General features: G+C 33.8%; 11 protein-coding genes, 1 long non-coding RNA gene and 1 pseudogene across 13 annotated transcripts; 4 read left to right on the forward strand and 9 right to left on the reverse strand.

Moving 5' to 3' along the window:
• Positions 1–9945: 9945 nt before the first annotated feature.
• Positions 9946–11167, reverse strand: LOC120284006. The gene is made up of 3 exons (XM_039290834.1): positions 10870–11167; positions 10653–10785; positions 9946–10525 (listed from the first exon to the last, which is right to left on the reverse strand). The coding sequence occupies exons 1-3, from the start codon at positions 11165–11167 to the stop codon at positions 9946–9948; spliced, it is 1011 nt and encodes a 336-aa protein (XP_039146768.1).
• Positions 11168–13460: 2293 nt separating this feature from the next.
• Positions 13461–16695, forward strand: LOC120283762 (probable ribosome-binding factor A, chloroplastic). The gene is given in 5 exon segments (XM_039290491.1): positions 13461–13811; positions 15476–15649; positions 16185–16208; positions 16210–16403; positions 16554–16695. Coding segments are annotated over 4 exon segments (630 nt in total). The 5' UTR covers positions 13461–13502; the 3' UTR covers positions 16333–16403; positions 16554–16695.
• A 347-nt stretch (positions 16696–17042) lies between these two features.
• LOC120250017 (flavanone 3-dioxygenase F3H2) lies at positions 17043–19527 on the reverse strand. The gene is given in 3 exon segments (XM_039258752.1): positions 17043–17539; positions 17593–18054; positions 19094–19527. Coding segments are annotated over 3 exon segments (1122 nt in total). The 5' UTR covers positions 19442–19527; the 3' UTR covers positions 17043–17227.
• An 8448-nt stretch (positions 19528–27975) lies between these two features.
• On the reverse strand, positions 27976–29818 carry LOC120283673. The gene is made up of 3 exons (XR_005543315.1): positions 29541–29818; positions 28247–28302; positions 27976–28173 (listed from the first exon to the last, which is right to left on the reverse strand). It is a non-coding gene; the product is annotated as an uncharacterized LOC120283673 (long non-coding RNA).
• A 17717-nt stretch (positions 29819–47535) lies between these two features.
• On the reverse strand, positions 47536–50866 carry LOC120283683 (myosin heavy chain, fast skeletal muscle). Its single transcript, XM_039290398.1, has 5 exons — positions 50611–50866; positions 50421–50523; positions 49997–50070; positions 49147–49896; positions 47536–47933 (listed from the first exon to the last, which is right to left on the reverse strand). The coding sequence occupies exons 1-5, from the start codon at positions 50737–50739 to the stop codon at positions 47808–47810; spliced, it is 1182 nt and encodes a 393-aa protein (XP_039146332.1). The 5' UTR covers positions 50740–50866; the 3' UTR covers positions 47536–47807.
• Positions 50867–68914: 18048 nt separating this feature from the next.
• On the forward strand, positions 68915–75172 carry LOC120249583 (protein IQ-DOMAIN 32-like). Its single transcript, XM_039258138.1, has 6 exons — positions 68915–69152; positions 71047–71382; positions 71467–71643; positions 72166–72240; positions 72336–73995; positions 74836–75172. The coding sequence occupies exons 1-6, from the start codon at positions 69066–69068 to the stop codon at positions 74853–74855; spliced, it is 2355 nt and encodes a 784-aa protein (XP_039114072.1). The 5' UTR covers positions 68915–69065; the 3' UTR covers positions 74856–75172.
• A 7234-nt stretch (positions 75173–82406) lies between these two features.
• LOC120283699 lies at positions 82407–85912 on the forward strand. The gene is made up of 3 exons (XM_039290416.1): positions 82407–82498; positions 82659–83029; positions 85502–85912. Exons 2-3 carry the CDS (start codon positions 82673–82675, stop codon positions 85529–85531), a joined length of 387 nt encoding a protein of 128 aa, XP_039146350.1. The 5' UTR covers positions 82407–82498; positions 82659–82672; the 3' UTR covers positions 85532–85912.
• Positions 85913–87137: 1225 nt separating this feature from the next.
• Positions 87138–92250, reverse strand: LOC120250144. The gene is made up of 6 exons (XM_039258928.1): positions 91379–92250; positions 89707–89894; positions 88351–88589; positions 88080–88279; positions 87524–87649; positions 87138–87435 (listed from the first exon to the last, which is right to left on the reverse strand). Exons 1-6 carry the CDS (start codon positions 92150–92152, stop codon positions 87337–87339), a joined length of 1626 nt encoding a protein of 541 aa, XP_039114862.1. The 5' UTR covers positions 92153–92250; the 3' UTR covers positions 87138–87336.
• A 619-nt stretch (positions 92251–92869) lies between these two features.
• LOC120283761 (peptidyl-prolyl cis-trans isomerase Pin1-like) lies at positions 92870–95422 on the reverse strand. The gene is made up of 2 exons (XM_039290489.1): positions 95022–95422; positions 92870–93203 (listed from the first exon to the last, which is right to left on the reverse strand). Exons 1-2 carry the CDS (start codon positions 95413–95415, stop codon positions 93079–93081), a joined length of 519 nt encoding a protein of 172 aa, XP_039146423.1. The 5' UTR covers positions 95416–95422; the 3' UTR covers positions 92870–93078.
• Positions 95423–99225: 3803 nt separating this feature from the next.
• On the reverse strand, positions 99226–103897 carry LOC120250049 (peptide methionine sulfoxide reductase A5). Its single transcript, XM_039258796.1, has 4 exons — positions 103572–103897; positions 101971–102083; positions 101150–101294; positions 99226–99796 (listed from the first exon to the last, which is right to left on the reverse strand). The coding sequence occupies exons 1-4, from the start codon at positions 103863–103865 to the stop codon at positions 99599–99601; spliced, it is 750 nt and encodes a 249-aa protein (XP_039114730.1). The 5' UTR covers positions 103866–103897; the 3' UTR covers positions 99226–99598.
• A 6876-nt stretch (positions 103898–110773) lies between these two features.
• Positions 110774–111195, reverse strand: LOC120284007 (protein TonB-like). Its single transcript, XM_039290835.1, has 2 exons — positions 111044–111195; positions 110774–110987 (listed from the first exon to the last, which is right to left on the reverse strand). Exons 1-2 carry the CDS (start codon positions 111193–111195, stop codon positions 110774–110776), a joined length of 366 nt encoding a protein of 121 aa, XP_039146769.1.
• A 6447-nt stretch (positions 111196–117642) lies between these two features.
• LOC120250155 lies at positions 117643–121573 on the forward strand (annotated as a pseudogene).
• An 877-nt stretch (positions 121574–122450) lies between these two features.
• Positions 122451–128430, reverse strand: LOC120250154 (auxin response factor 11-like). Of its 2 annotated transcripts, none has more exons than XM_039258939.1 (14): positions 127834–128430; positions 127613–127725; positions 127020–127118; positions 126871–126927; positions 126537–126689; positions 126370–126454; positions 126115–126205; positions 125684–125848; positions 125459–125578; positions 125177–125252; positions 124934–125069; positions 123335–124854; positions 123073–123263; positions 122451–122975 (listed from the first exon to the last, which is right to left on the reverse strand). In XM_039258939.1, the coding sequence occupies exons 1-14, from the start codon at positions 127916–127918 to the stop codon at positions 122846–122848; spliced, it is 3021 nt and encodes a 1006-aa protein (XP_039114873.1). In that variant the 5' UTR covers positions 127919–128430; the 3' UTR covers positions 122451–122845. The 2 variants fall into 2 exon arrangements, with proteins under 2 accessions (XP_039114873.1, XP_039114872.1); XM_039258938.1 differs by having other exon boundaries at positions 125684–125860.
• Positions 128431–132494: the final 4064 nt, after the last annotated feature.

The raw sequence follows: 132494 nt of genomic DNA on the forward strand, positions 1-132494 counted from the left end.
TAAAGTACATACCATGTTTGGTATATTTTTTACAACAAGTGAAGGATAAAATACCTCATTTTTGTATCAGATCATTTACTTGCTATAGGATCTTTGCTATAAACATCAATAATCCAAAGATATATTTGTTTTTTCAATTGTGTTTATCAATAAATTAATAAATTATTTATTTATTGATAAACAAATAACCCTTATAAAATATTAATTATTTTTTAGTTCTTAGAGTATTATTTTGTAGAGACTCTATTGTATTTGCATGTATACCCTGACAAAATACTTTCTTATAATATTTTTTTGTTTATTTAATATATTATTTTATTATTATTTTTTTTTTCTTTAGTGATTACTTTAACTTAATTTTATAAACAATGTTTGTGTGCTTTCTTAAATGTCTTAATCTTTATCCTATACCAGCTTATATATATATATATATATATCATTTAATGTGGATTTCCAACGCTAATCATTGGACCAATATGTTTCGCAAATTATTCCAAACACCAAAATTAATTGTCATAAACAAAGAAGTCAAACATCATTATTGCATTATCCAACCATCTAATTATTCTCTACCCAAAAAATAAAAGCATATTATTATTTCAATTCAAACTAATTATTATAATTTTTATTCCAAAATTTTTTCAATTTTATTTTTTTTTACAAATGTGACAAGCACAGTTTGTAATAGTTATTTGAAAACAGTTTTTAAAGTTGCATATGTATCCTAAAAAAACATATGATAGAGTTAGAAAATATAAATGGGTATTTTAGGCATTTCACTCAATAAGGTTAGGTTATTTGTGGGGTATATACACAATTATAATTTTTTATTTTTCTATTTTAATTTAAAAAAAGTAGTGTGGAAGTTCATTATAATATTTTTCTTGTTTATTTAATGTATTATTTTTATCTTTTTCTTTCTTTCTTAGGTGGTTGCTTTGATTTAATTTTATAAGTAGTATTTGTGTGTTTTTTTAATGCCTTAATCTTTATCATATGCCAGCTTATACATGCAATTAATGTGCATTTTGAACACTAATCATTGGATCATGTTTCACACATTAATTATTCCAAACATCAAAAATAATTGGTTATAAATAATGAAGTCAAATATCATTATCGCATTATCCAACCATCTAAATATTCTCTACCCGAAAAATAAAAGCATATTATTATTTTCATAAATATTATTATAATTTTTATTCTAAAATTTTCCCAATTTTGTTTTTATGAATGTGATCACAGTAACAATTATTTGAAACGGTTTTTAGGGTTGCATATATACCCTTTTAAAAAAACATATGATAGAGTTGGAAAACATAGATGGGTATTTTAGGTATTTCACTCAGTATGGTTAGATTATTTGTGGGGTATATACACAATTGTATTTTTTTTATTTTTAGTTAAAAAAACTAAAATATTATGAAAGTAGTGTGGAAGTTCATTATAATATTTTTTTTTTGTTGTTTATTTAATATATTATTTTATCATTTTCTTTCTTTTTTAGCGGTTACTTTGATTTAATTTTATAAGCAATGTTTGCGTGTTTTCTTGAATGCCTTAATCCTTATCAAATGACAACTTATATATATATATATATATATATATATATATATATATCATCTATAGGGCCAGTCATTTGGGGCGTCCCTAGATTAAAAATCTAGAAATGTTCTAGCCGTAACTATTAGATCATTATCTAACGGTTGTAAGCCTTTCCCTTTCTTTTTTTCTATACATTCCATCTTCAACACCTGCAACCCATCTCGTTTCCTCCATCCTCTACCGTACTTTCAAGTAGGAGCTCCTTATCACATGGCCTAGTAGTGCGGGGCAGGCTCAGGATAAAGGCTTATTGTGTGAAAAGCAGGATAATAGATCTGGGAAAGGCGGGTAAAAGATCACATCAATTGGATAAGGATCCATTGGTTGTGATAGGAACGTCACTAGAGTTGATAACTAGGGAGCATTCCTAGATAACGTGTATATATATATATATATATAAATTAATGTGCATTTTGAACACTAATAATTGAATCATGTTTCACAAATTATTCCAAACGTCAAAATCAATCGGTCATAAACAATGAAGTCTAAACATCATTATTGCATTATCCAACCATCAAATTATTCTCTACTCGAAAAATAAAAGCATATTATTATTATTATTATTTCTATTCAAACTTATTATTATAATTTTTACAAGAAATGAACAAAAAGTCCACCTCAAATTCAGGTTATCCACAAAAACCACCGCAAGTTTCAATATTCACATTTCACACCAACTCCTATTTTTTTGACAATCAGTTTGTTAACAAACGGAGTGAAGTTTGGAGTGTTTTGATGAAAATGCCCTCCACTTATTGTCTCATCGTCAGGCATTGGGAAGCAGTCAGGTAGGTTGTGAATCCCGAGGAGGAAATGATGATCATAGGTTAACTTTTCATAATCGTGACATTTTGCTTGTGAATTCACTTTCCTATTTAAAATTGCTGGTTTCCATATACAATACAAGTTTTCTAATTGAGTAGAACTATTCTTGCCGAAATCCTCACTTGAACAACTCACACGATTAACTCACACGAATGACATGGATGCCCATGTGGTATCCACCTCGTTCACATTTTATCTCTCCTTATCAGCTATTTAAAAATAAATAAATAAATAAAAACTAAAAACTAAAACTAAAACCTAAACCTTGTCTCAGCCAACTCTCCGTCGTCTTCCCATCTTTTTTCCTCTCACTTGTGCCGCCTATCATCCTCATCTCGCCGCCATTTCTCTCCTCCCAACATCACCAACCCAAGTAGTTTCTTCCTCTCACTACTTCCAGCTGTCATTCTCTTCTCATTAATCATCCATCGCTCCTCTTCAATTCTCTTTTGGCCATCCTTTCCATCTTTAGCTTACAATGTGGCTGCCGACGCAGACGCCGACGTCAACATTGTGTTTGTGTGCAATCTCCGTTGTGATCTTTGTATGAGTAAACGCTAACCTTCTCTGTTCTTGATGCCCTTTCTATCGCGCTTCTAATCTCTAATCAATTTAATAATTAATAGCATCAATTGCATGCTTTATTGATTAAGCCTTTCCAGTGGATCAAAATGGTTGGTAGTAAGTTTTTTTTTATAAAAAAAATTTATTTTAAATCTTATTTGTATGGGTTTTTTTATCATTCAACATTTTTCCTTTTTATTAATGCATTCCATTTTATATCTAGTGATGAAATTTGATGTTTTTAAATGATAGTGTTTGCTTAATAAGATACTTTTAGTGCGTACCATTTTGAATTTCTTGCATAAATGACATTAATTAGAAGTGGAGTGTGTAAACATCATTTGAGTTTGTGTTGTTTTGAGATACTTGTAATATGAATTTCATGCAATGTCATGTGTGAATTAATTTGTTATTTTGAGATACTTGTAATATTAATTAAGTGTGTAAAATTTTAGGTTTTCTTTTCTAGCCCATCATCCAAATTAAACATATCATGGCAGAATTGAAAATGGGGTCCTCTGAATAGTGCATGAAGGGAACAGAAAACTTGGACTTCTAATTTAGAAATATTAAACAAAGAGAATGAAGAAATGGTGAGCATGGAGGTATTAGCATGTGAAAAAGTTGTTACAATTGTTTACTAAAGTTATTGAATTTTTCAAACATCTACATATGAATTCAGAAAGCAAACCAAACAGTGGGCTTAGAACAATGTGGAAAAGCACAAACCCAAAAATACTAAATTTATTTAACTTGTTTACTAAAATCACTTCTTACAATCGCTCAATTTCAAAACTTATAAACAATTGCACAAGAAATCAATGCAAAGAATTCTTCAACCCTAGCTACTGATCAATACCTATAACTTTCGCAATCACAATTATGAAGCATACCAAAATTAGTGAACTTCCTTCTTAGAAAATGTAGGATCTCTGCATACTCTAGTTGTTCCGCTTCCATCTTATGCCAATTGAAGCACCAATGGCCTTCTCGTCACAATCCCGTCAAACCCAACCCCAAAAATGATAAAAAAACAACACATAAAGTACTAAAAAACCTAAAAAACTCAAAATTAGACAATCATGCGTCGTTGGCATACCTGAAATCCCCGGAATGGCGGCGTCAGTGATGATTGTGGGAAATCCCCAGAATGGTGTGATAGCGATCGCCGATCGGATCCAGGTGAATGAGCAGCAGATGAGGGAGGTGGCCTGGTGGTCGTCAGCATCACGATTGGTGGGAGGTGGCCTGGAACGAAGCTTGTGCTTGAGTATCGAGAGAGCGAGAGAAAAGGGAGAATGGAGTCTGGAGAGAGCGAGATCAAGAAAAGGGAGAATGGAATTATAATTATATATATAATATATACAATTACATATATAATTATCTTAAATCATGAGTTTATCAATGTATTAATTGATTATTATATATGTATATTTGGCATGGTCTTTGCTATGGTATAATTCAATAAATTATTTTATATGTATTTTTGGTACTGTATTTGGCACCGTATTAATATATTTATATTTTTAGCACGGTATTTGACACGATATTAATATATTATTATACTTATATTTTTGGTATGGTATTTGGCACGACATTAATATATTATTATAATTATATTTTTGGCACCGTATTTAGCACGGTATTAATACATTAATATATTTGTATTTTTGGCATTGCATTTGACACGGCATTTATATATTACTATATTTATATTATTGGCACATTATTTGGCACGGAAGTAATATAGTATTATATTTATATTTTCGACACGGTATAAATATACTATTATATTTATATTTTTGGCACGATATTTGACATGGTATTAATATACTATTATATTTGTACTTTGGCACGACATTTGGCACATTATTAATATATTATTATATTTGGGTATCTGGCATGATATTTGGAACAATATTAATAAATTATTTTTTTTTAAAAAAAAATATGTTTTGCACTGCATTTGGCACCATTATGTTAAATTATTAAATTTATATATTTTGGCACAGTATTTGGCAAAGAATTAAAAAAAAATATTAAAATTCATATATTTGACACAGTTTGTGTCCGTGTCAAATGTTATAACAAATTTGTCACAAATTTTTCTATGCCAATTTTTCCGTGCTGATTTGGGATTTTTCTTATAATGCAAAAAGCAAGCATGATGCTTAATTATGAAGAATAAGTATACAAATTTTACATTGAGTATGATCAGCAAGAAGGTTTTACCATTACAAAATGAAGTACAAGATCAGGAGATGTTGAAAAATTGAAATATTACACACTTGTATGTGTAAGAAGTGGTAGAAGAATATCCACTGCAAAAAATGCTTTTAACTCAAGGCTATCTACCAAGATGAATTGTCAAGCCAAGATTAATGTTGTAATTGGTAATGATGGATGGTTCACTATATATATCTAGTGCTAAGTTGAAACACAACCATGCACTAATTAAGTCCACATAAATCTCGTTTTCAAAAATACAATAAAAAATTGAAGACCTATGTGAAAAGAAAACTTAAATTAAATAATCAAGCAGGCATATAGGCTTGAGTAAAAATTTTCATTCTTTAGCAGTTGAAAGTGATGGTTATGAAAATTTAATATGTATTGAAAAAGATTACAGAAATTATATTGTAAAAGCAAGGCAGGTCAAGCTTGGTGTCGGGGATGATGAAGCAGTTGACAATTATTTTTCTCATCTACATCAAAGAAATTCAATTTTTTTCCCCACATGATTGATATAGATGACAAGGGGTCGTTTAAGAATTGTATTTTGAGCAGATGCAAGGTCCATAACAGCATATGAGACTTTTGGTAATGTAATATCATTTGACACAATGTACTTGACGAACAAGTATGATACGCCTTTTGCCCCTTTTGTTGGTGTAAATCATTATGGACAGACTATATTGTTTGGATGTGGTTTATTATCAAAAGAAGATACAAAAACTTATATTTGGTTGTTCAAAACCTAGTTAGAATGCATGTCTAGGGAGGCTCCTAATACAATTATTACAAATCAATGGATGGCTAGTCAAGGTACAATTAAGGTGGTTTCTCTGAATTCTTAGCACCGACTTTGTCTATGGCATATAATAAAGAAAGATCCTGAAAAGCTTGGAGGGTTAACTGAGTGTAAAGCAATAAAGAAAATATTGAAGTGTATCATTTATGAGGCGGTGGATATTCAAGAATTCGAAGATATTTGGTTGGAGATGATAAAGGACTACAACATAGAAAAGAATGAGTGGTTAAATTTTTTATTTAAAATTCATCATCGATGGGCTCTTGTCTATGTCAAAGGAATTTTTTGGGCTGAAAAGTCTACCACGCAAAGAAGTGAAAGCATAAATGTTTTTTTTTTTTATGACAATGTATTGAAAAAGTAAGATTGAAAAAAAAAACAAAGTTGATTTTGCTTCTTTTAACACAAACTTTCATTTTCTAACTGATAGTCATTTTGAGAAGCAATTATTGGAAGCCTATACAAATGAAATTTTTAAGTTGTTTCAAGATAAATGAAAGGAATTCTATATTGCAATCTTGCACATATTAATTTAGATGGGCCAGTACTTACATTTCAAGTGACAGATATTTTCATAGGTAACTAGAAAGGTTTAGTCATTTACTTCTTTAAATTGTCAAAAATATGATTTAGAAGATCGAAAGTTGATACTATGTTTGTGATAGATTATACCATCAACTCATCTGACAATGACTTATAAAGCACATTAGCCGTATTGCTAGTAAAACTTGTTGTGATTCATGCAAGAGAAGCAAGTGTTTTGGTGTTTTTTCTTGTTTGTGCTTTCTCTAGTAGTATCTTATTTTACATGTTCTAATTTCCATTTCATACCTCTGAGACTACCCTGTTATTCGTTGATCCTGCAGATGTTATTTTGGTTGGTGATATTTTTGCACTGCAGAAGTATGTGGCTTGGATTTCTTTAGCGATATGTTTCCGTAGATATTATTGGCCTGGATTTCTTCAATGAAATGTTTTTGCAGATATTATTTCCATTTCATACTATTGGTTTGTGATCCTTCTTGTTTGTGTTTATTTATTGAATTTCAGTACTTTCTTTAAACTTCATCAAATGAAATTGGTTTGTTGTTTGTTGATTGCTTTAAATCTACAAAAATATTCACAATCTTGTGGATTGTCATATTTTCTAGTGTTGAATTAGCAGTAAAAGTATTCCCATCCCAAATTCAAATTTGCCTATGTTGAAATAGTAGTGAAATAGAGCAACAAACTTTTCACAATACAAATCAAGCAGCAATTCATTAACAGGAAAGACAACAATTCATTCATTGAATTAATGAATTGGTTTGAAAAAAATCATTACAAATCATGAATTTAATTCCATTTCATATGGGCTTTCCATCACTCATACTTTTCACAATTCAAATGAATGCAACAGCTTTGACCACCAAAACCTTCATTCACAACGAAAATTTCTCATGATTTGTATGTTGGAAATTGCAACATTCACTAACATTCAAATTTCTCTCTTCCACTTTCCACGCTCATCACCATTCATCCTTTGTAAAAAGCACCAAAAAGAGCTCTTAACTCACCTGATTTTTGGTTTTCATCATCACCATCTAATTGAATGTGTTCTTGAAGCATACATGGCTTCAGTAATTAGAAATTTTGTTGTCATTTAAATAAGAGGCAACAAAATTCCATTGAATTCTTATTACAGATTTTGTTTTATGATATGGCACCAAAACAATATAGAGAAACATTGATATCTGAATGTGGATATGATTCTCAGTTATTGGACAAATATCATATAGAGAATTAGAACATTGACATAAGAATTTATAGGTATGGCACATAATATTGTCAGAAATATTGTTGTGTGGTGATGTAAATGAAAACTAGAATGAATATGAGAACCAACAAACATAAACTTTAATATTTGAATGCCACGGATATTGTAAATATACAGTTATTGATCAGAGATATTATAACTGAAAAACCATAAAGCCCCTGTATCAAGAAAATTTCTTATGATTTGTATGTTGGAAATTGTAACATTCACTCTTGTAGTTGATCTTAAACAAATATTACAGTTTTTGCCCCAAAAAGCAAGCATCTTCTAATGGTTGTCAAGAAGCCCAAAACATTATATGTCACTCTTTTGTCACGATGTCGGCTTAAACCACCACCCCGGATCTTGCAAACATCCACCAAGTAGTGATTTAATTACCATGATTAGATCCACAAATACTTATCAAAATTGCAACCATTAGATAAAATACCTAATTCCAGCCAAACCAAACTACAAAATTAAGCAATTTTTCCATCTAAATTCCACCAAACTCCACATTTCCATATATTTAAAAACTTCTTAATTACCGAATAAAAATTTATAAAAAAAACATATAAAATTTATCAAAAACACAAAAAAAGAAACAAAGATTTGCTAAACTCGGTGGGATATATCTCAACGGAGATTCCCTAAAACCGGCTCCTAGTGGAGATGATCGCCGTCAAGGCGGCATTCACGGTCGTCACCCGTGGAGATGAGAGAAGATGGGTTAGGATGACGAGCGACACCAATGAGAGGAATGAAGATGGGAGATGACAAAGAGTTGGCTGAGACGAGGTTTAGGTTTTAGTTTTAAATAGATAATTAGGGGAGATAAGATGTGAATGAGGTGGATGTCACATGGGCATCCACGTCATTCATGTGAGTTGTTCGTGTGAGGATTTTGGCAAGAATAGCTTTACTCTTTTGAATTAGTATGCTTTGTTTTCATTTAATATTTTTATTTCTCAATTAAGATGTAGCATTTTCGCTCACAAAAGTTAAGTGAAAAGGTGGGAAAAAGTAATTGAAGTGATGACTATCCGTATACATTTTTAAAAATTGGACATAATGTGGTGGGATTTTTTCTGCCAAAATTGTAAGGTAATTTTGGAATTATTAATGAAGTGAGGTGTGAGGACTAAAAAGTAAACAAACTGAAAAAAGATGGATTGTTTGTGAAATTTAAATGTCAGAGGAACTGATTGGAATGTTTTAAAACTATCATAGGCTTATAATTAGGGTTTTCCTAATTTTTATTCTAAAATTTTTCTAATTTTTTTTTTTTATAAATGTGACAAGCGCTATAAGTAACAGATATTTGAAACAGTTTTTAGGGTAGCATATGTAGCGTAAAAAAATCATATAATAGAGTTAGAAAACATGGATTGGTATTTTAATTATTTCACTCAGAAGGGTTAGGTTAGGTTATTTGTGGGGTTTGTAATTTATTTTTTATTTTTTGTTGAAAAGCCTAAAACATTATTAAAGTACTGTAGAATTTCATTATAATATTATTTATTTATTTAATATATTATTTATTTATTTTAGCGGTTACTTTGACTTAATTTTGTAACTAATATTTGCGTGCTTTCTTAAATGCCTGAATCCTTAGGCTAATTTATTAAAATATTGTTTAATTTTAAATTATGTCTTTAAATGCGTATTTCCGTAATTATTTACGGAAATGCGCATTTTATATTTTTTTATTATTTTTTTTAAACAGCCGGTCCCACTCTAATTTTTTAATATTTAAATTTAATTTTTTTAAAAACAGAGGGCCCTGTTATTTTTTTAATATTAAGTTTTTATTTTTTTAAGAATCATGGGTCCCGATAGTTTTTAAATTAAAAACATTTTACATTCAAACCCTTATAATTTTCATTAATTTTTCTTATAACTTATTTTTTCTCACTTCTACTATGTTATTTTTACTTTCACTAATTATAACCGGTTGTTAATAATTTAAATAAATAATTTTAATATTTTTTCAACATAATAAAATTTAAAATATTTTAAAAAAATTCACATGTAAAAATTACTCCCATAACTAAACCAAACTCACTTGATATTTTGAATGAACTAAAACAATTACATATATTATAAAATAATTCAATAAACATTATGGCATACTACTTGGACCAGCGGCATTCGAACAATTTCGACGATTATGACCTTCATTGCGACATAAACCACAACGCTTTGGTTGACCGCCTTCTCTTATGTCCATTTCATTACGAATTCTACTGGATTTTGGACGTCCTGAAGCTGGTCTTCGCATTGTAAGATCAGGATATAAACGTGGACCATTATAGGGGTTCCAGTATCTCTCATTTGACATTGGCTGAAACTCTTTATGGTATACATTAAAAATTGTCTGAAGCCTATAAACATTATCTACATATGCTTGCCAATGTAGATGAATATATGCACACGCTGCAAGGACATGGCGACAAAGAAAATGAAGTGTTTGAAACTCACCGCAATCACACCATCGTTTTCTCAAATCAATGCGGTAACTACTAGCTATACTACCGCATTGAGGTGGTGCCATTTCATCTACCATAAAAGAATTTTCTTCACGATCAAATTGACGAACATAAATGCTACATGCTGTTTGTTGATTTTCCTGAATTGTCTTCATTAGCACTTCCGAGAATATTTGACCTGATGCAATTTGAGCGTGTGCATGTACACCTTTCCTTACAAATAACTCAGAGAAGTCGAAAGTAAGTTGACTTAACTAAAGGTCGTTATAGGAAGGTTCCTTGTTCCTTTTTAACACTCGAGTTAACACATTCGACTAGGTTGGTGGTCATATGACCATACCTTCGATCTTCGATGTCAAATGATTGAGCCCACTTCTCCCGCGGTATGTTATCTAACCACCTCGTTGCCTCTATGTCAAAGTCTCGAAGTACGTCATACCAATAGTTAAAATCATGAGATGTTTTTGAGTACCCTACATTAATAACCAAAAAAAATTTTTTTTTAAAAAAATAACAATGAGAGATTGAAACTATTAAAATTTAGATTTACAACTTACCAATGTTAACAACTATTCGTTGCATTTCTTTATTTTTGAAACGACGCATGAAGTTCGCAGATATATGTCTAATACAATAAACATGATAGGCGTGAGGAGGATTCATCTGACGGCCAATTGCTCTAAATGCTCCTTTGATAGATTGGTGACGGTCAGAAATAAAACATATGCCTTCTTGTGGTGTCACGTCTGCTCGTAGATGCTCTAAGAAGAAACGCCATGCATCTAACGTCTCTCCTTCCACAATGGCAAATGCAATTGGAAGAATGTTTTTATTGCCATCTTGTGCAATTGCCATCAACAAAGTCCCTTTATATTTTCCATAAAGATGTGTACCATCTATCTGTACTACCGACTTACAATATTTGAAAGCCTCTACACATGAAGGGAAACTCCAAAAGAGCCTATGGAAAATATTAGTATCACGCATCGGGTAATTTCCATTATATGCCGGGTTGAGTCCGGAGATCGATTATCGTCCCGTGGACAAATTGTTGTAATGTCTGCTAGCCATTTTCGGTGAACTCATCAGTATGACTCCTCCCGCCATCGAATGCAGATTCAATCGCTTTTTGTTTTGCAATCCATACCTTTTTATATGTTGGTGTGTACCCATATCGGTTCCTGATCTCCGCTATCAAAACAGAGACGTTGATAGATGGCTTCTCCTTGACTAGTGCCTGTATACAATGGGAAATCATGTTTGAATCTAGCTTTGAATGATCTTGGGAAACCATCGCTGTTGTACAAGTGTGTGGGCCGCTGTATTTTGTAATCTCCCAAATTTGCTTCCTCTTACTATAAGATGCGCGAACTCTCCAACTGCATCCATCGCCATATGACTTACCATTATAGTAAACCAAAGCAAGTGATTTTTCTGCTGTTGTAGAAAATGAAAAAAAGTGTGAGTGGACCGTTAAGTTAAAAAAATATTAAAAAAATATAAAATGTATATTTCCATAAATACTTATAGGAATACATAATTCGGTAAATAATTAAAAAAAAATGTTTTAATAAAAAGAAAAAAAAAAGAAAAAAAGAAAAAAAAAGAGGAAGCTTATATGAAAGTCAACTAGTTAACACGGATAGAAAAAAACATACCCGAGTCCATCGATCAAAATTGAAAGTAACTAGCAAACTCAGAGTAAAGCTTATTCTTTTCGTCAAGAGTTCCTACCGGGCCTTGGTCGGTGTTCCTCTCGACCAAGGTTGTCTCCCTTCGCTCAAAGATAACAAGAATATGAATTTTGCTAGATTTAATGTAAAAATAAAAATAACATTGCAAAGAAAAATAAAAAACTACAATCGACAAAAATTTTTAAAGAAGAGCTTCTATATTGATAATTTTTTTCTTATGAAAATACTTTGTGTGTTTTAGAAAAAGAATTTGGAGGGTTTATATGGGCTCCACCCTAACAAATGGACTGGCTAAGATCAATTTCATCCAAATTGGGCTCTCACGAATGCGGGTAGGTACTCAATCGCCACCAATAATTCATCCCAACAACCCCTTATGATGAAAAAAATATTAAAAATTATTTATTTAAATTATTAACAGATCGGTTATAATTAGTGAAAGTAAAAAAATAACATAGTAGAAGTGAGAAAAAAATAAGTTATAAGAAAAAAATTAATGAAAAATTATAAGGGTTTGAATGTAAAATGTTTTTAATTTAAAAACTATCGAGACCCGCAGTTCTTAAAAAAATAAAAACTTAGTATTAAAAAAATAACGGGTCCTCTGTTTTTTAAAAAAATTAAATTTAAATATTAAAAAATTAGAGTGGGACCGGCTGTTTAAAAAAAAATAATAAAAAAATATAAAATGCGCATTTCCGTAAATAATTACGGAAATGTGCATTTAAGGAAATAATTTAAAATTAAACAATATTTTAATAAATTAGCGGAATCCTTATCATATTTCAGTTTATATATATATATATATATATATATACATACAAATTAATGTACATTTTTGAACACTAATCATTGCATCATATTTCACAAATTATTCCAAATGTCATAATTAATTGGTCACAATTAATGAACAATGAAGCCAAACATCATTATTGCATTATCCAATCATCTAATTATTCTCTACACAAAAAATAAAAAAATATTATTATTTCTATTCAAACTTATTATCATAATTTTCATTATAAAATTTTTTTCATTTTTCCCCAAATGTGACAAGCACTATAAAAGGTATGTTCACAGGCAAGGGATTGAATGGGGAATTGAACGTCCAACCATCCAATCAGTACACTCTCATCTGACACGGAATTCAGAATGCAAGGTCCCATAATAAAAGACCAATTACCACTAATGATTATATCCCACATGATTTGAACTTCACGCATTTTTAATCTCACACTAATATTTTTTTCAGTGGAGCCAATACAGTTGAGCTATGACATTTTCCGGACTTTCACAAATTTAACTCTCACACCAAAATATCAAACCATAAAATGAATTTAACAACAGGAAAAGAAAAAAAAATAATAAAAAATCCCTATCGGATCCGGATCTAAACGGATTTTTCCAAAGAGATACCCGAATCCGCTATCATCCAAGAGTGGCTCTCCACTCCCTCGAACTACGATTCCATTCTATCAACCACACGCGCACGCACAATGCTCCTCCTTCGTCCGATCCCCTGCCGCCCGCCGGCGACCCTCTTCTCCTCCGCTGCCCCTCCCCGCTTCCGCATCCTCCCCTGCAATCCCTTGAGGATGAGTACCGGAGGAATGGGGGTGCTATGCATGGCAAAGGAACGGCGGGTGAAGATGGTGGCCAAGCAAATCAGGAGGGAGCTCTCTGATATGCTGCTCACCGACAAGGTTCTTCAGTACGCCATCCTCCCTGAAGCTTCCCTCGGCGCCGACCGCTATCTTTCCTCTGTCACCACCATTAGCGACGTCGAGGTCTCTGGCGACCTTCAGGTTACCATTCTTCACCTAATTATTCAAAATTGATCCAATTGTTTCACAAATACGTGGAATTTTCTCTTTTTATTTGATTTTTCTTTCCTCGAATTGCAATTGTTTGGCCGTCTTCTTGAATTTGTAATGATGTTTGGATAGAATTGAATTATGTTGCTTTGCATATGCATGTTGGGGAAAGTCATTTTTGGCTGATTTATGTGGAAAGATGAGAGATTTATTTGGTTTGGGAATGTGAATATGCTGATTGCCTTGAAAACCTCTCGCATGCCCGAAAATTGCATATACAACGTAACATTCTTTGATCATTGATGAATGTCAGGGAAGTAAACATTTTTGATTTGGGAGATTTGAGTTGCTATGCATTTCACTGAGAGTGTTATATTTTTTATTGTAAATAGTGAAAGATACCTGTTGTAAGTTGCCATAAATTTATTGGCAGCGTAGATGGGAAATTATTGTTTTAAGGATATCTTGCCAATTTTTGTTGCACTAGTAATTCTTGGATCACTAATAGTACAAAATTATAGTTTTTATAAATCTTATGCTAATTGCTTTTGAGTTGCTTATGTCCCACTTTAGTTATTTCCAAACTTTGAAATTTTAATTTCTTCAATAAGGTGTGCCGGGGAATGATTATGGTCAAGGCACAAAATTCAAATCCTTTCTTAATTTAAGCTCATGGGGTCTTTCGTCAAGAATTAGACTAGCCACATGATTAAGAGTGAGATAGTGCAAGGCATATGTAGGTTCTAAGTTGTATGCTCTGTTTTATCTTCATTAAATTCATATCTTATGATTGGTAGATTTTGGGCTGTAAGGGCTCAGCTTGGATTTACTTTGAGACCCACCTGACTATCTAATTGCTAAATAGTTGGGAAAAAAAAAACAGAATGGTTTATATAAACTATCTAGTTGGGCTCGGGTGTGATTCAACCTGCCATTGTTCTGATTGTTATTGAAACTTTTTCTTATTTGCGGATATTTTTATTCAATAGAGAAAGTCCATTTAGCAGTTTCTGCAGTTCAATATTGCCATATTTAATTTGGTCTGCTTGGACAGTGTTATTGTTTACTTGGGAAGTAAGAAACCATACATCCCGCAACAAATTAATTTTTGACAAAAAAGATGAAGTGTTAAAGAAATGAATTTCCAAAATATTATTAAGTGTCAGTAGATATTTTTTATGCCTTGAACTGATCATATACTCAGTGATACAGATGGAAACATGTTTTGATTTTAACCCTTCGTATTTTGGAAGCTATTATAGTTGGTACATTTAAGTTGGTTTTAGAGCCACTTAAGTTATTTGTAGCTACATTAGATAATGAAGTTTGAGCAACAGAATGTGCTTAGTGTCAGTAGTATGTGTTAAGTTGATGGTTCAATCTTTGGTTCGCATGCGCATCTGCTCATCTTCATTTCAAACATTTCAACTAAAATGATTATTTGGAGACTGGTGTGTTGGAATTAATTTAAAGGTCATATGTTTTGCTTTCATCCCTTCTGGAATAAATTACGTAAAGGACTTGCTTTGTGCTGGGTGCATGAGGTAGTCAGCACTTTAATGTGCATTATGTCTGTTTAAACGTTGGACAAGGTACACTTGCCAATGGCATAACTGTTAAACTACTAAGCTTCTTTTCTTCTTTACAATGTGTAGGTTGTCAAAGTTTATGTGTCTGTTTTTGGCGATGAAAGAGGCAAGGAGGTTGCTATTGCTGGTCTTAAGTCAAAAGTCAAGTATGTCCGGAGTGAACTAGGGAGACGTATGAAGCTGCGGTTGACTCCTGAAATTCGCTTTATTGAAGATGATTCTCTTGAAAGAGGCAGCAGGGTAGATGCATTTTTTCCTTTTAAAAACCAATTTTCTTTTGCAAGTGCTCTTGATTTATGCAATACTTCTTATACATTACGATTGGTTAGATTTATAGATACAAGAGGTTGAAATAAGTAGTGCAGCAAATGCCACGGATTAGAGCCTGCTTATTAACTATAGTAGGAACCTTGATGCATGCCCAACAATTTTAGGCTTTTCTTTTACATCAATAGTTTGAAGGTGAAACTGCACTTTTGGCTACTGAACTACACCTTGATATTCAACCCAGAAACAGGTTTATTTTGGCCGCTTGATTAAGTTAAGAGTGTGAAAAACAGCCCTAGATTATGGAAATAGTGTGCAGTCTTAGTCCTTATTCAAATAGCACTTTGAACATTTTATTTGTTTGCATTGACCAAAAACTAAAATTCTGAGTATAGTTCAAGGGCCAAATTTACACTTGGTATGTTTACATGAAAACCTCTTGCTCTAGAAGCTATCTATTCTGATGGTTTATTTTGGCGATTCAAATTGCTAATGTTGGTTATCGCAGGTGATCGCAATATTGGATAGGTTGAAAAGAGGAGAAAAAAAATTCAGAGAACCAAGACAAAGAACAGTTGGAACAATCCAATTCATTAGAAGATGATGGGGATTGGGACAAGGATGACACGGACGAAGGCATCATATACATTAAGTGAGCAGAAAAGTCAATCCTGTTCTCAAGAAGATATGCTGAGGCAAATGGTTGATCAATGCCCAAACATAACAGGTATTATACTTTTTATCATCTTTAACCAAATGGAGGACCAAAAACATTGAGATGTTGAATGACAATGTATTTTGTTATATGATAAACAAATTTTTAAATTCTTATTTTTAATGATCCTTTGAATGATAAATTTACATTCAATCTTCGCAGCTTTCAATGCCACACATCGACAGACAATGTCAAAGCCCTGTGTATTTCTAACAAAGATTTTACCATGCCATTGTGAGTGTAAGTTAAATTCCTTGTGAAACATTACAATTTACATGTCAATGAAGTTGAATTAAAAAGTTTTTCATGTCTTGCTGAAAGCATGTTCTCCAAGTTTCAGTTATCATTCAGTCTTCTACTCAGTAATTTTTCAATCCATTCAAATCAGTACCAATTTTTCTTTTCATGGTGGCATTTCAATGACAACCACTTCAAGTTTTTTCTTTATAGTTTTAGATGCAAATGTCTTAATGCTGCTTCCCTAAAGATGAAAATTACTTTTGGGACATGATATTACTAAGCTTGTGAGCACCACTTGATTAATATGATAATTAATTTATTGTTCAAGTTTTGTCATCGCTATAACTTTTAACCAGGGCTCTGAGTTTACTTAGAAAATTTTATTTTCATTAATCTGCAAACCAAAAACAATGGATTCAATAATTACATTACTTGAAAACTAGATTTTAGTTTGTATGAGTACATGATTTGAAGTAAATGAAACAAAACAGTACATTCAAGTAAAATGGCATTATTACCCCTCATAACATAGATATTTATTTTGGTGGAAGGTGATGTGATTATAAAGCAATATAATAAGCGATTAAGCATAATAATCAAGCTAGGATTTCATTAAGGCCCTTGGTTGGAATTACACCATCAACGGCCTTGTTGTCCTGCTTGTCCTTCTCCAGTTTGGCCAACTTTTTGAGCCTAGCCAGCTCCAGATCCCTGCCCATTTTCCGGCGATACATCTCCATGAAGGTGATGGGTTCATCGAGCACCGGCTTTTCTCCATCCCGGATTGCAAGCGGGTAAACAGTGGCATCTGGAGCGGGATTCTGAAATGTAGCGATCGAGAGACGGCTGCAATTCGAGTTCACTACTGCTTGATGATCGGCATTCTTGAACCTACCGTTGCTCAAAAACTGCACCATTATATACCGATGGTTATAATGACAATACAAGTTAAAATAAATACGTATATATTTAAGTACAATAACGAATACTAACATGGCCCATGATCGCCGAGGTTGACAACAAAAGCTCCGGCGACCGGTTGAACGGTGATCCAAGACTTGCCATCATCTTTGGTGGCCTGGAGGCCACCGACCTGGTCCTGTAACAAGAGAGTGATGGTGCCGGGATCGGTGTGGCGTTTCAAGCCAAGAGTGAGGTCAGGTTGGGGACATTTGGGGTAGTAATTCACTACCACCTTTTGGTCCATGTCCAAACAGGCCTTGGCCAAGGCCTCTTTTTCAAGGCCCATGGCCTCTGAAAGCAGGCCTAGTAGTGTGCAGGCCAGGCCCATTAACTTTTCGCTGTAGGCCTCCACCACTGGTATCCAGCCCGCTGGCTTGTCTGGCCACCTTGTGTAGTCCCTTGCTTTTATTGGGTATGAGAAGTATGTCACTATTTCCCTCCAGTCCCTCACTGTTTCTCCCTGTTTTCATTTTAAAAAAAAAATGTTTTCATTTTAATTTTTAGAGTTTGAATTCTATATGACCTTGTTTTGCCAATTGCCATTATGAGCGTTTACAGTAACTTTTTTTTTCTTAGTTTTTTTGGCATTTTTGACCCAATGACTTTTTAGAAGCCATGAGTTCTAAACCAGTAAAAAAAAAATTCTTATGAAAAACAAATATAAACTTCTTATAGCCAGTGTTTTTTCCGTAGCATAAAAATTTAAATTCTTATTTAAGTGATTTGAAATCCCTATCACATGAATTAACTCATGTTACTAAGTTTGGATGAATTTTAAGGGAGAACCAGTAGTTGAGAAAAAAATAATAATAAACAAAGAATTATTACATGGGCTTTCATTTTCATAAAGTTGGTGATTTTTCTCCATCCATATATATCATCTAGTAACTCTAGTTTGTCTTCTACTCTGTATAACAAACCAAACAGCAGCCAGAACCACGACTTGTTTGTATAATTCAAACCAAAATAAATAATATAAATTATATTCTGAGCCAAAAACAGCTTGAAACTCTAGCATGACTAACTCTCATATTTTTCACTCCTGTATCATAAAAAAATTTTCTCAATATATCTTTAGTATCAGAACTCTAAAATAACCAAATTGTTTAAAATTTTATTAATTTATTAAAAAAAGAAGGCCAAAAATTTCAAAGTCCTTTGGGAATGTGGCGTTTGACAGGATGAGAATTCAAATCTTATTTAGAGAAATTAATTTTCTAGGAGTTTAGACTTTTAGCACATATCTCATGAAATCAAAATGAAGATACATGAGGCATTAAATCTGCGCATACACATTTGAGTCGTGTAAATACTTGTTATATTTAAAAATTAAAATTAAAATTAAAAGAGGAAGAAAAAGATTTTATATTGTCTGGTTTCAAGAAATATGATATTCTCTGGTTTTGACCTATCACAGTCTGACATGTGTTATCAGAACCAGAGAATACCCTGATTTTGAAAACAGGTAATATGAACTCGAAGAAAAGATAGAGTAGAACCTGAAGGTGGCTGGAGACGATGAAACCACCCTTCTTGCCACCAGACATATCAAAGTGGAGCTTCTCCTCCTGAGAAAGAGCAAAGAACTCTTTGGCAAGCTTGGTCATGGTTTCCACAAGCTCCATATCAACACCATGATCAACCACCTGAAATATCCCCCAGTCCTCACATGCAGCAACTATCTTCTTCCTTATCTCATCCCTCTCCTTTCCATCAACTCCGGCCAGTGATATCACCGGAATCTCATTGCTGAACTGGTCGTACGCCACCTTAGGCCTCTCATCCTCATCTCTGACAAAGTCCTCTCTCAGTGTCTCCTCAGTTGGAAGGAAAGTTGTTGGTGCCATTATATGATTTCTTCTTCTTCTTCTTGTGTGTGTGTGTGTGTGTGTGTATCTTTTACTATTATTGTTGTTTTATGGAAATGGTCATTGAGAAGGTGTGAGCTTTTTATAAAGGGATTATATAGCTAGGAGTTAGAAGACATGCATGGTGGTAGCTTTAGCTGCCACTCAACCCAGCTACCACTTTTCTCTAACTCTTAGCCACCTGCCAGTTTGTGGACAGTTTCAAAGTACTGTTTTAATTTAGATTTCTTAAAGTTAATTTGCTTTCTTTAATTGAAAAAATTGCTTTGTACCAAAGGGCGTTTAGCCCAGCGGTTTGAGATCCCTATTTTTCCACTGAAAGGAGCTCATACATGTTTGGTAGTATCACTTATAAATTCACTATTGGTATGAAAGTTTTTAATGTTAGTTGAATCCTCGATTTATATGGAGTGAGATACGAGTTTAACTCTTCCATAATGCAAAGGATTTTAGGAGTTTAACTCTTCCATAATATAAAAGGTCAAAAAAAAAATGATGGTTGAACATACTCTTTGTTGGTAAAATCTGATTTCTTAGAAGAAATATTCTTCTACGTGCACATATCTTCAATAGTGGATTATTCATTTTATTAAAAGTAAAAATTATATCATAATATCTTTTTCCTATTTGATTATTACAAATCACCACTGTAATAACCAAACCATAATACATTTGACTCTTATGTTTGGGTTGAAAATTCGATTTTTTCCAAGTATATAGATTAAACATACTAAAAGATAAACATATATGGAGAAGAATTTAGGCCTTATGCCCCATAAAGGAGTAAAAGAAACTATAGGGATTAAAATGGTCTATTTTTTAATATTTAGAGATCGATGGTTACTTCACATTTAAATTTGAACATGATGCTTAATTTAGTTTTTAAATAAGAAATTTATTTTATTTAATTTTATCATCCTCTTGTTACATTCTTGTGAGGTTGGTCAATAAATTTTCATTATGGGTTGTTATTTTTTTAATTAATTTGTGTAATTTATATTTTAAATTACAACAATATTTAATTTAATTAATATTAATATGATTAAATATTTACTACTGATGTGCACAAATATTGCTAAGATTACTACATCTATATGTATTAATATTTATATACACAAATCCATATGTTCATTTATATACGTATTATTATTTATTTTTATTAAAGGTATAATTGTAATTTTCACTTTAGTGTGATGCAAAACAGACCAATTTTAAGGTGAATGGGAATAACTTAATAAAAAATTAATGAAAATTAAAGATATCAGAGGTTTTGTGCAAAATTGGGATTAATAAATAGGAATAACAGACTTAATCCACCACTCCATTTCTAAGTCTTCTTTTATTTCCTCTCTAATCACTTTTTTTTTTAAAAAAAAACTTATTTACTTATTTATTTATTTTTTGGTTCTCGAACCAACAACCAAACTAGTTAGCCTTAAATGACATGAAAAAGGATCACGTACACAATGGACATGCTATGTGAATTTAACGTTACGTGTCAGTATATCATTTGATGATCCTTGGCATTTGCTGTTTGGAAGGTGGCAGGGGATCCAGGAAATTTGGAAACGGTTAGATTGAATGGTGGTTGAGAAGGCCACGGACGTGTTTGACCACTCATGCACTTTGGCTTGGATGGCTGTTTGGTCACTTATGTCTTCTTTATTATATTTTAGATTGGTTTTTTAAATTAATGCCAACATTTAAAGAGTTAGGTTATAATTGTGTTTTTTTTGTATGCTAGGGTTACATGGTCCTATATAGAGGTGGGCATGGGCCGGTTAACCGGCTCGGCGGGCCCGACCCGTCGGATTGCAGTTCACCGGCCCACCGACCCAAACCCGGCCCGGCTGGATGTAGAATCCGTCGGGCCGGTTTGGCCCGTCGAACCCGGCGGGTCCGGGTCACAGGAAGCCGGGCCGGGAACCGAAATCGGCCCGGCTTCCATGTTGACTCGGCGGGTTGGGCCTGGTGGTCTGGGCCAGGTTGGCCCACCTAATAAAAAAATTCAAAAATTCAAAAAATTTAGAAAAAAATAGGAAAAAATTCAAAAAAACAGATTGGGCCCGGCGGGCCGGGCCGGGTTGCAACCTGGGTCTGGCCCGGTGGGCCAACCCGTAACCAGCCCGTCTCTATAACGGGCCGGTTACAGGTTGTTGGCCCGGTAGGCTGGTTCCGGGCCGGACCGGGTTGCCGGACGGCCCGTGCCCACCTCTTGTCCTATATATACATATAAATTTTGTTAGTTGATGAGCAAGTGATAAGGTTTTGAAACCGAAAGAGGTTCATTTGGGTTAATAGTTTTTATATGATATTTACTCTAGGCTTGGATGGTAGTTTGATCACTTATGTTTTTATTATATCTTAGATTGGCTTTTAATTTAATGCCAAAATTTAGAGAGTTAGGGTTATAATTGTGTTTTCAGTGCTAGAGTTAGAGTGCAATATATACATATAAATTTTGTTAGTTGATAAACAAATAATAAGGTTTTGAGAATATGTTTTCGTGGAATATCAGAAGTCGAAGGAGGTTGATTTGGGTTATTAGTTTTCATATGATATTTACACTTGGTTAGGATGGCTATTTGATCTAATATGTTTTTATTATCTTGGGTTGACTTTTAATTTAATGCCAACATATAGAGAATTAGATTATAATTGTGTTTTTTTGTGCTAGAGTTAAAGGGTACTATATATACATATAAGTTTTATTAGTTGATCAGGAAATAATGAGGTTTTGAAAATATGTTTTTGTGGAATATCAGAAGTCTAAGAAGGTTCATTTGGGCTACTAATTTTCATATAATATTATAGTTAGAATTAGTTATAGGGCACTATATATACTTATAAATTTTGTCAATTGACCAGCAAATAATAAGGTTTTAAAAATATGGTTTTTATGGAGTAGCAGAAGTTAGAAGGAGGTTTATTTGGGTTAATAGTTTTCATATAATATTTTAGGATAATACGGGGTCAGAATGTACTATATATTCATATAAATTTTGTTAATTGATTAACAAATAATAAAATTTTGAGTGCATGTTTTGGTGGAATATCAATTCATTGAAAAATTTTTGGGATTTTTTTATCATATTTTTTTTTAAAAAAAATTGACTGCTTAATTTCTATTAATCAGCAATTTGAGTTTTTAATTGAAGAAAATAATAACTAATTATAAGAAATATCAAGTTGTTAAAAAATATTGTATTGTAATATCATGCATTACATGGTGGTGTTTAAGTTGCAGAATTTATATTTGTTGTTAATTATATTTATTCCTATCCTAACAAACCAAAAGAATTTTTCAAAACAATATCTTTTAGTTCATTTGAGAGCATTTAGTTATAAAGGTCATGAATAATTTTTTATGATATGATTTGAATAGGTAAGATCTAAAAGTCAATTTTCAAAGTACATATACGTTTCGACTTAAAAGTACTTAAAGACTTTTTAGTGTTTTCATTTTTTATTAAAAAAATATTTAGAGACATTATGGGCTTATTATAAGAAATATGAAAAATTTAATATTAAGGGGAGCCTCAAAACCGTGATGCCAACTCCATTATGGTCCTTATGGAGATGTTTGTTAAATGAAATTTATACATATAATTATTATATTAATAAAGTTGGAATTTATAATTATCAATTTATTTTTTTTTTTACAAATATAGATAAGCTTTCTGCCATGTTATGAGAGACTCCGTGCCAATTTCAACTCACTCAATGCAAACTAATTAGTAATTCAGTTAATTATATCAATATTTTAAAAAAAAATCTTTAATGATGCCTCTGAATCAATAGAGTTATTATTTATTATATTCATTGTAAATTCAAATAATAGATCAATTTAAGAAAGAGATATATTTGAGGTAATGAATATTGAGACATAGCATGCCAAACATTAATTTCTAGTAATAAATAGATTATTGACAATAAAATGAATTTTCAAATATCACTTATTTAACTTGAAATTGTAAATTTGGATTTTTTTTTTAAGTTTTATCTTTTTTGACAAATGAAAAGAATATTCATGTCAAATCCTTTCCAAGGAAGGGAAGTTGGTGAAAAATCGGACACAGATAATTTTTTAAGGATCCGGTTTACAAAAGTCTATATGGTCAAATTTTCAAAATACATGGAATTTTGGGTATTAAAAAGTCCAAAGATCACATGGTCAAATTGAAAGAACATAAAGATTTTTTTAGTGTTTTTTATTATTATTATTATTATTATTATATATATATATATATATATATATAAATGTGAAAAATGGACAAATAACATTTGGGAAGTCTCAAATTGAACCACAAAATACAAACTCTGTGGTGGAGATGGTACAGTTTAAACTTGTTAAAGGAGATTTTTATAAATACTTATTTTATAAATAAAAATTAAAATTTATAATTAGAAATCTATTTAATGAGAAATTTTTTTAAATAATCACTTCTATTGATCAACAGTTTTTTTTTTTTTAATTATGTGGACAAACCACGCGCTTCAACCATTTTGAGTCAGAGTTGATCGCTTGATCTTTTCTCGAGAAAGAAAAGAGTTACCATACTTCTATTGCGAATGTGATCGGTCAACAGAGTTATAAGTATAAAATTTACTTTAACGTCTGCTATGCTCACCTTAAACTTAGATAATAGATAAGAGTAATGCTATTGTTTCCTACCAGACTTCCCGAACTGTTTACCCTAATGAGTTGGTAGCTGATGTGGCATCATGTCATCAAACCCTCATATCTCCTAGTCAGCTAATAATAATAATAGTAATAATGATAATGACAATAATAACAATTTCATATCTCTCCCACCTTTTCTCTTCTCTCTCCCGTCGTCCTACTCTCGCCACTCCCGCCGTCACCATCATCATCGTCTCCATCACTGCTGTCAAACACAAGCTCTCACTACCGCACTATCGTCATCCTATTTCCATCGTCGAACACAAGCTATCACCACTCTCTTACCATCTCAGCCGGCGTCGTCATTCTATTCCGCCATCGAACACAAGCTCTCACCACCACTGCCGTCCTCATCCTATTTCTGTAGTCCCCTCACCCCAATCCCAGCTATTTCGGTAAATGCCGCTACTGTCATCAGTCTTTAGTCTTCGACTCCTTAGTGAAAAATCTCCATCTACAAAGAAACACTCAAGGTATGCTTTGTTTTCGATCTTGATTTTGTTTATTTGCTGGGTTGATTGTCCATGTTTTGTTGATGAGTAATTTTTGAAATTAAACAAATATTTTTATCTACGGATCCCAAAAAGAGAAAGAGTTGTCTCAATTAGTTTTGCTATGCCACTTGTTTTTTTCATCTACGGGTGAGTTTATATTGTTTTGAATTGATTTGTTGTAAAACCATTATTTTTCATTTTCAGGTGGTAATTTCTAAATTGATTTGCTGTTTTGAGATACCTGTAACATTAATTGTGTGATATTTTATATAGGGTTTTTTGGTATCCCATCATCCAAATCAAGAATATTATGGCAGAACAAAAAAATTGGACCCTCTAAACCATGCAAGAAGGGGATAGAAGCTAGGTCTTCAAGTTTAGAAATTTTGAATGAAGATAATGAAGAAATGGTAAATATGGAAGTACCAACATGTGAAAAAGTTGTTCCAAAAGCAGGCATGAAGCTCAATTCTCAAGAAGAAGTATACAATCTATACATCGAATATGATCGGTAAGAAGGTTTTGGTATTTCTAAACGAAGTACAAGATCAGGAGAAGATGAAAAATTGAAATATTACACACTTGCACGTGTAAGAGGTGCCAAAAGAATATCCACTGCCAAAAATGCTTTCAAGCCAAAACTATCTACTAAGATGAATTGTCAAGCCAAGATTAATGTTATAATCGGTAATAATGGACAGTGCACTATATCATTTGGCAGAACATACTTGACGAATAAGTATGACATGCCTATTGCTTATGTTATTGTAAATCATCACGGGCAAACTATATTATTCAGATGTGGTTTATTGTCAAAGAAAGATACAAAAACTTATATTTGCTTGTTCAATACTTAGTTAGAATGCATGGCTGTTAAGGCTCCTAAGGCAATGATTACAGATCAATGCATGGCTATTCAAGGTGCAGTTAAGGCAGGTTTCCCAAATTCTCATAATCGACTTTGCCTATGACATATAATGAAGAAAGTTCTTGAGAAACTTGGAGGGTTAAATGAGTACAAAGAAATAAAGAAGGTATTAAAGAGAATCGTTTATGAGGCAATGGATATTTAAGAATTCGAAGATACTTGGTTGAAGATGATAAAGGACTACAATGTTGAAAGAAATGAGTGGTTGAATTTTTTATATACAATTCGTCACCGATGGGCTCCTATCTATGTTAAAGGAATTTTTTGTGCTGGAATGTCTACCACACAAAGAAGTGAAAGCATAGATGTTTTTTTTATGGCTATGTTTCTCCAACAACATCTTTAAAGCAATTTGTGGAGCAATATGACAATGCATTGAAAAGTAAGATTGAAAAGGAAAACAAAGTAGATTTTGCTTCTTTTAACACAAGCTTTCACATGTTAACTGATTGTCATTTTGAGAAGCAACTACAAGAAGCCTACACAAATAAAATTTTTGGGTTATTTCAAGATGAATTAGGAGGAATGCTATATTGCAATCTTGCACTTATAAATTCAGATGGGTCATTACATATATTTCAGGTGATAGATATTTTCAAAGGAAAAGAAGGCATACTCAGAAAACAAGTGGTATTCAATGTCTATCATAATGAAGTTGAATTTGACACTAAATGCTCATGCCGTTTGTTTGAGTTCAAAGGAATTATTTGTAGACATATTTGCAAGGTTTCATTAAGAAGAATGTCAAAGAGCTTCACCTCAATATATTTTACCTTGTTGGAGAAAGGATATCAAACGCAGACATACTTATGTGATGAATTGTTATGATGATACAGACACTTGTGAACAAAAATTGCGGTATAATAATTTATGCTCTCATTTTTCCAAAGCTGTTGAAATTGGAGCACAATCTACTAAGAAATATAATTTTCTAATGAAATTTGTGAATGGGGCAATAGAGAAGTTGATGGATGATACAAATTATTGGGAGAGTCATCCAAAGCAACCGTTATTAGAAGAAGATCATGAACAACATCAAGCAACATCTTCAACGACAAAGTTTTGAACTCCTTTAAAAGTTTGAACTAAGGGTCAACCACCATCAAAGAGGAAGAAGTCAAAAGTTGGAGAATTAATCATTAGAAATAAGAAAAAGGTACTCATACTCTTCATATCATTTTTAATATTAGCTACGCTAAAACTTATATTTTTATTTTCTCAGAAGAGTCATCCTAAGGGAAATGCACAAACTCCAGATGGCACACAATAACTTTGTACTCAAGAAAATGTGGTAATATGATGTTATCTAAGAGTATTTTTGTTATGCTGTTGTGTATAATATTTTTAATATATTTTTTTCTTAGGTGAATTCAAATTCTCTTTCCAAATGCCTTGAATATGTATGTCGCTAGTTTCACTTTACAAATTCTCTTCCAAATGCCTTGAATATGTATGTCGCTAGTTTCACTTTACAAAATATTGGCACTGATTCTTCATCACAAGTAACTAGAAAGGTTTATTTCAATACATATGGTTTAGATCGCTAAAAGTTCATACAATATTTGTAGCAGAATATACCACCAACTCATCTGACAATGACTGATAGAGCACAGTAGCCTTGTTACCGAGGTAAGCATGTTGTTGAAGAAGCAATTGGAATAATTGTTTTTATTTTGTTTTTATTTTCACCTTGATCTTTAACAGTTGGTCATTGTTTTCTTTGCAGATCCAATGTTATTTTGGATTTCTAGTTTGTTAGATTTTTGCAGAAATATATCTTTTGTACTGTAGTTATTTGGATTTCAAAACTATGTATTGAATTTTATTGTGGCTTTTACGAAAGCAAGTATGTGTATTAAATTTCTATCATGGCTTGGATGAAAGCAACTATGTATTGAATTTTTAGGTTTCATGTATTCCATTTTCATAATTATGAGCTTGAATTTCTTCAGATTTTATTTGTTCTATTTGCATATTTTAATTACATGGACAGATTGTGTTTGCGGATTTCATGTTTTCTATTTGCATATTGTGTTTGCAGACTACATGGATAGATTTCATGTAACCTATTTGTAGATTTTAATTACATGGACAGATTGTGTTTGCATATTACATGGACAGATTTCACGTGTTCTATTTGCAGATTTCATGTGTATTGAATTTTTAAGTTTCATGTGTATATTTACATGGACAGATTTCATGGACAGATTTTAAAGATAGAGAAGAACCTGGTTTATGCAAAAATCATTGCAGAAAATCTACATTTCAGCAAAATCTAGACAATTTTCGTATTTATAATTCATAGTTTTCATATTTACAATATTATTGTTAATACAAAAGGCATTTTGATTACACATTTCTGATTCTGATTCACATAAGTGCTAATAAGTGTCAATGAGGAAAGGAGTTTTTTTTTTACAAACTGAGCTTAAGCTAAAGAAAAGAAAAAGACTAGAACACTAGGCCAGCTTTGGCAGCAGCATCAGTAACCAATTAGGAAGGTCACCTCCTTGATGGAAAAGCATAGTGCTAGAATTTGAACAAGCATATCTGGCCATAATGTCAGTATATTCATTGCATGGCCATCATAGCTTCGAGTAGTTGCCTGGCAAATCAAACAACTCAGAAATATCGATTAAGATGTTAGATTAGTTTGATTGCAGGAAAATCCAACATACCTTCTAGTTCTACAACCATTGACCTAATTTGCAGCTCGAATTATGTAATCCAGTCCCTAACAACAGCAAAAAATGCAAAAAGGGGAATTAGTTCCCAATCAGATAAACGAGCAGTTTTTAACAAATTCTAGATTGATATGCAGCAAAAGCAAATCACCTAAAGAAAAAGAATGAAAAAAGAAATAAAGAAAAAAACATGATTCAAGAGATGCTACCTTCTGGTGCATCAAATAAAAATATCTACCATATCCATTAAACCACCACCCTCATTTGATATACCAATGTAAAAAATGCAACAACTTATTCGATGTATAATCATCCATAACATATACACTAAATGGCATGCTGAAGTATGCTACTTAATATACATTATTTATAGTGTTCTTGTGGCTCTATGGAACTTGGCAATCATCACATATGCTAGCAGTACCCCAAGGTTGAAGGTTGCTTTTCTTCCAAAAATTTAAGAGAAATATCAACAATGCATATGCTAAGAACATTTTTCTTAGACCTAGAAAAATCAATTACAATATGAAGGTTTACTTATGGAAGTCTAGAATATCAGGTATGAGACCGCAACACATTCTTTTGATCTAGGAACAACATAAACAAACATTGAGATATTAAACAATAAGGTTTATTAAAGCAGTACAATTCAGTTGCAATGGCCAAATAAATCTCATGGATGACAAAAGCAATATTTTTACTTTCAATGTTCTCAAGCCAAAAGCAACAGTCAAGAATCAAAAGCAGATCTTCCTCATGGAGCATGCAGGTGCTGAACAATGCAATCATGAAAGTGATGTATCATCTCACAAATCAAAATAGCAACAAATCTGTTCACCATAGAGGATATTTCTCGGAAAAATAAAATATATATTAAAATAATATTACTAAAAGGCACAAGATAACTTGAAAAACAATTGGGATAAATGCATTTGAAATCAGTTAGGTGTGGCATCAATAGTCAGGAGGAGAACAATGATTTTCTCAAAGAATCTCTGGTGTTCTTCAGCATCAACCAATATGTGACGGTGATACGAGTAATTGGAAAACAGAGCTCTGATTTCCTTCAAACATAGAGACGAGATCAAGAAACAAAGCAAACATAGAGGATTTTTCGTCAAAAACAAGACGAGATAAAAAAACAAAACAAAAAAGAAAAGAAAACATAGACAAAAATCAAACAAAGAGATCGAACGCTTGCCTCCAATTCACAACAATCAAATTTTTACAAAAAAAAAGGAGCAAAAATCACTAAATCTATATCTTAAGAAAAGAGAAAAGAGATCACCGCCATTACTATTTGTTGCTTCCCAGCAATCTGCCCAACATCTTCACTCCCACCGATACTTTCTTTGCCACTTACCCTTCTTCAGAGGATCAAAAGAATCAAAGAGATCAAAAGGTCATTAGCCATGGTGACAGCGACAGCCGGGACGGGACGGGACGGCCATGTCGACGATGTGAGCCAGAAGGCCAACGACAAGAGATGGAGCCAAGGCGATGAGAGGGGGACCAGAAGCCAGGTGAGAGGACACTAGATTTAGGGCTTCATTTCATCCAACCTTGTTTTATTATTATTATTTTTTTAAATGCTGTTGATTAGAAAAGAGATTAGCCGCCAACTCATTTGGGTGAGCAGTTCGGGAAGTCTGGTAGGAAACAATAGCATTACTCAAATGAGTAAATAAGAACAAAATTAAACTGAAAAGTAAAAGAAAAAAAGTTATTATAACATACAATAACATAAATCTTATTTCATTTTTACCTGGACATGGCTTTATTCCTTATAACATTATCATAAAATCTTCATAGTATAGTAATATATTGATTTCAAATAACAAAAAATCATTGGATGCATATGGAATATAAAAAGAAATAAGATAATTTTTTAAAAATTATGGAAAACCACAATAAATAAATAAATAAATAAAACTAACATATGCCAATAGGGTTGGTCTAAATTGTAGAGTCTTAAGACGTATAAATAAGTGATTTTGAGTTCAAATATTTATATAAAAAATTTAAAAAAAGCTACTTCTTATGGGGCTCCTCCCCTCTCTTACCGGTAAAAAAAGATAATAGAAAAAAAAATTATATATTCTCTTTGTGACTCCTAAAGTATACTGAATGAAAATTATCAATTTATAGAGTAAAGTTGTTATAATAATATATGCATGTACTTTTAGGGGGGGATTTGAAGCGTTTTTGTCGTGAGCACCAACCTCCTGACTTTTACCAAAAATGGTTGTATCACTCACTCCCCCAGGTCCTATTTATATGCTGTCTTTTTTTTACATGTTCGTTTAGCAAATCTATAAAGAATTAAATAATCTTTTTCTAAATTTTATCTTCATTGTATTTCTACACTTTTCAATATTTTTTTAAAAACATAAAGCACCATTTTGAGAGATGGAATAAAAGGTGAAATTAAAATAGAGGAAAATTAATGGAATCTTGATAGACTTTTAAATAAGAGTAATTTTGGAAAGTTAGTATAATTTTTTTTTATAAAATTAAGGCTATTAACTAATTTTAATTAATCTTTTTAATTAGCTTAAAATTAGTTAAAGTGTAATTATAAATATAGCCAAAAGGAGTACTTCACCACTTCTCCTATTTCATATAAGCTTTTTTAGATAAATGAAAAATATTTACAAGTAACTTGAGTTCCGTAATAAGCTAAACCCATAAAAAAAAATGAAAAACATATCCAAACAAGGTCTAATTACATTCAAAACTTTTTACTTTTTCTGTTTGTTTGGTTTCTTGTCCAGGGAATGGGGATGTATTGGTCTACAATCACCGGACGAAATGACAACTTCTAGTAAAAAAACTCAAGATGTAAACATTCAAAACTAGGCTTCTTTAGGTCTCAATCTCAGGCAGGCGACCTCGAAGACAAGATTGGGAAACATTAATCTCAACCATCAGATCCCGCCTAGCCTTGTGGAAATCCAGACTTCTCTCCCTTGGCAGCAGGTTCACACTTGTCAACTTAGTCCTCTCGGTCATTCCTACTTACTAGATGTTAATCTTTAAACTTGCTCAATGGGTCATTAAAGGCAATTGACTGACTTACAAAGAGACTTTCTTTGGTTTGGACCTGAACACGTGAAATCAGGATGCTGACTTGTCAGTTGGAAGAAGATGTGCAAATCATGTGAACAAAGAGGATGGGGAATATTGGACCCAGAGGATTTCAACAATGTACTGCTTAGAAAATGGTAGTGGAAAATTATTTATGAGGATAACTGGTGCGGCTCCAAGGCGCTCATATCCAACTACTACCAGGATGGGCCCATATGGAATTTTTACCTCAAACAACCTAACAAAAGATCCTTCTTTCAGAATGGTATCTTGAATTGCTTCCCAGCATTTAAAGCTTGTATCACTCACGTGGTTGGAGATGGGTCAACCACTCTATTTTGGCTAGATAGATGAGTCAATGGTTGCACCCCGAAAAATATTTGTTTGGAGCTTTTTACAAACTCTCAACAACTGTTGGCTACAATAAGGGACCTTATCCAGTCCACACAAACTGCTCCACTAATTGTTGATCCAACACTTTTTGAAATCTTTGATTAGGGTTAGTAGTTAAGACCATGGGAACTACGATTACAAATGATGGTGCCTAACTGCTAATGGTAGCTTTACTGTTAAATCTTTTTATAGATTTCTGAATGATGGAGGTGCTAGATGCCAAGTGAAGCAAACTATTTGGAAAGGTACATGAGATGAAAAATTAATTTATTCAATTGCCTAGCTTAGGATTACCTCATTCTCACACTAGAGAACTTGGCCAAGTGGAGGTGCAATAACCTCACTACTCCAATGTACGTAATTTACCATTTGGCAATTGAAACAACAGATCATCTGTTGCTTCAGTTTCCATTCACCAGCAGGTATGGAAAAACTTTGGTCAATTATTTGGGATAAGTCGACTTCCAAGATCTTTGGATGACCTGTGGACTACTTGGAAATTCTCTCTCAGTCCATCCCTTAGGAAGATTGTGAGCCTTCTATCACGTGCTATTGTTTAGAATATTTGGCTTGAACAAAATGCTAGCATCTTTAATGCTAAGATACTTCCATCCTTTTCAATTATCTTGAAGATCGATCACATGCTACTCTTATGGTTGACCACAGCTCCAAAGGCAAAAAAGCTAAAATTGGAGAATATCATTGTTGTAGTAAGACGTAGCTTACAGTATATGGGGCTTCATTTAGAGGATGGAAGTGATAGTCACGAGGAAACCATAGACACCAGCATGGAGTAGTTAGTTGAAGTGCTGACATACCTAGGGGATTATTCTTATACCCCTAAGGATTTAGTTTTATCTTTGTTTTTTGCCCCATTGTCAGTAGAACCTTTCTCATGATTTTCTCTCCATTTTTGTTGTAACTCTTTTCTTTTCTTAATCAATGTGGTTAATTCACTTTTTCAAAAAAAAAAATCCAGAATTTTACGAAACAAATAAAGAAAGTTTATATTCAGCTTTTATTTTTTTATTTTTTTATTTATTTATTTATTTATTATTATTATTATTATTATTATTATTATTATTAGAGGAATTGCTCAAAATGTCCAAACAACTTTACCATTGGGCTAAAAAGACCTTTGATTTTTCTAAATCCTTTGGAAGTACCTTCTTTATCCCATAATTATTTTTAAATCCAATGGCTAGATAACCTCGGTTTTACTATTTTTACATCACGTTCAATTTTTAGTTTTACTCTTTGGTTTTGGTATTTCTGATTTACTATTCTTAGATCACCTTCCGTTTTTAGTTTTTCTCTTTGATTTTTGGTGTATCCGCTTACTATTTGGCGAATCTATTTAAATTTGTGTGTTGTCGAACAGAATTTGAACTTACAAAGATGATGGGAAGGATGAAATGGAACTAGTTGTAAAAAAGAGGGACTGTAGAGGATAATATTTTGTCATAAGGACTTATTGGAATAAATAAAAATTTCTAGTGACTAATAAGTAATTTTTTTCTTATTATTAATATATAAGAATGATATCCTACAAATATTTTTAGTAACACACAATTGCACTGTGTTACAAGCAACACTTATGTAAATATTTTAGTATTTTAGTATGAAGCCTACACTTACATTGTAGGTGTTATAGTATGGGGAAAAAATCATGTTACATGCTAACCAACCAAAATAACTAAGACTAACTAAGACATCTAACGGTGGAGATTGACATTATACAAACACAATCCAAACACCTATTTTTAATTGGCGAAACAAAACCAAATAAACAAATAATAGAGTTGGGTGGTAGACGGTGGGGCTCAGAGAAAACAAAAAAAAAACCCTTAAAAACAACCAATAAAACAAAGCCAAATATAGTTTAAAAAACTTAAAAGGAGAAACCATTGACTAGCCCATTGGTAATTACTCGTGGTTGTGATTGAGAGGCCTCGAATTCGAGCATCTTAGATTACAATTTACTTTCTCTGGGTCCTCTGTGAGAGTTCTGTATGAGGAATACCTCTCATTCTTCCCTCTAGGATTGCATTTTTTCCCGGGGGAGGGGAGGGTTATCTCTAGTAGGTTAGTCAAGAAACTATAATTGGTGCATCTCCATATAAGCTCATCTTTTGCTTTATCGCTTGCCAACTTTGTTAAAAAAAAAAACTTAAAAAGGGATAAACATCATAGTATGTATACATGTATATATAATGTGCTCAACAAAATTTACAAATTTAATATAGTTTTTTTTCCTTTTTTTTTAATTGCTTGTTTAACAGCCCACAAAATGAAAAACTTGTTTGTATGATCGTATAAAAATGGCATTTGGTTATTTGCCCTCAAAATCATCCTTATCTGCTTGCATAATACCCACACCAAAAATCAATTAAAAATTTTATAAAAGATAAATTATTCTTTATTATCTTTTCTCTATTTATTTTAGAAAATAAAAAGATATGTAAAAAAACTAATTTATATTCTCACAAAATTTGTAAGTATATGGCTATATAGCACTAACACACACATAAAATAATAATAATAAAATAAATAAATAAATAAATAAATAAAATGTATGCAAGGACAAAATATACAAAATTAAATATCACATCATAATAACAAAAGCAAAATATACAAATACACTTGAATCAAAATAATGTACTAAAATACTTAAAGATACTTAAAGATATCCCCCACTAATAGCAGTGCATTCAACCTTCTCCACATGACATTTGGCACATTGTCAATCGTTTGAGCTTTTCATAATAATGCTAATCTTGATTAACAGATTGGTTTAATTAGATAATAACAAGAAACACATCCCACCTTAGAGAAACATAAAATATTCAAAGCATTCTTATAACTATTAACAAATGTCACGTGTCTATGGGTTTTTCTAAGTTTTTGGGATCATAACCAACTTCTATCATTTATTAGGGGTTTAAAAAAAATTCAATAATTACAATGAATGATTAATTGATTACCTCTCCCACTCCATCCTCTCCTCTTCTCAGTACTGGCCGAAACCCTAATCCTGCGACGGTAGCAGAAGGGAAAAGGATCAGAGAACCCTACCTAGCTCTCTGTCTCTCTTTCTTTCTTTCACTCTCTCCCATTCTTTCTCAGTGGTGGTTGAAACCTTAATCTTCTTGTGGTGCCGGAAGTCAAGAGGATCAGAGAACTCTAATCTTCCTGGTGATCCCAAATCTCCGGGTTGAGCTCAAACACAATCATGTAATAGGTGAAATTCCTCTTCTCCCTTAATCCTTTAGATATTAAGTATTTTTTTTTTTGTTAATCATTAGGGTTTGTAACTGTCCTTTCTCACTTAGTAATGGTAGAAACCCTAATTTCCCTATGGATCTGGAATGAAAGATGGTCAGAATTGACAGGTGAGATTCCTCTTCTCCCTTAATCCCTCAGTTATTAAATATTTTTTTATTAATTATATTGTATTTGGGTGATATTTATGTTTATCTTGGTCAGTTGTGGTTTCCCCTTTTTATGCCTTTGGCCTAACATTTGATGGAATTTTTGTATTTTACTTTGTATCATAGCTTTGTTCATAACCATTTTCTTTTTGGTAAAATTCCCATTTTAGTTCTTGTACTTATTGAAATGTGCCTTTCCGTCCCTCTACTCTAATTTATGCATTTTAAATCCCCCTACATGTTTGATTTGAGCCAATGTAGTCCCTCAAGCTGACGGCTGTGTGATTTGCTGTCAAAATATGCTGATGTGGAGACACGTGGCTTTTTATAAGGTTTTTTTGGGTGAGGTGGCATACATGGGACTTATTTATCCTAATATGGCCACTAATATAACCTTTTCGAATTTGGATCCTCCCAATTGGATCTGAATCCGAGAAGGTCACCCCATTCTCTTTCTAAATTAGACCCCACCCTCATCCCTTTCATAAATCTCCACCACCGGCTCCCGCCGACCGACTGCTGCCATGATAATCCTAACCGGAAATCCTCTGACAAACCAAGCTCTCATTGTTTCCATTGCAGTTCACTCTGGTTGACTCAACTCATGACAAGCTTGAACTTAAGATCTTGGAAAGCTTGAAATCAAAATCTTGGTGAGAACATGTGGCGGCTCCAACAGAGACCAAATCATAGTTTGCCCAAATTTTTGTTTATATGTTGTTTTTTTCATTTGGATTTTTGTATGTAACAAAGTGATGTAACAAATTGTTTGTCTATTGTTAATCCATTGCAAAAAATTTCCAGAACTGCACATTATCCACAATAAAGAAAAACATTTTCAGATTAGATAATAAGGATCCAGATTGCAGCAAAGCATTTCCATTATCTTGATGCAGATCTTGTACTATAAGCAACCAGCATTGAACAACAAAACTATAGGTCCTGCACTTCAAACATACACAATTAATCTATTGAACAATTTGTTCTTCATACAACCAGATTGCACAATGATATACAATTAAAATACAATTCCAATTTCATTGATATAGAAACAAAATTAACATCTTCATTGAAGTTTGAACATAATTAAAATACAATTCCATATTCATTAACAAATAACATCTAGAAATCAGAAGATTTTTTGCATACATTACTATTGAAGTCTAAACATTTCATTCACATTGCAAAAAGTGTATGTTTCCATACATGCTAAACAATTGGTGTTCAAAACAAAACTTGGCCATCTACCATTCTCCAAAAATACATCCTGGCAAAAGGTTTTAGATCTAAGGGCTTCCTGCACCTTCAGCCATCGTGATGCTTGGTTGTGTTGATAGTTCTGGGCATTCAATTGTTGTAGATAATTGTTGCCTTTCACCTTGGTTATAATGAGCCCTCAGTGCAGCAACCCTTCTATCACTTTCTTCCTGTCAATTTCAAATTTACAAAACAATAAAAATTACTAACTAAAATAGAAATTCAATTATCACAATAGTTAGGAAAACAAATATTACAAACAATGCACCAATTGTGATGAATGAAGAATTGTGTCTCCCTTTCTCTTTCAACAATAACCCCACCATTTGGATCATTCTATGTCATAAAAGAGACAAATTTTGTTAATCCCATTGAACTATGTACAATTATTTAACTTTAAGATAACTATCACTTACCCCTAGTCTACTGATTTTCATATTAGAAGTAGCAACTCTCACTTTCTTCTTTGTTGGTGCTGCTCCTGTCACCTCTGTTTCCTTTGAACCAGTGGACTTGTTCTTTGATTTTCATATTAAAAGCGTAATAATTTAGTGGGATTTAAAAACCTTATCTGTTTTTAGTTTTTTTGGACACCTCACCCTGTTGTGACCCTCAGCATGGCAAATGCCACACTTCATAACTCTACCCTTTCTAGACATTGTTGTTGTGTTTCTATTTTTCCCTTCTAATGGTTTTTGCCAGATCTGCCAAGCATCCTTTTTATTATTGGTGGTAAGAGTGGTCCTCTATCACTTGTAGGCCAAAACATTCTTCCTCTTAATGGGCTTACAGGGTATTGGTATGCCCTTAGATATGTGTCCTTGTTGAACCAGGCAGATAAATAATTGATTGGGTCTGCTCTAGAGAATGCAATTATGACAATTGCATGTTGACATGGGATCCCATATTTATCCCATCTTCCACAATAACAACTATGATTGCATAATCTTACAACATACCCTTCTCTTACATGATTCACCAAATTATCCCAAAATACCTTATGGCATGCACCCCCATTCCACTCTACCAACCATTTTGCAATGTTATTACTCTCTTTTTCAATCCTTTTAACTATATTGGGCCCACAGTCATGTTCCAATTTCATAGGAAAAGCTCTTTTCAATACTATCCTATTCATCACATATTGTCTCATTTCTTCAAGCATGGAAATAATGGGCTTACCTCTCGCCTCTAAAAGCACCCGATTGAATGTTTCAGATATATTGTTGTCAATATTCTCACACTTGACCAAATCAGTGAAGTAAGCTTGACACCAACCTTTGATTGGCCATTTTTCTAACAACTCCTGCACATCACGCTTTCTTCCCATTCAAAGTTTTCATTTTCTCCAGTTGCTTGTACACCTCAGGTAGGTTGGTGGACCTTATAGTGATCCAGAATTGGAGTTGCAGTTCTTTACTTTGGTACTTCTTTCCCCACTTAGCTTAGATGTGTCTTGCACACATCCTATGCTCAATTAATTGTAGGAGTGTATTTACTGCATGGATTAACCCCTGCACAAAATCAGAGCCATGTATTAGGATAGATAGCAATTAAAGTTATATTTTCATGAAATGACTACAAACCTTCTGCATATTAGATACCACAGACAAACCTAGGCTATTTTTAATGCATAGATCAGTATGGAGGTGTTGAATGAACCATATCCAGCTCTTTGTTATTTCTTTCTCTACAATAACCCATGATATAGGGAACATTTGATTATTCCCATCTCTCCCAACTGCAACTAGTAGCTAGCCTTTCATTAAGCCCTTCAAAAAACAACCATCCAACCCTATGAATCTCCTACAACCAATAAGGAAGCCATCTCTAGCAGCTACAAGACATATATATTTTTTGAAAGACAGGTAGCTCTTCTGGATTTCTTCTTTCGAAAACCACTTCAATATTATTGCCATGGTTTGACACCTTTAACTCCTTAGCATAGTTGTTTATTACCTTTATGAACTGCTCCTCAATTTTTTTAAGCACAAATCTCTTAGTATTTTTGCACGCTTTATTTGTCACAAATACACCTAGCTCCCTCCTCAACATTGACTTCAAGTGTCTTGATCTAATAAAAGACATGCTACTGATTACATCACCAAACCTTCTAGCAACAATCTAGGTTATGACCCGTTTTTAGTTGTCTTCAAAACACAAGAATGCTGACCCACATAATTTTTTACTACAAATAGCTTCCTTGCACTGCACCAAGAGTATAAAATTAGCCATTTATAGTCTTTAGCTGAACATCTTGCCCTCACCCTCACTGTATCATTCTTTAAATAAATGAACTCAAACTCTTTCCTTGTAGAGGAAGCAACAAGCTCACGCTTGAATTGTTTTAAGTCTACAAACCTAAGGTCTATTATGAAATCATCTAATGGCATGCTATTATCATAGTGTTTGTTCATAGAAGTATGCCACTTTGCACCATCCCCATCATAACCTTCACTTATATCTTCATGACTGCTAGGATCTGAGGACTCAATATAGTCACTTTGATACCCAGAAACTTTCCCATCCTTAGCTGTAATTTTCTCACTGTATCCCATTCCTTCACATGTAGAGCCACTAGGATTTTCATCACCAGACTGTTCTTCATCATTGTCCTTACCCTCATCTTGTATTGACTTCTTCAAATTGCCATATTTGCTTACAATATCCCTACCTTGCTCTCTCTCTTCATCTTCATCTGAGACATAATCTACAAATGCAACATCCACCAATCTCTCCTCATCATTTTCATCTTCATTCACTATATTAGACTCCAAATTCAAAACACCTACTTCATTTTCCCCATTGGGATTTAATTCCATAGTACTCTCAACATAAACATCTACATTGGAGTGTCTCCTTAGATGATCACATAAAGCCATAGTGGTCTCATCATCACACACATTTTTCAATATTCCTGCATCATCCACAAAGAAGAGAGCCAGTTGTAATGTGTTATACCTTAAGTCCTGCATGTCAGCTAACAAGTCCCAATAGCATAACTTATCAAGGTCCACTAAAAAGTCAACCTTTTGTCCATTGACATATCTTAACTCTCCATCCCTTGAAATTGTTCCTCCATAGTGATATTTAATAACACATTCTTCCATGATGTTATATATTATACAAATGCAAATAATTACTCTCTTATTTAAGCAATTCAATACAACTAAATAAAATGAGGAGAGAAGCTATAAATTGTAAGTTGTCCACAGCAGCATTTCTTCCAAGCAGCTTTACTCTTTACTAAAATTCAAAAGAAGCAAAACCCTAAGATAACCACTACTCACGTTTTGGTCCTCGCACAATACTCTATTCATTTCTGGCCACTTACAGCATTACTAAACACTTTTTGGTCCCCACACATTACCAATGAAAAACGCAAACCCACTGCATTGCAAAAATAAGCATACAATAGGAAACCACAATTATATACAAAAGTAAGCATCACATAAGAGTAAGATTTCAATATGGTGGCATACTTTAGCATGCATGGATAAATACAAACTTAATGCTTCATAGCATGCAGAAATAAGCATGGGAATATAGGTCAAAACAAGGGTAAAATACACCAAATCAGGTTGAACATAAAACTTGTGTAAAATGAAAAAAGTAAACAAAAAGAAATTATAAATTCTAGATAAGAGAAATATATAGATATTGGATGAGGGCAAAACAAAAAAAAAACCACAAGATAAATCTGTGCATACAGTTAGTAGGAACTCTCCAAGCATAAGAAAACTAATTAGCATACTCATCAGGAAAGAATTAAAAGGGCTTAGTGCAAATCAAAGTCAAAACCCTAAATACAAATCCCCATCCAGAAATACTTAGCAATTTTATAAAATTAAATATACATAACAAGTTCATTATGGCAAATCACATTTCATCTCCTAAGGACATTGAGAGGATACCTACCAACAGGGGGCAGGTGTGAAGGATGGAGTATCTGAGCACACTTGTAGAGCTTAGTCGATGTGTCAAGTAATGATGTTGTGTTCATACCATTTCGTGAGCGGGATCCTCAATTTCACAGCGGCAGTTGATTGGCGGGAGCTGGTGGTGGAGATTTATGAAAGGGATGAGGATGAGGTCTAATTTAGAAGGATAAGGGAGTGGCCTTCTCGAATTGGGATCCAATTAGGAGCATCCGAATTCGAGAAGGTTATATTAGTGGCTAGATTAGGATAAATAAGTCCCATGTATGCCCTTCACCCAAAAAACCTTACAAAAGCCACCTGTCGCCACGTCAGCATATTTTGACGGCAAATCTCACAACCATTAGCTTAAGGACTACATTGGCTCAAATAAAAAAGCAGGGTGATTTAAAAGGCACAAATTAGCGTAGAGGGACGGAAATAGCACATTTTGATAAGTAGAGGTCTAAAATGGGAATTTTACCTTTTTCTTTTTATAGGTTGGCAACCAAATTTTCCAATAAAATTACTCCAAATAAAACAACTCACAAATCTCAAAATTAATCCAAATAAAGTGACACACAAATCCAAAAACAACTCAGGACAATAAGAGAAAGAGATCAGGAGATTGAGTCTGGAAATTTTCAAATGTAAAGATAGGAGAAACAACTGTGGTTTTGTCTACCATGAATTTTGTGGGGAAAAAAGTAACCTTTCTCTTAAATATGTTTTGCCAGTGCTTTTTTTAGAGTGGTAAAATTTCTTAGAGTTGTATCCATGACCATGATAATCTCTAATCTCCAACAGCTCTCCACTGTTTGTTAATGGCGATAGCTATGCATCTCTTAAACCTTAATTTTCTAGTCGCGGCTGACCAATGTGTCACTTGCACGATGGAAGTGAAGACGTTGTAGTTGAGGGTGCCCATGCAAGCAAGGAAGAAGATCACATTTTCCTAGGTTTTTTTCACTAGCAAAGTGCAAAAAGATGAAGATGGCTGAGGTGATGATTACCAAAAATAGGTGATTTTTTTATATATAAGTTTATATTAGGGCTCTTGATTTTTAGATGACTGAGTTATAGGAATTCAATCAAAAAGTCATCACTTTTATGTTAATTTCCATTCCTTGCTTTCAGTTATTCCAATTTATATATATATATATATATATTTATCATGTTAACAATCCAATTGATTGATTATGGTTTTTAATATTTGAAATTTTTTGAACTACAGACACAAGAACGGATTATTATTATTATTATTATTATTATTATTATTATTATTATTATTATTATTATTATTGCCTACCTTTTCATGGAAAATTAAATTAATTTCTAAGATGGCTTTAATTAGACATAAATAAATTTATGTTTATTTAAATTTTAAATTGTTGGTGCTAAAACAGTGTTAGCACATCATTTAAAATATATATAATTGTTGGATTTGATGATGAGAGCCATCAGATTGACCGTTTGTTTTTTACCGATTGTTTGTGGAACCTTTTGATATTTCTACTTTTAAAAACTTTACATTCCTATCCAAGATGGGTTTGATTAAGTTTAATATTGAATCAATCTATTTAAAAAAACTAACATATACTATTTGGTGAACTGTTCTAGAACAATGTGTCACATAGTATTATTTTTTTTAAAAAAAAAAACATGATTACTAGAAAATATTTCATTATTTGTGCCACAACAATTCTAAATTTGTGGCCAGCTCATAAAAAATGAAATTAGACATGAAAATATGGGAACCTAACTTTATTTGTAAATTCTTATTTATTGTAATTAAATGCTTTTTCCCATATCCATACAATTGCATGTTTTAGTTTGGGTATATATTATGATTGCCTCTTATGTTGTAATGACCAAATCCAACACTCAAGAATAAAATTATGTGCATTTAAATTTACAATTGTTTGTGCTAAAGCAGTGTTACCATAACATTTAAAATATATATAATAAATTTATGTGTATTCAAAGTTTTAATTGTTGTTGTGAAACAACATCCAAATACTTTTTAAAAGAATTTCATATTTAATTCAACTTTAATTTAATTGAATTACAAATTATATCACAGTTCGCTTTTATTTTCCTTTTTTTACTTTCCCCTTTTCTTATTTGTTTTAATAATAACGGAGAAGTACCCAAAAATTTCTGAAAAAGTTTGTATAATCCCATTTAATCCCCCAAAGTATTGAGTTTCCTCACAGGTCCCTTCTTTTTTTTTTATTTATTTTTCAGCCCATTAGCCGTTGACGGAGAAAACGGAGGTGTTAAAATCCCTGTGAAATTATGTTAATAACATTGAGAGAAAACAATATTAATTGCCCATCATTTCAACCGGTTGAAATGACACCACTTTTTTCCTTGGGAACCGCTCGCGAGGACAGTTGGCGTGTGCAGTCATTGGGATTTGGATTGAAACCAAAGTTTGGATATTATTATTATTATTATTATTATTATTATTATTATTATTATTATTATCTTGTTAAAAATTGAATTTGAAACATTGGTTTTTTTTATTTTGAAGATAATAAATTTAAAATTTATTTTTTTCTAAATTTATAGTATTTTAATTTTGTTTAAAGATTAAGATAGTTTTAAATAATATTTAATTATTATTTTATAAGTAATTAATGAAGTTGTTTTTAAGTTGGTTAATAAAACTTATTTTATTTGGTAAGAATACCAATCAGTCTTAATAATCTATTCCAATTTCTTTACTTCTTTCTTGTTATGCTACCTTGCTTTTTTTTTTGTTATAATTTTTTATTAATGAAATTATGATTTATTCAACTTCATAAAAAAAATTCATTGCATATCTAATTAGACCGTTATTCAAAAAAAAAAAATCCAAAAAATATATTAAGTTTTTCTACAATTTTGAAGAATTATTGAATTTGTAATTTGGTTTTATTTTTTTATAATTTTGAAAAATTGATCCATGTAATATATATATATATATATATACATGTTTACTAACTGTTTAAATTAAACTTTTCTTAATTTTAATGGAGTGTTATACATGATGGATATTAACTGTATAAATTAAGTTTTTTTTTAATTTTAATGGTATGTTATATACATGATGGAGGAGACAATGGTAAACTTAAACGCTGGACCTAAGATAAATCTGTAGGGTTCTGACATGAGTACGTAATGTAAACATTAACATTACAAGAACTTTAGTATCCATATTATTATTTGTCATTTTTTTTGTTGTTTATAAGTGACTAATATTGTTGTTTGTAATTACAAAATCAGTCGTAAATTTGAAATGTACTCAACAAATGATGCTCATCTGAAATGGCTATACATATATAAACAATTTTAAAAACATTTTTGTTAAAATGATATATATATACACACAAAATGCTCATCTGACCTAACAATATTAAGTTACTAAATTAACATTTTTATTATATTTTCCTTCCTAACATAACACTCTAATTGAAAATTATACAACTTATTGCAGATTTATTTTAAAAATACAATTCTATGATTTGTTTATAAAAAAAAAAAAACTAAAGACAAAACCATATCCATACTTTTGAAATGATTGTGAAAAAATGTTGAGAAAACAAAAACAACCCTATCAAATTATATCAAATAGAAATAATATTTATAAACTATGCACATCAAATCATATATGATATTTGACTAATTTCCATACATCTACACATCTAACATTTGTCACAACTCCTAGTCTGCACTTGATCTCAATTCACATTAAAAGAAAACCTTACAAAATACTAAATTGATGACTACCAACAGTAATTCAACTGGGAAAAAACACAATTGAAATTGAATATATATATATATATAGGACTATTTGAATTGAAGAAAATATAGGTTAAATACAATCAAAAACTGGTTTTTACAAATATGAACAGAGTAACAAGCTAGGAAAAAGGATATAATTCCCTTTAAATATACTATTTAAACAATTGCGGAGCAATCAATACAATAAGAAGCGGAACAGTTTATATTGTGGAACAATTCTATAAAATTTTTGAAAGACAAAAAACAAAAAAAAAATAATTCTACCAAATAGAAAATCAAATATAATAAAATATATATATATATATATATATAATATAAAAAAATCTACTCTTTCGGATTTTATCATAATTTACCATTTTAAATTACATTTTTTTTGTTAAAAATTGTACGAATTTAAAACAAATATACTCTTATTTTAAGAAAATCCAACAAAACACGATGAATATCTTTGATTAAACATACAAAAATGTAATTTAAAAAATTAACCAAAGACGAACAACACAAGGTAACCATCTCTCTCTCTCTCTCTCTCTCTCTCTCTCTCTATATATATATATATATATATATATAATCTTCCAACACAATCATCCGTCTCCTAAATCAGACGTGATAACACTACAACAAAAAATACATATCATCAACCTAATTTTCTTGCGGTTCCAAGATCCTCTTTTGCTCATCCTTCTCTATTATTATTGTTCAATTGTCAACCAGTTTGTTTTTTTTATAGCAATAAAAAAACAAATCATACTTGTAGCTTGAATTTATCTTTCTTTATTATGATTTAATGCATTTTGCAGTGTTAGTAAAGCACAAAAAAAAAAAATGAGTACATCGAAATTTAAGACAATTTGTGTTTTTTGTGGTAGTAACCTACGCAAGAAAAAGAGTTACCAAAATGTTGCTATTGATCTTGGCAAAGAATTGGTTTGACTTCTACCTTTTACTTAATTTTAATTGCTTTTTTAATCACTCTCTCTACCTTTCTATCGTTTTTCTCTATTATTGTTCTTATAATCATATAGCCTACTCATTTGTGTATGCTCAACTACAAATATGTGAAATAACCTAGCAAATCCCTTTAGGTGATGAAAAATATTAATTTAGTATATGGAGGAAGCAATATTAGATTAATGGCCTTAATATCTCAAACTGTCTTTGATGGTGGAAGACATGTTCTTCAGAATGTATGTATGTATGTATGTATTATTATTATTGAAAGCCCATTCGTTTAAAAAAAATATTAACATTTTTTCCCATATATTCGGTATCATTCCCAAAGCTCTAATGGATAAAGAGGTATGAAAAAAATTTATTGAATTTTATGACAAACTATTCAAAAACAAAAACTCAAATCACAAATACCAATGCCTATTCAGTGTTAAATTGTTTTTTGAATTTGTCAGATTACTGGCGTCACTATAGGAGAAGTAAAACTAGTTGCAGATATACACCAAAGAAAAACATAGATGACTCGCAATTCTAATGTCTTTATTGCTACGCTTGGTTAGTACATAATCTACATTTCATATTTATTATATGCCCACTAACATTGTTTTATTTTGTTATCATTATTTTATCATTCATTATGCACAAAAACACAAATCCTCTCACAAGTCATTATATTTTTATTTTCTTGAAATAAATAACCAAAAATTTAAAAAAAAAAATGGACTAATTAATCTCAATTGGGATTGTTATGCAAGGAGTTATGGCACTCTTGTGGAACTTTTTGAAGTGATTACTAGGGCACAATTAGGCACACATAAGAAGTAAGGTAATTCAATTGCAATTGTACATATACACAATGAAAATTATGAACAAAACATGACTAACTTGTTCTTTGTTTTAAGTCGGATTACTAAATAGTGATGACTACTACAACTCATTGCTTTCTTTCATTGGCCAAGCTGTAGAAGAAGGTTTCATCAACCCAAGTGCACGACATATCATTTTCTCTGTTTCAAATGCTAAGGAGCTGATTGAGAAACTCGAAATAATGTTTAAATGCTGAAAAATAATATTTACTAAATGTTAATTTCTTAACAATTATTATTGATTATTAAGAATTGTACTGCAATTAAAGGACTACAATCCATGTCATGAAGAAATTCCACTAAAACTAAATTGGAACTCTGAGCAGCACGACCACTCCCAAGACAATGAAGTTTTTACTTAATTAGAAAGATATAATGAAAAACAACATTTTCATCAAATTTTGCCAATTAAAAACGTCAAACTATGCTTGTAATGTCTTGTTTTGCATAGTAAACGCTAATTTTTTTGGTTAGCATGCTTAGAAAATTGCATGTAAACAAAAAAACACCCTTCTATGAATAAAAAAAAAATGTCAACAAACCTTACAACTAAACCTTTTTGCCATATTGATATAACACAGTAGGAAAACCTTTAGGGGTCGTTTGGTTCGTGGTAATGATATATTACCACGTAACGAGATTGCCATGGTAATATGAGTGAGAATGTTATATGGTTGGGAATATTGCGGTAATTTAATATAACCATGTTTGGTTAGGAACTCTTATTACCGGGAATAGTTCATTACCGTATTTGGTTGTCATGGTAATCAATTTGTTAAAATATAGAAAGTTATAAGATTACCATGGTAATCCAAGATAGACACCAAATTTGGTGGTAATAGGATTATCATTTTCTTGGTAATATTTATAAGTTGGTAATGTGATATTATCATCCACATTACCACCGGTGCAATGCCCACGTAACACATGATAATCTTCCTACATTACCGCGAACCAAACGGCCCCTTAAAATACAAATTATACTACAAATGCAAAACTAATCTAACACTAAATTATTATATACATGAATTGATAGACAATATTTTTTAAAAAAACCCTTTCACTAACACATTCTTCTTTTACAGGTCGAAAAATACACTATAGATGAGAATTGAGACACAAAAAAATACTTACAAACAATGCTAAAAAAACAGAAGAACATCTCGACATGAATATAAACAATACAAAACAACAGATTACAAAAACACAAGTTACAAATGGAAACATAACTCTTCCAAACTCAACTTTGGCTCCGTGAAAAAAAAAAAAACAAATTGTGACTATATTCATACTAGGTATATGTTTTTTTCCTAAATTACAATGTCTTCTATTGGATATATAAACCCATAACGTCAACACAGATCTCCCACACTAGTATCAATAAAAGTGAGCATTTTTTTTTTTTTATTTTGCAACAACAAAAACAGGTATCCTTATAACAAAATCTCACTTCTCCTTGGAAGCAAAAAAACAGCTTTATGATAATTAATCCATGCAACAATTGTAAATGATAGAAAAGAGAATTTAAATAAAATAAATAAAAACCAGTAAGTTGGAATCAGAAAGATCTCAGAAAGAAAACCATAGATGAATTAAATTCCAACAATTTGTCTTAATTTAATTCCCAAGGGACTGAACACATTGGAAAAATCTCACTACATTGACTGCAACCTCAAGACCAAACTCATGTGATAATAATAAAAAAAGAAAGAAAGAAAGAAAGAAAAAGACTATAAAAAGTACATATAGATTACAGACAACTTTCTCTTGGGTGAAATAGATTACAGACATTAATATTATATATATTTCAAAATGAGACCAGCTAAACAAGAATTGGAGGAAATAGATAAAGAAGCTCTTTATCTCATGATACAACAGCAGCTGCAGAAACCTTAAGCTTTGGGATCTTAAAATTAGATGAGAACAATGCCGGGCTTTCTGGCTTGGAGATGTTCTTTATTTCCACCCTTTTGGAACATCTCCGGAGTCGCTGGTAAAAAATAAATAAAAGCTCTCAACAAGTTAGGACTTTTATTAGAAGGAATGGCTAACGTTGGAATAAGGGTTATAATCTATTAAAGTAACTAGCAGTGTCTAAAATTTTGTGTCTCTGTTAAGCAGCCGCCACTATATATCAGAGAGAAAATGACTATGCATCATGGGCCACAGTTAATATGAGCTAAATCATATAGAGATTTCATTTGAGGACAAGCAATTATAGCAAACAAAATTAAAAAATAAAAAAAATAAAAAGGAAGAAGAAGAAGAAGAAGAAGAAGAAGAAGAAGACAAACACGAGGAAAAAACTGGCCTAGGGAGTCAGAATGTTTTTGATTAATTTTGCAGCAGCCAGACTACAACTCAAGATAAACAAAGATCAAAACATATTAAATTCTCAGTAATCAGCATGAGATACAGAAAGGGCATCATAGAGCTAAATAAAGCATGTTAAACATACAGAGGTGCAGTGGGTTCAATAAACAAAGTATGAGGAAAGCAAGATAGCAAATGAGGAAAGCAAGATGATGTGCTACTTGCCCAAGAAGAACATAAAGTATGAGGTGGTCATTATAGAGAACTGGAAATGAGAAAGTAGAATTGGTAAATGTTTCTGGGTTGGACAACTTAGCATTCCTTTCACTAATTGGTCAGTTGTAACGCCCTATCTACACCTACTTATAGATCTGTCTGATATAAAATAGCCAAACAAAATGGTATTAGAAGTAAACCATTAAAACCTCTTCAAGAGGGGAAGTGGAGGTAACTAAATATAAGACGAAAGCCACAATCATGTATGCTTATTATGCTTCTTTTATGAGCTATTGCCAAAGAAGAATAAGTTATACATCTAAATTCCTATTTACAAGGGGAAGGAAAAAAAATGGCAGTCAAAATTTTAGTTCACTTGACAGGCAAATAAAAATGATTTTATAATTAATTAATTTTATATCATCCTCCCCTAGTTATACTGTTAAAGTCCATAATCATAAGACAAAATGCTTGGTAACTAATCTTTATGATGTTCCTATGTTTGTCAGGCAGCATATCTAACACTAACAGGTCTCAGATTTCCTTAAGGTTCAATTGTGTAGCTTCTGTTCATAAGGTGCAGTGATTCTTGTAATAAAATAGCAGGAACAGAACTCCATAATCAGATAATGCCAAGCACTACAAGTAGGGCTACTTCATGACTAATAACTTACACTAGGAGCGACGGCGGTTCTTGGTCCAGATTTGTCATAGGTATCTCTGTTCATTTGGCAAGCACGACTGTTTGCACTGCACCATTTACGCTTCCCAGAAGGTATTCTTAAATGACTTCCTACAGGTGTAACAGAAGCATTTCTAGAGCTCCTTTGTGACTCCAAATCCATTGATAGTCTGTTCTTATCAATTGTGCATTGTTTCGCATTCATCTCAAGTTTTGCAACATCCTTCCTTAACTTATTGATCAACTTATCCTTCTCTTTCGTAGCAGCATGCAACTTATTCACTTCAAGCTGAAGTGCTTCAGCCTTCTCTTTAGCCTGTTGAACTTCCTCATTACACCGTCTCACATCCAACTCCAGATTGGACCTCTCAGTTTCTACTCTAGCAATAGCTTTATCCTTCTCACTGTTAGACATCTGCAAGTTCTCAATGTTAGTCTGAAGCTTCTGTACAGCTTCATTAGCCTGATCAACTTCTATTTTCTTGGTCTTAACAATAGCAATGTAATCACTCTCCATCTTCTTCAATTGGTTCCAAACAAAGTCCTTCTCAGATAATAAAGCAGTAATTTCAGCTTCCTTCTTTGAAGAAAGTATCTTATGTGCCTGCTTTAACTTTTTGATCTCTAATTTTAGTGTCCGCTTGCTTTTCTCTCCTTCCTGAGCACTTTCCACATTCCTTTTACTGCCATCTTTCATCTCCTCACCATCAACCTCTTTGTCCTTTTGACCTTCAAGTTTTTCCTGCTAATCAGTCACAGAAGCAGTAACATAAAGAACTACTAAAAGCAATTTAACCATGAAAATTTAAGGAAATCTCTCACCAGAACTGACTGAGATATACCTTCAATTCTGAAATATGGGCACTCAGAACTTCAACACATTCACGAAAGTCTTCCAGATCAGTCTCCGAGAGTTCTGTTCCGAAGCAACAGTAAATAATACTTGAATCAAGACAAGCATGTCCACAAATTAACATGAGAATCAGAATACTTGGAATAAACATCTTGAAATTTAGTTAAAACAAACAATATTAACACAAAAACATGAGAAGGGGCACCCAATTAGATGAAAAAAAAAAAAGAAAACCTTGAATCAAGATAAACATGGCCACAAATTAACAGAAAAAAAATCAGAATACTCCTAAAACATGAGAAAGGGGTCCGAATTAGGTTGAAACATTATGAAATTAAAAGGGACTGATTGATGGAAAGGAAAAGAAACTCAAATTAAGAAAATACAATACAAATTGGGGCCAAGAAACCAACCTAACAAGTTCTTGTAGCACAATGCCTCCCTCTGCTTCATCCCGACGGCGAGATCAAGCCACGCTGACTCCATCAATCGCCGCTTCGCCTCCTCTTCCTTCATCTGCAAATCAATGAAGGAAACCCGATAAATTTCACAAATCCCAAACAAAAGATGGACATCAGAGACTAGAATTAGGGTTCTAATCACCTGAGAGATCTGAGACTCAAGGATGCAAGATCTGGAAACCCAACTATCATGCTGAGCATGGACGTAGGTTTCAAGGTGCTGCCGGTCATCGGCGAGGGTTTCGATCTGCGACTGCTGCGACCGCAGCATCTCCACTAGCGTCCCAAATATCCGCTTCCATTGCCGCCGGTCCGACGCCGGGCGACGAACTCCGGCGAAGCTCCCCGCCCATCGATTCGATTCTAGAGAGAGAGAGAGAGAGACGTTGAGATTTGAAATTTGGGGGGTTTTGAGAGAAATGGAGACCGTTGGTTGTTTTCTGGTGCTTTTTTGTCGGAGATTTTGATTTAAAAATAAAAATAAAAAGAGAAAAGGTTTGCTTTCAAACCCCTGAAAAATAGAGAAATTATTTGCCGTTATCTCCATTTTCTGAAATTATTTATCCACCCCTTTTTTTCCAAAATTTATTTTATTTAGACTTTGTGACTTTTTTTATCAGTTTACTTTATGTGTAAATATTTCCCAGTAGCTTCTGTTTTGGTATATCTAGAATATTTATTCTTAGATAAATATAATATCAAAGTAATTGCTATTTTCAGCATGAAAATTCTATGATAAAAAATATTTTAAACAAATAAAGAACTAAAAAGGTTGTGCATCAAATAGGTATTCAAAGGATAAAAGGAATAAAATTAAATGAAAAAGAAATAGTGATGAGTAATTTTTTAAAATTGAGGGGGTAGCGAGTGATTTCGGTATTTATCAAGGTCTGCAAAGCATTTGTTTCATTATTTGGAGTTTCTATTTGATGGAAACGTTTTGGGCCTTGGGCAAGAATCCTTTTTTTAGTGCAATTCATGAGAAAGCAGGCCCATTCCTACTTCTATGTTTGGATTGTTCTTATAATTTTTTTAATTTTATATATATATATTAAGAACGGTTTGCTAGAGAGTAATTTTTTTTTTAGTAGGTTACTGAAGTTTGGGGTTGTTTCTTTTCGGTAAGCTATCTTTAATTTGTATCAAAAAGGTCACTGATTTTATATTTGTGTTTCACCGACAGGTCAACCCAACTCATCCATAAGTTAAATGTTGATGTGACGGCTGACTTACACAGTCAGCTGCCTTAACCCATTATTTAGTTTAGTTTGGCCAGCCCAGTTGGTTTTGTAATCCTCATCAGCTAATGAGTGCCAAGTCAGCCGTACACGCCATCCAACTGATCTTCTTCATGTTCTTTGTTAACTGTTTCTCCTGTGATTTGAGGGCAAAGGAGAACACCGAGCGTTAGAGGGGAAGAGGGTGAGTCACGTTCTCCATTCTTCCGAGATAGTGTGCAATCTATTAGCGGCCATACCAACGATGCCGAGTGAGCCACTGTGGGCAAAGAAATGGCCTGGTAAGAGCTTGTTGGCAAGGGGGCGATGCCTTGCCGTCAAGGGGACAATGCGACCAATTAGAGTGCCCAATTTCTATCTTTTTGACCCGTATAATGTTATAATTATTTATTTTTATTTGGCAAAATCGGGGATGATTTGTTACTCGAGATTCACATCTAGGGTTTTGGTCTATGGTTTGAAGTTGTTGTTTTGAAATTTTTTGGTATTCTTGTAAACATGGGTGTATTGGAATGAAATGTGTAAACATACGTCTATGGTTAGCATCTTTTCTTTTGATGATTTGTGATGTTTTTTGGTTTTCCTGTAAACATGGGTGAATACCTGTTGCGGTTTTCATTTATTTGATGAAAACATGATAAATTGGAGTCACTGCATACATTAAAATGAAATGAGACATTTATCTTGAGAAAATGGTGTTCTTGTTGAAACATACATGCTTGACAGTTTTCAGAAACTCCATGTACATACACAGAAATTTGAGTAGTTAGTGCTCTATGGAAAATCACCCTCTTAAGAAAAATTTTACAGGATATGAAATTTAGGAAAAAAACCATGTTTAAAAAAATTCAGATTTTTACAAAAGATGTAGTTTTCCAAAGTTGTGTTTCAATACAAGTGCCTACTTACATGAGTTGTAAATTTGAAAAAAGAAAACACACTTCCTTATAGCAACTATAGCCAAAAAAAAAAAGCCTGCATTTTAAGAAGAATAAGTAAAATTTATATTTCATTAAGCTATAGTTTTACAAAAAAAATACAATTCCATACAATAGTTGCAGGTTTTCCATTTGAAAACAAACTAAAGTTTTATACAAGATGCAGTTTACAAAAACTAGAACTCCCTACAACAACTGTAGGTTTAAAAAACTGGCAAGTTTATTATAGATGCAACCTTACCTTAAAAAAATGCCTAGATTAACTCTAAATGCAGCTTCCTACTGCTGCATATTTATAGAATACACAGTAACATTAACTAAAATTGCAGATCCAGTAAAGTTGCAGTTTTCCAAAAATAAATATTGGCATCTGATCCCATCAAGGAGCTTTTTTGTAAGTGTCATTTGCACCTGTAGAGGATCCAACTCCTGGTGGTTGCCATGCTTTCCTCTTCCTGCAAGGAAATCCTGGCTTATTACCCTCTCTGCCATTCTTTTGTTCTAACTAAGACCTTGCTTTGACCTTTTCTTTTATATTTGTTCCCCTCATCCACAAGTGAGTTTTCATTGAAATTGGCTGTACAAATTTTAGAATAGTAGCAGATCACAAACATGGAGAAAAATTCACTGAAGCTTGTGCAATATCTAGGATGAACACTTGAAATTCATAAAATTGAATGAAGCCATTCACCTGTGATAGTACAGTAGCTGCATTAGGTCCATTTGCAGTGGTCCTTTGTTGCACATTAGCTTCATCCCTGCTCAACCATGGCCCTCTCAATTGAGTTTCCTTGGGAGATGAAATTCAAGGCAATTTTAGATTGTGTCAACCTATAAAATATTATATACATCCCAAAAAAAAAGTTACATCCTTACCTGTATTTAAGATGCACAATTTTGGACATTGTTTCCATCCTCTGTATTTAAGTTTAACCCATCTACAGTATGCTCTACAATTATTTGCATATTTTGACAGTTGGATAACTCCAAAGTTTATGTTGTAATTAAGCCAACCTTAGAATGAAATGTATTACCTATGGCACAGGACCATGTTCCAATGATGTAGTTGTTGAGTTTTATGTGTTGTTCTGCAGTTATGGAAATAATATTTAATAAACATCATTGGAACCAAATTTGATGAGAAAGAAAATGAAGAAATTAAACATTCACCAACCTTGCCATGGAATTTCTTATTATGGCCTATTGCACCACACATGTTGCACTTAATATGCCCACCCTTTTTACAGATTTTCCCCTTGGTAAAACCAGAGTTTTCATCCACTTTTTTCCTCCTAAGCATAGTTTTCCTGCCCCTCCTCTTATTCAAAGGCTCTGGTGGAATGATGGGTACTTGGTCACTTTTTGGTCATGACTTCTTGTCATGTGTTGGATTGAGGATATCCTATATGTGTCCAAGAAGGTGCTGACTTGATAGCATGAGTGTAGGTAGTTTTCAAGTTTTTTTTTTTGTAGTACAATACTGATACTGCATGGCTACAAGGAACACCACTAAGTTGCCACCTCCTACATGAACAAAAGCAGTCTGTCTTGTCAACCACAAATTGGCCATCAGGCCTAGTATTTAGTACTTATCCCCACTTGACCAAGTGATGCTATAAACCCAAATCAATTGCTTGGATTTTTCAGGTTTCTTCATTATTCTAGGGCAATGGGTGCTAGTGACCTTCTCCATTGCATCTCTCCTTTTCTGTATTCTTTGTATTAATTGTGTCCTATCATTTTATTCATAGTAATAATTCCCCTTGATTCTAGTTCCCAATATAGAACTGTCAAAACTTCACACAAGTTGTTCAAAAGGATATCACATTTGAACTGACTTTTGAAATGTGATCTACTCCAATGTTTGGGTTCAATATTCTTCATGTATTCAAATCCTCCTATGGGCATTCCTCTCAAATTTTCCATTGCTCTATCATATGTTGCCTTGTATGTTGCTTTAGCGCTAAACCACAACTGGTCTTTAAATACTTTGCCCCTAAATGTTTTCCTAAAGTTGGTGTGAATATGCCGCACACAATATCTATGCTCAGTGTAGGGGAATAACTCAGCTATTGCTGGCATTAATCCCTAATATGAATTTAATAGATAAACAGGAAATCAGTTACAATAGCCAAGCTAGTTCATAATTAAACTTAACAAAATTAATTCAATTCTGAATTAATTCCTACAGCATCTTAGAGAACTAAAATAAAATCAATAGTAATACACCATCTTAAAATCAGTTTTAACATAGGATCCTATGAACAAATTAAATATAACAGCATTGTATTAACTATAACCATTTTTGTAGAGTAACCAGAACCTAATACAACAGGATTAAGTAGCATTAGTCAACTAATTAAGTAGAATTAAGCACCATAAGAACAAACTAAATATAACAACATTGTATTAACTACAACCATTTTTGTAAAGTAACTAGAACCTAAGAACTATCAGAACTAATATCTAAATCTGATAAAGTAGACCTTTACACCATCATCTGTTATTTGCAGCCTCACACCCAACATCATCAAAATTAGCTATAAAATCCTAATAGGGCACTACTAAATTAATTATAATAGCTATGCATGATCACAACATCATTTGTTATTTGCAACCTCATACACAATGCATGCTAATACATAATTAAATACTTGAAGAACAATATTAATTATATTAAAACTTAATCAGAACTTAATTAAATATAAAATAGGTTTCTCACCTTCTGCCTGTCAGTCATAAAGGCCCAGTTATGGCTGTCAACAATCCTCAGATCTTGTGCAAACACTTGCAAGAACTAGGCCCAGTTATCCTCGTTCTCTTTATTGACTGCAGCCCATGCAATGGGATAGATACAGTCATTTGCATCTATCCTAACAGCTGACAAGAGTTGTCCCCCATAAAGTCCTTTCAAAAGGCATCCATCAAGGGACACCAAATGCCTGCAACCTGCCAAGAAACCTACTCTCAATGGAACAAGGCAGAGATACATACCATGAAAGACCCCTTCATTGGTCTTAATAATAAATGTTGAACCTGAGTATGCCCCTCATTATCTCTAGCCTGTAATCATGTAGTCTGGTCATCTGTGATTCCTCATCCCCATCTATGATTCTGTTCAATACACAAAACACACAGCAAGTCATCATTATGTTCACCCAAGTAAAATGAACATAACACATTTTATTTACCTGTGAGCAATACATTTTGCCCTGTGAGCATTTAATCAGCTGATATCCACTTGTTGATTGGTCTTTAAAGCTTGTACAATGCTAGCAATTTTCCAATTTGAGGTCTGCCTTAATTGCTCAAGGTAATATCTAGCTATCCAGTCTGCGTTCACATGTCTATTGTTGTGATCCCTAGAACATTCATGCTCCAAGATACTTGCCTTTATTAGAATTGTATTTTTGTCATCAACCATAAGTGATGCCCACAAAGAAAATGGGCATCCCTTCTTACAAAAGGCCTTATGTCACGCCCCGAACCTGGAGCAATGACAAACGGCCGCATACCTACAAGGTCGTGACCAAGTAGGCACGCAAGGCCTCAAAACCTGTCTCACACTAGATACAATAACCTCTAACAAAGACATTAACTTTCAAAAACAACATAGAGGCACAATGCCCGAAATACGACAAAAACAAATAACAAGTGTCTCACAAGACATTAAACATAAGACAAAAGTTCTAAGTTCACAACAAAGAAAGTTTATTAACTTGAAATATAACTAGGCAGCGACTTGCTCAACGACCCCGCTAAGCTGTCCACCACCCAACCCTACTCCTGATCTGAAAGAGAGAGATAACAACTTAATGAGCTTGAGAGCCCAGTAAGCAACCACTAAAAATATCGGGATCATAAAAATGTTCAATAATTTCTAAAAGTATATATATGTAACAAAGCGGAATAAACAACAAAGTGAAATTCAGGAATCAAAAATAAATCACAACAGATTTCCTTTATCAAAACAACAAGCATATATGTCCCCCAACAACTAATGCCAAAACAAAATATCATAACTCATTTATTTAAACTCGGTGACCCGAGTCGGATTTCAGAACTCATAGGTTTACCCTCGGTGACCCGAGCCAGAATATCAGAAGCCGTTATTCTTCACCGACGGAACGGTGCGAAACTATAGTTTCTATGTCAGAAGTACGTGTCGACACGGTCGATGTTTAACCCCGATGGCGAGTGGTTATTGCACGATTAATTGGGGACTACAATTTCTATAACAAAAATATGTTGGGTCCAAAAATCATTGTTCACAAAAAAATACCGGTGATCCCGTTTTTTCTTACAAAAAAATTAAACCAATTATATCAACAATAACACACCTAACAAAACAATAAATAAATAGCCAAAGTTAATATATATATATATACACACACATATATACATACAAATAACTTGGAATTCAAAAGAAATAACCTACTGAAACATAATATATAGAAATTTACCCAATACTGAATCATCAAACAATCCAGGAATTTTTTACATTTTTAAACAAATTAAAAAAAATAGAATAATACTGAGAATTAAACAAAAATAAGTCTGAAATCAATGTTAGAAAAAAATAATAATTTACTAATAAGATAGCTAAGTGACCAAATAATAGAAGAAATAATTTAACAAAAACAATTTAACAAGTGTTACAAATACATCATATATTAATATTTATAGGTGGTTTACTTACCTGACTAGCTAACACCAAAACTACAAGCACCACGAAATTAGGCTTCCACAGAACACCCTATATTTGAGAGTACATTCCAATGTATTAAAACGCTAAACATGCTACAAATACACAGGAATATACAGTGGATCTAATTTCTACACTATCATAATACTTAATACATCTACATCTAACAATCTAATTTCTATAAACATATACATCCTTGAAGCAAAAAAAACAACATATAATATCAACATATAAACAATATATCTTTTAACACTGAACACAGCATCATAACCCATACACTTAATATATATATATATATATTCATATATTATATGTGCTAAAATAATGGACGCCACGACACGCACACTAATTCCCAACAATGACAAACAAAAATAAATAAACTAGTAAATAAAAATGGATTTGAAAGAATCAAGAAAAAATATATATATATATATATATATATATATATATATATATATATATATATATATATATGTGTGTGTGTGTGTGTATGAATACATTTACTAACTCAATGGACGCCACACACAATCAGCACATTAATTCAATGAATATATTTTTCTAAATTAATGGACGCCACACACACAGACGAACATTAATTCAAAAATAATAATAATAAAAAAATAAAAAAAGAAATTCAGTAAAAACTAAATCTAAAAGAAACATATATATATATATATATATATATATATATATATTGATTCTTCCCAAATCAAACTTGCAAATCAACGTTGATAATTCCTTGTGCAATGGCTAGCATCAACATGAGATAACAAATCCACTAGGCATAAAATATAACCCTAATTAAGATCAATAAAGCGATGCCACGACAAGATCTAGGAAATAAAAAAATTCCACCACTTAACCCTAGATCTAGGAAGAGAACGCTTACCTCACAATGATGACAATACAACCCTTGACGAAGAGGCCTATCTCCGTCCTCGCCGCCAGCACCACACACCAAACGAAAAAGAGAAGAGGAAAGAGGCAAGATCTCTCCCTCTTTCTTGGTCTAAACGAAAATCTAAATCGGGAGAAACAAGAGGTGGCGGCTAGGGTTTGAAAACCTAATAAAATATAAAGATTAAGAAAAAATAAAATTTAATAAAAAAAGGAAGGTTTCTATTCCTCTTCCGTAACAGCCATGCATGCAAAAATTAAATGAATTAAATTAAAAATGTGTGGGGCCCACACCTTACATCTTGTCTTGGTATTGGGCCTAAAATTCATCACATATATGTTTCTTATGTCATAATTTTTCACTGCCTCCTTAAACTGCTTAAAGCTCTTGAATTTCATCCCAATTCTAAACTGTGGGTTCCTCATGTCAACCTCATCATTGAACTTAGAGTATCTAGGTCTAATAGGGGCCACAATATCTTCATCTGTTGAAAAACAGGAATGAAATTGCTCTAAATCAGCATAATCAGGTTCTATAAAGTCATCATCATCTACCTGTGCAGCTTCACTAGCACTGTTAGCATTTGGTCTTGATCTAACAACATTAAACATCCCCTCTTCTTCATATTCATCACTGAAATTATAGTCGAAGTCTACAAAATCACAATCCTCATCTACATTAAGTCTTCTGCCATGTCCACTAATTAAAATGTCCTCCAGGTTCTCATCATGTACACCATCTTCTTCCTCATCAACCACATCTTTTAAAAGTGAAACCTTACTGCATTCACCTAGCCCCACACCTTCATGGCCAAATGGTTTTCCACTACTAGAAAGTCTCACGCAAACATACATCTCCCTACTAGACCCCTACTGAAATGGTCATTTTAAGGGCATCTAGGTCAGTTTTAACCTCCTTGTAACCCCTATCATTACTTGATGTGTCTAACCACCATATAGAACAACCCTCAACCTCCAAATTCATCTCTTTGTCCATGGCTATAGTTCTATCTTGGATATCCAGTCAACACAACAATAATCAATATATCCTGCCATGCCTTCTGTTTCACCAACCTTGTAATGCATCCTTATGATAAATAATTCAACATTTGGCACTATTTGACAAATTTTTAAAAGTCAAATGATTAACTGCCTATGATACACACATGGATAATTTGTAATGCTTGGTATAAAAACATCTCCATCAAGTTAAGTATAAAAAAATCACATAACAACTTAATGATTTATGCACAAAAAAATCCAAAAAAGTTATACAATCACAAAAAAGTAAAGAAAATCATAGAACAATTTCATGCTTTCTACACACAAAACAGGTTAACATCTCCATCAACTCAAGTATTTTAAAATCACAAAACAAGTGCATGCATTATACACACAAAATCCAAAAACACTTATACAATCATAAAAGTAAAGAAGACACCACAAAAAAACACACACAAAAAAAAAAACACATGTGCATTCCAAAATTTGTCAGTTGGTGAATTATAGCTCAACAAAATGTGTCATTAGCTTATTCCAATTTTTCTCAGTTCAGAATCAAAGATTTTCTTAAGGCAAAAGTAGGATCATCCATACCAAATACCAACTAATAACTCAGCCCCACATTATGCAAGATTGGGACTTTTGCATATATATAATCACACCTACCTTATGTGACACTTCTATGCTAATCTTCTTAACTGTACAAATCCCTAATATAACCACACCTACCTAATATAACCACACCATGCAAGATTGTGACTTTTTGCATATATATATATATATATATATAACCACACACATGATACACATCACCATCCGTTAATTTTCTTTTTCCACTTTCATTCTAACTATAAATGCCTGAGAGACTTAGAGCAACAAACTTAGCTATAACATATACATTCAAAATTACTTCAAACTGTACAAATGCATCTCTACCTCGATAGAAAAATAAATAAACTCCAATTAGTCCATAATTGTATCGTGACAACTACTCATCTTCAAGAGAATCAAACAATTTATGCACAATTAGGAAACAAAAAAAAAACAACATCGTTTGATTGCATATTATAAATGGTTCAACAACAATGGATAATCAAACAACCAAAAAAAAAAACTAAAGAAACACCAAAACATTAAATTTGCACCTCAATACCATAAAATCAATTTTGCTACTTTGATAACTATGCTATCCATATATATACATATATAAATAAACACTAGTTGATCATTCAAATCCCCTTTTCTTGGCAGGAGTTTTTGTAAGAAACCTGATTACAGAGGCTTCACAACATCTACTTTTTGTGAATATAAGCTCATGAGTTCATTGTTTTATTACATTTTCATTGATGATCCTTTACTTGCCGTGATGCCTTGTATTGTGACAACATTTGAATTAGATTTCATCCTTTTCATGAGTTGGAACAAGCCATGTTGGTTGCATCATGGTTTAACTGACCATAATATTATTATTTATTTTGTTGTTGTGCCTTTAAAAATGGAAGTTGTTGACATTATAACTCTCTATATATTATTCGAATGGAGAATTACTCTATATATTATAATTTTCTAGAACGGAAACATTACAATAATAACAACACAATTAAACTTGGATTTCAACCTCCACTTGAAGTAAATAAACACTAGAACGGCAACATGTTAAGGGGTAACAAGATGGCACTTACAATACTTGGGTGCTTTATCCCACTCTTGCCGTACCTCCCAGTTTATAGCCCTCCTCACCAAGAAGACCTTCCTCTCTTTTTCCAATCACGAAGAGCTTCCCTTCAGTTGAGGGACAAAAAGTTTGGGCAAAACCACCAAAAACCTCTTTCCCTCGCTCAAAAGCTAGGCAAACACCCCACCGAAACAATCTTCTCTCGTGTCAACCCCCAACTGAAACCTTCTTTTCCTCACCCTCTCCGTCCCTGTCTCCCTTTTAGACATGGAAAAGAATGCATGTCTTGGACTCGACGTCTTGTCTATGTCTTGCTTTCTTGAGACGAAAAGGGTTTCATGACATGTGTATAGCTAAACTAGCACTCATTGGCCTACGAGGATTATAAAACCACTTGGGCTAGCCAAACTAAACTAAATAATGGTTTAAGGCAGCTAACTATGTAAGTCGGTTGCCACATCAACATTTAACGTTTGGATTAGTTTGGGTTGACCTGCCAGTGAAACACAAACATACAGTCAATGACATTTTTGATACAAATTAAAGATAGGTTACCGAAAAGAAATAGCCCCAAATATCTTTTCATGTGGTCACCGTGTATGCCCGATTTTCATTTTGGTTATTATGTTGTAATTTGTATCTTTTTGGTCATTATGTATTGATTTTATTTCATCGAGAAGTTAATTAAGGTTTCCGGCCAATTTTCATTGATGTGGCAGCCGGAAATACCACGTCACATTATATTAATGTGTTTTTCCATCCTAGCCGAAGACCACATCAGCCCGATGCTGACTCGGCTTACTTGATCCAAGTCAGCATCCCCATCAGCGTCTCCATCGCCTTCCTCACCGCCAAGTTCCTCGCACTACTAAGCCTCAACCTCCCCTGCTCCAGCGACGGCTTCTTCGGCCTCCCTAACTCGCCGACCACTTGTTGCCTTCAAGGCCTCCTCATCCACTGCCTCGTCGACAAGATCCCCTTCGATTTCATCTTCAACGATCACTGCGAGACTACCCTTTGCTATTTCAATGAAAAGTTTGTTACAGATAACAACCCTAGGTTGCTAAAGACGCACGAGGTCGAGCTTTCTAGATAGATCTCTAATAGAAGGCTAACGCTTTCCACCCTTGGCTTCGAGTCACAGAGCTCGTCACCTCGCGATCCGTCTTGCAACGCCGATTAAGGACCTTTGCTCCCCTATCAGCTCCATCGTCCAGATCTAAACTTCTGGATAGTGGAGCGAGCTGTGTATCTCTGAGGTTGTTCATCGTCTATAGATTTCACTACTAGTCCTAAGGATCATCATCATGGTGAGTATGAAATTCTTCAGCTTTGGCATTCTTGTTTGATTTCTTAGTTTTAGTGAGTGTTAATCAATAACTTGTAACTATAAATCATGAAAAAAAAAAATCTAGTGATTGTACTGATTTTTTAGTGGAAAAAGGTTGTGGGATTGTTGATAAGGATGTTGATGTATTTAAGCTTAGTGAAGTAGAAGTGATTAAGAAGTTGGAAGAAGCATTAGAGGAAGAGCAGAGCACATATGTTGCTCTTTGTCTTGAATTGGAGAAAGTAAGAAGTGTTGCTGCCAGTTCTGCATATTAGGCCATGGCTATGATACTGAGTTTGCAGGAGGAGAAAACAGCTATAGAGATGGAGGCTCGGTAATATCGTAGAATGAGTGAAGAGAAACTAACACATCAACCAAAAATGTCTCTTTTGAGGATGGTTGTGAATCTGATGGGGACGTTGACTTGGATCAAGTAAGCCGAGTCAGCATCGGGCTAATGTGTTCTCTCCAGCTGGGATGGAGAACACATTAAAATAATGTGATGTGGCATTTCTGCCTACCATGTCAGTGAAAATTGGCCGGAAACCACCTCCCGGTGAAAACAAATTAATACCTAATAACTAAAAAAATACAAATTAAAACATAATGACCAAAATGAAAATCGGACATGACACGGTGACCACATAAAAAAATTACCCCTTCAATAACCTACCAAAAAATTTACTCGTTTGCTGGAGAATCAAATACTGGTACACAAATAAAAAAATTGATACAAATAAATAAAAAAGATACAAATAAACAAATAAAGTGAGATAAACTTAATGAGAATCAAATACGGATCATCTTTGAAAAGGGATAAATACACCACCAAAAAAAAACACTAGTAGATAGATCTTTCATCACAAGAGTCACGGGGAGATATATATGCTTACCGTTTTTGAATTTTTTTTAGTATTCTATATTTAAAAAAAATATCCTTTCTTCCAAGTGAGAGGTTGAGTGTTGAGTCGCAACAATGATTGAGGGTTGTGGCTTCTCCAATTTTTTTTTTTAAATTCTTTATTTTTATTTGACTTTACAGTTCTACACAAATTTGGAACTAATAAAACAGAAATAAAATTACAATGTCACTTCCTTTTGTTCAGTGTCATCACTAACAAAGATACAACACATCATAATTTGTGATGCTCTATTGTGTCTATCCTAAACTTTATCTGTTGGGTGGCCCAACTTTTTACTTTTTTTAAAAAAAAATAAACGGATAATCCAATTGTTATGATATGAAATTTGATTTGTGCTACCCCATATTCCACAAAGGGACACCCAAATCTCAGCTCAGCTGGTGGAAATGTGAGCTTGAAGCAAAGGGGATGGCCTATTTTGAGTGAGCAACACCCCAACTAAAAAAAGACTGAAAGTTTGCACTTTGTTCACTGTTTTCTCAATTTTAGTATGCAAAGTGCATGCAAGAGATCAAGCTGGATTTTTTTCTTCTTTTTCTTTTTTTTATTTAATTCATATTATTTAGAGAAAAGTAACTCCATGGCCCTCTATCTATGCCAAAATTCACAAATCATCTCCCAATTTCTTAATATCTCCAAATTATCCCTTTTTTTTGTGAAACTAATTTTTTAATCCAATGAAACTTTAACTCGGTTAATTTGAGAGTAAAATTACATGTATGTCTTTTGCAAAACAATGATGAAATTTACAACAATTGAAGTTACAATGTTATCTTTTTAAAAAAATTTTAACTACAAACTATTTTATTAGTGTTTTTACAGTTTGAAAAGTGTATTTTAAAAAACCACATTAAATTTTTTCCTATGATCTATGGCACATATGAAAATGACATGACTGAATACGAATCCTCATTCCAATATTTGAGGATATTTCGAAATTTTCACAAAAAGTTAACATACTATGATAGTTAGAGGCATATGAAAAAAATACAACAAAAAAAGAAAAATGAGAAGTATAGTACAGGAAGAATGAAAAATCTTAGGGACTAATAGATTATTTTTATCTATTATTTATTTAGGGTAGTGGAAGAGAGATTCTTATGAAAGTTTCTTGGCAACAATTTTTGAGGGGACAGGTGAGCCAACTGTCAAAGTAAACATGGGGCAATGCTAATCATGTTCTAACTTAAAAGGTGTTGATCATATACATATTTATGTTTGGTTCAATATATTTTTTTTAAGTCTTAAAAATAGATTATGAGTTAATCATGACTTGATTATTGGAATTTTAAGTTTATTTGAAATTTTGTGTACTTCAATGTGCACACAAATCTATCCATTAGTCCAATCCTATGCACATAAGCCTACATGACATATAAGATAAATATAAAAAAATTTAAATAATTAAAAAAATACGCCAATACAATACTATCAAAAGTTTTTTTTTTTTTTAATGAGATGGATAAAATGCAACTTAGTTAAATAAAAAAAACAATTAAAGTAAGTCAAAGTAATATAAAATAAAAGCAACATAAAATAAAAAAAAAATCAAAAATTAGCTAACCAACGAAACAAGATAAGGCTTTGAAATCTACATGTTAAGGTATTATAATAAATATCAAACGAACATATAAAAATAGTGACACCAAAACTAATTGTTAGGACATATCATTCATACTAGATGGCACGTGTATGGGTTTACAGGTTAAGTGTCTTAGCCGGGTTTAATTTTGGGTATTATAGTTAAAATTTATGTGTACATTCTATTAAAATTTTGTATATCTTAAAACTCTGAATTAAATTTTTTTTAAATTAAATTAATCAAATTGTGTATAATATGATAAACCCTTTGATGATATATATTTATACAACCTCTAAAGCAAATAGAAATCATTAGATAGAGAAATGCCATCCTCTTAAATCCAAAAGTATTATCTCCCACATTACTTTATGTTAATGATAATAGAATGAAAACTTTTAATTAATTATAGATATATATCATAACTTCCATTAGGGACACTGTCACAACAACAAGACAAAGACAAGTGTCAAAATTATGTGAGATATGAGGCACACACTAGAATTTTTTTCTAAATGAGGAGACACTATTTAGTCAAATAAATAAAAGAGTGTATTTATGAACACATGGGTTGCTCTAATATTGTACAGAAATAAGTATAAAAATAAATAAATAAATATGAAATAAATAATATGTCCTTTTCTTAAACCTAAGAAGCCAAAACAAAAATTGAAATTGATGATCCATCTCCCCTCATTAGACATTTGACCAAAAGGAGGGGCCTTTCTCATTGCACAAGCAACATGGACTACAAGCTGTCAATGCCTCCCAACCATATGGCACATCCCTCTCTTGCTTTTGCCCAACAACTCATTATCCCCCCCAAATCACACTCTCTTTCTCTAATCACAACTAATACATCAAATTATTGATGATAATTGCCCATGAGTAATATTTTATTATGAAGTAGTTAAACTAAAACTTATGTATAATTTCAGATGTATAGATTTTAATATGTTTTTGTCTAATTATGTTTTTGGATCTATCTTTAGATAAAAATTATATAATTTTTTTTCTGTAAATAGTTAATGTTGGTGTCTAAGTTTATTATTTTATTACATGACTAAATTAATATATTGCTGCGATTGGTTCAAATGATAGAGACTTGAGTTGTTTATTCACGTGGTTTCAAGTTCAAATTCTTATGTATATAATAAAACACATTCACCCAGAGAGGTTTACATCTTTATAGAGCTCTCAAATTTTATTTTAAACTAGTTTAAAGCCCTCGACCAATAAAAACTCATGAGTCAAAATTAAAACAATAAATTAACAAATAAAAATTACTCATTAATAAGAGATCATATTTTATCACCTGTCAAAGTTAAAAAAAATAGTAATTTATTTTCTACCAAATGAAAAGTGGAATAGTCAACAATAGTTCGTAGAGATCACTTGTCGACATTTATATATATAAAATAAAACAAATAGATTAAGTTTATAAGTAGCTTAAAATCATAGATACATATTTTAATGCACTTTTGGCTTGGTACATACAAAACATTTATGCAAGGTATTGATAGTATTATTATGAAGAAAAAATTCTTAATTGCTATCATCACAGCATGGGACCCACACATGTGTTGCTTTGCACGTGCCGGGATGGCATCAATTAACAATGATGGCCGTGTCACATGCAGCGCCCGGTCCCCAACTTGGAGCCCATTTGATCCACACATACACCATGACCCTACCCATTTCATCACTACTCTTTTCAATAGATCCTGACCATTCGATTAAAATGGTGCATCAAAAAGGATGGTCAGATGTTCTTCTCTTTTTGTGTAAGAACATTTCTTCTTATCCCCTGAAATTTACATAATTTAAAAAAAAATTATGAGGGAGAGCTATAGACTTCTGACAACCAATGTCTAGTGCAGTGGATGGTATAGATCTCTGACAACCCCTGTCTAGTGCAGTGGATTGTTATATGATAACGGGTAGATATATGTAATATTAAAACCCTAATATTATTTATTCACTATTTTTAGACTCATGTATTATTTATAGTAATGTTTAAATAGGTCTTCTTTGAGTTGTATTCCTCCTCTCTAGAATTATATAATAATGGACTTATCAACTCAATATAGTTTTTGCAAATTTGTTGGCTATGCACATGGAGGACTTTCATTACTTCATGTGGTACTTGACTGATTTAATAAGTCTTTAGAAAAAGAAATAAGCTATCTTAAATAGTGTATTTCTGTATTTGTTTATTTTTTTTTTAACAAACCCTTAAGTAAGAATTATTTGTTGCATAATATAAAGTATATATATGGGCCATATGGCAGATTATAGAGATTTGAACTTAAAATTACTGATTTAAAAAACCAAAAAAATAAGGGAAGATTGATCTCTTAATGACCTCCCACTCAATAGAAAAAAAATTATTATCTTTCTATATGAAGACTGTGTATATAAAATATATATGTTTTGATGAAATATGGATAAATTACATTAGGATATCCACAGAAAAGTATGAATATTTTGTACAGAAAACTCAGTTTCCATTGATCAAAACACGTTGGCTAGACTTTATGTGTGTGTGTATATAATATATATATATATATATATATATATATAATAAATTCAATTTTTTAAAATAATTATTAGCAAAATAAAGTGATGAGGGCGGTGTTCCTGGTTTAAACAATCCACGTCCGCACCACATGATGCGGGCCCCACAATGCCAACAACTAGTAGAAAGAATCTCACTGGAAAGAAGGAACAGCAGCCTTTTAACCTAGACATGGACACGTGGCATTGGATAACTGGAAAAGATACAAAAATCCGCCACGTTGCATTCCGAGAACACACAAACTGAAACGAAAAGCAATATATGTTCTTCTTAAAATATCGCATCGCGATATTTTGTCTCTGTACTAAAATTAAAATCACGGGGGAGCAAAATCACGAGCCACGGCCGCTACGCTGCGCCTTCGCACGGGTAGATCATGAATCACGCACGATATTTCAGTCAATTTCTCGCGTATCTCGTGATTCTCTCGGCGGTTTTAATAAAAAGAAAAAAAATATATCTCTAATTTCTCGAGGGGAAAAAATATCTGGTTGAATAATTTTTGGTAATTAATTAATAATAATTAAATTAAAAAACCTTTTTAACTCCATGACAAATTATAGGTTTTCATTGTCTACTTTTTTTAAAGAAGGTACTGATGAGCTTCCACGTGTTCCATGTCAGGTTAAAATCATAAAAAAAAATTTTTTTGACAATTGTTTAGTAAATTCCAAAAAATATATATAATGTGAACTTATTTATTATTTGAGAGTGTAAATTATAATAATTATGAAATTACATACTTTGATTGATAAAATTGAAAATGTTGTGTTTTTAAAGATCCTTACCCTTGATTTTATTGTCACAAGATCTAAAGCGGTCTAAAATGAAGTGCTAAAATTTCTAAAAAAAAAAATAGACATCTTTCGATAAATATTTTTCTATATTCACAAAAATTTTAATTTGAAATCACTTAAATAAATAACCCAGTACTCTATTATTTAAACTAATTCTGTTAATAAAAATATAGTATTTATACAAACAAATTAATATATTATGAAGTGAGCATATTTTATATGGTTAAAAAACTAAAATGATATATAAAAAAAAGTGCTTATATCTTATTTAAATATTTGGAATATATCAAAACTAAACGGATTATGTATTTTATTGTGTTAGATATCTTAAATAAATTTTGTCTGATTAGGTGTATATGTATACATCATGCACTCATATATATATATATATATAGGCTATACTCATAGGATGCAAAGTAAAAACAAAGAGAGAAAACAAAGAAAGAAAGACAGGTATAAGAGTGAAAACAGAGAGGATGTGTAGCAGTAAATCTAACCGGTGAGTAAGCTTATAATCTAATTTGTAGTTATTGAGTTGAAAGTCAACCCCTAGAATTATTATCCACGACATTGGTAGAAAACTCGCTCTTATATATATATATAATTAATTAATTAATTAATTAATTAACTAATTAAAAGATAAAAAATTAGCATTTGGGTATAGTTATTATGAACCTTATCTCATAATAATAGGGTTGTTCAAAAGGAGGCATCCCATTTCTTTTTAACTTTATTTCCTTCAAAACTATTATTTTATAGAGGATGTATGGAATGGAATTAAATCCGAATTAATGAATGCGCTTTAAATCCGCAAAAATAAATAAAACGGCGAAGAACATGAACTGAGAGACTCTGGCCTTCATTCTCTTCTTCTTCTTCAGCCTTTGCTCCCGAGAGAGTCCAGACTTCCAGAATCTCGCTAACGAGAAACCAAAATGGGGAAATCCACCAGCTCTTGTCTCAAGATCATCACTTGTGGTGGCCGCAGTGGCGGTGATTCCGAGAATGAAGATCTCGCTGAGGTGTTTTTCGCTCGTTCTCACTGTTTTTTTTTTTTCACATATTTTTATCTGATTTTTTGAGGTTGGTTTTGTTTGTGTTTGCCATTTGGTGTTTTGGATTTCAAATGAGGGATTCTTTCATGGGAACTGTTTGATTTATTATTATTATTATTAATTTTTTTTGTTTGTGAATTTTGCGTTTTTGTTTTGTTAAAAATCGCCAGATCTATGGCGCTATTATGATTTGGAATGGTACTATGCAATGCATTTGATTTTTTTTCTTCTTTTTTCTTTTTCAGCATTTGTTCTTCTTTGACTGGCCTTTGGTTGCAAAAAGTTTGTGAATTTACGTGGAAGCCACCTTTTTTTTTAATGATTTGTAGAAAATTTATTTTTGTTATCAATCGGTCGCCTTAATTTCATCATCATTTATTGTTCAAATTGATGATTCTTAGTTAAAAGTTATGAGCTTTGATGAAAAGAAAATGCTAAATAAGCTATTAAGCAACCAATTATTTATGAAGGTGAAAGTGGATTGGTTTTTATCTCATATTTGGAATGCGCTTTTTGTTGGATCCTGCAAATTATGAGAGGAATTACTGTCGATTTATGTACCTAATACAAAAATGACAATCATGTTTGGTGCTCTTCATGTCCCCTTTGTCGTATTTGGAATGTGTTTTCAGCCGACAAGGAGTTAGATCTATATTGGTATTCAAGAAAATTCCATTTTTGTTTTTTTCCGTTTAAAAATAATTAAGGTGATAGTGCACTGTGATCAGGACCAAGTATGCTGGCAATGGCTCAAAGATGGGATAGGTAGTTGGCTATTTTGTTTTCCCATTGACTTTTGAGTGTTAGAAACATAATAGAAGGTACATGACAAACATATTTGTACACTAGTATGTTTCTTTTTTGTCTAGACTAGCAGTTATAACTTATAACTACCATATTTTGCAGGTTTTATTTACTTCAGTGAGAAATAATTAATTTTGCTGAAGTGTTTTAAAGTGATGAAAAGTCTCCTGGTTTAATTTAAGCCATTTTGGAAAATTGATTGTCACAAAAAGAATACTGTTTTTTATTTTGATGAACTTCATTGCTGTCTTCTTTCTATTATTTAATTTTTAATATCAGCAATGATACTCAGAAGTTCAAGTATTGTTTTTTGAATTATTTCAAGTGAAAATTTGTGCAGGATTTACTTGGTCTGTCAGTTTTATAAAATGCAGCTAATTTTGTGCACAAAATACCAATACACAGGATAGTGGTATAGAACAGAACCAAAGAGCCTTTTTTTATTGGGAATGAATGAAAAAAAAAAAAAGATGGCCAAATTTTTTATTGGAGAACCCTTTTGTGATTTAATTGTGTTAGAGGCCTCAAGCAGCTGGTATTGTAGTTATGAGTAACTTTGGATTAGTTATATGAATATTCTTCTTCTTTAAAAGTAACCATGTGAAGAGAACATTTTTCTTTTCCTCATTCCTTTCACAATATGAGTGTTGGTTGTTAAAACTTGATAGGGTTGATAAGCTACCTATAAATGTTTCATAATGTGAAAAGAGTCTGTTGATTAAATTGTTTTCTTTGATAACGACTGTTGATCTACTTGATGACTTCAAATCTATCCAAATAGATTATATTCTCTAATTCACAAGTTTTAGTTTATTCTTATTTAGGCGCAATCATGGTATCTTGTTTCTTCCGATTCTTTAGCTGATACACAAACTTGAAAAGCAGTTGAGTCAGATGAGCATTAACTTGAAAATGCTAAATTACTTTTTCGCAAGAAACCAGTCATTGTTCTTCTGTATCTCGATGTTATTTTTATTATTAAATAATTTGGCATCAGTCATAAATACATCTCTTGCTTTCTATAATTTGAAACCTCATGGAGAAATTTCTTTTTCAGACCAAAGCTGCATCAGAAAACCGCAGATGGAGCTTCCGAAAGAAGTCATCTGGCCATCGTGTTTTAAGTGACACTGTGATCTCAGAACCTTTATCCACCGTATGTGACAAGGAAACATTACAAGCTACCACCACTAAGTTTGACTCACCAATACATTCAAATATTCCTGTGAAACTGCAAGCAGAAGATAAGCCGAAGGAAACATTGCCCTTGTCTCCAGATTTAGCAAATTCTGAAGTCACTTCAACACAGCTTGCTGATACAAAAACTGAATCTGATGACAACGTGCGAGAGTTATCTGCTGTAGTCATCCAGTCTGCAATAAGGCGATATTTGGTATATTCTGTAGTATAAATTTCTCAACATTATGTTTGAAGGTCATGTATTGATCACTTCTATATTTGCCATAAATGTGCATAGGCACAGAAGGAGCATCTAAAAGTAAAGAATGTTGTCAAATTGCAAGCTGTTGTACGTGGGCATATTGTCAGAAGACAAGCTGTTGGCACTTTGCGTTGTGTCCAGGCCATTGTTAAAATGCAAGCACTTGTACGGGTTCGCTATGCACGCCAAACAATTGAGAAATCTACCCATTCGGTAAGATCTCTTTTTGCTATCTACAGATCCATGGCTTCTAATATTATAGGGCCCACTGCTTCACTCTTTGAAACTTGGTGAATGAAAATGCTCTTGCAAATGTTGACTAATAACAAGAATTGTTGGAACCTTTTTGGTCAGAATAAACAAAGCAGTAACTATTCTAGATTATTTTGGCCGGAAAAGAAGCTTGTGTCAACTAAACTAGATTGATATATGTAAATATTACCATTGCCTCCTTGGCATGACTGCATAGAACTGTCTGTGATTTGAATATTGACATTCCTTTTTCCTCGTGTCATATTTCTTTCGTCCAAACATCTTGTATAGTGTGATCAATCTGGATCAATGAAAAGTGTTACTGAAATTTTCTGTTTATTTTTGTTTTGCATTTACACTAAACAATTGAATGCTGAGCATGGGCATGCCCATTGTTCTTGGTGGATCTGTACTCACTCATTCTAAATAATAGTTTATTTTGTCTAATATTCTACTTTGATTGTGTTTTCCTTTTGGGTGAAGGGCAATTCGAACACAAAGGCAAATAAAGCGCAATCATCAATTCAGATAGTAATTTCTAATGGATTTGCACGGCAGGTATGAGAATGTTACCTTTCTAATTGTTTTACCAATCTCCAGTTTCTTTTTGTCATATGATGTCTTGGACTGAAATTACGAATTTGTAATACAAGCTTTTGGAGTCTGCACCCAAGCAAAAACCAATTTACATAAACTGTGAACCTTCAAGACCTGATTCAGCAGCATGGAAATGGTTGGAGAGGTGGATGGCTGTTACATCATCAGATATACAGGAACAAATTTTGAATAAGGTTGATGTTCCAGACTTTTTGGAAGAAACAAACCTGGATGCTTCTGAAGCATCAAGTGAGGTTCCAATTACTGATTTCCCTATGTCATCAACTTCAACATTAGCTGTGAATGGGTCTGCAAAACCAGAAGATGATGATTCAATAATAAATACTATTTCTGGTCTTGAGTATCAGCATCCTGCTTCAAATCCATGTGAGGCTTTGAGCTCTTTAGAGAAGGTTGACCAAGATAACTCCAATCTTGAGATTCAGAATTTGGAAACATCACAGCTGAGCGCTGCAAAATCTGAACATGCCGTGCAGGACACCTCTAATCCTGTTCCTGTTGAAACTTCATTGGAGCAGAATGAGGCTTCAGAATCAATACCTGAATTGGCAATCAATAAATCCGACAGTGAAAGTCAGAGTCCTAAGAGTACAAATAAAGGGGAGCCAGTTGAGATTGAGGAAAAAAGATTTGCTTTTGGGTCTAGAAGAATGACCAATCCTGCGTTTGCTGCTGTTCAGTCAAAATTTGAAGAACTAAGCTCATCTCAAAGTATGGGCAGGTCTGCTAGGTCTATTGATCAAGATACTGTACTTCAATCAAAATCAGATAATGTCCAATCTAAGGTGGATCCTCTAATAAAAGCTATGGATTATCCCTTGTCAAAGAACTCAGTTTCATATGATTCAAAAGCTCAAATGGCTTCATCTGAATGTGGTACTGAAATATCCATCTCCTCAGCTCTTGGCTCACCAGAAAGATCAGAAACTGAAAGTGGAGAAACCGCGCTTGAAGCTGGAGCTTTTGTGAAAGAAAATCATGGTGCAAATGATGGAGCAAATAATGCAGTTAATGTAACAAATTTAAATGCCGAAGCAAATGATTCTACCTCTGATCTGAAAACCCTTCAGCCACAAAAAAAGGAAGGTGATGGGAGCGAGACTGATTTGACTGTCGTTGCTGGTATGGTCCAATCAGAAAAACAGCCACCAGAGCCAGAGACTTCTGAGATAGAGACTCATTTAGAAAAACCTACAGATCAACTAGGTTATAGGTCATCACCAGAGGGATCTCCCAGAAGGCCAACAACTATTCTAGAGTCCAGTGGAATCTCCTCAACTCAGAACTCAGTAAATGCTAAGAGTAGTAAAAAAGACATCGTCAATCAAAAGGCTCAAATGGTAGAGAAGAGGTCGCCATCCACTCCCATCAATGAGTCAGGCCAAAGAATCAGCACAGAACAATCGCCGAAGGATCCCAAGAATGCAAAAAGGCGGACATCATTTTCCACAACTAAATCCGATGGTGTTGACCATGAACCTAGGCTCAGCAGTAGTAAATCACTTCCAAGTTATATGCAAGCCACGGAGTCAGCAAGGGCCAAGGCACAGGGGAGCATTTCTCCAAAATCTAGCCCAGATGTGCATGACAAGGACCATGCTAGGAAAAGGCATTCTTTACCCATTGCTAATGCGAAGCAGGATTCGTCTCCGCGCATGCAAAGGTCTACATCACAAGCACAACAGAATGCCAAAGGTGGTACATATTTATGCAATCCTCTTAATTATGTTTGCCATCTTTAATATTCAATATGAATTTATGATGGTATCAGCATTATGCTTTTCTTTATATAACTTTTAAAATGCTGAATTATATGTTGGAAAAAAAGTTTTCATCATAGATTGCATTGATGTTGGTCCTGTTTCTCTAGCAGGGTAAGTTAATCGGCTAAACTTCTTCATGGCACTTGAATTTCTTTCCCTCTGTTTCCACTTGATGGCCTCACAATATAGGCTTTGAAATTTTACTTTTTTAGGATTCTTATCCAAATCCTTTTCACAGTGATAAATTTTGTTAGTTAAATGCAATGAGATATGCGAGCCCTAACTAGAACAAAGAATTACTCTTTATTATTGTTTTTCAAGGATTAATTCTTACATAGAGTCAAATATACAGTTAAATCATGTGGTTTGGATTAGGTGGCATGAAATATATCTCCTTTGGTGATCAAACACTATGCTGGAATTATTTGACTAACTAATAGTCCCACATCAATTAACTTAGTAGATATAGATTTGTATACATAAGCATAGGTCTCTCATTCCATCAACTTGAGCTTTTGAGTTGATAATGTGTGTTTTGTTTCATCTACCATGGCATCACACTGAAAGATGATAAGATGATAGCATATTGTGAACATAAATTTGTAGAGATTTTTTTTTTTTCTAAAAAGCAGGCATTCTGTTTGATTCTCAACTTCTTTCTTCTGACTTTTTGCTTATTACTTGTCCAGAAATCATGAACCCAGCTTTTGTCTAATTTAAGGATTAGTGGACTGGCGATTCGATTCCTAACCTCTTGAAATTTTCTTTGCAGAGAGGAGATGGCAGAGATGAGCATATCATCATCAAAGTGACTTCTGATTATCAGTCTTGATGGACTGAGATGATTACTGATTATGTGTGTTTAAAGTTAGCTAATTTAGAAACTTATGATTTACGTCGTCTTTAACTTTGTGGATTGTTAAAATTTGATATACATGTATACTGAGTGTTATCGTAAAGTCTCAACCCAGAGTTTTCGGTATGCTTTTGTTTATGCTTGTGTGGTAAAAGGGTTGGTTTTCAGAAGACTCTTGATGTATTCCCATTCTTAAGATTGCTGTTATATGTGATGTACACAGGTTTTTCAGCAATGCATGATGCTTCCTTCTGAATAAACTTGTATGGATGTAATTTACATGGATTCTGCAAATGTTGTGTTCTGCTTCCCATGAAAAGTTATACCTTTCTGTTTTTTTTTAGTGTAAAATTGAAATAAAATTAATATAAGGACAAAGAAAATTATTGTCTTATGTTGAATGAAGAAAACTAAATTTAAAAACAAAAGAAAGAAAAATGGATTGAACAAAATTTTCCATTGATTTTTTTCTTCCCTTGTGAGAATGAAAAAAATTATTGGAAGGGAAGACTTATTATTCATTAGATTATATTTTGTACTTTTTTTTAATGTAAATGTGGACATGTTATATTAGAAACGTGCATAGGCGTGGAGTTAATTTTTAATATACTTGTGGTCTCATCTACGTGAGTTGAAATTCAAATTTGTCTTTTCAGCAAAACACAAACACCCTACAAAGGAGATTTGATTATGTAGATTCGAACTAGCCTTCTCAATAATACATGAATAGTCTACATAAGAGACCTAGTCACACAAGTTCAAACATATCTCCTCAATATGATATGAATACACTATACAAAGGACTTAGTCACACAGGTTCGACCCTACCTCTTCAATAGGACTCAAGTACCCTATATGTCGTCCCCTAGTGCCAATAGATCAAGAAATGTGATGCATATATTTTATTTTTATAGTTTTATTAACTGAACGTTATATCCCACGATTAAAATGGTTTTTTTTTAACCAATTAATTTATATAAAATCTCTTTGTTTACATTAGATACATAATCTATTTTAATGAATATATTAAAACAAATTAGTTAAAATAACAAAGATTTATATGTAGTGTAGTAAGGGTTCATAAAGTAAGATAAGGTGAGAGAATAAATCAACTCATATCTTGTTTGCGGTAAAAGTAGAGTAAAATAAAAGTTTAAAAATGGTAGAAAATACTATACACTGTTATTACTTAAATACTTTTGAATATCAAAAAGTTATATTAATGAATCAATAAATAATTTTTAATTAATAATTTTAATTAAATATTGTTAAAAAAATGATTAAGTAACATAAAACAAAATTTATATAAATATTTTCAAATTTTTTATACAACTCCATACATATTAGTAAATATAAATAAAATGATATTTTCGTCCAATAAAATTATTACAAGAGATTCCAGTGTATCTCCAGCAATGAGAGAAGGAGAGGAAGCTCAATGCTAGGGGTTTCTTTTTTTGCATTCACTCCTAAATATAATGATATTATTAGTTATTACGAGTTTATTATAGGGGTATTTTCATCCATGAAATTATCAACATTTCCCAACCCTCTTATTTGGAGGGTTGAGAAATGGGGTGTTTTCAGCCCCCTATTTACCTCCAAAACTCTTACCTTTTCCCCCAACTCTTTTCCCTAAGCAAGGATTGAGAGAACCCTTACCTCCAAAAGCCCATTCAACTCTTCTCTTCAAACAAGGTCTAATAAAGGAATTTTTCATCAAATCTTTCGATTAAAAATAAAATATTAAGCCAATGGATTTATGATTCATTATTATTGACCCTACCATATAAAGTGTTGAAATGGAGATTGAAATGGAGATTAATAGAACTATGAGTTCAAATTCTACTATTAAATCCTCGGTTATGAGTAGAGGTGGGCACGGGCCGTCCAGCAACCCGACCCGGCCTGGCCCGTGCCCGGCTCGTCGGGTCATTGACCCGACGGGCCGGGCCAAGAACCCGTGACCCGCCGAGCCCGGACCCAGCATAGAACTGGGTTGTAACCCGCCGGGTTGGGAGTCATTGAAGGCTTCGACTGACAATGTACATAATAGCGATTGGGCTACTTTTTTAAAATTCACAAAAAAAAAAAAATTCAAATTTTTGAAATTTGAAAAACTCGGATTTTTTTTAAATTTCTTATAAATTTCTATATATACCCCCATCCCCATGTTATTTAGTTTTTACAAATTATTACTCTTTCCCAACTCTCTCACTCTCATGTTCTCTTAATCTCACTCTCTCAAGGCATATTATTTGGAATCTTGGAGCTTAATTATTTGGATTCTTGGAGTTTATTATCAAGACTTAATATTACAAGTTGGAGCCTTGTAGACTTAAAGTGGTGCAAATTTGGGTTTTCTTTTAATTATTTACATTTTGGAAGCCCCCCAATTAACAAGGTTGGTCATGATTTATTTATTTTTATGTTTAGTTATAGTTTTGTAGGCTTGTCTTATTTTAATCATGCAAGTATTAGTTGTATTATTTTTTGTAGTTTTGGTTGATTTTTTTTATAAATATTTGGACGAAATTATTATTGTAGACATGAATAAAAGTATTAGTTGAAATTCCTGATATTTATTTTAATTATTAGTTTAGACTTGTGGTTTTGCAAAAAATGCATGAAATTATTATTTGTGGACTTCATGGAGTTGTTTTTTTTAAATAATTGTATGAATTTATTTTTGTAGACTTGAACAAAATTATTAGTTGTATTCTTGATATTTATTTTTATTATTAGTATAAACATGTGGTTTTTAAAAAAATGCATGAAATTATTATTTCTACATTTTGTAGACTTGGTTTTCTTTAATATTTGCATGAAATTATTTTTGTAAAGTTGAATGAAATTATTTTTTTGTATTTATGATATTTTTTTATTATTAGTCATATAGTTGTGGTTTTTTTGAAAAATGCATGAAATTATTTTTTGTGGACTTGAATGAAATTATTTTTAACTTGTGGGTTTTTAAAAAATACATGCAATTATTATTTTTAGTTTTTGTAGGCTTGGTTTTCTTTAATATTTGTATAAATTATTTTTGTAGAGTTGAATGAAAATGTATTTATGACATATTTTTTTGTTATTAGTCTAGAGTTGTGGTTTTTTTAAAAATGCATGAAATTATTTTTTGTGGACTTGAACGAAATTATTTTTAACTTGTGGGTTTTTAAAAAGTACATGCAATTATTATTTGTAGTTTTTGTAGACTTTGTTTTCTTTAATATTTGCATGAAAATTATTTTTTTGTAGAGTTGAATGAAATTATTTTTTTGTATTTATGACATATTTTTTTATTATTAGTCTAGAGTTGTGGTTTTTTTGAAAAATGCATGAAATTATTATATTTTTTTTGGACTTGAATGAAATTATTTTTAACTTGTGGGGTTTTAAAAAGTACATAAAATTATTATTTGTAGTTTTCATAGAGTTGTTTTTTTAAATATTTTTCATGAAATTATTTTTTTGTAGACTTGAACAAAATTATTATTTTTTTGTGGACTTGGTTTTTGTAAATATTTGCATGAAATTATTTGTTGTACACTTGAATGAAATTAGTTGTTGTATTGTTGATATTTATTTCATTATTAGTTGTAGACTTGTGTATTTTTTAATATTTGCATGAAATTATTATTTGTAGTTTTTTTGTAGACTTGTGGTTTTTTTGTAAATATTTGCATGAATTTTATTTGTTCTAGACTTGAATGAAATTATTTGTTGTATTCTTGATATTTATTTCATTATTAGTTGTAGACTTGTGTAATTTTTTTAATATTTACATGAAATTATTATTTGTAATTTTTGTAAACTTATGATTTTTTTGTAAATATTTGCATGAATTTTATTCGTTCTTGACTTGAATGAAATTATTATTTTTATTCTTGATATTTATTTCATTATTAGTTGTAGAATTGTGTATTTTTTTAATATTTACATGAAATTATTATTTGTAGTTTTTTTGTAAACTTGTGGTTTTTTTGTAAATATTTGCATGAATTTTTATTCGTTCTAGACTTGAATGAAATTATTATTTGTATTCTTGATATTTATTTCATTATTAGTTGTAGACTTGTGTATTTTTTTAATATTTACATGAAATTATTATTTGTAGTTTTTGTAAACTTGTGGTTTTTTTTGTAAATATTTGCATGAATTTTATTCGTTCTAAACTTGAATGAAATTATTATTTGTATTTTTAATATTCATTTCATTATTAGTTGTAGACTTGTGTATTTTTTTTAATATTTGCATGAAATTATTATTTGTAGTTTTTGTAGACTTGTGGCTTTTTTTGTTGTAAATATTTGCATGAAATTATTTGTTGTACACTTGAATGAAATTAGTTGTTGTATTGTTGATATTTATTTCATTATTAGTTGCAGACTTGTGTATTTTTTTTAATATTTGCATGAAATTATTATTTGTAGTTTTTGTAGACTTGTGGTTTTTTTTTGTAAATATTTGTATGAAATTATTTGTTGAAGACTTGAATGAAATTAGTTGTTGAATTCTTAGATATTACAATATGGTTTCACGTGGTGGATGCTTGAGAGAAAAAAGCGTTATTGGTTTGGCTTCCACTCCCACACCACCTACTCAAGAAAACAATTCATTTCAGGATTTTGAGAGCCCAATGGAACAATCGGTACCGGATGATGTACCCTCACAAACCGGACAAGCAATCAACTCCATGGAAATTCCCCTAAAATCTAACATTTTTAAAACTCATTTTACAAAATTGTATAATAATGATGGCATTGTAACACATGGTAAATGTAATTATTGTGATTCCGAATTTAAGCATTGTAAGGGGTGGAGGATATGGCGCATTCAACAGACACTTGGAGAAGAAACACCCAAACAAGCTTGGACATGCTCGATCACAGTCACAAATTAGATTCACTGTGGATGAAGGTACATGTTCTCGATCATCTCTATTTACATTTAAGCATGCAAAATACAGTAATAAAATTGTGGAGACAATTTCCGTCGAGCACTTGCCGTTCAACTTCGCTGAACGGTGTCAAGTGCAAGAATGCATCAATGACACACTGCAACCAGCGTGCAAGAAGGTCTCACAGAGGACAATTCAAATAACAATATTCAAACAATACAAGTATGGTAGGGAACAACTTTGTGAGTATTTTCGTACTTTTAACTCTTCAGTTTCCTTATGTTCCGATGTTTGGACCGATGTTTTTCATGAAAATTCTTTTATGGGTATTACGGCACATTGGGTTGATGACAAGTGGAATATCCAAAAGCGGATTCTCACTTTTAGGGTGTTCAACGAGACTCATAACGCCGATAATATTTATAGACTTATTCGTGGAGTTATCGAAGAATTTGGTTTAATGTTTAAAATTTTTTTGATTTCTTTTGATAATGCCTCCGCTAATACGGCCTCAATTTGACCTCTAGAAGATTTTTTGAGGCCTTCATGTGGTGGAAAATATTTTCATATAAGATGTTTGTCATGTTTTAAACTTATGTGTGCAAAGTGGTTTGGAAGAGCTTAAAGAATTTGTACTCCCCGTTAGGGAGATCGTAGCTGATATGGGAAAAAGCATGACTCTAATAAAACAATGGGCTCGCTATTGTAAAGCACATAACATAAGGGTGAACATATTCCCTAAAGATGTCAAAACAAGATGGAACTCAACTTATCGGCTTCTTAGTGCAACATTTTCCTATAGGACATTGTTGACTAAGTTTGTTAATGATTCCTTGGTTGGTTTTTGTTTATATGAGTATAACTGTGTAATTATCGCTCGTACTATTGATTTGCTTGCGGTTTTTAACACATATACTAATTTGTTTTCGCAAGTTTATTTTCCTACTTCTCATTTATTTTTATATGGTGCTGTTGACGTGGTTGAACAATTTTGGAAGTTTAGATTAGATCCACAATTGTTTAGTGCGTTGATCACTATGAAAATTAAATGGTTGTCTTATTATAAAAATATACCTCCTATTGCTTTAGTTGCATTTGTTCTTGATCCAAGGTAGAAGCTAGAAGGTTTGCAAGAATATTTGGAAGCATATTACAAATTCTTAGGATTCAATGGAGGACAAGATTCCCAACCGGTTCCCATGAGCATACCCATCAGTGACGTGGATACTCAAGAATCTGAACTAGACTCCGACAGCATTGTGGATGTCAATGAAATTGTTGTTGATACTAGGAGTCAACTTGTTGAATTATATGATAGTTATTGTATTAGATGTAGCCATATAGTTCCACAAGTTGCACAGGAGGCAGTAGGACAATCTAGCAGTGGTGGAGAAGAATCATTTCGGCATAGGCAAGCAAAGAAGAAACCAAGGGGATCACAATATACAGAGCTCGACTTGTATTTCAACACTACCTTCCGGTCTCAGAAGAAATCAACACAGACATGACTTTCAACGTCCTCAACTGGTGGCAAGGTAATGAAAATCCGTACCCCATTCTTTCACTAATGGTAAAGGATATTTTTGTGTGTCCTATGTCTACAGTAGCTTGCGAGCAGACTTTTAGCACAGGTGGAAATATGTTGGATTCGAGACACGTTCACAATTGACCCCACAAAATATTGAAATTCAAGTTTGTACGGATGACTGGAAACGTGCTCAAGTTCGGCAACAAGAAGCAGAACAAGGAAGTCCAGATGCTAGTGATTTCTTCTACACAGATAACATGATGAGCACACCTGGCACGACAACAACAGTCATTGAGTCCGACCAAGACCTAGATGTTACCGATTAGGTAAGTGGGTGAGCGATTACACTGTGTAACAGAACTACGTGTGCTTTGATTCCTCTCACACCCAGGAGGATACGTAGGCAACTTGATTCGGCATGTAAACGAATTAAGTGCAAGCCATTTATTTTCAAATTTAGTATAATTTAAAATTTTAGTGAAATTTAGTGTAATACGTGGGATATCTCTTATTATTTAGAAACTTGTGTTCTAAATTAATTTATTTTTTTTTCTAGAAAATTTTCTGATTTTTTTTTCTGAATTTTCAGAATTTTTTTTTTTTGCTATTTTTTCGGAATTTTTTATAATTTTTTAAAATTTTTTTAAATTTTTTTTTGAGGTGGGCCAATTAACCGGTCCGCCGGGTCACCGTGGAAGCCGGGCCGATTCCGGGCTCGGCTTCCTGTGACCCGGACCCACCGGGTCCGATGGGCCAACCCAGCCCGGCGGGTTCTACACCCGAGCCGGGTCGTGGGTCGTGGGCGGTGAACCCGGACTGACGGATCGTAGATCCTGCTAACCCGGGTCCCATGCCCACCACTAGTTATGAGTGTGAATTTGTACCTCGTCACTGGGTGAGGGTGTACGAAGTTATATTTACCAAAACCATAATAATAATAATAATAATAATAATAATAATAATAATGAACATTAAAAAAAATGTTGGTGTGATAAACCATGTTTTTTGTGGATATCTCAAATAAAATTTTTTTAAAAAAAAGGATCGGTTTAAGTTTTATTGGAAAGCAGAGAGGGAGAACAAAAGCTCCAGGTCGTCACTCTCCGGAAGCCCCCATTCCCTTGTTCTCTCCGCCGCTCGCCGGACTTCAGGTAAGCACGTTCTTCTCCATCCCTCCATATCTCTATTCCTCGACCTAGATCAAGTGGAGCTGATGGCGGCGATGGCGGCGATGAGATCAATGAGTTTCTGGGGTTTTTTTTTCCTCTTATGACCCATGAATTCGTCCTTTGTTCATTGTAATCCTTGCAGACGGACGAGAGAAGATGCTCAAATTCTTGTCGAAGGTGCAGATCGAGTTCAATCCGCTGAACCCGCGGACGGCGGCGTGCATGGAGTTCTTGGCGCAGTGCAACTCGCGCAAAGCGAAGGAATCGAACCCTGCGTGCCAGGTCGAGGTGAAGCGGCGCATTGATGATCATCCGCCTCAGATCACCGTGACCTATGTGAATGGCGTCGTGGAGAACATCGATGCTGCCTCAACCCCGGCTCAGCACATCCGGCAGCGCATTCTTGAGCGTGGCCAGCTCCTTGAGACGGAGCAGATGTTCCGTGAGGCTGGAGAGCCTTGGCCTGTGCTCATTCCCGAGGAGGAGCTCCACCAGACGTTCCCTGGGACCAAGGTCTCATTTTTTCTGTTTTCTTTTCTCTTTCGTTTGATTTTGGCATTTCATCGAACACCTTCTGTGCGACTTCTTTTACGGCTGCTGGTTTTTGTGTGTTATTGGTATTGCTCATTCGGTAACCTTGAGTAATAACTAATACAGCATGCTGATTCAAACACATAGATAAGACATTCTGCATTGATGGTTTAGAGACAGGGTGGTAGTGACTTGGGTCATTTGGATCTTTATCCTGTTGTTTGGCAATTTGGTTCTCAAATTTACTTTTATGTCGAAAATTACAAACATACATATGATGAAAGCTTGCTGTATGGTCATGCTATCTCTTCTATTATCAACTGGTACAGCATTGAAACCCCTACAAAAACAATGTAGGATAGGCTGTTCGAGCTGTTGAAGATCTGCTACATAGAAAATTACATACAAATTAGCTTGTCTTTCTTCATAATTCACTCATTGTTCTGAATTCTATGATTGAATTAGGGTATGGCTTTTATTGGTGTTTTGATAGCTTAGTCGGCATCTATAACCCAATGCTTTGGCAAATAGATAGTTAGTTGCATGGGCACTGGGCAGTGACCTTTATCAATGCTAAAAGCTCACTTCAGTCCTAATGAGTAGTAAAATCTGCTTTGGCTTGGTTTGAACCCGTAAATGAGCAGAGCATATGATTTCTCACAGAAATTATAGTTGTATATATCATGTTAGGGCTATTTAAAGCTAATACCTGATTATAATTAGTTACTTGTCCAAGTGCATGCATTTATTTTTGCCTATCTAATTCACCACTATCCACAAATATCTCTAATTGCACACATGGTCTTGAGAAAATGATATTTACAGTTGGATGCAGATTTATGCTCTTCACAGTAAATTTACAAGTCAAATGCACTTACAAATAGCCGTGAAACAATTAATAATGGGATTGTTCTGTAGCCACCATAGGATCCCTCAGTGTATGGCATTGACCTTCATCTACTCTTTAATCTTTATGCTGCAACTTAGATTATAGGTGCTGCAAGGAAGAAACTTGGGAACAACTATTGTAGTTTGAACTTTATGATTAGTTTCTTATAATTCTTTTTTTATAAGAGTTGGTCCAGAATCTGGCTTGAGTAAAATGGGGGCTTCATGTTGTCACCAAAAACTATGGTCAGTTGTTAGTTGAGGGGCCTAACTAGTTCCTAATACATGTGATTGTGTTATGAACTTATGATAACTGCATGTTACTAAAAACTACAAACAGGTGTTAGTGGGGGAACTACCTATTTCCTTTTATGTATGAGTGTGCTTTGATCACTTTGGTAAGCACAATGGCATCAGCCTTCACTTTAGTCTCATCCACCTTCCTCCTAGGCTATAGTTTGAGTTATTGCTCATTAATGCAGAGGATTAACCCTGATAGATTTGGGATGATTTCAAAGATGAGGTGGATGTAAAAAAGGAATTGCAGATGTGTACAAACTAAATGGCATTGGGTTCTGATTGCCCCAAAAAAAAGTGAAAAAGGCATGGGGTTCTGCAATTTCTTTTCTTGTAGGAGTTCATGATTTGCGTGCTAGTGAAATTTTTCTTAGTGTATTTGTGAAAAAACTGTTGGAAAAATTTTCTGATCCTCTCAGTATACTGGTTCTCAATAGAAAACTGTTACAACTTTCACCTTGGAATTTGAATCTTAATCATGAACTCCTTTACATCATCTGCAGTATGGGATGCTGATGAGAGATGGTTGTGGTTAGACATGTTGTGAATCTACTTTTAGGTAAGGTTTTGCGAATGTTGCATTTGCTGTGATACCCAAGCAATTTGGACTACTTCAAATGTTAGAAAGCATTGATAAGTTATTGAGATTCATTAAATTGTGATTTGAGACGACATGCCTTTTTTTAACCGGCTAAATTTACTGCTCTAACTTCAAAAACTTGTCCCTTGTATGCTCTTTGGTATTAAGTCTCCAACATTGGTGACTATGGCCTATGAGAAGGTTTGGAGAAGTGTGAATTAAGGATCTAGATCTGACTGGAAGCATAAGTTCAACGGAAACTTGGATAAGAAAATTAGAGCTAACTGCTGACCCAATTTTATATGATGATTTTATCTCTAAAAGAGTCATCGATCTCTATTTGTGGACGAGTTAGAAATCTTCATTAGCAGCACTTCAAGCATAACGCCAAAGCTTCCTGTCTTTTTTTTTTTCGTTACTGGTTTTCATCAATTGATTTTTCAGTAGGTCTGACTCTTCTTCCACACCATGGACATCTGAAACTGTACATTTTTTTTCTTCAAAAAAATAATTATGTTCTTAACTGCACAAAGAAAGAAGGATTATTTCATATCTATCATTTTGGACTAGCATTTGCCTTTTGTTTTAGTTCTTATGTGCTACAGTAGAAGCATAGAATATATTAATCTCTATTTATCTCTTACTCATTTTGTTGTTCAATTTGTCCTCTTTGCCCTTTTGTTTTGCAGCCAAGGAAAGCACAAGAGAAGAGCCAATGATCTTGCATTGCTATATGACAATTCATTTAGTTACTCTGTCATGGCACTCCATTATTGTGCTCTTTTTATCCATGGAGATGTGAAATAACTTAGCTTGTTTTCTTGAAGATCTCTCTAATAGCTCAGATAATCTCAGACATGAAAGGTATATCTATCTACCAACCAGGTGATGATGTTGAAAGAGAATTTTAATTAGTTCATGCACTTGTAAGTCCCATGTCTTCACATTGTGCTTCACTTAGATTACCAATTTTGAATTTTTCTCTTGGCATGCAGGCTTTATTTCATGTATTGAAGATCTCATGTGTTTATGTTGCTTTTGACTTGCCATCAAATTATCACTTTCTGAATTCCCATGGATTTCTTTTTCAAATAATTTGTATAGTTTGAGTGTATTGTTATTTAATTGCATCCATATTCTCATGTGTTGTTTCTACAGGCTGGATATGCATTATGTAATGAGTATAAAACAGGCTTCCTCGCCAACGACCTTCGGGTCTATTGGTACACGGGTCGCCAATAGAGTTCTCACCGAGTGGTGAGAGTTCGATTCTCGGTGAGGGCACATTTCTGGGAGTTGTGAATAGTGGTTGTGTACGGGTGGTTTCAGCGCCCACGTGACGTGACGTCCCCCACTGCTCCACCGGCGCATGCAGCGTCTTTGGGGCTCTCAGTGGGTTCGCCCGCTCCTCTTTCCCAAAAACAGGCTTCCTCCAAAATAATAAAAAAATAAAGAGAAAAAGAAAGTAAGAGACTCGTCTGAAGGAAATAGTTATTATTCAATTTAAATTGCTTGCAAAGTATTATTATATGTATAATAACAACAACAATAATAAACCGTCAGTTCTAACTTTTCACTGTCGGTAAATAAAATTTAGCTAACGTTTAATTTTTGTCTGTACTTAATAATGCGCATGATGTTTAACATATTATTATATGTATAAGCTAAATTTAAATAATAATAATAATTATTATTATAATGTTTAGAGAAATTACTCAAAAGGTCCAAACAACTTTATTAATGGGCAAAAAAAACCTATGATTTTTTCAAATATTTTGGAAATCCTTTTTTTTTTCTAAAATTATTTAATCAAATATTTTTGAAAAATCTAAAATCATTTTTAAGTCCAATCTAGATAATCTTGGATCTATTCTTATACTGGCTTCAATTTTTAGTTTTACTCTTTAGTTTTTGACACTTCAGATTTACTATTTTTACATGATCTTCAATTTTTAGTTTTGTTTTTTAGTTTTTGGTGTATCAGGTTATTATTTAGCGAATCTATTTAAATTTATATGATATCAAACAGAATTCAAACTTCCAAAGATGACAAAAGGGACAAAATAAAATTGATTGTAAAAAAAAAATAGACTGCAAAGAATAATATTTTGTCAGGACTTATTAGAATAAACAAAAAAATTCCAGAATAAGTAATTTTTCCTTGTTTTTAACTAATCTATTTTCTCTTGAAACCTATAATCACGTTTTTTTAACGAGAAATGTATGCTCATTGCATTGGAACTCTTGCAAAATCTAATTTGTAGGTTGCTGGCGTCAGACAAGCTGTGCTATCACAAGACATGATAAAGAAATAGCTCTTATTCATATCAGTAAAAAAAGACATCATCTTTGCACATTCTAAATTATAAAAACTCTTATTCATACTGGTAACATGTGTGATCGTTTTTTACAAATTTTACACCGGGTTTAACTCCTATAAATTACAAGCTGTGTGTTTATGTTATACTACAGACAGAAGCCATAGTAGTGAAAGATGCATACATTGAATGATCCAACTTTTCATCTAACGGTCCTCCCTTTTAACTGTATTTGGGTCAGACATCATGTCCATCATCATCTTCTCCGGTAAATCGTCCCAGCTAGCAAAAGTTTTTAGATCAACCTGCAATGTGAAATCACAAAAATAAACATTGAAATGTCCTCCACTCTCAGGAAAAGTGAAATTAAGAATTCATGGTATGGTTCTATACCTTCCGTCTTTGCTCTGAAAAGAGCGTCTCCCGCTTCTTATATTTATCTTGTTGGTCCTTCACTGCTTTCCCGCCGAGACCCCACACTTCAACATCCAGCACTGAAGCCTCTACGGCTAAGAAACCCTAAATGATGAGGAATAGAAATGAGTTCAGATATGGTACCATCAAGGTAGATGAAAGGGATGTTATAATTTTCTTTTAAAAGTTTTAAGCAATGGTCCAGCGTGGCCTAAAGAATGAAAATTAACAGAACATCACCTGTCTGGTCTACTACTTGAATCAAATCTCTTATTTGCATGCATATACATTGACTATGCATAGAAACGATTGACAGACAATGCTCAAAAGCAAGAAGACAATATCAAATTCCAATGCAAGATGAACAAATCAAACTATTCAAATAGAGCTGGAAAACTCATAGATGGAGACACCACAAAGCACGTGTTATAAAGGAAGCACAAAGGATAAAACAACATTGATAGTCCCACTGACTAAATGATGCTATCAAATAATCAAGTTTGGTTAGCTCCCATCCATGAAAATGAAGGAATACCTGATTGGGGATAAGAGGAGCATGTTGGTAAGTCTTGTCAACTGCATGGTGACGAATTGTAATTTTAGCAAAATCTTCATCAATATGTATCCTCTCGTTCCCCATGGTTCCTCCAAATGCCAAGCAAACAGGCTTAGGATGTGGTTCATAGACCCTAACAGAAGGATGCAAGCGGCAGTATATGAAATTTTTGTCTTTCCCTGCTTAACAAAATTTTATCTGGGTTACCGACTAAGCTGCAAAAGAGAATGAATAGTTACTTGGAACATACCTAAAGGTGAAAGCACACGGAAGATTGGGCTTATAGCATAAAGATTTCCAGAGCTTCCAAAAAATGTATCTCTGTTTTCAAATCCCTGTCCAGTTAGTACACCAATAATCCACTTTTTAGCACTGTCACTGCCCTCATTGGTATTTGCTGAACTAGCAGCAAGTAGAAAAAGCAAAGGGCCATGATAACCTTCAACATTGGACCAGAACCTGGTCAAACCCTTACCATGAATTGATGACCTGTCAAGCACATTTACAGGAAAAAAGATTTAATGAAAGCAGAAGCTTAAATATACAGATGAAGTGAAACTGTGCCACATGTATGCTACAAGAACATAAACAACAGATAATAACTGCAGAAGGTTCATGAAGCAGGTCTTTTCATGCAAAAGAGGATCAGTTGTTACTTTCAGATGTGTGCTGTTATCTGCAATCTATTACCAGTGCATATTTCAGAGTTCTAACAGCATTCTAATCAATCTAAAGGCTGGAAAGCATCAAGTCTGTGAGTTTTCAGTCATTAGCTGAATATTTATTGATGAAAGTACAAAGCAGAATATGCTATAATTGAGAATGCCACGCAGGTTTCGCCACAGCTTTGGCTTAAAAAGCAGATAAAGACCCATCTACACTGTAGCGAACTTTCAGTCCATTCTAAAACAAGTAGCATTTTCACCAGAGTGATACACAAAAATTGCCATATTGAAGAGTGATATAAATAGGATTCGACACTTGAGTCAGATAGAAAGCAGTATCCACCATATTGAAAAGTGATAGATAACCTTTTGCACTCCTTCAGAGTGATTAGTGAGCATGTTAGTGCCACTGTATAGTATAATTATAACAACTAGCATACCAGCAGAGAGTGCTTCCTTCTTGAACCTTACAGGGGCATTCATAACTTTACAGTTTTACAAGTTGCATCCTATAAAAATCAAGATAAAAGCTATGTTTCAACTATTCTAGGAAAGAAAGTTCCTCATTTCTTGCCTAAGAATGGTAAAAACATCTCAACTTCTGGGGTCTGTACAGGAATACTAGACACATGATAAGGGGAGGACCTCGACTAATAGATAGTTAAAAAACTTAGTAATTGCAGCGCTGTGTGCTATTTCATTTTTGGACAATTAATTATACTATTAAGTTCATAATTGCCTAAATCTACAAAAGTTACAGTGAACTGTAAGAGATTTAATAAAGAATACATATACAAAAAAAAGATTATAAATTGCATTCTACTACATGCAGACTAACAGAAATACAGTTTGTAATGCAGTTCAAATGAAAAATTGAGCCCCTTAAAATTTGCATATGTTGGTACCGGACTGTAAAGTTAACCAAGGTATGAGGAGCAAACCTGTATAGGAGATTATCCGGTAATTCGCTACCTATTCCATAAAAACATTGCCCCAAAAGTTCTACACCTCCAATGTTTCTTAGTGTAAGAGATATTGCCCATGCTCTTCCACATGTAAGGAGATAGGTATCAATATTATCTCTCAAGGTGGCATTGTCAGTGATGGGTAAACTGGAGTTTGCATCACCCTGTTTAGAGAATCAAAACAAGAAATTAATAGGAAATTATCAAAGTTTGAGATGGAAGTTTTGTCACATGTAACAGATGCACTTTCATACATGTATTGGTGCAGCAGTAACAAAGCTTAAATAAAAATGCAGAGAACACAACTTAGGCAAGTGCGCTTACACTGTAAAATAATTGTGGAAGTTTAAAAAAAACTTTAGGAAAAGCATGATCAACATCAAAGACAAAGAATTAAAAAGATCTACCGATTACACTGTATTACATATGAACTACAAACTCAATACAAGAACACAGTACCCCACATGTGTCATTTCCAATACATAATTATAAATTAGATGAAAACAAAAATACTTGTCCATTTACAAATGTTTCTTTGAAAAGACAAGAAAAAATGATCTTGCGTGGCCCGTTTTGAAAATGCATCACATTGCTTAATTTACCCTCAACCGGGAAAGGTGAGTTTGCAAAAATTTAGAATGCATGCAAGACATCACCATTGCGCAAGCTGCAGCTATTAACAATTGATCCCATAGGACATCAACTTAAGATAGGACACAACCTTAGATCAGAGGAACTGAGCGTTCTGCACATGTTCCACAAAAAAGGAATGATCACGAAAAGCAAAAGGGAGCTCACATTGCCATCATATACTCTATACCATCATGCTCTGAAATGCTGTCAAATCTTACGACAATAATTATTTCATGCCTCCATTTTGGTGCTCCAAAGTACTAATACTGTTCAGATATAAAAAAATTAATTACATTGCTCAAACTCAAAACAGCATCCTGAAATCTAGAGAGGTGCAATGACATGGTAAAAACAAATCCCACTTCCATGTTTACTGTGCTATATTGTGAAAGAGGAATAGTCAAGTGTTCAGATTGAAACTTAAATGCTACAAATTTGACATAACCACTGAGACATCATGAGTACCACTGCCCAATACCTTCAAGAGTCTTTAGCCCTTCATCATCAATGGTAAATATAACAACTGTGGAATCATCTACGCCTCTTGTAAGTTTGATCATAAACCTTCTAATATCATCATATAACTATTCCCAACAACAACAAAAATTCGAAATTAACAATCAATTGCACTCTATATGACCATTTCATCTATCATGTTCACACACCATCTTTCTTACCTTCTATTTTGAAAGACAAAAAGGTAGTGCTCTCAGCACAAGAATCAAATAGTTATTCCCTATATAAACACCAAAATAATTTTAAATAAATCACAGCCTACCATCTATTGGAAATTCACAGTTGGCATATTGCATTGTAAAACATCATTGTTTACAAATCAGACCCAAATTCAGCAAATTTTGTTCATCAAGAAAACACAACTTTTCAATTCCCAAACAACATCAAAATTAATAGTATCAGAAACATCCAAGCAATTTCCAAGAAGCAAACTATTCCACAAGCATGCATATAGCGGTTGCTCAGATAAATCATACATCAAATCAAACTCCCAACTAACCTCTTCCGATGCACAAGCTCGAACCCGCTCCTGCACATACTGAGAAAAGCAATGGACGAGGTTTGGCGCCGTGGAAAGCACCCACATACAAAACTTCTGCGCCGTGACACACTTCTCCGACCCAGCAACATCAAAATCCCAGATACCCTCATCATCCTCGATCTCACCACAAGCCACCAAAGCAGAGATCACCAAATGGCTCACATCGGGAAGCACGACAACACCCTTCCCTATCTCCCCACCGTTTGAAACCTTCAACAACCGTCCCATGATCCAACAAACCCAGAGAAGCGCAAGCAGATCAGACGCCCCAAGAGACCCATCGATCTTGCCCTCAATAGGATCATCCAGATCGAAACTTAGTTTGGTAGGGATCCCGGCTTTGGAGCACGCCATGGAGTAGAGGCGGAGAAGTGTGGCAAGAGAGGAAGAAGCTGAAGCCCGAGCGCAGCAGCGGTTGTAACCACGAAGGAAGCCAAGCCAATCAATGTCGCCATCATCGGTTGATGGAGAGAAGAAGAGATCGACAACGGAAGGACCGATCTGCGACAAGATTCCCGGGAAAAAGCCAGGAACAGAGAAGGAGGCGTGAGGAGGTAGGGTTTGGTAGGCAGGGAGGGAGAATGCTCGTTGAAGAGCAGACGGAACGGAGAGGTTGGAGAAAGCAGCGCGAAGGAGGGGGAGAGGAGTGGTAGAGGCGGCGAGTGACTCCTCTTCTTGATGAGCGTTGGAGGAGGAGGAGGAGGAGGTCTGGGTTGAAGACGATGCTCCCATGGCCGGCCGGAGGAGCAGCAAATCGGTGCGAAGGTTTGGGTTGGCTCTTGAAGAGGACGAAAGGGCAAGAAAACGGAGATTGAAAGTGTCCGGTATATACTCATATTTATATAATTATTAGAAAAGCTTCAAAGAATGCTCCATCTGTGAATGCTGCTTCTAATGGTTTGTTTACACGTGCCCACTTGTGCGCGAGAGATACGGAAACGATCACACTTTAAAAAATATATATATATATATAATGAAACACAATGATCTGGGGTGGAAGGAACGTGAGAAAGTAATTATCTTGTACGGAAAGCAAAGCTTACGAAAGATTTTTACATGTTTGACTTTATTATCAATTATGTTTAACGGTGGTTTTCATGTAATTACTTTCTTTTGATTGAGGGAAATAATTCATAAGAGAGGATTATGTGCAAAAAAACGGGGGTAAAAATATTAGACAAATAAATTCCAGTACTATTTTTTGTTTAAGTAAAAATTCATCTTTTTTTGTTCTTGGTTTTGAAAACCCTGGATCAAACCTTCTCTGTTTTCCTTGATCCTCTAGGAGTCCTTTTGGTATTTTTTATACTTTTTCAATTTTTTTTTTAACTTTTGACTTTTTAAAACAAATTTTTGGTTTTTGTATTATTTTTTTTTTTAAAAAGTTTGCGGTGAAAGACTTGTAGTAATTACAGTGAAAAACTTTACAAGGAAAGTCTTTCACTGCAAAACATCATAGAACATTTTTATATGAGTGTGTATATATAAATGTTTAAATTACATAGTGAAATATATATATGCCTTCATAGAAAGAAAAATAAGAAATTTTACAGTGCAACCATAACAGAGCATTTTTTTTTTATATAATTAATATTTTGGAGGACTTGGGGAAAACAATCAGTTGCAGAGCAGGAATCAGTTGAATGGTTTGCCAATTGTTACCCAGTCCTCAGAATGATGTGAACTCCACTGTCAGTATCCACAATGTCACTGATCTCGCCCACTTCTAAAGCAAATGTGGCCTCTTCAAATGGTTTCTGCATCTGCCCACGCCCAAATCGACCTATGAAAATAGAAAACAATGAATTAGATTTCACAATTGGAGTGAACCATATGTAATGAATCTGCAGATAAAGAGACCATTCAGTGTCTAAAACCAGAACCAAATTTTATCCATCATAATGCTGCAGGAGGTTATCACTTATCAGCAGAGGAAAGGAGAAAATGACACAGAGAATGATGTAGGACATAAATGATGAATCTGCGATTCAAATGTTGCCTAGCTGCATATTTAAACTCATGCATCAGGAATATTTTCTACGGCTATGAAGCACAAGGCCATCTTTCTAAGCTCAGTGCTATTCTATTTACTAAGCACCGTGTCTTTTATGCTAAATCTACATAACAATCAAGGACAGGAGGAGGAAACCACTAATAGGTACTTTAACCAGCCAAGACAAACTAAAAGGCTCATCTTTTTATGTTCATTACAAAAGAATGCAAGTGTCTACAAATCAATCTATTGTAAGTGCAAGTTTAGAGAAAGTATAGATGAAACTACAGGCACATCAGATGTACAATAAAGCTTGTATGAACACCACCTGCTCAGAACCATTAAAATATCAGAGGAGGGACTGAAACCAAAGACAACTATTTGCTAAATCAGAAATATCATAATGGGGAGGGAGTGAACATTAAAAAAATATATATAACAAAGCAAATCAACAGAGGCTAATTGCAGTTCAGGGAGAAATGGCATGTGGTAAAGCTTCAATATCGCCAAAGATGTAGCCTATAAAGTGCAAGTGCAATTGTATAAAACGCCTGAATGATAAGTTGCATTTTCATTCTGCAATATGCAATATCAATAACTCAAAATCATACAATTCGATTTAATAGGTGTTATCTCATAGCAAAAAAGCAAGTCTTCAATAAAAAGAAATTATGACAAACAGAATGAAGAAAAAGCATGTTTCAATATCTGACAATGAAATGGACAAGAATGTCCAAATCAAGCAGAATTAGCAGTGAACTATGTTGTGATTACAATCCTCAGGTCTCCATGCCTAAATCCAGACTCTTTCTTTTACACAGTAAAATACCTCTTGATCATGAAACTTACAATCTCTACCATAAACATAAAACTACGAAGAATACCAAAGCTATGCCCCAAGGACAGAAAAAGGGCTTCCACTGCAATCACTATATTAAAAACTAAAGTGGTAAACTCCTAGAGAAATACAAATCCATTTCAAATTCAGCATTCTAAGCAAAGTCTCAATTAACAAGACACAGGGGAACAAAAGAAGCCAGATTCGCGGATGCACATAATCCAAAATAATATTTTGACTTGGGAAAACTCATATAAATCAGCTGCCAAGATTGATCATCAAAGAATATTAATAATAGGTGAGAAAAAAAAAAAAAATGAAAAAGGAATCCCAACACTAAATTCCTCTAATTCACTTCATACATCAAGTACTTCCCCCATGAGAACATTGAGAAGTAATTCGTCCAGATGTCGCAGTAATGTGCTTCAGATAGAAGGTATCTCAAGCCAAACAATTTTAATTAAACAAAGACTAAATTTATGTCCAACAAACTATAATATATGACATAGAAAGGAGCAAAACAATATGGTGGCCTTGATCTTGGATCAATTTGATAAGGAAAAAACATGAGAAACTAATCAGAAAAAGTGATTTTAAACAAACCTAAATGAAACAAGGATAATCAATGGATAACAGTGACGCAATTTGCCATTTCTAGAGCAAAATTAAATCATCCGAAGCATCAATCCTTGTGGATGATCAAAGAACCGGTTTTCTCAAAACTAAAAATAATTTCAAATATTCAATTCAAAGTAGCATAAGCCACTGACCTAGATCACCGCCGCGCTTGGCGGAGCTGCAATCGGAGTGTTGGGTAGCGGCGTCAGCGAATCGGACTTCCCCAGAGACGATCTCCTCCCGAAGGGAACGGAGCCGATCGGCGGCGGCATTGCGGGTGGTGGCGGAGATGCGATGACCGTCAGGGTCCTTCCAGGAGGCCTTTCTCCGGGATCCCTCGTGTTTGATCAACAAGTGCGAGGCCCTGACCGCCTCTCTGGCCTTCTTGCTCCGTTTAGTCGCCGGCGAGGGATCGCCGGCCGTTCGGGATGGAGGGTTGGAGGTGGCGGAGTTGGGGCGTTTCCGGTCGGGAGGGGCGGCGGGGTTATGGAGTTTGGAAGGAGGTGAAGATGGAGAGATGGGTTTATCGGACGGTGGTTCGATCATTGTTGGGGGATTAGTGAGCGGTGAGATTGGCTTTTATAAATGGTTACTAGTTATATTAAAATAATAATAAATGTTTTTCATTTGTTACTTAAAAAACAATGATAATTAAAAGATACGTAACCACTTTCAATTAGGTGCTTCTCTTGTTGCACGTTGGGTTGACACAATATATATATATATATATATATATATATATATATATATATATGAGAGAGAGGATCAAGTAATCTGTACTAAAATTAAATTAATCAACCGAGCTAACTCATCATTAGCTCACATTGTAGCAAAGCTAATGTTACTGTTCTCACCTGTGGACGATCTAGATGTCCACAGGCTACTTTTTATAAGAGTTTTATTATATTCTATAATTTTAGACATTCTGTAATAATAGTTCATTTTTATTTTATTCTAATAGAGTTGATTTTATAATTTTGTTAATATATATTTGATGCCAACACTTAGTTAGTATAGTGGTAAAAGCATTTGACGGTGTATGGGCATGTATGAACTAAAAACTTTATGCACGTGGTATTGTTTAGAGTATTATCCATGCATTGTTTATTCTCGATACCAAAACTGGTCATAGTATTTTTTTTTTTTAAATAGATTCCAATAAATCCATGTGTAAAAAGTGATATCATTCTTCTCCATGGTTGCATAACGATGGACTCTCATTGCTTTTTGTGATGCTTAATCTAGTTAATATGTAATTGTAATTAGTACACCTTCATACCTGTTTGTTACTTGACAAACTCTTAAATGAGACGCTTTGTCGTCTGTTGTAAAAAAAAATATTCAGTTATATTTAAGATGCTTATTAATAGTGGCAGTAGTAAAGTTGAGCATTCTATTTTGTTCACATGCCTTAACTCTTAAATCATACCAATAAAGTTTGCAAATATAACTAATCAATCTCATTTCGATGTTTCCAGGGAATTTGAGTTTGTCCATAAAAAAAATCTATTAGTCTTTTGTATTCTCTAAAATATTTTTTATTATATTTAAAAAAAAATAGAGCAGAAAATAAATTGAGCGGACCAACACTTTAATTGGCTAGATCTAAATCATTAACATTGGAATAACACTTTAATTAAATTTTAACTTTTCAAATTTATTTTATTTGTGTGGCTATTGAAATTTATAATTAATCTAAAAAAGTTTGTATCACATAAGCAAATAATATTGAGTTTAAATTTTATTTTATGATAAAAATTACTTATTGAGAAAAAAAATTCTAATGACTTAGTCCAAGTAATTTTGAGATTGTGCTCTTACCCAAAAAAACTAAAAATTCTCTAACCAATCAAAATATCCTAAATTTTAAAATAAAAATTCACATTTACATGTTTAAAATTTATTCCAAATTCACTGTAAAAAAAATAATAAAACAAATAAAAGTTTATTCGAAATTATATAATTAATTAATTATAAAACACTGACCTACTTCCCATTTTCGCCACGACCTCACCATCTTCTCCTCTTGATCTCGAGATCTCATTCCCATCAATGGCGGCCGGTGTCCCAGGCCCCTACTCCGGCGTCAGCACCCTCGCTTTCGTGAGACCTCTTTATCTCTCTTCGTCGTTCTCGCTTTTCTTGATCCGATTCATTCCCCTCATGCTCCTTCTCCTCTCTTTCTTTCTCGCAGGTCGCTCGCGCTTCGGCCTTAGCCTTTGGCGTTGTCTATGGGACCATGAAGCTCTCCTACCTCAAGGTATTGATCCATTCCACTTCGTCACCACCGGCGATCTTCTCTTGATTTCCCGATTCATCTCGGTGTCCACTATCTGTTTGATCTTTAGGGTTTTTGAAAAGTTTATCAATTAGGTCAAATATTGGTTTGGATGGGTAGAGATCATGCGTTATTCTTTTAGGATTTGTCATTGAATTGCTCGTAGATTGAATCAATAGTTAGTATTACTAATTTGAAGATGTTCTCTTGGAACAGTAGGGTTTATGATGGACTCCAGGTAAACAAATGAGCAGTCTGATGATCTGAGAATTTCATTGCAACGCTTGTGATGTAGCCATTGTTTACCCTATTCATGTTCCTTTGTGATGCTTCTGGTTTGAATTCTTTATATGTGTATGGACATTAGAGTTTTGCTATGAAGAATTTTATCATTGGAAATTTTGAGTAATTGGATTTTCATGATGGTTAGGATATTATCTAGTTTAAGGTTGGTCAGATACGTCGAGAGCAATGGGTGATCTAATCCGTGCCTTAACGTATGTAGGATTAATTTTCTTGCAATTTTGTTGTTGGAACTCAAGGGTTTGCGTTTGTATATGGTTTGATAACTTGTAAAGGATAATGTTGCTTTTCGGTTGGAAGAACATTAAAATGAGATATCATTTGGTCATTTGAGATACCCAATCTGTGTTGCAAGCCTCTGTTTATTTTTTTCTAGACACATAAGGGCAGATGATGACTACTGAAAGGCAGAAATGTAGTCTGACTCTCTTGTTTCTGATTTTGTTACAAGAGATTCAATAGTATATCTTGTGATTCAAACCATTCTAGGTCGTTTGAAATGGTGGATAATACTGTTTATGTTTGCAAGACCATTAAAATGAAATATCATTTGGTCAATTAAGATTCCCAACTTGTGTCAGAAGCCAATCTTTGTATGTTGACACATAAGAGTAACAACACCAGACTGGTTTATGTGAGGCGCAGGACCACCACCAGAAAGACGGCAACAGACTCTGACTCTTCTGTTTCTTATCTTGTCACAATATGGTTGACAATATATATCATGATCAAACTATTCCATGACATGTGTAATTCGTTATTCTCCGGTTCACTCTATTGTGTTGTGGTAGAACTGTAGTGTCCTATCATGGGATCAGATTTAATTATCCAATTTAAGCTTGGTTTAATAACAGAGTTCGTGCATAGAATTTAAACAAAATTGTTTTCGGATAAGCTTCGGTATGCCACCCACCTATGTCCTATGTCACAGCTAGGCTGCCCATGTTTCCTATCATTAAGTCCAGGTTGGTTATCAAGGAAATATACTTGATGCTGATTCCTTGTGATGCTGCTAAGTTGTTCAAGCTTTTCATTCACATGACTTACAGAATTTAAATTAGTTATCAAGTGGAAATTATTTCAAGAAATATTTGTTATGTGTATATCTTGAAAATTTGAATAAAATTTGAATAATTAACTCTGCTGTCGTACAATTGTTGATGATATACCTCTCCAAGTTATAAATGTGCTACATGTATGGCATCTATCTGTCCTACAATTAATCATTACTCTGTTATGAGATTGTGTGAATTGGTTTTGAAGAGAGTATATGTTGAAAGGATTCCATGTGCATGGTAAAATGAAAGATACCAGTTGATATGCTTTCAGTGATCCACTTTTTTTTCTCTCACTATATATTTTTTTTTAATTACAATTCACATCAAAGGCCTCTAATTCAATCAGTTTATCATTCACTTTTTAATTCAATGAGCTACCTATATTGTTTGATATGAATTGTACTTACAAAATATAGAAAATACAGGTTATATTATTTTTAATTGTAATTCAATGACTTAAAACCTCTAATTCTTCTTTATTTTTTATGTGTGACAAATTATTGTTTCAACTAATACTCAACCTGTTTGCGGTTGGTTTCTTCTTTTGACAGTCTAAGGCAAAGTCTCATAAAAAGGCTGAGGCGAACGCTCATCACTGAATAGTTGGGCATGCTCCAGCTGTCCTTATGAAAAAGCACAAGCCCAGCTGCTAGCCTGCTAATCCTTCAGTTTGAAGGAAACGTTGAACGTGATGTTTCATTGCAATAATTTTTACCCTTTTTTTTTCAAGACTATGTTCTTCAAACCTATCAAGTACGTTGCAAGAGTTTAACATTCCTGTAATAAAGTAGAGTTTTAGCACCCTGTTGTTTCACTAGAACTGCAAGAATACAGAGCTATTTGTCACAAGTAAAATTTGCCAACTTTTTTTGATGAAATAAATACAGGAGCTTCTTGAAAATATTAAGGCTCATCGTCGAGAACAGGAGATTTAATGGTGGTGAACTTCAGGTGCTTAAAATAGGGTCAACCCTGAGTTAAATATACAAGATAAACATGCCAAGGGTTTGTTGGACAAAAAATCTTCTATATATATATATATATATTTCCAAATTAAAGAGAATAAATGTGATTTAGGGCTGCGTTGAACTCAGATATCCCTTAAAACAGGCCAACCATTTTTCAGGATCTCTTCAATTTTTGAATCAATCTTTCTTTGGATGTTTGATGGACAGAGCTCCGCTGCATATGCATTCAACTTTGCTGCAAGAATTGACCTTGCAAGCTCCTCATCTGGCATGTTCCCAATCAATTGCAGGAGGAACTGATGCCGCTTCAGCTCAAATTTCTATCAGAATCAGAACCCATAGTCAATACTAACAGTTTAAATCCATTTGTAAATGCTTCTTTTCAAATGTACAGAAAACATATGATTATCTATAAATCATCAATCTAATAACCAATCTCCGTTCAGCAGAAATCTGTTTATTTGCAATTAATATTTGCATCATTTATATGAACTTGTATCAGCGGACAACCTCAACAAAATAAAATAGTCTGCAGAATAATAGGAACTGTGGATCGGAGCAAGTAAAGGCTATAACCATATCACTGCAAGCAATTAAACCATTGACGCATGTACTAATATTCAAAACTTGCAATTCTGATCTAAAAAGGAAGGCTGACTATCAGGAGTAGCAACTAAAGTGGGCGCCCTGCCCCATAGGAATGGATCATCTAGGAAAATCATTGAGATGCTTGGATTCATAGGAGTCGCATGCAATTGAAAATCTGCAAGCCATCATAATTTTCCTCGAGGAAACTTGGTGTCATATAGAGACACAGGTACAGATGTGTTCTGATTCTAGACACCCCACAAAGGTTGACTATTACGCTCAGTACCATTCATCCATCCATATAAACCATAAAACTAAGATTTGAAATTGCTTCTAGAATTAGCATTTGAAGGTTTATCAATGACGATTTTGGTACAGGTATTCAAGTTTAAACAAGAGTCCGACAAAGAAAATATTTGCAACTAACAAATTAGCTACAGTGAGGCATGAATAAGAAATTCACAAATCTATAGATAATTTAGCAATCTAGGTCAGATGACTAATGAATTGGAATTTGTGTCTCATTATGCATGAATCTAAAATTGGGGGTAAGTTTGAATATAATTTTTCACTAGAAATGAACTTTTGAGTTGTCCAATCAATCAACACTGGGTGCCTGTCAAACTAGGTGCAACCTTGGGAAATCTTTAAATGCTTTTCATAGGCCTTCTTGGTGAGGACTGATAGTAAAATACTTCAGATCATGATTTAAAAACCTTCCTATCTGATGTTCTCCAAATCTAGTAAGGAATTCTTGAAGCTGTAATGTTTCAGATACATTATGATGCAGGTCATTTTTGGTTGGCCCAGCTGATGATTCCCAAAAGCTGTTAATGTTAGAATGGAATGTGCCATTCCATCATCAGAATGATACAGGACACTGGAAATATACATATAGTTACATCATGCCTTACAGCATGAAAACTAAACATGGTTAATTCATCTGATTATGGTAATAATTACACATGTTATGGAAATGACCAAAATGCCCATCTGAAAAAGGATATTATCATTTAACTCGCTGTGAAAGTGGGTTTGCATTAGAATATTGATGATTGCATACAACAAAATAAAAGACTGGATACCTGATGCTCAGATTCAGCAGGATAGAATGCACCCAGTTGCTGAATTTGTGTAGTCACTATGCTGCTCCTGCTCTTTGTTTGCTCTCTTTCTTTACTTGCTGCAGCCAGCCTGGCCTCTTGAGTTCCATTTGTGAAGATTATTGACCTGTAGGAACAGCATACTATAATGAATAAAGTTTAAGAAATTAATTCATTCATATGCCATCAACAAACAACATCCTTTTTTTCTTTTATCTTTTTATTTTTTTGGTGGGGATCACATCTACACTGTACAAAACTAAATAGATATCATAAACAAGATATCACAGTAGCAATCACTTCAATATATATCATATGATACTAATTGATGGTCACATATCACGACGAAACTCAGAAATTGCAAGTGTAGATACCAGATACAAGCAAGTGAAAGAATGCATAGGAAATGTGAAAAGGAACATTTACAAGTTTTGGTTGAACAAATAATGAATTGAAGCACTTTGTTTTGGAAATGTTTTTCTTTTTATAGGTCTTTTGACCCATCAGCAGGAAGGGCAAGGTACTGGGAGTCCTATAAGAGGGTAGACCTCTCCCAGTAAGTGTTTTTAGTATACACAAGGATTTGAACTTGAAACCAGCTTAAGCTATCCAAGTCGATATCACTTAGAACAACTTGTGTTGGCTATTAATTTTGGCAATATTTGTCACTCTTGGTTAGACACAAGAAAAATTCTTTAATGTTTTCAAGGATAGAGGTATATGAGGGTCTTCAAGAATTGTGATAGCACTTTTGAGGATAAATAGATATTTGCATAAGAAAATCAAAAGAAATGGTCAATTACCTATACTGGTCGCCTACATCTGGTCCTTGACCAAAAACTTGCCGAGAATCATGACTAGACCAGAAGACATCCAAAAGTTGCTTAAATTGAATCACTCTTGGATCATATTCAATCTGCACGCGTTTCAAAAGATATAATGAACGCACTACAACACATTGTCATACCAATTAAATCAAACTGTGATGAGAGAATGAACATATTTAAAATTCAAACAACTCAGTAGTCAGTACATGCCCACATCAGCAGGAAACTCAAGAAAAGCAACATGACAAAAATAAAAAATTAAATAAAATCACAAAATGCATACTCATGTATCTTCGGAAAGTGTGATTGCTTTGTTCTAGTTGTTCCAAAGTGTGAATCTGAGGCTTATTCTTCTTAAATCTCAACTTTTTCTATTTTCCATTACAAGTTTCAGCTAGCAAATGCAACAATGTCATCTTTCCCAAAACCTAACCAACTAGCATGTCCACTTCCAATGATTCTGAACCTATCATCCTAAATACCCAACTACAAATCCTTACGCATAATCTTATTTTAGAAGATCCTTCAGCTTCCTACATTACATAAGGTATTAAAAAACTCACAGAAAAGCTTAAAATAAAAACGGAAGAAATGAATCAAACATCACTACGTGAATGGGTATGTGAACAAGAAATGGACAAAGTTGATCAGTTCCTGGGGCTGAGTACCTCCTAATATTATCTCCCATAGGAAATTATACAAACAAAAGCTGCGTCAGACAAATTATGTTCACAACTAAAGACAAATGTACCTATACTGATCTCTTTTTTATCTAACACAATTCATGTGCATCAGAAAATAATCAACTTATTTCATAAACAATCCAAACCAATTCTAAAATACAGGTATGACACCGATCATCTACAAATTAAGTAAACAATAATATTTACAGAAAAATCAAAAGAAAAAGGGGAAAAAAAATTTGAGATGCATTTCCAAATTCTGAACTATCACCAAAACATCAGAGATCCACGAATATCACTATATAATCATGATAATCAAGCTTCCAAAATGGACGCAAAATCACTTCGATTTGGTTTATGGCAATGATAAATAAGCAATTAACTAATAAAATACGCGATTTTAACACCAAAAATCTGCAGATGATGGAGCATTGATCCCAAAAAAACCAGTAAAAATATCCAAAGAATAATTAAGCAATTAACTAATAAAACAAAGCGATCTTAACACAAAAATTACAGATGATTGAAAATTATCCCAAAAAATCAGCAGAAATATCCAAAGAATTATGCTTCAATAGATAAAACAGATCAATAAAAGAGAAATCCTACGCGATTTTAACACCAAAAATCTGCAGATGATGGAGCATTGATCCCAAAAAAACCAGTAAAAATATCCAAAGAATAATTAAGCAATTAACTAATAAAACAAAGCGATCTTAACACAAAAATTACAGATGATTGAAAATTATCCCAAAAAATCAGCAGAAATATCCAAAGAATTATGCTTCAATAGATAAAACAGATCAATAAAAGAGAAATTCCCCGCTAAATCAATCAAAATAGAAGAACATCCACAAATAAATCCAGATCTTAATGAGAGAAAAAGGAGGAGACCTGGACGCACTCGGCATGATCTCCGACGTTGCGGTACTCAGGATTGGTCTTCGATCCGCCGGCATAACCAACCAAAGTCCGAACGACGCCAGGAAGGCATCCGAACGCCGCCTCAGATCTCCAGAAGCTCCCTAAGGCGAAGACGGCGACTCTATGGGGCGGTTCAGGCGAGAAATGAGATCCCGCTCCGGCGTTCCGTTCCGGCAGCCGGATTGCAAAGGTCCGACCGGCGGTGGAGAAGAGCAGCGAGAGAAACCCTAGAATGTAGAGTGGATTCCTGGGTGGTTCCTCCATTCGGTTTCAGAGACGAGGGAGTGACATCTTGTTTCAAACTATTTGGGTAATTAATATAGATTTTATAATTTTTTTTTATTTATTCATTTTTCTGTATTTTTAGACTGCTGTAATTAATTATTTAAATTATTTTAATAAGGCCTAATTTTCTATTAGACCCGGGTTCATTTCACTAGTGGTCACAAAAGTTTTCATCTTAATAACACCTATGATACAAATGAAGCTATTTATTTTTTTCTCCGGGAGCACTGAAGGTCATAATGGTTTCTTTCCGGGTCATTTTCCGGTGATTGGGATGATGTGGCTTCCATCGGGTTTATTAAAATCATAATAACAACCCACGTGGCATTCCATTCCAACTCATATGATTGTGGGGACATGATCCACGCCAGCACCGCATCAGCTTCCTACGTGACTCTCCCTTCTTTCCACTTAAGGTCACTCCAAATGTCCAGATTAGGGCATCTCTTGTCCAAGCGGCCGCATTTCCTCTCCGAAGCTAGTCCCGAACCTCCAATGAGGTTTCCTCTTCACCCGGTCGTCTCTTCCCTTCCAACCCCCTCTCCCCGAAAGTAAGCTTCTCTTTGGTTTTGTTTAAGTTAATCAACAAGCCAGTTATGTATTAAAACTTCTTTCTTGCATGTAGCTCAGTCGAACACCATTCTTGTATAGGTAGCTCAGTTGAACACCATTCTTGCAAGTAGCTCATATTGGGTGAGTGTTTGAGTTTTTTGGTATTACTTTTTACTATGATTGATGCAAAATAGTTTCAGAAGTTCTGGTTCATGCATTGCTGATTGAGTTATTTGGAGGAGTTCTGGATGTAGGATTGGTAATTTTTAATCTAATCTGAAACCCTCTGTTTAATTAGCATGTGAACACAATTTCCCTTCTTTCAAAGAATCTCTATTATGTTCCTTTTTTTTCAGAGTTTTTAATATGTTAGCTTTATGTTTCTTTTTATTATTTGAGAAATTTTCAATTTTTCTCTGTGTGTGTTTTTTATGCTTTCTAAGAAGAATTTTTTTCAAGCAATCTTCTTCAATTTGTTTTGGATCTTTAGATCTTTGTTTTTGAACTTTTGGTTCTTGTATGGCTTGAGTTATGTGTAAACTTTTCCCTTCTTTTGAAGAAATTCATGTTTTCTAAGTGTCTAGTTTGGTGTTCTTATTATTATTATTTTGAATTTGTCAGGAATTTTTTTCTGAGTTGGTGTGTTTTTATAAGAAAAAAACATGTGCATATTGGAATAGTTTTTTGCTGGATAGATCAGCACTTATTCTCATATGTAGAGGTTGGGAAATATTTATGGCTTGCGGATTCTGATGTTTTTATAAAAAACAGTTTCCTATCCATCTCTTGTATCCACACAGCTGAATTTTGATAAAGTTCAGAAGATTTACTGTGAACCGGAGTGTTTTATATATAAAAGTTAGTTATGAAAATAGGCTTTGAGAAAATGTAATGGTGATTTTAATGAACATATATGCTGGTGATGTCCTGATTTGCAAATTTTAATAAACTAAATCCTGATTTGCTATTTTTTCCCCTAGTGTTAGTAAGCAGCAAGTCTGATATGGAAAGAGGATTTGAATACTAGCTTGCTTGATGAATCTGCAACTAGAGAAGAGGAGTTCATAGATCCTTACTATGATATCCCATATGGTGATGAGGATTATGAGCAAGTCATGGATGAACAAAGAGGCAGACCAACTGACATCCATTCTTTCTCACAAATCAGCAGTTCAACAAAAGGATTTCTTGTTGGTGAAGAAAGTGACTCAGAAAATGGTAGTTCTGAAGAGTTGTTAACTGAACAGGAATCAGATGGTGATGGTCAAAGTAGATTTATGGAGTTTAATGAAGAGAAAGATCTCTACAACCCAAGAATGAGAGTTGGGATGGTGTTTAGGGACTTTGACCAACTTAAGAAGGCTTGTAGAAATTGGGGGATTAAGCACCGATTTTAGCTTTGGTTCCAGCAAAATGACAAGAAGAGGGTCATTTGTGCATGCCATACAAGCAATGCAGTTTCAAGATCTATGCAGCTTAAATGAACAAAAACAACCCATCAATGCATATTAAAAGTGCTAACTTTGATCAAAGCTGTGGGAAAGTCTTCAATAATTTCTGTGTAACTTCAAGGTGGCTAGCCATTAAAAACAATGACAAATTCAGGCTAATCCAAATTGGAGTTGTAATGGGTTAATTAAACAAGTCAAGGATGACCATGGTCTCACAATTTCTGTTATGAAAGCTTGGAGAACTAAAAACTTAGCAATGAAGTGGGTCAAGGAGATGAAGCTGAGCAATATACAAAGCTGTGCAGGTATGCAGCTGAACTTAAACAAAGTAATCCAGGGACCACAGTAATTTTGTGGAGAGATAAAGGGCATTTCAAAGGATTTTATGTCAGTTTGAAGCCATTAAAGGATGCATTTTTGTTAGGTTGTAGGCCATTTATAAGATTGGATGGTTGTTTCTTGAAAGATCTCTATGATGGGCAATTGCTGTTAGCAGTAGGAATTAACCAGAATTACTATATATTTCCCATTGCATATGCAATATTTTGGTGGAGAATAGAGAAACATGGACCTGGTTTATAAAGCTATTGAGGGATGATTTAGAAATTTGGAACAACAAATATATCACCATACTAAGTGATCAACAAAAGGTTAGTTTTCTATCCTTAAACTATATTATAGTACTGCTAACTATGATTTTTTTTTTGTATTTGTAACTACAGGGCTTGAAAAGGGTTGTTCAAGATATATTCCCAAATGCTAAACACAGAAATTGTGTCAGACATATCTACACAAATTCCAGGGATAAATTTAAAGGGAAAGCCCTAAAAGATTACTTATGGAATGATGCAAAGGCAACATATGTGCAAAGGTTTAATTACTGGCTTGGAGAAATAGCAAAAGAGAATCCAGATGCAAGAAGATGGCTTGATCATGAGGATAAACCCTTTGCAAGATGGACCAGGGCATTGTTTGGAACTTTAAGCAAGTGTGACATCCTCTTGAACAATATTTGTGAGTGCTTCAACAGGTATATACTTGATACAAGGAATAAGGGAATTACACAATGCTTGAGATGATTAAGGTCAAATTGATGTGGAAGAAGAAGAAGAATACAAACGATATGCGCAAAGATCCGAAAAAATCTTGATAAAATGAAGGAAGAGGCTCAATACTACACACCAGATTTTTAGGTGGAGGGTTGGAGGGTCCTTCATTATTGATATGATTGAGCATACTTGCACATGCAAGAGGTAGGAATTGACAGGTTTGCCATGCCCACATACAATTAGTGCAATATATGGCAATAATTAGCAGCCAGAGGAATTTGTGCATGCTTCATACATGGTGTCAACATATCTCATGGTCTATGATCATTACATAAACGCCACCAACAATTAAGAACTTTGGCCAGAGATGAATGATGGCACAAGAGTGATCCCACCTCCAATTGGGAGAAGAAAGAGGGGAAAGAAAGCAACTGTAAGGAGAAAAGAGCCTAAGAAAATTGAAATTCCAACACTTCTGGCAAAGGCAAATAAAAGTTGGCAAGAAAGAGTTTACGTACAGTAAAATGTAGCATATGCCATGCAACAGGTCACAACAAAAGACACCGTGACAAAGTAAGGGTTTTGTGTTTTATTTCACTTCCAATGCAACAAAAATTATTTTGTTTTAGTTCCAATGCAACATGCCACAACAAAAATTTCATTTATGAGTTTTATTTCGGTTTCTATATGGCTAAGTAGTATTTTTTTTTTAATGATGGCACGACAATGGGGACAAACCTCTAAATCTTGGCTCAAAAGATAGAAACTACCTCCTGTAATGTTTCTATAATTTTTTTCCCTATTTCTGATGAGTTGCAAAGATGTAGTAATTATTTCAACTTTGTTTCCTTCATAGAGGAGACATGCTGCTGCACCAGAAAATGCTTCAATTGGCAGTACTACAACTGGGAATGAACCAACTCAACCTCCTAATGTCATAGATACCTAGAAATCTTAGTCTATGCAACCCAATGACATTACAAGCCAAGGACCAGTTCTAAATGTCAGCATCAGTAGGTCTAACAATGTCAGTGTTGCTAACCTGGGGAATATGATCTATTGCACAAGAGAAATTCAATCTCCACATGCAAACATCGCTTTTTCCCCAGTCAGGACTGATGGCAACCTTAAGTAAGTGTAACCTTAAGGAATGTCAATTGTGACTTTGATCAAATTATTCATTGTTTTATGTGTACCTGGGAATTGCTTAGGTTTCACAATTGTGTGTTGATATTTGTGTTGACTATAAATATGGAATTGAATACCTATGAATCATCTCTATTTTCCATCTTCAATTTGTGTATTGTTTTGTGTTGTTCAATGTCTCAAAATTCTGCAACCCATATATCTCATATTTTCCAAATATTATCTCAGTTTGGTAAATTTAATTGTGTACCAGGGAATTCTTCAATGTGTACCTGGAAATTATTCAATTTCCTATTATTTTAGTTTTTCCAGATTCAATTTGTCTTAGTTTTTACAGGTTTCTATGCCACATCTGAATTACTATGTTATTTATGCTGGTTAAATGACCAAATATTCAATTTTTACAGGATTCAATTTTATATCTGCAGAACTAGGTCATATATGCATGTTAAATGTCTAGGTATTCAGTTTTTACAGGATTCAATTTTTATCTACATTACCAGGTTATATCTGCAAGTTAAATGACCATATATTCAGTTTTGACAGGATTCAATTTTATATATGCAATACCAAGTTATGTATTGGCCTTATGCAATTCTTATAGAGTAGGATTTTTATATTTGTAGATCTAGATTTGGTATTGCCCTTAAATCTACAAATTTAATATTGCTTTTATGAAAAAAAAAATGTGCATATCTGGTGTTGCTTTTATTTGAAACAAATGTGCAATTTTGCATATTTGGTATTTGCAAATGTGTAGATCGACAATGAACCAGATGCTTTTTTGGCCTTTATTTGAAAATTCATGCACAATCAAATTCAATATTGACTTTATTTGAAAAATTCATACACAAACAAATTCAGTATCACCTTACATAAATTAAAAACCTCAATAAATCATTCAATTGAAATAAATTACAATCTCAAATTCAGTTCCTTCAATTCATCTTACAAACAAAGATACAAATCCAACTAAAATAAATTACAAACTCATACAATCTGACAAATATAATATAGTGGCCAAAAAAGCAAAACAGATATGAAGCTGAAAACTTCCTTCAATACGAAGGTGAAATTAAGTCAGTCATTCAACTTCCTTTGCTCATTATATAATCTGGCTTCATTTGGTTAGCTTTGGGAGGTTGGTAGTGTGGGGGGACCATATCGAGAAATGGTCGGCGACGTTCTGATTCAGTAAAGAAGACGTGGTTATTCAGGCTCTTTTCGGTAAGTGGCCTACAAAATTGATGGCCTAATGTGGACATTGGAGTGATCTTAGGGGGAGAGAAGGGAGACAACCACATAGGAAGCTGAAGCGACACTGACGTGGATCATGTCCAACAGTCATATGAGTTAGAATGCCATGTGGGTTGTTGTTATGATTTTAATAAACCCGCTGACAGCCGCATCATCCCAATCATCAGAAATGGCCCGGAAAGAGACCATTGTGGCATTCGGTGCTCCCGGAGAGAAAATAAATGGCTTGAGCGTTATAAAAAAAAACATTTGTAACCACAACATTATTATGATGAAACTTTTGTGGCCACCAATGAAATGAACCCACTAAACCCTTTCAAATTGTTCCACTAACTCAAATTTTGACAAATAAAATTTCTTTTAAAAAATGGTGATAAGCATCATCCCCACTTAAATAAAGTCAGAGATGGGTAAAGACGTTAGAGTTAATACATTAATACACTTGTGCCTTACTTTGTATGGGCTACGCAAGAGACCTAATGACAATAAATTAAAAAGTTGTTAGCACAAGTAAAACTTCCTCTTTTATCTTTTATCTCCCACTAAACAGATATAAATAATTATAGATTATACAAAATAAATTTTCACTTTGGTTTTCAACTCATGGGAGTAATGAGTATTCCTTCTTAATAGCTTTGCAGAATGCCTAAACTAAATAACGTGATGCCCACATGGCATCCACGGCATATTTCAATAAATAAATAAATAAATAAATAAATAAATTAGAACCCTAATACCTCTTATCTGCTACTTCATCCTCCGCGAGCATATCCCCAACTAGCTTTTCCATTTCAGACTTTTGGAAGTATGGATATCGATAAGGACAGACGTTGACAAGAGAAGCTCCGGGAAGTAAGGGAGTATGGTAATTGATGGTACGAGGAGGTGGAAGGCCTTCTGGCTTGGCAAAAATGTCGGAGAAGAAAGTTAGGAGTTCACGAAGGTTGGAGATGAATGGAGTTGGTGCTATGACGTCAGTTCAAGGGTTGTGTTGGGGGCAATTGGTTCAATAGTAAGTTGATAGAATAGATGGGTGGTGTCTGTAGTTAAACGAGTGAGGTTAGATGGCACCATGTAGTGTAAGCTTGGTTGGGTCAAACCATAGAATTGAATCTGTTCACCTTGCCAACTAATTTCCATCCACATTTGATTATAGTCAAATATAACAGGGCCCAATCCACTCATCCATTATACTCCCAAGACCACGTCAGCACCATATATTGGAAGTAAGAACAAATTAACATTGAAGAGTGACTTCTCCAATAATAAGCTTACCTGCAAACAGATGCCAGCACAGTCCATTATGTCGTCGTTCCCCACCGTGACACGGAGATGATGTGAAGAATGAATGGTGAGCCCCATGTGTGACGCAAGCTTAGCATGGATGAAAGTTGCTGATGGACCCACCGTCGATCAGCACAGTGACGAGGTGTCAGTGTAACTTGTTGGCCAGCTTGAGAATCACTGGAACGAGTTGGCCGGTGAGAGCATGAAATGATATCTTGGGAAGTTCCACTGGTTCGTGGTTTTTTGGTGGAGGTGGTGATGTAGCAGGGTCGTCGGGTGGCGGTGTAGATGGAAAGTCATTCTCGTTAGTGTCTTTTTCAACCATCAAGCAGAGAAACTGTGGTGTTGACAACGGTGACCTAGCGTGAATTTGGCATCGCAGTTGAAGCATAAACCTTTCTCACATCTAGCGGACATCTTAGCTGGGGTGAGGCGTTTGATGGGAATTAGAGGAGGTTTGTTTGTTGGTGGAGTTGGTGTTGTTTGTGGAGGTGATGGACGGAATGGAGGATTGGTCCAGTGACGAGGTCTGGCGGCATTGCATTTGTCTTCCACTAGTTTAGCCATTCCTATGGCTTCATGAAGGTTTACAGGTTTGAGGAGGTAAAGCTCTCATTGGATGTCATCTCTAAGGCCCGAGAGGAAGCAATTAAGAAGTTTAACAGGGTTTAAGCCTGAGATACGAGTGGATAGTGTTTCAAATTCACCGGCATAAGCTGTGACAGTACTTCTTTGTTTCAACTTGAACATTTGGGCCTCATGGTTAACAAACGAAGAGGGTCCAAAATAGAGCTCTACTTGCTGGACGAATACCTCCCGACTAGTGAGTTGTGTTGTAGTGTGCATCCAATGGTACCCTTGGAGTGCTTGGCCACTCATGTAAAATGTTGCGATGTGTAGACGTTGATCGCCAGTGATCTGGTGGAAGTGAAAGAAATGCTCTCTTTGGAAGACCCAGCTAAGCACATTGTCATAGGTGAACATGGGAACTTCTAGTTTGAATAGTCGGGTATTTGGTTGGAGGGTTGGTATAGAGGTGTTTGGGGTAGAGAGCAATGGAGTACGGGTAGAAGGGGGGTTGGGATGTGTTTGTCTCCATTCCGGTGAGTTTTGTCATCATCTCGGACATAACAGTTTGTTGTGTCGTCAATGACGTTTGCATCAGATCTATGGTTTCGGTATGTTGCTGCATGGTGGTAGTGTGGTGTTGGACTTTGGTGCAAAAGGAGTCAAGTTGGGAGATTATGGAATCGTGGAGGGCTAACTACTCACTGATGGTATGCAGCTGTTCTTCCAGTGCGCGGGCGCGAGTTTGCATTCCTTCTGTCACGCCCCGTCCCATGGGTCCCACACATGACATACCGCCATGATAACCTAAGGGAGGTTATACACCTGCCTCAACCCTAGATCGCCGTAAGGCTATCCTGTTCCCTGTACAATATTCTATAATAACAAGAAATAATTTAACAATGAGGACATACAACAACATTATTACACAAGAACAACATTGAAACACAAGATAAAAACATGGATAATCACAACACGAAAAGCTATAACAATAAGGATAATATCCCCCAAAACACTGGATATAACTCTCATACATCACATAGTCCTGACTGACACAATTAGGAATATCCAAGAGAAGTAAAACCAAATATGAAGATATAATATAAAATAAACTCTGTCAAGCATTTCACGCTTTTACTCTGTCTGCTGTGCTATCACCTGGGAGGGAAAAGAAGAGGGGATGAGTAACTAAGTTTCTCAGTGAGGGGCTAAACATGGAACTACATCTTATAGATGATTGAATAAAAATAAAATGTCACAATATGCTTCGATTCTCAAAATATTTAAAATACTTTAAATAGCAATTATAACATAAGAAATGAACGATAAACACCTTCTACATTATCACGGAATGTATACAAGTATGAAATCCAAATTCATACATTTCTTTAATAACTCATAGCTAAAAATGTTTAGAAATAAATAAATCAACAATTTAAAACAATCAATAGTATCACAACTAGCTTCGAAAACCCTTCATTCGCTAACCGTGGCCTCGATTAGGTCAGAAACCACCAAGATGCGCGTATGTTGGCCGTTGGGGAACCCGTGTGGTAACTCAGGGCACCTAACCCTGCACACCTTTCAAACTCTGTACGCCCCCTTGAAAGGGTGAAACATCATCTGAGTACTCCACGCCACCCCAACAAGGTCGGCCATTGGAAGCTCTAACCCTTACTGTAGTAGGTATTGGGGATCCCCCCATGTCACCATCAAAACATTTAAATAACAATCCAGCCATAGGCTCAATATACACATCAATATGATAGTATAAGTCTCATCAAGAGATCACAAGTTTTCATGTAAACAACTTTCACTTCAAGAGTGAATAACTTGATTATAAAATCTTCTTTGAAACCAGTTCATCATGAACATCATACAAGTGTAATCTTTGAAAATATATTTCGAATATAGCATCATCACAAGGAAATTCATTTTGGTTCATACATGCCTTTTTGGTCATTATGCCAAGAATATCAAATCTCTTGAAAATACAAAACTTGAAAACATATATTTTAAAACATAGGGTTTCCAAACCACAAATAATATATATAATCTTTACCAACAATCATTAAATAAGCCAAGTCATAAATTATCGTGATTTCTAGATCCCATGGAAAACATTTCAAGAGTTTTAACAACAAGAAGTTTATCATTCAAAGGCAAGCAATTTATGTATTAGAAAGCATGCATGATTTATAGCCCATGATTTAGTAAATCTTACTCACAAACTTGGTGAGCTAAAACACCCCGGTGTTAATTCTCCATCGGCTCTTTCCCCTTGATTGAAGTCTCACCTCCTAGAAGCATTTGAACAACCAAACGAGCAATGAGAACCTCATCAATGACTTGATCAATTGAAATGAAGAACAATGCTCAAGATGGGAAAATGAGTGCTCCTAGGGTTTGCTAAACACTCTAGTAAGAAGATCTAAGAAGAATAAAACTCTCACAACCCTCAAAACTAACAAGAAAAGCAAAAGAAACCAAACTTGGATCCGTCAACATCTCTGGTATGACTTAAGATCTTGTAGACAAGAGTTTTATACGACTAAGTATATCACCTTGGGGTGCACTAGTTCTCTTTGTGAAGAAGAATGATGGAACTTTGAGGTTATGCATTGACTACCGGTAATTAAATCGAGTGACAATCAAGAATAAGTACCCATTGCCGAGAATTGATGATCTGTTTGATCAGTTGAAGGGAGCGAAGGTGTTCTCTAAGATTAACTTGCGGACTGGGTATCATCAGTTGAAGATTAAGTCAAATGATGTTCCAAAGACAACTTTTAAGAATCTACACAAAAAAAAAAAAAATGAAAGCAGTAGTTCAAAAACAATGGCAAGAATGAGAAGAAGAGGACTGAAATATCATTTCTTTTCTGACAAAAAACCTTCATTGGAAGATATGGCCATTCTTTACATAAAATGTGATGTGACTTGGAGGGAAAACTTTTTGGGTTTTTTTTCCTTCCATCTCACATGGGTACATGGGCATTTGAGTCATTTTACTTCCACTTAACTAATAGAAATAACACCAAGGGCTAAAGAGAACTTGGCTTAAAAAAGAGGGATCTAATGGGAAATAAAATTGTCAGAGGGACTGCAGTGGAAGTTTGAAACTTTCCAGAGACTTTTAGATAATTTCCCCTAAAATAAATAATCACATTTGAAATACATTACAAATTAAAATTATTTAAATATTTTTTTATAAAAATATTATTTTTTTATTATAAAGGGTATTAAAGTAATATCTTTATATCCCATCATCTTATTTTTTATCTTCTCATAAAGTTATTCCTCCAACCAAACAAATTTTTTATTCTCATCCTCCTCTTCATTCCCTCCATTCTCATCTCCTTCTATTTTTTTCATTACCATCCCCATCCCCTATTCCCCATTCCCATTCATGATAAAAATGAATAGTAAGTTTAATGGATTATTTTTTATTTTAAATTCGGTTGAAATTATTAAGTCAATAAAATGAACAAATATCTTTAATTTATAAGTGAGTAATTGTATTGTTAAGGAATAAAAAGTTACAATGTTTATTAGATTTTAAAACTGAAATAAATTTTTTATATAATTGGTGAACCATTATAATATTTTATTGTAATTTTAAAAATTTATTATTTTAATATAATATTATTTTTTTACAAAATGAATAAGTCATACCAGAGATGTGCACAGATAAAAAAAATTAATACCTCAATCCATCCATCTTCTCACTCTGTATAAGTTAAAATTCGAACTCACCCTCTTAATACAAAACACAAACATAATAGGCATTGGATCAGATGCTAAATTGCTAATAGACTAAAATATTGGTGGCACTTTCATTTTTTTTTTATACTTTATACTTTTTGACAGTAGCCCTTCCTTGACAAAGATTTATAAAAAAAATATCATATAATTGCAAATGTGGCAACAAAAGCCAACCTATCAAAATTCACATTAATAAAAAATATATCTACAAATATTATGTGTGGATTCTCAGTCGAAAGTTAAAAGGTGAAATATAGAAAATCTCGTTGATAAAAGTAACATTGCTTACATAATTATCAATAAATATTTCATGTCAGAAATTGTATTTTGCACTAAAACGATTTAATAGCATAAGATATATATATATTATACCTTACAAAAAAGCAAGTGATGATATTTTTTAGATACCAAAGGACGTTTATTCTATTGGTAATGGTTTCACGGTAAAAAAAACATATTTTATTACCCAAAAGTTAAAATATACCGAATATAGTGATATTAAAAAAAATTTCTACTTATAAAAGCGGAGTTGCAGTCTAATCCTTACATCCACCGGATGAGAGCGTATGAATAGGGTGATTAATTTTTGATGGTACATGTTTTTTGACATGTGACTTTGTCCACTTTTATTATTATTATTATTATTATTATTATTATTATTATTATATATACATTTTTTGACATGCTAGATTTTTTACATAAATAATCATTATTATAGAAATAATCACTTGATCCCTTGTGGAAGTTCTATGTGAGTATTATCTCTCGTCCTCGATGTCAGAGTTACATAGCAAGGGGTTATCATTAGGAGATCATTTAAGCCATTGTAATTGGTGCATTTTTGTATTTATCTGTGTTTTAATTGGGTGTGTGTTTTAATTGGGTGTTTGTTGTCTTTGTCAAAATAATAGTAATAATAATAATAAAATTATTATTATTATTATTATTATTATTATTATATTTTAAAATTAAAACCACATGACAGCTTTCAAATGGATAAGAATTTGTTTAAAAAAATGTGAAGTTTAGTGAGTAGAAATTTAGTTGTCAATAAAAATATGTATTATCTCACATGATTTTTAAAAGGTATATAAGCAATTATCCATTTTTTTTTTAAAGTGTACAAGCAATTTATCTCCCATTAAAAATATGTTATCCTTCACTTATCTTCAACCGCAAAATATTTGGATTTATTGGCAATGTTTTGACTGAGCTCAATAATTCATAATTTATTTATTAATTTAAGACACTATTATTACGAAATAAATAAGAAATATGAAGAAAGTGTTTAGACTCTTTGGATGGAGAAAGAGAATATAACTACTATATCTATATATATAATTGGAAAATAATATATATATATATATATATGTACGCACGCTGCTAAATAAGGTCTTCTCGATCAAATAATTGGAGTTGACTTGAATGTCTACTCAAAACAACCCATTAAAATCAAAATTATTCCTAATCAAATTTAATTTCACAAAATTTTTACAATATCGACAAATCAACAAAGTTACACCAGATTACGATGATTTGATTGATCTTTTAAAGATAATTTTGATATACTACTCTAGAGTGAAAAACGAGAAATAATTCTCACACAAAATTTTCATATAAAAACTTTAGAATGTAAATTATAATTTGAGAGGTTTAAACTCAAGACTTTTTAATCATAATCACGGGATAGTTACCGTTAGGCTAGCTTATGGTTCTCAACTTTTTATAAAATTTTTAAAAAAATTAACACCACAAAATTAAAATTTTTCATATTGGTACTTGTTAATTAAAATCATTCATTATTTTATAATTAATTTTTTATTAATAATGTTCAATTAATGTTTGATCAGACATCCCAACCAGTCTTCCACCATCCACTCCCCAACATCCGCTGCAATTAATCTTTTTTTATTAAAATCTTAATAATTGTTAATTAATTATTAATTAATTATTAATTTATAAATAAAAATTAATAATTGAAATCTCTCTCTATCTCTCTCTTTAGTATTTGATCACGTAGTCTAAGATCCAGATCTATTCCCACTTTCCTAAATTCTCAACGTCAGCCCATCTCTTAACTATCCTGTACCCATCCAATAAAAACACCCATAAATCACACTTACATAGAGAGCTGTCAATTTGCTCAGGGGCGAGGATGTAAATCTCCGTTGGGGAACAGAGCCGGGAGGACGAATACTTTACCGCCCCACCCAGTCCCTAAAAAAAAATATAATTTAAATGTTATATATATATTTAATAAAAATATAAATTATTAAAACGTAATATATTTTATGTATTTAATAGATAAAAAAAAAAATCCGGGGCAGGGATTCTAAACTCCTAATCCCAGCAAGGACAAGAGCAAGAATGGGACGAAGAATTTTTTTTCTTGTATCCGAATTTAAAAAAATTATCTCACCCAGTTCTTTCTTATCACAATCTAACACGTGTCTCCAAAAATAAAAGGTGATAGAGAGAATTAGAAAATATCTTATTTTTGGAACCAGGCAAGATGAACACGGGTTCAATGAGAGTTGGAAAAGATTTGGGAAGTCAGAGTTGAACCTGGAGAATACTATGGTTTCAGAATCAGGCGAGATGACTCCCCTCCATTCTGTTGAGTCCCACCCCCGTTGACATCCCTACCCTCAGGCACCGGATAACAAAGACACACAATAACATTGATTCTTCAGGAACACCAGAACCCCATAGAATCCATTCTTATATAAACGATACCGACAATGACGCTGTTCATCACCCCCAGCTTCACTCCACTAAGCCAGTGTGTATCCCGTGACGCACGGTGATCGCAAGGTACGCTCACCGCCCTCCCTCTCCCGCGCGACCATGGGCTCCGTCTCCTTAAAGATCGGCGACGGCACCGCCCGCTTCCGGCGAGCCACGCTGTGCTCGTCGGCGCTCCACCTTCTCATGCTCGCCTCCGTCCTCGCCACCAACCTCTTCGCCTTCTACGCCTTCACCTCCACGCCGCTCCCGGCCTCCCAGCCTTCCAAGAACCTCTCCCTCATCTCCGAGCACGTCGCCCTAATCCTCCGTGAGATCGACGCCTCCGAGCGCCGGCTTCACCAGATCCAGCGCGAGCTCTCCGGGTATGACTCCCTCGACCCACTCAATCCCTCCTTCCCCTCTGATCTCCGCCTCTTCCTTTCCCGCCATCCCCTTCCTTTGGGCAAGGACTCCAAGTCCGGGATCACCCAGATGATCTCCTCCGTCTCACACTCTTGTTCGCGTTCCACCGATCTCCTCTCCTCCTTCTCCTCCTACAAACCCTGGTCCAAGTGCCCCAACGATTCCCTCCTTGTCACCAAGCTCATTGTCCGCGGCTGCGACCCCCTTCCCCGCCGCCGCTGCCTCACGCGCCCCTCGACCTCTCTCCCCGCCCCCACCCCCATCGCCCACCAGATCTGGCTCAAACTCCGCGGCAAGAACGATTTCCTCATCGACGACGTGCTGAAAATGGGGAAGGGCGCGATACGCACCGGCCTCGACATCAGCGGCGGCGTCGGTGACTTCGCGGTCAGGATGGCGGAGCGCAATGTCACGATCGTCACCACTAGTTCTGACTCTGATTCCGGCGCGATGATGGCGTCACGAGGTGTGTTCCCGCTGCTCATGAGCACGGCCGGGCGGTTCCCGTTCTACGACTCGGTGTTCGATCTTGTGCACACGACCAAGGGGTTCGACGAGGGCGCCGTGGACAAGACGAAGAGCGAGGGCATGGAGTTCCTCATGTTTGACATTGACAGGGTGTTGAGAACTGGGGGCTTGATTTTGGTTGGATAATTATCACTGTGTGGATGATGAGAGGAAGAGGGTGGTCACGAGATTGATCGAGAGCTTTCGGGTATAAGAAGCTCAAGTGGGTGGTAGGAGAGAAGGTAGATGGTGCCGGGAGGTCGAGAGTGTACTTGTCTGCGGTTTTGCAAAAGCCTCCCGAGAGGATAACATTGGCAATACTGGATGCTCTTGTAAGGTATGAAGCTTCCATGCTTTCTCTGCGTTTTGGCTCTCAATTTGGCCTTTGGAATCGTGGAAAATTTACATTCATTCTTTTCTAAGTTCATGTCAAATAAGTGTAGTGCAATATTATTTTTGCAATTTCCGACTTTGTTTTAATTGTTATACATATCATAGTGTGTAATACTTATGAGCAGAATGCTGGTTACTTAGGATGATAAAGTTGGTAGTTGAGTATTACTTTCTCAATTTCTTTTTCTGTTGGTATGGTTATACATATTATAGTTTGTAACACTTAATGAGCAGAATGCTGGTTGTTTATAGTTTGTAACACTTAATGAGCAGAATGCTGGTTGTTTAGGATGATAAGGTTGGTGGTTGAATAGTACTTTCTAATTTCCTTCTCTGTTTAAATGGCTATTGAGATTATAATTGGTAACGCTTGTGAGCAGAATGCTGGTTATTTACAATGGTATAGTTGGTATTTAAATATTACTTTCTTAATTTTCTCCTCTCTTTGAACAGTTATACATAATGTAGTTTGTAATGCTTATTAGTGGAATACTGGCTTTTTAGGATGATGAGGTTGGTTGTTTCAATGTTACTTTCTTAATTTCCATCTCTGTTTTATATGGTTTTACAGATTATAGTCTGTAACCCTTGTGAGCAGAATGCTGGTTATTTGCAATGGTAAAGTTGGTGGTTGGATACTTCTTTTGAAATTTCCATCTCTGTTTTGTCGTAATATAGTTTGTAACACTTATGAATGGAACACTGGTTTATTTAGGATGGCAAAGTTGGCATGGCTATGGCATTCTGTGTTTTTAGGGTGATAAGGTTGGTAGTTTAATAATACTTTCACAATTTCCATCTCTGTTTGAATGACTATGCCTATTATAGTTTGAACCCATGAGCAGAATGCTGGGTTTTCAGGATGACAAAGTTGGTAGTTGAATATTATGTTCACAATTTCCATTTCTGTTTGAATGGCTATGCATATGATATTCTGTAAAACCTTTGAGCAGAATGCTGAGTGTTGAGGATGATAAAGATTAGTAGTTGATTACTGTTGCAATTTCCATCTCTTTGAATGGTAATGCATATTGTAGTCCACACACTTATAAGCAGAATGCTGGCTATTTAGGATGATACAGTTGTCGTTGAATGTTACTTTTGTAATTTCCAACATTGTTTGAACATCCATACATATTTTAGTTTGTAAGACTTATGATTATTGTTGCAATTTCCATCTCTTTGAATGGTAATGCATATTGTAGTCCACACACTTATAATTAGAATGCTGGCTATTTAGGATGATACGGTTGTCGTTGAATGTTACTTTTGTAATTTCCTACACTGTTTGAACATCCATACATATTTTAGTTTGTAAGACTTATGAGCAGAATGCATGATAGGGTTGGTAGGTTTTCGTGATTGTTAATTGATGCGAAAGAGAGAAGGTTAAAGAGTTACATTTTCCAGTTGACTTCTTGTTTCTGGAGTGGAAGCTTTTATTTCTCAATTTGCATTTCCATAAGGATTTTAGGTATTGAAATGTTACACTGGTAGTGCCTGGGTCATATGGATATATATATTGAATGGATGTATATTGCATGAATTAAAATATGCAACTGGTGTAAGAAATGCTGGATATTGCCTTCCATGAATGAGTAAACACTTCAGCTGGTTTTTATGATCAGAGCGTAACGTTATTTTCTTCTAAAGATAATTGGGATAGCATTGGGACCGTGAAACTAGCATCGTATGATAGTCAGTCCCATACCAACTTTTATCTTTTTAACTTCTAAGCACAATTAACCATGTTTTAACACCGTGTGTGGCTCACCACGAGTCATGACTCTTAATTATGATTTTTCTGAGATCGAGTGTGGGCCGCGGGTTTCCCAACCAGTTGGAGCCCCCAACAAAGGCCATACATGCCTTCATGCAACCTATGATGGGCACTCTTACGTTGTGGACAGTGCTCGTCTTTCACTGCCTAATCACTAGCCTTTCCATGGAGTATCTCAATACCATCATTGTTTAATATTTCTAGTCAATTCTCTGGAGCCAAATTATCTTGGTGTTTTCTTCAAAAAGCATTGTTACATAATCACTTCCATAAATACATATTTAGTAAATGTTACCTGAGAGATAACAATGGGTTTTGACATTGTTTGATGAAAATCCGACTTAAAGTAGTATCTTTAGTTAAATGATTAAACTGATTCCTGTTTATCTTTGTTTTTTTACAAACATGGCATGACACTTGTACAGAATTTGTATTACTGCTATATAAATATTACTTTGCCTGTTTATTTCTAACGAAAAATGTTTGAGAACCTGCTGCCACTAATTGGGTCCAAATTTTTTTGATGCAAAGCTTTTACATTTTACTAGTAATTCTTATCATCAAGTTATTGGCAGGGTAATTATTATGCAAGCAGCATAATCTGCCTCTTTGCTTGCTTCTGGATGAATTCATTTTCTCTCCATCAGGTTCAATACAAGCAAGAAAAACAGGTTCTTTAGCTGTAACCACATTTTTTTATTTTGTACTTCGGCTTTAGACTTGAGGTACAATGTGTTGGCTGGAATACATCAAAGAAATTTTTGTCTTTCACCTTTTGCTATCTGGAGTCAAATGTTCTTCCACATCTGATTTTTACATGATCAAGATCCCTTTTCATATTGTTCTTAAAACATTGCTAAACCCATTGGCAGAGTTGATATCTAATCTAGGAGGGGTGTTTCAAGTTGAAAAACCGTCTTCAAATCACGAATGAAGTTGAAAGGACCAACAAGGTTTCCATCTATCTTATGATTTAGTTGAATTTTTGGTGATAATGAACTTTGTTGTGTCTTCACTGTGTCATAGTACTTCGGCCATGCGTTGATGATCATGTGATGGGGTTAATGGGTTTGATATACCAGACCTACAAATTTGGCTTTTAAATTACACAGGGCTTATGTAGCCCGATCTCAGGGTGCCGGTTCTTTACTCATTATCAGACAATCGCTTATTCACAAACCTCTTCTTCTGCGGACAATAGTTTTTATTTTCTATCTCATGGAAAACACTTTTCGCAATGAGTATTTTTAGTGATACCTGTTTGGTTGGTCAAATACTTAGCGATAAACTCCATCTCTTGAGGGTGAGTTGCCTCTAAAAACCGGTCTTTAGTTCAGTTTGCAGGCTATAACTCGACTGCATGAAGTTAGAATCGTTAGTAATCGTTGCACGTCATCCCCAAAATTTAATTGTTATTTAACTGCGAGGAGGGGGTGGCACTTTTTATTTATTTATTTATTTATTTATTTTATCAAAAAGGAATGGAAGTTTTAAAATGATTCCATTATGTTTAACTGACCAAATCACATAACCATTTCCATACCCCAACCAAATATGTCCTTCAAAATATAATTTCTTTTAATAAGAATACTTATTTGGGACTGAGCGAACCATGCTTACTAAAACACAAAGATTTGAGACAGCAAAGAGGACCAAACTATGGTACAATATCTTATCTCATTAAGGCAGTTAGAGCACAATATACAACAGTTATTTATCTCTTAGTTCATAGACCACCCTGAAATCACATACAAACTAGTGGTGATACATCACTTGGTTTGACATCCCAAGTAACCAACGTTCCCATAAACAACAGAACTACATCATGAACTTCAAGCCTCCGAAAACTACCACTTAAATAGAAAAGAATGTCAGATTTTTCATTAAGTCAGCAAGGTTAAAATGCGGCTTGCATGGATCTCACCGACTTTTAGAGCTCCTTAATATTTTTCTCATCGATCCAGTCGGAACTTCCTCGTTGTTCACTAAACTTGCAAGATAAATATTATTTGTAGTTTCTTTTTGTTTCGCAGCGCGTAGAAATCTCCGGCATGTCTACCTTTCAGAGTACAGAATCTCTGGGTTGATGTTCGAGGTGTTACTTAACTGCATCCCGTCCTGACTCATCTGCTGCACTTCAGAAGGTGACAGAATTTTGATACACCTTACACAGTTGACGAACTCCCTAAAGGTGAGATGGTGAGAGAATTAATTACCACATTGATCATCAACATCAACAAGTAAAAAGGTACAAAAATAGAACAATGAAAAGTGAGACTTACTCCCATGGATCATCTCCGACGAGAAGAATATCATTTTCATAATCAACATACACTAGTTTCCACTCTGAACTAATTGGATCATCAAGTTGACCTTCAAGCCCAAACATGCAAGCAATGGCAGATTTCAGTTCCTGGTAATTTTGAAAGCGTGTAACATCAATCGATCGCCCAACGGATCCTAGCTTTTGAACCTGGTGACAAAAACATATATATCATTAATCATCATCAGAATAAGTTATATTTACAACCGAAAAAGTCTCACCTTTGTATATGTCCGCAAAGGCAGGGGTGACACTTGCTTCCTTGTACCTCTACTTAAGCAGCTGTATTCATTGACATCCATACTTCCGGATGATGTACCGCCGGAGCTGTCAGGTATGTCTTGGAAGGAGTAGAATTGAGAGTCAGCAAGGCTTGCTGAGGTGACCTGAGATTGCATATCTTGATTTGAACTCCAGTTGCGGATCAAACTACCAGAAGGAACTTGCAAACAAGAACTCTTCAATTTGCCGGAGCTTTCTATACTCGTATTTAAAACATGAGCATCGGGCATAAAGTTTGTGTTGTTGCAAGCCTCACTCTGCACATAACTCCCGTTCGGAAAGTCTCTTATTCCTGATAACTTAGTTCCTTCTTCACGAATTGCTTCCAAATCATGCATCTCATATGACAGAATACCAGGAGCTGGAGCACCATGTTCCACATTTGGAGGGTTTAGGTCCTGAGGACTAAAGAATTCTTGCATGAAGGATGGGAGACACTGGGGACTATGAGAATCAGAACTGCCTGAGAATTGATACATATCAAAAGAGCTAAAGTTTTCAGGGTTAACTAAAGTTGATATGTCTCCTGAGAGACTTGTAGAATCCGAAGCTGATGAAAACAGGAATCCTTGCTCAGGCTCTTTCAGGGGATCAATAATGGAGTGATCAGGTGACCGACGGAAAATCCAGTCATCATGGTCCAAGTTATGAGAAGGGAAGTACCCTTCATGTAATGGCAAGATAGTTGGATTATCCATACTGACAGAATCCAATGAATCTTTTCTTGATAATGGAGGCTCATTTGGAAGTGGATCACTCTGTCCTTCAAATTTCAGTTCATCATTTGCAATTGTATCTGCTATGATGTTTTCCTTACTCTCGCTGTGATGTTCTGCTTGCAACTGCTGCGGTGATGTTCTTTGCAGATTTGAAGAATGCTCATTCACTTCATTTGGTGGTTTTGCAGATGGTATTTCTGACTCCACAGAAGTTGTTTCACAACTGTTTCCGGGCAGGCAGGTGCTACGCTCAGCGCCTTCTGTTTTAGCTGGCAGATGCCTGTCAGGAAATGACTTTTCCGGTAGTGATTCTTGCGGTTCCTTCATAGTCCAAGATACACAGTCTACATCAACATGTTGCTGGTCTACAAAAGGAAGGGGCTTCTCATTCTGCAGCAAAACACTTTGCAATGGTATATGTTGCTGCATCAGAGATAAATGGTCATTCTGTAATATTGCTGTTTTTGCTTCATGCGGCACTTGACTTCTCATAGTGGAAATCGAAGGCATAGGACAGTAAGGAACAATTTTAGTGCCGTTATGTCCCCGAATGTTCTGAAAGATGCTTGCATAAATTGATTGCTGTGATCCAAGATGGGTGTTCAGGCAGGACTTCTGACCTTGGAGTAGCAGCAGTTGAGAATCATGGTCAGAAAGTAAAGGATTTAGTACAGCATTCCCATTTTCAGGAGCCTGTAATAAAGGACTAGAATTCGCAAATCCAATTTGAACTCCTGGCACTGCAGTTAATCAGAATCTTAAAATCTTAGGAGTTTGATCTTGAAAGGTAAGAAGATGTTGAAGCTTCAAATAACATACCAACAAAACCTGGAAGACATTGTCTCTTTAGACTTGAAGTTGCAGGCGGAAAAACAAAAAGACTCTCTGGAGTCTCAATTTCCCACACACTAACTCTTTCCGGTCTTTCACCATAGCCATGTTCATCCCATTCCACCTGATTGTGGTACATAAAATTTACAAATCACTACCATACTTCATTCATGTCAACCGGAAAATGTCACTGCATAAGAATGATTCCACAATACGCATAAAAAAACTCACCTGCAGATTACGCCATTGTGAATTTGGCCATCTCAGAGGATCATAGTCATTGATACCCACAATTGTGCCCATATATCTGAAGAACAAAGAGAGTAACTTTACATTTGTTCGTGTTGATTCAATGAAATAAAATAAACACAATAAAAGGGCAAACATTCTCCAGAGATCTGTTCTAAAATTTTCCTTTTCAAGTGGTGATTCTGCTTGACAAGTACAGGTTGTTCCTTTGATAAATATTGAAAATGAAAAGTAGAACTCAAAGGCTCTAATAATGATACTAACCTGCGTTTACTGGATTCTTCAGTTTCAAACATCATCCCAAATCTCATTCCTACCGAAACCTGAGTGTATGCAGCTTTATGGTATTTTGCCAGAGGAATGATAAAGTCAGACGGGCATGCCCTGAGCATATATAGAAATATTAACTGAATGATTCACAAAAAGGCCCTTTGTCCGACAGTCATACTGAACCAACAAAGTTATCAAAGAGAAGATAGATTGATGAACCTTGGATTATAGTAAACAGTGAAAGGGCTTCGACTAGCTGCAGCATGATCTGCGGCAGCAAGGACACCCATATGCATACTATCGGCAGAAAGCACTGAAGAGGGTATTGTTATTTGTTGCCGGTTGGCTCGTCTCACACCCAACAGTAATTGCGACTTGTCATCCCTATAAATAGTTCTGATAAATTCATGAGATATTTGTAATTGTTCATCATACAACTGCTATCATTCAGAAGTTGCACAAAGACATTGCACCAATGACAGTGGAATTTAGAAAAAAAAAACAAAGGAATAATCATTTGAACAGCTTTCACACATAATTGTTATTTAAAAAAAAAATCCAGCAGAGATTGATAACATTTAGTACTACATATTAAAACAACAGAATGAAACTTATGGTGTAACAAGTCAATACTGTCATCTTGCAATTACCTGATAAACAGGACAGAATCACCAGCTTTGAGCCGTTTTGCACCCACAAATGAACTCCAACCAGTAGTCAAAAGATGCCGTTTTGGTTGTCCTGGAATCAAAAGCATTCTCAGGTTATGGAACAGGAAAAGTATGTTAACATGAACAAGACTGTGTCTATTATGGTCCGAAAAGGATGGATGTCTCAGACCTCCAACCAGAGACACATAAAAATGTATAACTATAAATCACATTGGGCATAACAAATATGCGCACCCCGATATATGTGTCGAAATGTCCACAAATTGTCATGTAAATCTCTGACAACAAGCTCCTGATTTGGAGGTTGCATTGAGTAATCCTGAAAAGAAAAAAGAAATGCATAAGATTTAAGTTTATCCTACTCAGAACTTTGTAACTTGCATTGTGACAAGAACCCTCACAAGTTGTGGAAATAACTTCTCTGCAGCCCTGCGAGGCACTGAAAAGCCACCATGTGTGCTTGTATCACTTGCAGTCAAGTTCTTGCAGAAGTACTCAGTTGGTTGCTTGCTTATTGAATGTCCAAAATCTGGAATAGGATAGACATCCATTTCCTGTAGATAAATAAAGCTTTTAATGACGAGCAAATGTCATTAATGGATGAACATGTATATTGTAGAATAATACGGTTAGCATACTTGATATATTCATTGCTTGTGTTCGAAGTAATTGTTTTAATGTTCAAAGATTAATAGAAATTGCAGACAATATAGTAAGGGAAACAATTGTGCGTACAGAATTCACCGGCTGAAGAGTCAACTGCGCATAGATCTCATCAGTGTCCCTATCAGCCTGCAAATGTGTAGTAAATTCTTTTAGAAACATTTGAGAAACTATCATACATGAAAGACAAAGCTTGAAAAAAAAAAGATCACCATACTTACATGCAAAGTGACATTGTGAACTTGGCACATCAACTGAGAGGAAAGAGACGGGTAGTTAGGAATATGTGAGTTTGCTGTTTTCCTCGTCGATGCTGTCACCTGTTGATTGAGTAAACAGGATCAAATGGAATGAAAATATATATATATATACACCATCCAAATACCTAGCCAAGGTACACACAATTATCAACCAAATACAAAATCCAAAAAAATTTTAATCAGTTTTAGCAGTGTCTAGTAAATTTGGATGAATGTTAATCAATTTTCAAGAGCACACAATCTTTATTTTACAAGGCATCAACTACAAATTTCTAAGAACCACCAGCAGAAAAATCTTTCAGTTAATTGCAGCCAAGACAGCATTAAATGGAAGCAAGAACTCCAGACAAATTAATGTCCATAATGAAGCAAACATCTTTGTCACTTAAATGTTGAAATGAAACCATAAACGGAAGCAACACGCCATCACTGTCACATGTGTTTCTTCAGAAGAACAATAAAACAACTCATAATACCAAGCTACAAAGAGTAGAAACACACAAAGAAAAAGATTGAAAGAAAGACTTCAAATTCAAAAGCACAACAACTGGAACCTGTTCACTGTGTCCTTGAGGGAAGTAATACACGAGGCTTCCAGGCTTAGGCAACGAAACAAGAGGCCCTGCGCATGCATGCCATAGCTCAGAGTTTATGGCCTTCTTAACACCTAACAAAGCACAACAGTAAACAAACAAAGCAAGAGATGATACTTAAGCTTTACATCTTCACCGCAGTAAGTAAAGCAACAATCTATGTATGGAATCAAAGCTCTAACCTTGCTTGTTCTGAGCCTCTCCCAAAAGCTTCATCTCCTCTAGCAGTGTCCCTGATGGTTTCACTGGCTCTTGAACAGAAGACATCTCTAATTCAACAGCTTATCATTCAAAACCAACCATCAACCATCAACCACAACTGAACTTAGAAACACCTCCTCAGTGGCATATAAAAATCCCATCTTTATCATTCAAACTTTGCCCTTTCTCAAAAGATAACCCCAATCCGCCTAAATTCTCTCCAGAAACCCAACACGATTCCAACCAGAAAGAACCGTGATCATAGTGACCTTCAGCTTAAAAAAGCTCAAATTTTTTCACAGCTCCCGAGCACGCCGATCAGTGGGGACTGCAACAAGAGTGATCAAACCTCCTCCTCCTCCTCTTCTCCTTTATCCTAAACTTTTTCCTCTCTCTCAAAGATGCCGACCTTTCATATAGAAGCCATGATGCCTCTCTCTCTCTCTCTCTCACTTCTCCCAAAGAAAGCAATGGATTTTCACCAAATTCGGATGCTTTTTTAATGGACTTTGTGGCAGCTAAAGGCTGCGAGTGAGCAGGGGATTGGAAAGACGGGAACTACACGAAAGCAGAGCAACAAGAGATGAGAGAGAAAGAGATATAGAGACGAGAGAGAGAGAGAGAGAGAGAAAGGAGTAGGTTTAGCTAATGTGTTCGGGAGGGAGAGGATACCGCTTAGGGGATATCGGATTCGGGTCGTCTTTTCATTTCGGAGATGTCCTTCAAAACTTTCCATCAGAGGGACCCGTTTGACCGTTTGTGGATGTTTTGACTCTATTTGTGGGACCCCCTTTTTCTTTTTCTTTTCTTTTTTGTTTTTTAATATTTTATTTATAATTTTATTAAAGATATATATATATATATATATATATAATATAATATGTGCTCCACTAATGTATTAATTAAATTTTTGATGGATTTTTTTTACAATTATCCCTTTATAAAATTAAATATTACATGATAACCTTTGCCACCTTATCAACGGTAGGAAGATTGAGATATTTGACTTTCATATAAGAAGTCCAGAGTTCAATTTTCTCTTTGCATAATTAAGATATAAATAATAAAGTTAAGAGTTCAACTTTCTCTTAATATATAGTTAAAATATAAATAAAATATATATGTGTAATGGTTTGTCCAATTATTAAAAAAATATTAACCTTTCTAAAGTTTGGCAATGTATAAATTTCACTTAGAGTCACATATACTCGGAACTATGAGATTTTTATGGTTATACACAATTGTATAGTTTTCCTAGTATATCATTTGGTGTCACTGTGTGACAAAAGATTTAATTAATGGCCTCAGTTCACATGCAGGGTACCGGTGCTAATACCTAAAATATCTTCTACACATTTCTAGAAATTTTAACAATTTATATGTAACTATATATTTATTTCGCATGATTTTATTTTATATTTTGAGTTATAAATATGTTTTCCTGTAATTCTTATTTCTATTCAATCTTGTAATGATATTTAAAAGAACAAAATTTTGACAGAATTAAATAAACACAAAAGCCTTACAAATAATTTAATATTTTTTTTTTGGCAAACATCAAAGTTTTTAATCTTTATTATAATATATAAAAAATTTTCATTACAAAAATGTTTCTTTTAAGGTAACATCTAGTGTAGGCCACATGCATATTGGACAAATTTATCCTCATCATTCTTTTGATTTTTGCATGGCAGAAAAAAAAACATTTACAATGAGCCTAACAGCATATTTAAACAATCAAAATAAAGTAAAATATATATAAAAAAATACTTAAATGGTTTTGAATTTTAATGATAAGCTGTGATTTAATAGCACAATAAAAATGAAAATCAGCCTTGAAGTTTTTTCTCAATAATTAATCAAATTACTTCTGATAAAATGGTAAGTAACTGAAAATTAATGCAAGCTACATTATTTGAATAAAAACGTCATTAAATTTAATTTAAATTTTTTAATAACAATATATAATTAACATAGAACCAAATATTTTGGGAAAGCACCTGAATTAGCAAATACAACAATAATGTGGGACACCACTTAGTACAATATTATATAAAAAAAAGGGTTCATTGGGAAAAAGATCATTATTTATAATTAAGAAGCTTTGCAAACATTCAATTGATAAATGTATGTACGAAATAATTAAATAATAATATGTTTGTGTGGGATTTCTAATTATCTCCAATTTAATCAATGCTCATCCTTTTGTTCCATTTTTGGAAAAAAAAAAAATTATATAGAAGAACAGTAATTATTCTTAGAACCTGCCTGTTTGATTATTGAAGTAAAATTTGGAAAGATAATTAGTTTTTAGTGCATTAAAGATGCACATCTGTTTATTTTTAATATTTCTCAATAATATAGTGAATTTGAAAAACATGTGTAACCGAATAAAAATAATATATAGAGAATAAAATATATGAATATCTAGAATATGAAACCTCAAACACCTATATGAAAATTATATTTAATTATTTGGATTTATGAACATGTTTCAAGATTTAGTATTCAATTAAAAATTTTAAAAGTAATAAATATAATCATTTTTTATTAAATCGTGGCTTATAATTTTTTTTAAAAATATTTAATAAAAAAATAAATGAGAATAAAATTGATGTTTATAACTATAAATAGAGTATATAGATAATTTTATAAATTCATATACATAAAAATATATATATATATATATATATATATATTTAATAGAGGGCCACGAGAGAGTTAGAAAGCAGGAAAAATATTATAGCTTGAAAACAAACAAGAAATTAAATGCTGTCAGTTATAGTTGCGTATGCTTGCGTGTTAAGGTTTAGTCATTTCAAATCATTTTGAATATATATATAATTGATTAATTTAAATTTATTTTACATATATATAGGAGCATTCATCTCCAATCGTAATATATATGAAATCTACGGATGTTTATTGTCACCCATTGGATCGCCATCCAATGGTCATTACTATCTCAATAGATTTATTATTGTGCTTAAAAATAGTATTAAGTAGGATGCATAGTAAAAAATGAGATACACAATTATTTAATCTTAATTATCCAATCATTGGATGCATAGTTTCTTAAAATCAACCAACACCTTCTTTTACTCATTCTTTCACCCATTACAAGTTTTTACTACTATCCTTTTCATATTGCAATCTCGGTCCCACCTAGTTTGTGCCGATATCTCTCTACCATTTTGTCATTTGCGGATGTTTAACAATATATATATATATATATATATATATTACAAGTTTAACAAGCATATGTACTATCAAGAATGTGTGCGCAACATAAAATATAGGTCCACTGGTGTGCTTCCACTATGCGGTATAAAATTTGAGTTCCAAACTCGCACTCACAAAACAGACTTTTTGCCATTATTATATCCGGCATGTTTTGAATTCTACAACGAGAGTTATGCAAAAAAGAAAGGGATAGTATGTACTAAGTTTCTGAATATATTTATATTTATTTATTTATTTTGATAAATTATCAACAATCATATTTTTATTTTTATTGTACTGTATTTGAGGGGTTTCAAACTAGGTTATGTTTTGATTCTTGTTCCTGGATATTTTTTTTTTAAGAAGTAACTTTTATTTTATTAGAAAAGAGTAAATGAATAAACTCAAGAAAATAAACAGCCGTAGTAGGAGGACAAAACATTTGGATAACGGATAAACGGGTAAACGGGTCAAAACGCAGAATTACCACCCGAATCCAATATATCACAAAGGGTAACAAAGTACTTTTCTTCTGTGACTGTAATGGGGCCCGCACATTGACCCCACCACACCACAGTAAAGAAAAAAAAGGTAAAATAGTAGGGCCCACCAACAAGGCAGCAGTGAACCAGATCGGATCCTGAGAAATGGGAAACCCGAAACATTCCGAAGATCCGTAATAGAAAAGCCAAGTCTCTCTTTCTCTCTCATCCCTTTTACCATCACGCCCTCTCCTTTTTGTCTGCACGCACACCTCGATATCCGCTCCATCCGACGGTCACGATCAATTGGCTCTCCGATCGAAGCGCACGCGCGCAACTCTATTTTTTTTTTAAATATATTTATATATTTATTTTTATGTTTACATGGTAAGTGAAAAAGTTAAAGCTATGTGCCTTTCCAATAACAATATATATTTTCTCATTGGAACTCAAAATTCTAAAGAGAAATACATAAAATAAAATAATTGTGATTGATGTTGTTGTCCGTCTGAAGTTTTATTATTTGGTGTGATGGATTAATGTTTTAAGATTTTTTTAAGATTTTAATAAAATATTTTTTAAATAAAATTATTAAAAACTGTGTGTATATTTTCATTCACATGATATACTTTGTGAATTATTTTTTCATCCTTAATTATTGTTTTTTTTTTCTATTAAATAGCCATAGTCTAGAATATCAAAAATATTGGATATGCATTTTACATTGGGAGAAATCATGAATTGGCACCTCTTTATCTATTAATACAGATTTAAACCTCAACTCATGTAAAATGAATGTATATATTTGTGAAGTACTAATTATTTATGTACACTTCTGACGTGATTTATCTACTTTATTAAATAAAAAAAATTGATTTGTATTGTGAACGTGTCTTGGACCTGCACTGATCCTAAAATAGAGATAATTTAATAATTTT

The sequence above is a fragment of the Dioscorea cayenensis genome, chromosome 19, assembly GCF_009730915.1.
Source record: "Dioscorea cayenensis subsp. rotundata cultivar TDr96_F1 chromosome 19, TDr96_F1_v2_PseudoChromosome.rev07_lg8_w22 25.fasta, whole genome shotgun sequence".
NCBI classification, from domain to species: Eukaryota; Viridiplantae; Streptophyta; class Magnoliopsida; order Dioscoreales; family Dioscoreaceae; genus Dioscorea; species Dioscorea cayenensis.

Excerpts from the sequence above, each read along its gene's own strand:
- LOC120284006 (XM_039290834.1), bottom strand. The coding sequence starts at position 11,167 with ATGGCAATTGCACAAGATGGCAATAAAAACATTCTTCCAATTGCATTT. Across the intron at positions 10,786-10,869 it reads ACGAATAGTTGTTAACATTG|GGTACTCAAAAACATCTCAT; the intron begins GTAAGTTGTAAA and ends TTATTAATGTAG. Across the intron at positions 10,526-10,652 it reads TTTGACATCGAAGATCGAAG|GAAAGGTGTACATGCACACG; the intron begins GTATGGTCATAT and ends GTTATTTGTAAG.
- LOC120283683 (XM_039290398.1), bottom strand. The coding sequence starts at position 50,739 with ATGCTGCGGTCGCAGCAGTCGCAGATCGAAACCCTCGCCGATGACCGG. Across the intron at positions 50,524-50,610 it reads TTGAGTCTCAGATCTCTCAG|ATGAAGGAAGAGGAGGCGAA; the intron begins GTGATTAGAACC and ends ATTGATTTGCAG. Across the intron at positions 47,934-49,146 it reads GAACCGCCGTCGCTCCTAGT|CGACTCCGGAGATGTTCCAA; the intron begins GTAAGTTATTAG and ends ATTTTTTACCAG.
- LOC120249583 (XM_039258138.1), top strand. The coding sequence starts at position 69,066 with ATGGGGAAATCCACCAGCTCTTGTCTCAAGATCATCACTTGTGGTGGC. Across the intron at positions 71,644-72,165 it reads TTGAGAAATCTACCCATTCG|GGCAATTCGAACACAAAGGC; the intron begins GTAAGATCTCTT and ends TTTTGGGTGAAG. Across the intron at positions 72,241-72,335 it reads CTAATGGATTTGCACGGCAG|CTTTTGGAGTCTGCACCCAA; the intron begins GTATGAGAATGT and ends TTGTAATACAAG.
- LOC120283699 (XM_039290416.1), top strand. The coding sequence starts at position 82,673 with ATGCTCAAATTCTTGTCGAAGGTGCAGATCGAGTTCAATCCGCTGAAC. Across the intron at positions 83,030-85,501 it reads AGACGTTCCCTGGGACCAAG|CCAAGGAAAGCACAAGAGAA; the intron begins GTCTCATTTTTT and ends TTTGTTTTGCAG.
- LOC120250144 (XM_039258928.1), bottom strand. The coding sequence starts at position 92,152 with ATGGGAGCATCGTCTTCAACCCAGACCTCCTCCTCCTCCTCCTCCAAC. Across the intron at positions 88,590-89,706 it reads CCGGATAATCTCCTATACAG|GTCATCAATTCATGGTAAGG; the intron begins GTTTGCTCCTCA and ends TGTGCTTGACAG. Across the intron at positions 88,280-88,350 it reads CCGTGTGCTTTCACCTTTAG|GGAAAGACAAAAATTTCATA; the intron begins GTATGTTCCAAG and ends TTTGTTAAGCAG.
- LOC120283761 (XM_039290489.1), bottom strand. The coding sequence starts at position 95,415 with ATGATCGAACCACCGTCCGATAAACCCATCTCTCCATCTTCACCTCCT. Across the intron at positions 93,204-95,021 it reads CAAGCGCGGCGGTGATCTAG|GTCGATTTGGGCGTGGGCAG; the intron begins GTCAGTGGCTTA and ends CTATTTTCATAG.
- LOC120250049 (XM_039258796.1), bottom strand. The coding sequence starts at position 103,865 with ATGGAGGAACCACCCAGGAATCCACTCTACATTCTAGGGTTTCTCTCG. Across the intron at positions 102,084-103,571 it reads ATCATGCCGAGTGCGTCCAG|ATTGAATATGATCCAAGAGT; the intron begins GTCTCCTCCTTT and ends AAACGCGTGCAG. Across the intron at positions 101,295-101,970 it reads GATGTAGGCGACCAGTATAG|GTCAATAATCTTCACAAATG; the intron begins GTAATTGACCAT and ends CTGTTCCTACAG.
- LOC120284007 (XM_039290835.1), bottom strand. The coding sequence starts at position 111,195 with ATGGCTAAACTAGTGGAAGACAAATGCAATGCCGCCAGACCTCGTCAC. Across the intron at positions 110,988-111,043 it reads CGCCTCACCCCAGCTAAGAT|GTCACCGTTGTCAACACCAC; the intron begins GTCCGCTAGATG and ends AATTCACGCTAG.
- LOC120250154 (XM_039258938.1), bottom strand. The coding sequence starts at position 127,918 with ATGTCTTCTGTTCAAGAGCCAGTGAAACCATCAGGGACACTGCTAGAG. Across the intron at positions 126,455-126,536 it reads AGAAGTTATTTCCACAACTT|GATTACTCAATGCAACCTCC; the intron begins GTGAGGGTTCTT and ends TTTTCTTTTCAG. Across the intron at positions 125,861-126,114 it reads GATTCTGTCCTGTTTATCAG|AACTATTTATAGGGATGACA; the intron begins GTAATTGCAAGA and ends TGAATTTATCAG.